This window comes from Trichosurus vulpecula, chromosome 2 (genome assembly GCF_011100635.1).
Source record: "Trichosurus vulpecula isolate mTriVul1 chromosome 2, mTriVul1.pri, whole genome shotgun sequence".
In the NCBI taxonomy this organism is placed as follows: Eukaryota; Metazoa; Chordata; class Mammalia; order Diprotodontia; family Phalangeridae; genus Trichosurus; species Trichosurus vulpecula.
The window spans coordinates 13,391,085-13,535,263 of record NC_050574.1 but is presented as its reverse complement, the minus strand read 5'-3'; the positions used below and the strand labels follow the sequence as shown (position 1 = coordinate 13,535,263).

At 40.3% G+C, this 144,179-nt stretch overlaps 2 pseudogenes; one reads left to right on the top strand and one right to left on the bottom strand.

Moving 5' to 3' along the window:
* The first annotated feature begins 24,559 nt into the window (after nt 1–24,559).
* On the top strand, nt 24,560–106,588 carry LOC118836070 (annotated as a pseudogene).
* A 9,911-nt stretch (nt 106,589–116,499) lies between these two features.
* On the bottom strand, nt 116,500–127,601 carry LOC118836259 (annotated as a pseudogene).
* Nucleotides 127,602–144,179: the final 16,578 nt, after the last annotated feature.

The following is a 144,179-nucleotide window of genomic DNA, read 5'->3' as shown; positions in this document are numbered from 1 at the left end:
TGACTCACTGTATCATGTTGGATTTGCTATAGCACCTGACTGGAGCTATAGCTCCAGTGGTACTAAGAACTCCTGACTTTAAGTTACCTACCAGCCAGCCACTTCAACAGAAGGGACTAAAGGCATGTACCACCATGTACCACCATGACCAGGTGAATGTCATTTAATCATATTCTGCCTCAGTTTCCTCATCCAGAAAACTAGGGAATTGGATTTGATTGCAGCCTGGCCCTATATACAAGCAAGATGGAAAAAACTGACCTCCTAGAGTTAACCTTCTACCTGAGGAGGTACAATATTAAATCTCAGGTTAGTGAGGAGGTCTGGGAAGCCCTCCAAGTCTCTGGATTGTGGAAGAGCAGGCAACATCAACACCCCGAAGCATGGGCCTTACGCCCTGGGTAGTTGGGTTAGAACAAGAGATGTCCCAAGCCCCCTAACTGGAGCACCTTTCCCTGTAAGGTTACCTTCCTCTTCCTCTCTACGTATCCTGTACATACTGAGTAGATTAATATGATTCTTGTATCATCCATCAGAAGTAAACTTCTGAAGGCATGCATTATTTTTTTTTATTTTTCCAGTATTTAACATAGTGCTTGGTACCTGGTAATCACAATAAATGCTAATTGGTTGGTTGATCCAGGACCAGGATTATCTCACTTACCCCCACAGGAGAGCCTGGATTAGGGCAAAGTAGGTGCCAAAGAAGGGAGGGGGGAGAGAGGGAAAGGTGTGGGGAGAGAGAAAATCTACAGTTAGTCCTCTGACACCTCACTCTTTTCCCTTTTTTGCCCAACCTTCCCTCTAGTCTTCTATTTTACTTTCCTTTTTCTAAGCACATTCTTTTTTTCACTCATCGGTCTACACATTTTCAAATGACCCCAACCTTAGGTAGATCCATTTTCTAGCTGAGGTAACTGAGATTTTTAGTACCCAGACCAGCATGTTCAGGCTCACTGGAACTGGAGTCAGGAAGGCCTGAGTTCAAATTCTGCCACAGACACTTTCTAGCTGTGCGATCCTGGGAAAGTCAACCCCTCCCCCCTTTTCTGCCTCAATTTCCTCAATAAGAAAATGGAGTTAACCATAGCACCACTCTCCTAGCATTGTTTTAAGAATCTAATGAGAAACTCTTTGTCAAGCTTTTAGTTAAGCTTTAAAGAGCTCTAGGAATACTGGCTGAAAAGAAAAGGTCTCCTACTTCTAGCTGCCCTTTACTATGTTACTTGAATGTGCCTTCTTCTCCATCTCCTCCTTCCTTCCCTCAGGTCTCTCTCTCTTCCCCATCCTCCCGCCCCCTAATCTTTGGGGTGAGCAAATGGTAATTATAAAATTTGGCCTAGCTTTGGGGATTCCCAGCAGCCTCTGGGCATGGGCCAGGATGGATCCCCCTCAGGAGCGGGGAGTGCATGGAGGCCCCTACCAGGCCCCCGCCCCCCCAACCCTGTACTCAGAAGTACCCAGATTGAATAGGCGTCCCCCACATGGACACATGGATAGAAGCCTGGACTTGGAGCTCTCCGATCCAGCCTCTGATATTCATCAGCTTTTTGACCCTGGACTTCCTCATCTATTAAACGGGAATATCCATAGCACCTATTTCCCAATGAGATGGTATATGTAAAATGCTTTGCAAACCTTAAAGCCTATATGAGTGCTGGCTATGAAAAGAGGAACTGATATATGGGGGAGGGGCAGAGGATGGGTGGGGTGGGAGGTGGGTGGGAGATGGGGTGGGAGATGGGTGGGGTGGGAGGTGGGTGGGGGCTGACGAGGGCTGGGCTAGGGAGAGATTTAAGATGGATTCTTGGTTTCTGACCTCATATGTCTCCTAGCAGGCCCTTGGAACAGGAACACCAACATGAACAGGAACAGGAAACAGGAATGGGGAAGACTTCATTTGTGGCCCTTGGAGAGAATGGGAGCTGTCCCAACTGGACCCAGGTGAGTCTTGGACGGCCCTTCTTTACTTCTTTCTCTGAATCTCCCTTTCTTACTGGAAGTCTTTTCTGGGACTGAGAATGTCTTCCTTTCCTCTTCTCCTTTTTCTGCTCACATTAGGATGTTCCAGTTTTTCAATGTTGGATATTGCTGTCTTCCTTTGCTTTCTGTGTCCCCTAATTTAGCCTGGCACAAGGCTCCCTAGAATGCAGGATACTGGCATGAGTTGATGAGGGCCCAGAGGCTTTTCCTGAACTGTTTCCAACTATACCCCAAAGACTAGATTGGGAAAGAATCAGTCAAAGAAAATCTCCTCTCTGATACTTTTGGGTAACAGAAATAGTCAAAGCTAACAGCACCTACTTAGCGCCAGATCTGGTGCTAAAAGCGTCTTCTTAGAATTATTTCATTTGAACCTCATTATGACACTGCTTCTACTCCTATTTTGCGGTTGAGAAAAGCAAGGCAAATGAGGTTAAGTGACTTAATCAGAATCACAGCTAGGAAGTGTCTCCATCAGTTGTGAGGCCTCCATTCTCTTTCTATGATGGGTTTTCTATCATCCCAGCATCACTAACAATTGTCCCTTAGAACATCCTCCCCTTCCTCCAGTCTGAAATCTTCTGGGGTTGGGAGTGCGGATCAGCTCTGGGGATCTGAAGTCAGGAAAAAAGATCTAAAAGAGCTGGATTCCTTATAAAGCCACTCATTCATTTTATGCTTCTAAAAGGAAACCTGGGTTTCAAGCCTTATTTTCAAGTGAAAATAAGGATCAGTGAGAAGTTTCTAGTTAAAGAGTTCCAAAGGATAATCTTAAATTGCAACTCCCAACTGAGTTTGGGTGCTCTCAGTTAGGATGTGACCCTCTGAGGATTAATAACCCATTACACTCCAGTCTGCATGATTCAGAGGGCCTCTTCATAGATGAGTGTAGCAAGTAACAAGGCAAGTTTCAAATGTTTTTACCGTTAAGCAGTAATTTTCAGAGGACCCCCCCCCCAGTCCTTCACATTCTACCTCTGTAATATAATTCTAGTTCTGTATATAAGAGATAAGTGCTCTGGGCAGGGGGCTCTGGGCAGTTGGAGGAACAATTGGGTCAATTTCTCCCACAATGGGCATACTAGGTGAGAAGGCTCTATAACTGTTTGGGAAAACCTTCACTTGCAAACTGGGAGCAAGAAGGTGAGAACTATAAGTGGCCTCAACCCATCCTGAGTATCAAGAACTTCCCAGCATAGCAAGTGACCACAGTTTCAAGCAGTAATTTCCAGAGGACTCTAGTATGGTACATGCTTAACTCAGAGAATTAATGCTGTATTTATCTCTCACGGACTTTCAGTTAGGATGAGCCAGGCTGAAGACTGTGGTATATTTGGTTTCCTTTTTTATGCTTCTGAAGGGAAACCTTATTTTTAAAATTTTTTTTTTGTGGTTTTTTGGCAGGGCAACTGAGGTTAAGCCATTTAAGGTCACACAGCTACTAAGTCTGTCAAGTGTCTGAGGCCACAATTGAACTCAGGTCCTACTGACTCCAGGGCCCTTGCTCTAAGCACTGCGCCACCTAGTTGCATCAGGTAAACCTCATTTTCAAACCTTTGGATATTACTAAAATCCACCCATCACTCAGATGACGTTCCACTGATTTGGGCAAGTTTCTGGTTCCAAAGGATAACCTTGAAGCGCATTAATTTGAGTTTTGACAAAAATTGGGATGTGACAACGCTGAAGACCAATGAATCTATTATAGAGATGGATTAATTTCCAGAGTATGGCAATTGACTACAATGTTGATACTGTGAAGCAATAACTTCCAGAGGACACCCTAGTCTTGCACTGGCTCGTCCTAACTCAGAGCATTTATTCTGTATTTGAGAGATAAGTGCTCTCAGTTAGGGTGAGCCAGTCTGAGAATCAACAGAAGAGCCACTGCATGGTTCACTCGTTCTTAGATGAGGATGGAAAGTGACCACATGCTGTCAGGCAATAAGGAACAATTTTTTTTTTACCTTTGGGAGTGCTTGACCACAGGTTTCAAAGGACAACCTTGACTTTCATGTCCTTACTGGGAGCATTTATTTGAGTTTTTGCAACAATAAGTGCTCTCAGTGGGGATGTGACAGTCTTGAGGATGAAGCTCTCCACCAGACAGTTGGTTCAATTTCTTTTACAAGAGGCATGCCAGGCCAGAAGTCAGTATGCGTTTTCTCCTGATTTAGGAATTTCTGCTTGTTCAATTCCACAGGAAAACCTTGACCTTGCAGTTCCTAACTGGGAGCACTTAATGAAGTTGAACTATTAAGTGCTCTCAGTTGGGATTTGACTGTCTAGGCATTAATCAATCCATCGTAAGAGTCAAGAGAATCTACATGATTCTGAGCACCTCTTCCCAGGTGAGTAGCAAATGTGTCAATCAAAGAGTAATTTCCAGAGGACCCTCTTGCATATCCTAGCTCGGGGCATTTATTCTGTGTTTGAGAGAGACAAGTGCTCTCAGGATGGGCCAGTATGAAGACCAAAGTATGTGTTTCTAGCTGTTCATAGGGAAATCTTGATTTGGAACACAACTGGTTGCATTCCCAGTGATTGGGGGAAGGTTTCAAAGGATAACCGTGACTTGAACAGCTGAGAACATTAGAGTTTTGGGAAAAATTGTTGGGATGTGACAGCCTGAAGATCAATCAATCCATTGGTTGATTCATGGAGTATGGCAACTGACCTCCATGTTGATACTGTCAAGCAGTAACTTGCAGAATCCACAACCTATTCTTGCACATCCTAACTCAGAGCATTTATTCTGTGTTTGAGAGATAAGTGCCCTGAGTTAGGATGGGCCAGTCTGAGGATCAAGCCCTCCACCAGACAGTTGGGTCAATTTCTTCCAGAGTGGGCATGCCAGGCCAGAAGGCAGTATGTGTTTTCTCCTGATTTAGGAATTTCTCACTGTTCAAGATTTCAAGAGTAATCTTGACTTGGCAGGCAACTCCTGCCTGGGAGCATTTATTTGCATTTTGGAATCAATAAATGCCCTCTGTTGGGATGTGACAGTCTGAGGAAGAATCAATTGTTAAGAGTCTGCATGCTTCAGAGGACCTCTCCACAGGTGAGTGTGGAAAGTGACCAGAACATTCCCTAGTCTTGGATATCCTAACTCAGGGCCTTCATTCCTTATGGGAGAGATAAGTGCTCTCAGTTAGGATGAGCCAGTCAGAGGATGCAGGTATATTTGACTTGCAATTCCTAACTGGGAGCATTTATTGAAGTTGGGAAGTGCTCTATCTCAGTTGGCATTAATCGACCCAACAAGAGAACCTACATGCTTCTAAGGCTGAGTCAGAGCAGGTTTTCCCAGATGAGCATAGCAGGTGTCCCCAACTTCAAGAAGTAGTTTCCATCAGCATCCTAGTCTTGTACATCCTAACTCAGGGCACTTATTTTGTATTTGAGAAGATAAGTGCTCTCAGTCAGGATGTGCCAGTCTGAGGATCAGGCCCTCCACCAGACAGTTGAGTTGATGTCTTCTAGGATGGGCACGCCAGGTGAGAAGTCAGTATAAGGTGTTTTCTCCTGATTTAGGAATTTCTCACTGTTCAAGAGTTCTAGAGTAATCTTGACTTGGCAGGCAACTCCTGACTGGGAGCATTTATTTGCATTTTGGAATCAATAAATGCCCTCTGTTGGGATGTGACAGTCTGAGGAAGAATCAATTGTTAAGAGTCTGCATGCTTCAGAGGACCTCTCCACAGGTGAGTGTGGAAAGTGACCAGAGCATTCCCTAGTCTTGGATATCCTAACTCAGGGCCTTCATTCCTTACGGGAGAGATAAGTGCTCTCAGTTAGGATGAGCCAGTCTGAGGATGCAGGTATCTTTGACTTGCAATTCCTAACTGGGAGCATTTATTGAAGTTGGGAAGTGCTCTCTCAGTTGGCATTAATCGACCCAACAAGAGAATCTACATGCTTCTCAGTCTGAGTCAAAGCAGGTTTTCCCAGATGAGCATAGCAGGTGACCCCAACTTCAAGAAGTAGTTTCCGTGAGCATCCTAGTCTTGTACATCCTAACTCAGGGCACTTATTTTGTATTTGAGAAGATAAGTGCTCTCAGTCAGGATGTGCCAGTCTGAGGATCAGGCCCTCCACCAGACAGTTGAGTTGATGTCTTCTAGGATGGGCACGCCAGGTGAGAAGTCAGTATAAGGTGTTTTCTCCTGATTTAGGAATTTCTGACTTGTCAAGGTTATTTAAAAAGGGAAACCCCGAATCGGCAGGCACCTCCTAACTGGGAGCACTTGAGTTTTGGGATGTCAGCTGTGATGTGACAGTCTGAGGAAAGAGAGTCTTCATGATTCAGAGGATCTCTTCACATATAGCAAATGTATAGAAAGTGACCACACAGGTGAATACTCAAGCAGCTATTTCTAGAGGACCCCGGCAATCGATTTCCACTGGAAACTTTGATGTGGAACTCCTAACTGAGAGCGTATATTTGAAGTTGGGAAGTATAAGCGCTCTCTGTTGTGATGTGACAGTCTGACATTGTCAGGGAAGACAGGAAAAAGCAGAAGACCTCCACCAAATGAGTCTAGCAAGTGACCTCAATGTTGATACTGACCAAACAGTGATTTGCAGAGGACACCCTAGTCTTGCACTGGCTCGTCCTAACTCAGAGCATTTATTCTGTATTTGAGAGATAAGTGCTCTCAGTTAGGATGAGCCAGTCTGAGAATCAACAGAACAAAAGAGTCAAAGAGCCACTGCATGGTTCTGTCTTCTTAGATGAGGATGGAACGTAAGCACATGCTGTCAGGCAATAAGGAACAATTTTTTTTTTACCTTTGGGAGTGCTTGACCACAGGTTTCAAAGGACAACCTTGACTTTCATGTCCTCACTGGGAGCATTTATTTGAGTTTTTGCAACAATAAGTGCTCTCAGTGGGGATGTGACAGTCTTGAGGATGAAGCTCTCCACCAGACAGTTGGTTCAATTTCTTTTACAAGAGGCATGCCAGGCCAGAAGTCAGTATGCGTTTTCTCCTGATTTAGGAATTTCTGCTTGTTCAATTCCACAGGATAACCTTGACCTTGCAATTCCTAACTGGGAGTACTTAATGAAGTTGAACTGTTAAGTGCTCTGAGTTGGGATTTGACAGTCTAGGCATTAATCAATCCATCGTAAGAGTCAAGAGAATCTACATGATTCTGAGCACCTCTTCCCAGGTGAGTAGCAAATGTGTCAATCAAAGAGTAATTTCCAGAGGACCCTCTTGCATATCCTAGCTCGGGGCATTTATTCTGTGTTTGAGAGATACAAGTGCTCTCAGGATGGGCCAGTATGAAGACCAAAGTATGTGTTTCTAGCTGTTCATAGGGAAATCTTTATTTGGAACTCAACTGGGTGCATTCCAGTGATTGGGGGAAGTTTTCAAAGGATAACCGTGACTTGAACAGCTGAGAACATTAGAGTTTTGGGAAAAATTGTTGGGATGTGACAGCCTGAAGATCAATCAATCCATTGGTTGATTCATGGAGTATGGCAACTGACCTCCATGTTGATACTGTCAAGCAGTAACTTGCAGAATCCACAACCTATTCTTGCACATCCTAACTCAGAGCATTTATTCTGTGTTTGAGAGATAAGTGCCCTGAGTTAGGATGGGCCAGTCTGAGGATCAAGCCCTCCACCAGACAGTTGGGTCAATTTCTTCTAGAGTGGGCATGCCAGGCCAGAAGGCAGTATGTGTTTTCTCCTGATTTAGGAATTTCTCACTGTTCAAGATTTCAAGAGTAATCTTGACTTGGCAGGCAACTCCTGACTGGGAGCATTTATTTGCATTTTGGAATCAATAAATGCCCTCTGTTGGGATGTGACAGTCTGAGGAAGAATCAATTGTTAAGAGTCTGCATGCTTCAGAGGACCTCTCCACAGGTGAGTATGGAAAGTGACCAGAGGATTCCCTAGTCTTGGATATCCTAACTCAGGGCCTTCATTCCTTATGGGAGAGATAAGTGCTCTCAGTTAGGATGAGCCAGTCTGAGGATGCAGGTATCTTTGACTTGCAATTCCTAACTGGGAGCATTTATTGAAGTTGGGAAGTGCTCTCTCAGTTGGCATTAAATCGACCCAACAAGAGAATCTACATGCTTCTCAGTCTGAGTCAAAGCAGGTTTTCCCAGATGAGCATAGCAGGTGACCCCAACTTCAAGAAGTAGTTTCCGTGAGCATCCTAGTCTTGTACATCCTAACTCAGGGCACTTATTTTGTATTTGAGAAGATAAGTGCTCTCAGTCAGGATGTGCCAGTCTGAGGATCAGGCCCTCCACCAGACAGTTGAGTTGATGTCTTCTAGGATGGGCACGCCAGGTGAGAAGTCAGTATAAGGTGTTTTCTCCTGATTTAGGAATTTCTGACTTGTCAAGGTTATTTAAAAAGGGAAACCCCGAATCGGCAGGCACCTCCTAACTGGGAGCACTTGAGTTTTGGGATGTCAGCTGTGATGTGACAGTCTGAGGAAAGAGAGTCTTCATGATTCAGAGGATCTCTTCACATATAGCAAATGTATAGAAAGTGACCACACAGGTGAATACTCAAGCAGCTATTTCTAGAGGACCCCGGCAATCGATTTCCACTGGAAACTTTGATGTGGAACTCCTAACTGAGAGCGTATATTTGAAGTTGGGAAGTATAAGCGCTCTCTGTTGTGATGTGACAGTCTGACATTGTCAGGGAAGACAGGAAAAAGCAGAAGACCTCCACCAAATGAGTCTAGCAAGTGACCTCAATGTTGATACTGACCAAACAGTGATTTGCAGAGGACACCCTAGTCTTGCACTGGCTCGTCCTAACTCAGAGCATTTATTCTGTATTTGAGAGATAAGTGCTCTCAGTTAGGATGAGCCAGTCTGAGAATCAACAGAACAAAAGAGTCAAAGAGCCACTGCATGGTTCTGTCTTCTTAGATGAGGATGGAACGTAAGCACATGCTGTCAGGCAATAAGGAACAATTTTTTTTTTACCTTTGGGAGTGCTTGACCACAGGTTTCAAAGGACAACCTTGACTTTCATGTCCTTACTGGGAGCATTTATTTGAGTTTTTGCAACAATAAGTGCTCTCAGTGGGGATGTGACAGTCTTGAGGATGAAGCTCTCCACCAGACAGTTGGTTCAATTTCTTTTACAAGAGGCATGCCAGGCCAGAAGTCAGTATGCGTTTTCTCCTGATTTAGGAATTTCTGCTTGTTCAATTCCACAGGAAAACCTTGACCTTGCAGTTCCTAACTGGGAGCACTTAATGAAGTTGAACTATTAAGTGCTCTCAGTTGGGATTTGACAGTCTAGGCATTAATCAATCCATCGTAAGAGTCAAGAGAATCTACATGATTCTGAGCACCTCTTCCCAGGTGAGTAGCAAATGTGTCAATCAAAGAGTAATTTCCAGAGGACCCTCTTGCATATCCTAGCTCGGGGCATTTATTCTGTGTTTGAGAGAGACAAGTGCTCTCAGGATGGGCCAGTATGAAGACCAAAGTATGTGTTTCTAGCTGTTCATAGGGAAATCTTGATTTGGAACTCAACTGGGTGCATTCCCAGTGATTGGGGGAAGGTTTCAAAGGATAACCGTGACTTGAACAGCTGAGAACATTAGAGTTTTGGGAAAAATTGTTGGGATGTGACAGCCTGAAGATCAATCAATCCATTGGTTGATTCATGGAGTATGGCAACTGACCTCCATGTTGATACTGTCAAGCAGTAACTTGCAGAATCCACAACCTATTCTTGCACATCCTAACTCAGAGCATTTATTCTGTGTTTGAGAGATAAGTGCCCTGAGTTAGGATGGGCCAGTCTGAGGATCAAGCCCTCCACCAGACAGTTGGGTCAATTTCTTCTAGAGTGGGCATGCCAGGCCAGAAGGCAGTATGTGTTTTCTCCTGATTTAGGAATTTCTCACTGTTCAAGATTTCAAGAGTAATCTTGACTTGGCAGGCAACTCCTGACTGGGAGCATTTATTTGCATTTTGGAATCAATAAATGCCCTCTGTTGGGATGTGACAGTCTGAGGAAGAATCAATTGTTAAGAGTCTGCATGCTTCAGAGGACCTCTCCACAGGTGAGTATGGAAAGAGACCAGAGGATTCTCTAGTCTTGGATATCCTAACTCAGGGCCTTTATTCCTTACGGGAGAGATAAGTGCTCTCAGTTAGGATGAGCCAGTCTGAGGATGCAGGTATCTTTGACTTGCAATTCCTAACTGGGAGCATTTATTGAAGTTGGGAAGTGCTCTCTCAGTTGGCATTAAATCGACCCAACAAGAGAATCTACATGCTTCTCAGTCTGAGTCAAAGCAGGTTTTCCCAGATGAGCATAGCAGGTGACCCCAACTTCAAGAAGTAGTTTCCGTGAGCATCCTAGTCTTGTACATCCTAACTCAGGGCACTTATTTTGTATTTGAGAAGATAAGTGCTCTCAGTCAGGATGTGCCAGTCTGAGGATCAGGCCCTCCACCAGACAGTTGAGTTGATGTCTTCTAGGATGGGCACGCCAGGTGAGAAGTCAGTATAAGGTGTTTTCTCCTGATTTAGGAATTTCTGACTTGTCAAGGTTATTTAAAAAGGGAAACCCCGAATCGGCAGGCACCTCCTAACTGGGAGCACTTGAGTTTTGGGATGTCAGCTGTGATGTGACAGTCTGAGGAAAGAGAGTCTTCATGATTCAGAGGATCTCTTCACATATAGCAAATGTATAGAAAGTGACCACACAGGTGAATACTCAAGCAGCTATTTCTAGAGGACCCCGGCAATCGATTTCCACCTGGAAACTTTGATGTGGAACTCCTAACTGAGAACGTATATTTGAAGTTGGGAAGTATAAGCACTCTGTTGTGATGTGACAGTCTGACATTGTCAGGGAAGACAGGAAAAAGCAGAAGACCTCCACCAAATGAGTCTAGCAAGTGACCTCAATGTTGATACTGACCAAACAGTGATTTGCAGAGGACACCCTAGTCTTGCACTGGCTCGTCCTAACTCAGAGCATTTATTCTGTATTTGAGAGATAAGTGCTCTCAGTTAGGATGAGCCAGTCTGAGAATCAACAGAACAAAAGAGTCAAAGAGCCACTGCATGGTTCTGTCTTCTTAGATGAGGATGGAACGTAAGCACATGCTGTCAGGCAATAAGGAACAATTTTTTTTTTACCTTTGGGAGTGCTTGACCACAGGTTTCAAAGGACAACCTTGACTTTCATGTCCTTACTGGGAGCATTTATTTGAGTTTTTGCAACAATAAGTGCTCTCAGTGGGGATGTGACAGTCTTGAGGATGAAGCTCTCCACCAGACAGTTGGTTCAATTTCTTTTACAAGAGGCATGCCAGGCCAGAAGTCAGTATGCGTTTTCTCCTGATTTAGGAATTTCTGCTTGTTCAATTCCACAGGATAACCTTGACCTTGCAATTCCTAACTGGGAGTACTTAATGAAGTTGAACTGTTAAGTGCTCTCAGTTGGGATTTGACAGTCTAGGCATTAATCAATCCATCGTAAGAGTCAAGAGAATCTACATGATACTGAGCACCTCTTCCCAGGTGAGTAGCAAATGTGTCAATCAAAGAGTAATTTCCAGAGGACCCTCTTGCATATCCTAGCTCGGGGCATTTATTCTGTGTTTGAGAGAGACAAGTGCTCTCAGGATGGGCCAGTATGAAGACCAAAGTATGTGTTTCTAGCTGTTCATAGGGAAATCTTGATTTGGAACTCAACTGGGTGCATTCCCAGTGATTGGGGGAAGGTTTCAAAGGATAACCGTGACTTGAACAGCTGAGAACATTAGAGTTTTGGGAAAAATTGTTGGGATGTGACAGCCTGAAGATCAATCAATCCATTGGTTGATTCATGGAGTATGGCAACTGACCTCCATGTTGATACTGTCAAGCAGTAACTTGCAGAATCCACAACCTATTCTTGCACATCCTAACTCAGAGCATTTATTCTGTGTTTGAGAGATAAGTGCCCTGAGTTAGGATGGGCCAGTCTGAGGATCAAGCCCTCCACCAGACAGTTGGGTCAATTTCTTCTAGAGTGGGCATGCCAGGCCAGAAGGCAGTATGTGTTTTCTCCTGATTTAGGAATTTCTCACTGTTCAAGATTTCAAGAGTAATCTTGACTTGGCAGGCAACTCCTGCCTGGGAGCATTTATTTGCATTTTGGAATCAATAAATGCCCTCTGTTGGGATGTGACAGTCTGAGGAAGAATCAATTGTTAAGAGTCTGCATGCTTCAGAGGACCTCTCCACAGGTGAGTATGGAAAGAGACCAGAGGATTCCCTAGCCTTGGATATCCTAACTCAGGGCCTTTATTCCTTACGGGAGAGACAAGTGCTCTCAGTTAGGATGAGCCAGTCTGAGGATGCAGGTATCTTTGACTTGCAATTCCTAACTGGGAGCATTTATTGAAGTTGGGAAGTGCTCTCTCAGTTGGCATTAAATCGACCCAACAAGAGAATCTACATGCTTCTCAGTCTGAGTCAAAGCAGGTTTTCCCAGATGAGCATAGCAGGTGACCCCAACTTCAAGAAGTAGTTTCCGTGAGCATCCTAGTCTTGTACATCCTAACTCAGGGCACTTATTTTGTATTTGAGAAGATAAGTGCTCTCAGTCAGGATGTGCCAGTCTGAGGATCAGGCCCTCCACCAGACAGTTGAGTTGATGTCTTCTAGGATGGGCACGCCAGGTGAGAAGTCAGTATAAGGTGTTTTCTCCTGATTTAGGAATTTCTCACTGTTCAAGAGTTCTAGAATAATCTTGACTTGGCAGGCAACTCCTGACTGGGAGCATTTATTTGCATTTTGGAATCAATAAATGCCCTCTGTTGGGATGTGACAGTCTGAGGAAGAATCAATTGTTAAGAGTCTGCATGCTTCAGAGGACCTCTCCACAGGTGAGTGTGGAAAGTGACCAGAGCGTTCCCTAGTCTTGGATATCCTAACTCAGGGCCTTCATTCCTTATGGGAGAGATAAGTGCTCTCAGTTAGGATGAGCCAGTCAGAGGATGCAGGTATCTTTGACTTGCAATTCCTAACTGGGAGCATTTATTGAAGTTGGGAAGTGCTCTATCTCAGTTGGCATTAATCGACCCAACAAGAGAACCTACATGCTTCTGAGGCTGAGTCAGAGCAGGTTTTCCCAGATGAGCATAGCAGGTGTCCCCAACTTCAAGAAGTAGTTTCCATCAGCATCCTAGTCTTGTACATCCTAACTCAGGGCACTTATTTTGTATTTGAGAAGATAAGTGCTCTCAGTCAGGATGTGCCAGTTTGAGGATCAGGCCCTCCACCAGACAGTTGAGTTGATGTCCTCTAGGATGGGCACGCCAGGTGAGAAGTCAGTATAAGGTGTTTTCTCCTGTTTTAGGAATTTCTGACTTGTCAAGGTTATTTAAAAAGGGAAACCCCGAATCGGCAGGCACCTCCTAACTGGGAGCACTTGAGTTTTGGGATGTCAGCTGTGATGTGACAGTCTGAGGAAAGAGAGTCTTCATGATTCAGAGGATCTCTTCACATATAGCAAATGTATAGAAAGTGACCACACAGGTGAATACTCAAGCAGCTATTTCTAGAGGACCCCGGCAATCGATTTCCACTGGAAACTTTGATGTGGAACTCCTAACTGAGAACGTATATTTGAAGTTGGGAAGTATAAGCGCTCTCTGTTGTGATGTGACAGTCTGACATTGTCAGGGAAGACAGGAAAAAGCAGAAGACCTCCACCAAATGAGTCTAGCAAGTGACCTCAATGTTGATACTGACCAAACAGTGATTTGCAGAGGACACCCTAGTCTTGCACTGGCTCGTCCTAACTCAGAGCATTTATTCTGTATTTGAGAGATAAGTGCTCTCAGTGAGGATGAGCCAGTCTGAGAATCAACAGAACAAAAGAGTCAAAGAGCCACTGCATGGTTCTGTCTTCTTAGATGAGGATGGAACGTAAGCACATGCTGTCAGGCAATAAGGAACAATTTTTTTTTTACCTTTGGGAGTGCTTGACCACAGGTTTCAAAGGACAACCTTGACTTTCATGTCCTTACTGGGAGCATTTATTTGAGTTTTTGCAACAATAAGTGCTCTCAGTGGGGATGTGACAGTCTTGAGGATGAAGCCCTCCACCAGACAGTTGGGTCAATTTCTTCTAGAGTGGGCCTGCCAGGCCAGAAGGCAGTATGTGTTTTCTCCTGATTTAGGAATTTCTGCTTGTTCAATTCCACAGGATAACCTTGACCTTGCAATTCCTAACTGGGAGTACTTAATGAAGTTGAACTGTTAAGTGCTCTGAGTTGGGATTTGACAGTCTAGGCATTAATCAGTCCATCGTAAGAGTCAAGAGAATCTACATGATTCTGAGCACCTCTTCCCAGGTGAGTAGCAAATGTGTCAATCAAAGAGTAATTTCCAGAGGACCCTCTTGCATATCCTAGCTCAGGGCATTTATTCTGTGTTTGAGAGAGACAAGTGCTCTCAGGATGGGCCAGTATGAAGACCAAAGTATGTGTTTCTAGCTGTTCATAGGGAAATCTTGATTTGGAACTCAACTGGGTGCATTTCCAGTGATTGGGGGAAGTTTTCAAAGGATAACCGTGACTTGAACAGCTGAGAACATTAGAGTTTTGGGAAAAATTGTTGGGATGTGACAGCCTGAAGATCAATCAATCCATTGGTTGATTCATGGAGTATGGCAACTGACCTCCATGTTGATACTGTCAAGCAGTAACTTGCAGAATCCACAACCTATTCTTGCACATCCTAACTCAGAGCATTTATTCTGTGTTTGAGAGATAAGTGCCCTGAGTTAGGATGGGCCAGTCTGAGGATCAAGCCCTCCACCAGACAGTTGGGTCAATTTCTTCTAGAGTGGGCATGCCAGGCCAGAAGGCAGTATGTGTTTTCTCCTGATTTAGGAATTTCTCACTGTTCAAGATTTCAAGAGTAATCTTGACTTGGCAGGCAACTCCTGCCTGGGAGCATTTATTTGCATTTTGGAATCAATAAATGCCCTCTGTTGGGATGTGACAGTCTGAGGAAGAATCAATTGTTAAGAGTCTGCATGCTTCAGAGGACCTCTTCACAGGTGAGTATGGAAAGCGACCAGAGGGTTCCCTAGTCTAGTTATCCTAACTCAGGGCCTTTATTCCTTATGGGAGAGATAAGTGCTCTCAGTTAGGATGAGCCAGTCTGAGGATGCAGGTATCTTTGACTTGCAATTCCTAACTGGGAGCATTTATTGAAGTTGGGAAGTGCTCTCTCAGTTGGCATTAAATCGACCCAACAAGAGAATCTACATGCTTCTCAGTCTGAGTCAAAGCAGGTTTTCCCAGATGAGCATAGCAGGTGACCCCAACTTCAAGAAGTAGTTTCCGTGAGCATCCTAGTCTTGTACATCCTAACTCAGGGCACTTATTTTGTATTTGAGAAGATAAGTGCTCTCAGTCAGGATGTGCCAGTCTGAGGATCAGGCCCTCCACCAGACAGTTGAGTTGATGTCTTCTAGGATGGGCACGCCAGGTGAGAAGTCAGTATAAGGTGTTTTCTCCTGATTTAGGAATTTCTCACTGTTCAAGAGTTCTAGAGTAATCTTGACTTGGCAGGCAACTCCTGACTGGGAGCATTTATTTGCATTTTGGAATCAATAAATGCCCTCTGTTGGGATGTGACAGTCTGAGGAAGAATCAATTGTTAAGAGTCTGCATGCTTCAGAGGACCTCTCCACAGGTGAGTGTGGAAAGTGACCAGAGCATTCCCTAGTCTTGGATATCCTAACTCAGGGCCTTCATTCCTTATGGGAGAGATAAGTGCTCTCAGTTAGGATGAGCCAGTCAGAGGATGCAGGTATATTTGACTTGCAATTCCTAACTGGGAGCATTTATTGAAGTTGGGAAGTGCTCTATCTCAGTTGGCATTAATCGACCCAACAAGAGAACCTACATGCTTCTGAGGCTGAGTCAGAGCAGGTTTTCCCAGATGAGCATAGCAGGTGTCCCCAACTTCAAGAAGTAGTTTCCATCAGCATCCTAGTCTTGTACATCCTAACTCAGGGCACTTATTTTGTATTTGAGAAGATAAGTGCTCTCAGTCAGGATGTGCCAGTTTGAGGATCAGGCCCTCCACCAGACAGTTGAGTTGATGTCTTCTAGGATGGGCACGCCAGGTGAGAAGTCAGTATAAGGTGTTTTCTCCTGATTTAGGAATTTCTGACTTGTCAAGGTTATTTAAAAAGGGAAACCCCGAATCGGCAGGCACCTCCTAACTGGGAGCACTTGAGTTTTGGGATGTCAGCTGTGATGTGACAGTCTGAGGAAAGAGAGTCTTCATGATTCAGAGGATCTCTTCACATATAGCAAATGTATAGAAAGTGACCACACAGGTGAATACTCAAGCAGCTATTTCTAGAGGACCCCGGCAATCGATTTCCACTGGAAACTTTGATGTGGAACTCCTAACTGAGAACGTATATTTGAAGTTGGGAAGTATAAGCACTCTCTGTTGTGATGTGACAGTCTGACATTGTCAGGGAAGACAGGAAAAAGCAGAAGACCTCCACCAAATGAGTCTAGCAAGTGACCTCAATGTTGATACTGACCAAACAGTGATTTGCAGAGGACACCCTAGTCTTGCACTGGCTCGTCCTAACTCAGAGCATTTATTCTGTATTTGAGAGATAAGTGCTCTCAGTTAGGATGAGCCAGTCTGAGAATCAACAGAACAAAAGAGTCAAAGAGCCACTGCATGGTTCTGTCTTCTTAGATGAGGATGGAACGTAAGCACATGCTGTCAGGCAATAAGGAACAATTTTTTTTTACCTTTGGGAGTGCTTGACCACAGGTTTCAAAGGACAACCTTGACTTTCATGTCCTTACTGGGAGCATTTATTTGAGTTTTTGCAACAATAAGTGCTCTCAGTGGGGATGTGACAGTCTTGAGGATGAAGCTCTCCACCAGACAGTTGGTTCAATTTCTTTTACAAGAGGCATGCCAGGCCAGAAGTCAGTATGCGTTTTCTCCTGATTTAGGAATTTCTGCTTGTTCAATTCCACAGGAAAACCTTGACCTTGCAGTTCCTAACTGGGAGCACTTAATGAAGTTGAACTATTAAGTGCTCTCAGTTGGGATTTGACAGTCTAGGCATTAATCAATCCATCGTAAGAGTCAAGAGAATCTACATGATTCTGAGCACCTCTTCCCAGGTGAGTAGCAAATGTGTCAATCAAAGAGTAATTTCCAGAGGACCCTCTTGCATATCCTAGCTCGGGGCATTTATTCTGTGTTTGAGAGAGACAAGTGCTCTCAGGATGGGCCAGTATGAAGACCAAAGTATGTGTTTCTAGCTGTTCATAGGGAAATCTTGATTTGGAACTCAACTGGGTGCATTTCCAGTGATTGGGGGAAGTTTTCAAAGGATAACCGTGACTTGAACAGCTGAGAACATTAGAGTTTTGGGAAAAATTGTTGGGATGTGACAGCCTGAAGATCAATCAATCCATTGGTTGATTCATGGAGTATGGCAACTGACCTCCATGTTGATACTGTCAAGCAGTAACTTGCAGAATCCACAACCTATTCTTGCACATCCTAACTCAGAGCATTTATTCTGTGTTTGAGAGATAAGTGCCCTCAGTTAGGATGGGCCAGTCTGAGGATCAAGCCCTCCACCAGACAGTTGGGTCAATTTCTTCTAGAGTGGGCATGCCAGGCCAGAAGGCAGTATGTGTTTTCTCCTGATTTAGGAATTTCTCACTGTTCAAGATTTCAAGAGTAATCTTGACTTGGCAGGCAACTCCTGACTGGGAGCATTTATTTGCATTTTGGAATCAATAAATGCCCTCTGTTGGGATGTGACAGTCTGAGGAAGAATCAATTGTTAAGAGTCTGCATGCTTCAGAGGACCTCTCCACAGGTGAGTATGGAAAGAGACCAGATGATTCTCTAGTCTTGGATATCCTAACTCAGGGCCTTTATTCCTTATGGGAGAGATAAGTGCTCTCAGTTAGGATGAGCCAGTCTGAGGATGCAGGTATCTTTGACTTGCAATTCCTAACTGGGAGCATTTATTGAAGTTGGGAAGTGCTCTCTCAGTTGGCATTAAATCGACCCAACAAGAGAATCTACATGCTTCTCAGTCTGAGTCAAAGCAGGTTTTCCCAGATGAGCATAGCAGGTGACCCCAACTTCAAGAAGTAGTTTCCGTGAGCATCCTAGTCTTGTACATCCTAACTCAGGGCACTTATTTTGTATTTGAGAAGATAAGTGCTCTCAGTCAGGATGTGCCAGTCTGAGGATCAGGCCCTCCACCAGACAGTTGAGTTGATGTCTTCTAGGATGGGCACGCCAGGTGAGAAGTCAGTATAAGGTGTTTTCTCCTGATTTAGGAATTTCTGACTTGTCAAGGTTATTTAAAAAGGGAAACCCCGAGTCGGCAGGCACCTCCTAACTGGGAGCACTTGAGTTTTGGGATGTCAGCTGTGATGTGACAGTCTGAGGGAAAAGAGTCTTCATGATTCAGAGGATCTCTTCACATATAGCAAATGTATAGAAAGTGACCACACAGGTGAATACTCAAGCAGCTATTTCTAGAGGACCCCGGCAATCGATTTCCACTGGAAACTTTGATGTGGAACTCCTAACTGAGAACGTATATTTGAAGTTGGGAAGTATAAGCGCTCTCTCTTGTGATGTGACAGTCTGACATTGTCAGGGAAGACAGGAAAAAGCAGAAGACCTCCACCAAATGAGTCTAGCAAGTGACCTCAATGTTGATACTGACCAAACAGTGATTTGCAGAGGACACCCTAGTCTTGCACTGGCTCGTCCTAACTCAGAGCATTTATTCTGTATTTGAGAGATAAGTGCTCTCAGTTAGGATGAGCCAGTCTGAGAATCAACAGAACAAAAGAGTCAAAGAGCCACTGCATGGTTCTGTCTTCTTAGATGAGGATGGAACGTAAGCACATGCTGTCAGGCAATAAGGAACAATTTTTTTTTTACCTTTGGGAGTGCTTGACCACAGGTTTCAAAGGACAACCTTGACTTTCATGTCCTTACTGGGAGCATTTATTTGAGTTTTTGCAACAATAAGTGCTCTCAGTGGGGATGTGACAGTCTTGAGGATGAAGCTCTCCACCAGACAGTTGGTTCAATTTCTTTTACAAGAGGCATGCCAGGCCAGAAGTCAGTATGCGTTTTCTCCTGATTTAGGAATTTCTGCTTGTTCAATTCCACAGGAAAACCTTGACCTTGCAGTTCCTAACTGGGAGCACTTAATGAAGTTGAACTATTAAGTGCTCTCAGTTGGGATTTGACAGTCTAGGCATTAATCAATCCATCGTAAGAGTCAAGAGAATCTACATGATTCTGAGCACCTCTTCCCAGGTGAGTAGCAAATGTGTCAATCAAAGAGTAATTTCCAGAGGACCCTCTTGCATATCCTAGCTCGGGGCATTTATTCTGTGTTTGAGAGAGACAAGTGCTCTCAGGATGGGCCAGTATGAAGACCAAAGTATGTGTTTCTAGCTGTTCATAGGGAAATCTTGATTTGGAACTCAACTGGGTGCATTTCCAGTGATTGGGGGAAGTTTTCAAAGGATAACCGTGACTTGAACAGCTGAGAACATTAGAGTTTTGGGAAAAATTGTTGGGATGTGACAGCCTGAAGATCAATCAATCCATTGGTTGATTCATGGAGTATGGCAACTGACCTCCATGTTGATACTGTCAAGCAGTAACTTGCAGAATCCACAACCTATTCTTGCACATCCTAACTCAGAGCATTTATTCTGTGTTTGAGAGATAAGTGCCCTGAGTTAGATGGGCCAGTCTGAGGATCAAGCCCTCCACCAGACAGTTGGCTCCATGTTGATACTGTCATGCAGTAACTTGCAGAATCCACAACCTATTCTTGCACATCCTAACTCAGAGCATTTATTCTGTGTTTGAGAGATAAGTGCCCTCAGTTAGGATGGGCCAGTCTGAGGATCAAGCCCTCCACCAGACAGTTGGGTCAATTTCTTCTAGAGCTCGCATGCCAAGCCAGAAGTCAGTATGTGTTTTCTCCTGATTTAGGAATTTCTCACTGTTCAAGAGTTCTAGAGTAATCTTGACTTGGCAGGCAACTCCTGACTGGGAGCATTTATTTGCATTTTGGAATCAATAAATGCCCTCTGTTGGGATGTGACAGTCTGAGGAAGAATCAATTGTTAAGAGTCTGCATGCTTCAGAGGACCTCTCCACAGGTGAGTATGGAAAGTGACCAGAGGATTCCCTAGTCTTGGATATCCTAACTCAGGGCCTTCATTCCTTATGGGAGAGATAAGTGCTCTCAGTTAGGATGAGCCCGTCTGAGGATGCAGGTATCTTTGACTTGCAATTCCTAACTGGGAGCATTTATTGAAGTTGGGAAGTGCTCTATCTCAGTTGGCATTAATCGACCCAACAAGAGAACCTATATGCTTCTGAGGCTGAGTCAGAGCAGGTTTTCCCAGATGAGCATAGCAGGTGACCCCAACTTCAAGAAGTAGTTTCCATGAGCATCCTAGTCTTGTACATCCTAACTCAGGGCACTTATTTTGTATTTGAGAAGATAAGTGCTCTCAGTCAGGATGTGCCAGTCTGAGGATCAGGCCCTCCACCAGACAGTTGAGTTGATGTTTTCTAGGATGGGCACGCCAGGTGAGAAGTCAGTATAAGGTGTTTTCTCCTGATTTAGGAATTTCTGACTTGTCAAGGTTATTTAAAAAGGGAAACCCCGAGTCGGCAGGCACCTCCTAACTGGGAGCACTTGAGTTTTGGGATGTCAGCTGTGATGTGACAGTCTGAGGAAAGAGAGTCTTCATGATTCAGAGGATCTCTTCACATATAGCAAATGTATAGAAAGTGACCACACAGGTGAATACTCAAGCAGCTATTTCTAGAGGACCCCGGCAATCGATTTCCACTGGAAACTTTGATGTGGAACTCCTAACTGAGAGCGTATATTTGAAGTTGGGAAGTATAAGCACTCTCTGTTGTGATGTGACAGTCTGACATTGTCAGGGAAGACAGGAAAAAGCAGAAGACCTCTACCAAATGAGTCTAGCAAGTGACCTCAATGTTGATACTGACCAAACAGTGATTTGCAGAGGACACCCTAGTCTTGCACTGGCTCGTCCTAACTCAGAGCATTTATTCTGTATTTGAGAGATAAGTGCTCTCAGTTAGGATGAGCCAGTCTGAGAATCAACAGAACAAAAGAGTCAAAGAGCCACTGCATGGTTCTGTCTTCTTAGATGAGGATGGAACGTAAGCACATGCTGTCAGGCAATATGGAACAATTTTTTTTTCCTTTGGGAGTGCTTGACCACAGGTTTCAAAGGACAACCTTGACTTACATGTCCTCACTGGGAGCATTTACTTGAATTTTTGCAACAATAAGTGCTCTCAGTGGGGATGTGACAGTCTTGAGGATGAAGCTCTCCACCAGACAGTTGGTTCAATTTCTCTTACAATGGGGCATACCAGGCTAGAAGTCAGTATGTGTTTTCTCCTGATTTAGGAATTTCTGCTTGTTCAATTCCACAGGAAAACCTTGACCTTGCAGTTCCTAACTGGGAATACTTAATGAAGTTGAACTATTAAGTGCTCTCAGTTGGGATTTGACAGTCTAGGCATTAATCAATCCATCGTAAGAGTCAAGAGAATCTACATGATTCTGAGCACCTCTTCCCAGGTGAGTAGCAAGTGAGTGCCTGTTCATAGTGTCAATCAAAGAGTAATTCCCAGAGTACCCTCTTGCATATCCTAGCTCAGGGCATTTATTCTGTGTTTCAGAGAGACAAGTGCTCTCAGGATGGGCCAGTATGAAGACCAAAGTATGTGTTTCTAGCTGTTCATAGGGAAATCTTGATTTGGAACTCAACTGGGCGCATTTCCAGTGATCCAGGGAAGTCTTCAAAGGATAACCATGACTTGAACAGCTGAGAACATTAGAGTTTTGGGAAAAATTGTTGGGATGTGACAGCCTGAAGATCAATCAATCCATTGGTTGATTCATGGAGTATGGCAACTGACCTCCATGTTGATACTGTCAAGCAGTAACTTGCAGAATCCACAACCTATTCTTGCACATCCTAACTCAGAGCATTTATTCTGTGTTTGAGAGATAAGTGCCCTGAGTTAGGATGGGCCAGTCTGAGGATCAAGCCCTCCACCAGACAGTTGGGTCAATTTCTTCTAGAGTGGGCATGCCAGGCCAGAAGTCAGTATGTGTTTTCTCCTGATTTAGGAATTTCTCACTGTTCAAGAGTTCAAGAGTAATCTTGACTTGGCAGGCAACTCCTGACTGGGAGCATTTATTTGCAGTTTGGGATCAATAAATGTGATCTTTTGGGAAGTGACAGTCTGAGGAAATAGAGTCTTCATGATTAAGAGGACCTCTTCACATATAGCAAATGTACAAAAAGTGACCACACAGGTCAATACTCAAGCAGTTATTCCTAGAGGATGCCGGCTATCGAATTCCACAGGAAAGTTTGATGCGGAACTCCTAACTTAGAGCATGTATTTGAAGTTGGGAAGTATAAGCGCTCTCTGTTGTGATGTGACAGTCTGACATTGTCAGGGAAGACAGGAAAAAGCAGAAGACTTCTACCAAGATGAGTATAGCGAGTGACCTCAATGTTGATACTGACCAAACAGTGATTTGCAGAGGACGCTCCAGTCTTGCACTTGCACGTCCTCACTCAGAGCATTTATTCTGTATTTGATAGATAAGTGCTCTCAGTATGGATGAGCTAATTTGAGAATCAATGGACCACAAGTCACTGCATGATTCACTCTTCAAAGGTGAGGATGGAACGTGACTACATACAGATACTGTCAGGCAGTATGGAACAGTTTGTTTTCTTTGCATTTAGGCCTGCTTCATTAAAGGTTTCATAGGACAATCTTGAGTTACATCTCCTCACTGGGAGTATTTGAGTTTTTGCAATAGTAAGTGCTCTCAGTGGGGATATGACAGTCTGTGGATTAATCAACTCATCATAAAGAGTGAGGAGAGACTGCACGATGCCTTATATTATCCAGTAGTAATTTACAGAGGACAACCTTAGTCTTCCCCATCCTAACTGGGCATTTATTCTGAATCATAATGAATGAGAAAGATAAGTGCTCTCTCCAACAGACAGCTGGTTCAGTTTCTTCCACAATGGACATACTCAGGATTTATTAGTCTTTTGAGATAAGTGCTCTCAGCATAAGCCAGTCTGAGTGCTACGCTAGCCATCAGATAGGTTGTAAAATTTAAGAATGAACCTCCAAGTCAGTATCCTATCTTTTCTTATGAATTTAGGAATTTCTGGCATTTTAGGAATAATGTGTTCTCACTTGTGATAAGATAGTATCATTTAGATGAGTGGTAAATTTTTAATCAAGCAGTAACTTCCAGAAGACCACCTAGTCTTGCACATCGTAAGTCAACATTTATTCTGCATATGAGAGAAGTGCTCTCAGTCAGGGTGAACCAGTACGAGGACCAAGGTATCCACCAGACAATTGGATTGCTTTTTAGTCATCTGAAAGGAAACCTGGTTTTCCAGCCTTTGGATGGTCCTCGACATCTGGCTTGGCGAGATTTTTCTCCCAATTTAGGAAGTTTCTGGTTGTAAATTTCCACAGGAAAACCTTGACATGGAAGTATGTGCATTTTACTCTCATTTGAGATGTGACAGTTTGAGGAAAATCAAGTCATTGTCAAGATACTGCAAAATGCAGAGGACTGAGTGGTCACATGTTCATACTGTCACTTAAGCAGTACACTATCCAGAGGGCAGCCTAGTCTTGCACATCCTAAGTCTGGGTGAGAGAGGTAAGTGCTCTCTCCACCAGACAGTTGGTTCAGTTTCTTCCACAACGGACATAACAGGTTCTCCGAGTCTGAGACTGCACATCCAAGTCAGAAGGCACAGCTCCACTGGCACCACCCTTAAGCCAGTCTGTCTATAATTGGTGAGATTACCTTCATCTCCTGGCTGCAAACAATGAATCCTTCATTCTGTGGGTGGGGGTATACAGTAATATAATAAAAGTCGTGAAATCGTGTTTAATTTTCTGTCATGAAACTATACAAGAGGAGAGAACTTTGTAGGTACAATGAAAACTGTACAATTCATAATAAACAATAGTGTTTGTTGGTTGCACTTGCAGTGTTTTTAAAAGCAACGATGCAACACAGACCTGCCAGAAACACATTGTAAGTTGACTGCACCTGAACAAATAACAACTCAGCGCATGCTCAAAGGGTTGTCATTGAGATGCGCACATAAGAGGGGGAGGGCACCCGGAGAATCCCTTCCGGATTGGTGGAGATTTGTTCCGCTTCGGGTCGCTCTCCCATATTCCTTTCCTTTAACGCCACCCCCTTTCAGCTTTAGTTACCTTTATCAAGGACCCTTGTATTCAGAGATGTTTTAGGAAAATTTGAGCGTGCAAGTTAGCACAAAAGAACCAAAAACCGAAAACTAGAAAAAGGAGAGAGAAGAAAACTTTGGGAGTCGTAGCTCCGCTCAGGGTCCTGCGCAGGCGCACTGAGTCACCAAAGCGGGGGCGGGGCAGAAGGAAAGCTAGGCCGGCACGATAGGGAAGTGGTGCGCGGGCCCGGGGCTCCAACAGTATTATCGGAGTCACCAGGTGAGAGGAGCGTCCCCGAAACGTCGTGCGGAGCCGCTGCGTTCCGAGCCTCAGTCCAGTTCAGGGCCCGGGGGGGGGGGGGGTGGCTCGGGTGTCAGCCTCCGGGAGGTTCGGAAGCTGGGAATAAAAGCATCTAGACTGTCAAGGAGCTCGTGGGGGAGGGGCACATACAGCGGTGTAGACAGCGTGGAATACTATACAGTACTATACAGGGTGGTTTGGGCGGGAGGGAATTAGCAGGGGCTGGTGCGGGTGCGGGATTGGAAAGTGATTGTAGAATGGGGTGCCCCAACAGACCTTTAAAGGGGAGAGAGGTGACGGAAGCACGTATTGCAGGCACGTTACAGACGGCATAACCACGCTGGGGCACATTTGGAAACCTTGAGGGCAGTTTACACTTAAAGGTTTTCTCTTAAGAGATTTATCTTTTACAGTTTAAGATCTTTTCCAGTACATTCTCCGTATCTTTGACAGCACCATTAAATATTTGTTTTAAACTTTAATCGTAGAATTGATGTTCCCTATCATTTTGGATTTAGATTCTGATCTAGATTCTAGATCCTTTTTGTCATGTGTTTTTTTCCTAGACTGAAACCCTGAACCTTCTATTTCATTGCATCCTCGTTGCCTGGAACATTAAGTGCTTGTTGATGGCCGACTGACTCAGGAAGAGGACGACCCCAAATCTGTTTTGTGTCATTTTATTTTCTTGTCTATAAAAGGTCAGCTTCTAGATCTGTTTGCGCTGATTTAAGAACACTTTTGCATTCACTTTATGAATGGTTTTTGTCCGCAAGGACATGAAGCCTGTGAAGAGGGAGGAGAAATGAGGAGGGAGAGGATCATGGAGGGTCGGTCATGCCTTATTCTGGCTTCTTGGTGTAGAGACTGGAAGATCAAGGCTGGATTGTTTCTGCCGATTTGAACCTTTTCTCCACAGAATGTCTGCGTGCCTTGTCTGAATATGAAGGAGACAGGCTTCCCAAAGTGAAGGTCCCAATGGCAGACATGAGGCACCAATCCAGATCCACAGATCACAGCTGCATAACTGTCCTGGAAAGAGACTCCTTTGGCTCAGTCTGCAGGTTTGAGTCCTCTCAAAGGCTGAGCCCAGTGAAGCATTGAACTGAATGCAGGAGCTGTCCTTGGTGGCTGACTACTAAAGCAATTCCTACCCAACTTGCCCAGGGAGGTCAGGCTCCCCTTGGTGTGAAAACTTTAAGGAAGTCGTGATCCTGGTAGAACATTTGACCCAAATGTTTGAAAAGAGAGGTAAGAAATGCAAAGAAATGGGGGAAGGTGTGTTGGTAGGCAAAATGGGCTCCTTAGCACTTAGTTCAATAAGTGCCCTTGAATAGTTTGACTTTTGTTCCATTTGAGTAATTGAGTGTATTTCATTGAGCCTTACTAAGTGCTAAGCCCCAGGCCCAAACCCTTATTAGGTGTAAAACCTATGTGGATGTGGATTGGCAACTAAGGTGGGGCCCAAGGTGGGGCTAACTCCAGGGAGGGCCTAGTTTACACGTCTGGGACAGCAGAGGCTTTTAGACCACGTGGGTTTAAGTCCGCCTCTTTGTGACGATTCTAGGTCATGTGGGTGAGTCGCATGTGTGACTCACCCCTGACGCTGAAAAAGATATAAAAACCAGGGGTCAGCTGTCTGTTCTTTGGAGCTCCTCCTTACAGCAGTGGTGGTGCGTAACTCTGGGCCAGCCCTTGTTCTGAGCTCCCGGGCTGAACCTAGATGTTGGTAACTATGAATCTGTATTGGGTCTGTCTGTCGATGGTTATAATTTGTTTGTATGTTGCTCTGAAGTTCAGGGTGCTGGCCTTCTCCCCTGAACTAAGTGACTGATACTTATATGCTGAATTAAAGTAAGCCTGTCAACCCCTTCACCTTGCTTTCCTTAGTTAAGCAGATCAAAAGAACCTGTGCTGTTGGCAGCTTTCTGGGTGCTGGCTGTGGGTGGATATTACTCCCCCACAGAAGCTGCTAGCCGAATTGTTGAAACCGAAGGTGGAAAGGAAGGGAAAGAGATAAGAACATAACCACCTAAAGGGGAGGACTCTTGCAGAGTAAAAAAATTGAAGGGCACCTCTTGCCCATTTTAGTGACAGACCACTTTGGGGTCTTATACCAGCCTACACCATCATAGCATCTAGTCCCATTTCCTTTATTAAACTCTTCCATGAATAACAGCAGCAATATATGAAACCAGAGAGAGGAAGACATTTTTCATTGGTTGCTCTTGTGCAGAGAGGGATGGGGGATGCAGATATTGTTATATTTACATGTAAACTCTCAGGGGACTTCCTCTCTCAGCCAGAGATTTATGCCATCCCTCCTGGAAGTCACTGACCCTGAAACTGCAAGGAGCAAAGCGACTTTCCCAAAGTCCCACAGATAGATAGTGGTCACACTAGAAAGAGAACCTGGGTCTTTTAAGCCTTTTCCTATGATTTTAGATACAGGGTTAAATGGAGATAGTTTTAGATGGAAAACACTAGTATTCCAGGGTCTTTGGAAAGGCAGTAATGGTGTATCGTATCTCATTTGTACATAGTGCTTTGCACATTGTCTCTTCCATTAGTTTATGAGCTCTTTGAGATCAGGGACCCTTTTTTTTTTTTTTTTTTTTTGCCTTTCTTTGACATCCCAGTGCTTGGTAAAGTACCTGGCACATAGTAAATTCTTTGTAAATGCTTGTTGACCTGAATTATGCTTTCTTTTCCCTCATAAGCTCTGCTTTCTCAGGATTCTGCCCTTTTCCAAAATGAGATCAAAGGAGATGAAGGATTGGCCCCTTGCCCCCTCACAATTAGGATTCAGGTGAGTTGGAGTTACCCTTCTTTGCTGAAATGCTCATTTCTTAGTAGCTACATTCCCTTTTCTCATCTGAGAAAATTTTTCTCTCTAGTACTGCCCCATTCTGGTGCTCCAGTCCAAACAACTCTGACTTAATTAAGTGGGGCCTGTCTTGGTTCATTTACTACTACATAGGGAATGCTCCTTATTTGCCTCAAATCATCCCTTTGTATCTCTTTGCTCTCCACTCATCATTCATTTATTCAGTGATTTTGTTGTGCCTGGTGCATGCTCAGTACTGTGCTGAATGATTGTGAAAGGGTCTGTTCTCTCCAGAAGGCTCTTTGGAATAAATGCACGCTTCAGGATTTCAGAGATATATTCATGTGGTTGGGGAAGGATTGACAAAGAAGGCAAAATTGAGTTGATTAGTTGAGGAGGCAAAAGGCAAAACAGATTTTCATTGGGGAGGATTGCAGAAGCCCAGAGGTAGGATGGACCATGTTGCCAGGAACTATAACAGGTGCCTGTGTCATCTTGGTGGGGAGGATTGGGTGGCGCAGGCTATGGAGTTACACATGGGCACAGTTAGCACCTCGTACAGAAAGCAGGAGATTTCAATGGCCTATTCCCATGGTACTGGAGCTGCCAGTAATGCAGAAGATGTCCCAAAGGGAAAGAGGGAAATGAAGCTGTTTCATGTCTGGTGTTGCAGTTTCCAGTGCTAGTGGAAGGAGAAGGGATGATGATTATGATCAAGGAAGACCTGGGTCCCTCTGGTATAAACGTGGCATGTGACTGGGCAGGTTACTTCAGCTCTCATATCATAGGTAACCCATCAGCTTCCGTAATGACTTTCCTACCTCTGCAATGAAAGGAGGGAGGCACTTTCTTATGTCCCTTTGAGACCAAGCTTGGTCATAGTTTCGTTGTTCAATTTCAGTTGCTTTGCTGTGTTCTTTCTTATTTCATTGTTGTAGTCACTGCATGTGTTCCCCTGATTTTGCTTTACTTTGAATTTATAAAAAGTTCTATGGTTATCCTTAGTCATAGTTTCTTATAATGCAGTAATATTGCATTTCATTCATATGCCACAATTTGTTGAGTCCAGGGGTGGGGAACCTGTGGCCTCAAGGCCACATATGGTCTTTGGGTGCAGCCTTTTGACTGGGTCCAAGTTTTACAAAATAAATCCATTTGTTCTGGGAAGTTTGAATTCAGTCAAAGAACTGCACTTGAGGACCTAGAAGGCCACATGTGGCCTTGAGGCCGAAGGTTCCTGGTTTAGTCACTCCCCTGGTGGATTGGTATCTCCTCTGTTTTTACGTCTTTGTTACTACAGAAAATACTGTTACTAATGCTTTGGTGTATATGAGGCTTTTATCTTCATCTTTATATACGTGTGTGTATATATATCTATATATATAAAACACACACACATATACATTTATACATACATGTATATATGTGTATATGTGTGTATATATACATAAATATGTCATGTACATAAATATGTGCACAAAGTTAGACACATGTACATACATGGACACACAGTCTGTGTACACATAAAAATGTGTTTATATAAAGTGTGTGCGCACAAAGAATGTATGTGTACATGTATACATATACATACATATAAGAATTGAAGTTGAATGGAGGATGCATTTTTGGGTTGTAGAGAAGAGCCTAGAGGTATAGCCTCCAATTAGGAGGCTATTGCAGTAGACAAGGTGAGAAGTTTTCAGAGCTGGAATGAGGGAGGTGCCTGGGAGAGCTGATAGAAGGGAATGAGTGTAAGATATATTGTGAATGTAGAATTGACCAAATGATCGGAAGTGAAGGATTAATGGGAGGAAAGTGTTGAGGATGACTGAGTTGAGGACAGTGGAAAGAGGACTGGCTATGGATTTGGGACCAGGTTCAAAATCTTATCCTTGTTACTTGTGTGACTTTGAGCAAGCTGCTGAACATCATCTTCATTTTCCTCATTTGTGAAATGAGGAGGATGGACCAGAGGGCCTTTGAGATTCTTTCCAGCTTATAGATGAATGATCCTATGACTAATTTTGAGACCCTGAGTAACTAGAAGGATTCTGATGCTCTTTGTAGCAATAAGAAGGTTAAGAAGAAGGGAGGAGTCAGGGATGGGAAGATAATGAGTTCTTGAGGTAAGCAGAACCGGGAGAATAAATATATGGTGACTATAATATTGTAAAGAAAAATAGCTTTGAAAGACTTCAAGAACTCTGGTCAATGCAGTGACCAACCAGAATTCCAGAGGTCAAAGGATAAAGCATGCTCCCCAAATCTTGAATGAGAGGTAAGGGACAAGAGGAGCTGAAACATACATTTTTAGATGGCCAAAATAGGAATCTATTTTGTGAGACTATCATAACTTATTACAAGAGACAGTTAAAAAAATGGGGTTGAGAGAGATGAAGGTGGGAGGCAAGGTTGTGATAACCATGGAAAAAATGGGGGGGAAAGAGCAGCAATGAAGTATTTATTTTTAAAAATGCACAGAAGAGTACAGGTGAAGGCTCAGAGGGAAAATCACTGGAGTAGCTTTTTAATTAATGTGCTAAGTTTAGTATATGCTTAAAAAAAATACCTAACTGTACACAGTGAGTTTTTGGTTTTGTAGGTAATCCTCTTTCTTTTGTGTCTATAAAAGTGTTTACATTTGTTGGTGTTTTGTCAAGTTCAGAAAGCAAAAGTAAAACAAATTAAAAGGGAAAATAATGACTTCTATTTGGACATGTCGACTTTCAGATCCCTATGGAATAGCCATGTGGAGATGTTCGTGGGCAGTTGGTAAGGTGGAGGAAACAGTTCTGAAGACAGTCAAGGCCTGGCTATATTGATCGGGAATCATCTGCCTAGGAGTGTTAGTTGAACTCATGGGAGCCACTGAAATTGCCAGGAGAGAATATATAGAGGAAATAGAAGAGGGCCAGAGGGAACATCCACATAATAATGTGGATAATGGTCTAGCAAATGGGGCTCAGGAGGAGAATCAAGAGAAAAAGAGCAGTGTTATGGAAACCTAGGGAAGAGAAGGTGCTTAGGAAAAAAGGGATGGACAACAGTATCATGCTGCAGAGGTTAAGAAGATTTAATCAATAGATCATGGATAATCCTGGATAGAACAATTTTAGTTGAGTGATTAGATTATAAGTAAAATTGCAGAGGATTTTTAAGGGAGGAATAGGAGAGAAATTGAAGGCAATGAGCTTTTTCTAGAAGTTTGGTTCTGATAGGGAGAAGTTTGAAAGAACAGTAGGGTAGACAAAAAGTTAAGAAGATGGAGAGATCTGGATATGTTTTTAGCTAATAAGGAAAGAACTAGCAGATGAGATTGAAAATTAGTGCCAGAGGGAATAATCAAAGGGTAGGCTAGTCCAGGGTCAGCAAGGTGGCTTGGCAGTGGCTAGAGCACTGTCTTGGAATCAGGAAGACTCATCTTCATGAGTTTAAATCGGCCTCAGATACTTAGTAGCTGTGTGACCCTGAGCAAGTCACCTAACCCTGTTTACCTCGGTTCTTCACCTCTAAAAATGAGCTGGAGAAGGAAATGGCAAACCACTCCAGTATTTTTTTTGCCAAGAAAATCCCAGTGACATCACAAAAATCAGACATGACTGAAATTGAACTATGACAAGTTTAGTCCAAGCCCCTCATTTTACAGAAGAGGGAGATGAAACTTGAGAAAATTAAGTGATTTTTAGACGTAAAGGGTGATAAGCAGATTAGGGGAGCATTGAAAAATTACCTGTCAGATCTGAACATAGGGGAAGAGTTCATGAATAAATGAGATAGATCCATAGAAGGTATAATAGAAGATTCTGGGAAGATGGTGGAGTAGGTCAGAAAATTTCAAGCTCTCAAGATTTTCCTCCACAAAAGAGATAAAATAGCACCTGTGGGCAAACATAGAGATGTAAAAACAAATAAGAGTAGGGGCAGAGCAGGGGTCCTTTTGGGACAACCAGAGATCTAAAGAAAAACCCTAGGACAAGATTTCCTCCCTGTGAAGAGTAATACCTCTGTGCTAGATCAGCTTTAACAACTAGCAGCAAGCTACTTAAACAACAAGCAGCAAGCCCTGGGGTTAGTTTATTTGAGAGGCTGCTTTGGCACCAGCCACAGGAACTTTTGGTCCCTTGACCATGATAAGAGTTGGGCATTTGACATGTGGAAGATCTAGGGAACCTCTGCTGACAAGGAACATCAGACCCAGCTGTGCTGTGGAAAGGAAAGGGGCTGGAAAGAACCAGTACACACACACCAGTGAGTGCAGAAGCAGTGGGGTAGGGATGCCTCTGACTGTGGGCTCTTACAGGAGGCTGGAGGTCTTGATTTGAGTTCAGGGTCAGAGGGGAGAACTGAAGAGGATCAGAGGCCAGAGGCACTAACCCCCATGCTTCAGGACTAGAGGTGATTACAAAAGCTAAATTATTACCAAGGGAAAAGAAAATGCACAGGCAAAGGAGAAAGAATCCAACCATAGAGAACTGCTATGGGAATAGAGAACACTGGGGTTCATTTTCAGAGGAGAATACTGAAGCAAAGAAACTCTCTTCTACTCCAAGGAGTAATGTTGAATGGTCACCTGCCCAAAAAACAATTTATTGAAGAATTTAAAAAAGACTTTAAAAATCAAATGAAAGAGATGGAGGAAAAATTAAAAAGAAAAATAAGAGTAATATAAGAAAAACAAGATTGTGACAAGAAAGTCAACCAATTAGAAAAGGAGATCCAGAATCTTAAGGAAGAAAATGACTCTCCTTGAAAATCAGAATTGGGCAAGGGGAAGCTAGCAAATTTATAAGAGATGAAGAAATTTAAAAATATATATAAGAATGAAAAAATAGAAGAGAATGTGAAATATCGCATAAGAAAAACAGTGAATCTAGAGAACAGATCAGGAAGAGAAAACATAACAATAATTGGGCTACCTGAAATTTCTGATTGAAAAAAGAATCTTGATACAATAATACAAGAAATAAGAGAATTGTGCTGAAGCATTAGAACAAGAGGGGAAAGTAGAAATAGAAAAAAAAATCCACCAATCACCACCTGAAAGAGATCCTACAAGGAAAGCTTATGGAAATATTAAAGTTAAATTCCAATTGTCCAGATCAAGGACAAAATATTAAGAGCCACAAGAAAAGAATGATGGTACCACAATTAGAATCACACAAGACATAGTATTGGTAACACTAAAAGATTGCAGGTCTTGGAACACTATATGTCAAAGAGCAAAGTAACTGGGCCTCCGGGAAAAAATATCATACCCTGCAAAGCTGAGCATAATTCTGAATTTTAAAAAAAGGGATATTTGATGAACTGTGAGGCTTTCAGGACTCTGTTAAAAAAAACAAACCCTGAACTCAATAAAAAATTTGATATACAAGAGCTGAGAGAAATATAAAGTACTTACCAATGACCAATTACAAGGGACTAATTAAGGATGGAATGTTTAATTTTTATGTATGGAAAATGTAAAGCCTATGTCTAGGACTGTTACTGGTAATTAGGTAGCTTATAAGAAAGATTGGGGTAGGCCTGAGTACAATATGATTTCAAAAAGTAAAAGCCTTCAACAACAGCTAAAAGAGTAATTATCTTACACAAGTGAGGCACAAGGGGAAGAACCAATACAGAGGAATTAGATGGAGGAGGGGTGTTGTTAATTCTGGCAACTTACTTTCATTGATAATGAGTTTAAGAGGGGAAAATACCAATACATCTAGAAGAGTATAAAAGTCTTCTACATTTAGAAAGAAATAAAAATCTAAGGATGTAGGGAGAAGATAAGGAGGATCTTTAGAGGAGAGGAGGAGGGTATAGGTTAAAAGGGGGATATAGAAGGGTCTTTAGATTTAGCGGAATGGGAGGCTAAGGGAAGAAGCTTAGGGAAGGGAAGAAGGGAGGGGGGTGGAATAGGTCAAAGGGTTGTTTAAAAGGATGTTTAGATTTAGGGGAATGGGAGGATAAGGGAGGGATTGCTGGAGTGGGAGTAGGTTAAGTAATAGGAGGGCAGCGTAGCAGGTGGAAGTAAAGTAGAGCAGTTAGGAGAGATAGGAAAAAAGAGATTTGCACAAATTAACTGTAACAGACTTAGTAACTGATCAGTATAATGATCTATCGACTCCAGAGGACTCATGATGAAAAATACTATCCACCACCTCTTCACAGAAAGCCGTTGATCTCAGAGTGCAAATTAAAGCACTTTTTTTCTTTTTCTTTCATTTTCTTTATTATTCTTCAGGACATGACTAATGTGGAAATATATTTTCATGACTTTATATGAACAGTGGGCAGAATTTGGAACTAAAATAAAAAGAAAATTCTATAGAAGAAAATGAAGTGATTTGACCAAGGTCACATAGGTAATAAGTGCCAGACGTGGGATTTGAACCCAAGTCCTCTGGCCCCAGAGCCAGTGTTCCATACTTCACTTTACTCCCCCACCTACAGCAGCTAACTTGTTAAGTTGAATCATGCACAGAGTACTCACCATTTAGGCCCTCAGGGAGGCAGTTCCAGATTTGACCGGAACCTGTGGCCTGGAGGCTACCTGGGGCCCTCTAGGTCCTCAAGTGCAGCCCTTTGACTGAATCCAAACTTCTCAGAACAAATCCCCTTAATATAAGGATTTGTTCTATAAAACTTGGACTCAGTCAAAATGCCACACCCAAGGACTAAGGAGGCCACATGTGGCCCTGAGGCTGCAGGTTCCCCACCCCAGGGGTAGAACAAGGTGGCTTTAACACAATGGACATTTAAACTGAATGTTCAGTATCTTGACCATTTTTAACCAATCTCTTTATACCCTGCCAACTTCTTCCTACTTCTCCCAGGTCCATGAGAGGGTTAGTCTTCAGAGGCACATGAATATGTTTGCTGTTTCAGGAATCTGTGACATTCAAGGATGTGGCTGTGGACTTCACCAGGCAGGAATGGGAACAGTTGACACCAGCTCAGAGGTACCTCTACAGGGATGTGATGCTGGAGAACTATAGGAACCTGGTCTGTCTGGGTGAGGACAATTCTCTTCGTTACTTATTCTGTTCATTACCTTAAAGTTGCTCTGATGCAGGGGTTCTTACATTTTTGTATGTCATGGCCCTCTTTGACAGTCTGGTGAAGTGCATATAAACCGCTTCTCAGAATAATAGTTTTAAATGAAAAAAAATACAGAGGATTAAAAGGAAATTAATTGTATTGAAATATTTTTAAAAAGAATTTCCCAACACTGTTTTAAAAACCACTGCTAAAGTATCTAACTGAATTTTGACTTGATCTGTGGGGATTATAGCTTCTTAAACTGTTAAATCCAAAGTGTTTTTACTTCTTGTTCTGGGGGGAAAGTTTTTTTTTTGTAGTAAATGGAAATTGTCAGCAAGTCCTGCTTCAGAGCCTGCACCTCTGTAATCCTCTGATCCCTAGGGTTAGAAATTCTCCCCCAAACCTCCAGTGCAGAGACCTGAAGATATCAAAGATTCCCATCTTCTTAGCAAGATGTGGCGTCAAATGGACTAATTTTTCTACTGAGCCTTAAATGAGCTCTGTGCCTGCCCTTCCACTCTGACTGCTGAAGAGATTTGCTGGTCCTAAAGCACACAGACTCCTTCAGGATCTCTGTCACTCTCTGAACTTTCCTGATGAGGAACAGCTAGGATTAAAATGTAAGATGGATACTTTTTCCCAACCTCTCTCCATTTCTTCATTTTTAAAAAACCTATGAGCAGGGCTTCCAGTGTCTAAACCAGAGGTGATTTCCCAGTTGGAACAAGGAGAGGTACCATGGGTAGCAGAGGAAGAAGTACCAAGAAGCACCTGTCCAGGTAAGCAAGTAAGAACACAGGTAGATGGAAGTCATTGTAGGCAGGAGCTCTGATCATGAATCTTTGAAATGTTAGGCAAGGAGTTTTACTCAGTCATCCAGACATGGAGAGAGAACCTCAGACTTTCAATTTGAGAGAAAGATGTATGTTTTTCTCTTTATCATGAACCTTCCTACTTGTATTTAAGATTTAATCCTTTTTCAATCTCTTGGACCATTATCCCCATGATGATTTTAGCCTTCTCTAGCATCTTCAGTCTTCCTCTTCACACATTCATTTCCTTCTACTTGCAGATATGCATTAACTGTTGCATGTTGATAACAAATGCATAACAAAAACCGTTTGTCTCTGCTACCCTTTTGCTACCTTCTAATTTCTCTCAATTCCATTATTCTGAATGGAGTCTAATATCTTGGAATGCATATATAAATAACTATAATACAAACTAAGAAGTCCAAATAAATGCCTTGAAAGATTTGAGGTTGGGGTCCCTTTCATCTTGGTAGATCAAGATAGCCTTCATGAAGGAAGTAGTACCTGAGCTAGGCTTTGAAGGAAGGCAAGGATTTCAGCAGGTGAGAGGAGGCCATTTGAGATGTAGAGAAGAGCATCCAGAAAGGCACAGAGGTGGAAGAGGAAAGAACAAAAGCAGGAATTGATGAGCTATTTTGACTGGAACATGGCATATGGAAAAGGAGTATTGTTAGAGGAAATAGGGAAGGTAAAGCTGCCTGGGTCTGTAACTGAAGGTGCATGGGGACCAATCCAGCTGCAGTGCCTGGGCTGGCCAGGTTCTCTGAGTGAGGAGGAGGAGCAGGCAGTGGGCCAGTTCAGAGCACTAGGATCAAAAATCAAATGGTAAGAAGTAGACCAGTCATGTCCAGGGTCCAGATGTCCAAGATGATAATGGAATAACATTGGGATCCACAGATCAAAAGCAAACAACTGTGGTCTGTGGTTAATTAAAGTTCAAGAAACCAGTTGTCAAGAGGTTTATTTACTAGTTTGATTTAGTGAGCTCAGAACTATCCACATCTTTTGAACCTGACCATTGGGTCTAATACTATTCTTTTCCCCACCCCACCCCCTTTCTGGATTTTATCCAGCTTCAGAGATCTATGTAGAAAAAGGAATTTTATGGGAAAAAGGAGGAGATACTTTTAGGAAGGAGGGATTAGTCAGCACTGTCATGTAATTTTGCAGGGGTCAAGGACCATGAGGACTGAGACTGGGGCACTGAGTCTGACAATGAGGCTATATCTTCTGACTTTGGAGAAATTACTTCTGCTTCCCGTTGGGGGTCAGAAACCAAATTGCAGGATTTGAGTAGTGATTTGGTGATGAAGATGTGAAGGCAAATGCTCTTTCCACACCATTTACAGAGGAAATAAAGAAGGCAATAGCTCAATATGGTAGCATTTTCAAAGCAAGGCTTTTTTGAATGGGGGAAATTCACAGTTTCATAGAAACAGAGATGGAATTCAGTAGCAAAGGACATACTAAAGGTGAAGGAGAGACTGGTATCACGGTAAAATGACCCCAGCTTAAAAGTTTGGTACAGATGAGATAAATAAAATAAAATAAATAAAAATAAACATCTTTGCCAAGAAATCCCCACATAGGGTCATGAAGAATCAGATATGACTGAACAACGGAACAGCAACAACAAAAGCATGGGAACTGAGGAAAAGAAAACAAATAAATAAAAATTAACATGGAGGCGGCAGGAGAGATGGCTGTGGCCACTAATTTTACACTGAATTAGGGGTTAGTTCACTTTTTTCCCCATATAGGAATATTTTATACTCTGTACAGACAAAAAAATTCTAAGCCTAAGGCAATAGCCTTCCCATTTTCAACAATATTGAACAATATTCAATTTTAATAAAATGAATCAATTTGACATTAATTTGAATTATGTTGAATAAAGATTTGACTTATACACATATATGCAAATATGTATATTTCAATGAATATTTTAATATAACATTTTAACAGAGTGTCATTAATCAAGAAAACAGAATATATTATATCTACTTAGACTTCTTTATTCCTGTCTTATTTAAAGAAAATGGTCTTCATATTATTCAAGCAGGAGTTAGTTTAAGTATGAAGTCATTCATGCCAGGAGAAGAAAGATACAAGACTGTTCTTATTGGCCTCCTTAGTGAATATGACCAGCGAAGTGGTCTAGTTAGCTTCCTAAGATTAAGCAAGTGATCTTATAATCTGAAGCTTATAGTTCTGGGGCCTGATGTGCAGTACTTATAATCACTGCCCCTGTGGAATCATATCATATTGATGCTGATTGAAATAGAGTAGGCCTCTGAATGGATTATTTCTTGCAATGAGAGGGCGTGAGGATGTAGTTGGAGTTTTAAGGTTAGAGAAGAAAGTTTTTGAACAGTTAATATGAGGACTAATTGGGAAGCTAGTAAGACATTATCTAATGGACTCCTGTAAGGACAGTGAAGGGCTGGAGAGGTGAGAGAACATATATTTGTAGTTGAGTCATTCAGCCTGGTATTTTCATGACCATCAGTGTTCTGGGGCTTTAGAGCAGAAGTGGCAAAGGCAACTGGTAGGGGTTTTGCAGTTTTAGGGATTGGCATAGCTGGTGCAGGGTCAAGTTAAGGGATTCAAGGGAGAAAAGAATGAATTGTTGAGACAGCTGACCATAAGGTCAACTTCTAGGAGAAAAGTTAAGCTAGAACAAGAATGATGGACCTTGAGACTAGGGGAAAGATCCAGGCACTGGAGGTACTAATAGAGGCAAAGAATAGGCTGAGGAGGGAAGGAAGAGCCCAGAGACTGGTTGAGAAAGGGAAGTTCATAGTTTACTTGGTAGAAATGGAGGAATTTCCAATGATGGTAAGGTCTGTGTGATGGTAAGGTAGCTGAAGGCTAATGTCAAAATGGAGGTTTTCATTGAGGAAGGTCAGAAGCCAGGCTGGTAAAGGACTCATCAGTAGGGCTACTGAATTATCTGAGGTTCATTGCAGAGGCAGGAATGGAGAGAGAAACTGCAGGCCACATACTGTAGTGAATATCATTTCTTTTCTCCCTTCCTCCTATGTCCTAACTCTATATTTCAGCCTGATCTAGGTCTAGATTTCTTTCTCCCTCTTCATATCCTTTTTTACTTTGTACCTTGGAATTCTTATGTTTTTAAAGGAGTACCTCATTTTTTTCTGATTAACTGGAATGTGGGAGAGATATTCCCACCCAGCCTTGTACCTTCTCTTATAGAACGGATACCAACTTGCCTTTGTTTTACACATAGCTGTTACTTGGGACTGGCAGAAACAGAAGCATAGTATACTTTGTAGGTCACTGCAGAATTCTCTTGCCCTCTGTACTTATTAAGAAAGATCATCAGTCGTTTCTCATTCTTGCTGGTAACTTGCCTTTCTCTGTGGCAAACTGATGTAACAAATTGCCTTTCACTACACTACACTTCACTACACTTGGGAATTACTTGATTTATACCACAATTTCCCTGCTTTCTCCACATATAAAGGCACTGGGTACTGTTGATTGGCAATGAGCCCTAAGACAAGGCTGCCCTCACTTCTACTGAAAGCTTCTAGGCTTCTAATTAAAAAAACAGAACAAAACAACCTGTGCCTACTTTCAAGTATCAGAATCATCTTATTTACTTTTTAGAGGACATCCAGATATGTGAACATCTAGACATGATTTCATAAGCATCGATAACTCCTGGTGAGGAAACCATATATAAATGCAGAGAAGGCAACTGCTTTGTAGTTTACTGTCTTAGAAAGTTGCCTAGGACCTTGAGAGCTTAAGTGCCCTGCCCAAGGTCCCTCAGTCAGTTTGTGTTGAGGGCAGGACTTGAACTCCAGGTCTTCCTGGTTTGGAGGCCAGGCCATCCAGTTTTATGTGTCGCTTTTTCAAACTTGAGATACCACCTTGCAGTTCCCTAGGTCTGATACCTTCTAATCTCTTGTCTGGATTTAAAGTTCTGATATAGTTTGCCATTATATATATACCTCTGCAAACTTTTTATTTTTGAAAATACACTCCCTCTCTCACTTAAGGTAACCTCTTTGATGTCTTTCATATATTGAACAGTATGTGTATAAATGTGGATGATACTTAATCTACCTATCTCACTAGGTTTTTGTGAGGAAAGCAGTTTGTGTAATCAATATATTACTATAAGTAGGAATTAATGTTATTTTTAATTTCAGTGAGAAGATATCTCACAAAACGGAACTTTGACTTTTACCCTATCGATAATCTCATGATTCTCAGAAATATATTAATGATGACAAATGATTTGCTTACATAACAGTTTCCTTTCTCCTACCAAAGAGAATGGGGAACATTTGTCTTTTAATTTTTATCCCCAGATTGGGAAACTAGTCCTGAGACCAAGAACTCAGTTGTAAAGCAAGGTACTTCCATGAAAGAATCATCCCAGGAAAGGTTTGCAGGATGTGGATTATGGGACTCAAATTTGGGACAACACTGGGAATGTGATGGGAGATTCCAGAGGCAACAGAGGAGCCAAGAAAGAAATTTGGAGCAAGTAACAGTTATTCAAAAGAACATGCCTAATAAAATAAGAATCCATGAATGTAACATATTTGAGAGAGGTTTCCATCTTAAGTCAAGTATTGTTACAGAGAGAAACATTTCTCCAGGAAAGAGCCCCCATAAATATGATGCACTTGGAAATACTTTCAAACAGTATCCAGAAGCAAGTAAAAATAATAGAATCTTCTCAAGAAAGAAACTTTGTAAGCATAATGTTTGCAAGAAAGAATTTCATTATCCCTTAGCTATATGTAATAAAATAACTACTGGAGAGAAATCATATAAATATAATGAGTTTGGGGAAGGATTCAGACTAAGTAAATTCATAAATCAACATCAGGAAATTTTTACTGGAGAGAAACGCTATAAGTGCAATGAATGTGGGAAAGTTTTTAGTAAAAGTTCATCTCTTACTCTACATCAGAGAGTTCATACTGGAGAGAAACCTTATGCATGCAATGAATGTGGCAAAGCTTTCAGTGATGGCTCTTCTTTTACTAAACATCAGAGAATCCATACAGGAGAGAAACCCTATAAATGTAGTGACTGTGGAAAATCTTTCAGTGACAGTTCATCTCTTGCTCAACATCAGAGAATTCATACTGGAGAGAAACCCTATAAATGCCATGAATGTGGTGCAGCCTTCACACGGAGTTCATCTCTTTCTCAACATCAGAGAATTCATACTGGAGAGAAACCCTTTAAATGTAATCAATGTGGCAAAGCCTTCAGGCAGAATGCATTTCTGGTTTTACATCAAAGAATGCATACTGGTGAAAAACCCTATGAATGCAGTGAATGTGGCAAAACCTTTGGTGACAGCTCTTCTTATACTAAGCATCAGAGAATTCATACAGGAGAAAAGCCCTATAAATGTAGTGATTGTGGAAAATCCTTCAGTGACAGTTCATCCCTTACTCAACATCAGAGAATTCATACTGGAGAGAAACCCTATAAATGTAATGATTGTGGTGCAGCCTTCACACACAGTTCATCCCTTTCTCACCATCAGAGAATTCATACTGGAGAGAAACCCTTTAAATGTAATCAATGTGGGAAAGCCTTCAGGCAGAATGCATTTCTGGTTCTACATCAAAGAATGCATACTGGTGAGAAACCCTATGAGTGCAGTGAATGTGGCAAAGCTTTTAGTGATGGCTCTTCTCTTACTAAGCATCAGAGGATTCATACAGGGGAGAAGCCCTATAAATGCAGTGATTGTAGAAAATCTTTCAGTGACAGTTCATCTTTTACTCGACATCAGAGAATTCATACTGGAGAAAAACCTTACAAATGTAATGATTGTGGAAAATCTTTTAGTGACAGTTCTTCTCTTTCTCATCATCAGAGAATTCATACTGGAGAGAAACCCTTTAAGTGTAATGAATGTGGCAAAGCCTTCAGGCAGAATGCATTTCTAGTTCTACACCAGAGAATTCACACTGGTGAGAAACCCTATGAATGTAATGGATGTGGCAAAGCTTTTAGTAGCAGCTCATCCCTTACAAAGCATCAGAGAATTCATACAAGACAAAAGTCCTATAAATTTATTGATTGTGGAAAATCTTTCAGTGGTCATATATCCTCTCAACATCAGAAGAGTCATACTGGACAGAAGCCTTATAAATGTAATGAATGTGGAAAAAAGTTCACACACAGTTCATCTCTTTCTCGTCATCAGAGAATTCATAGTCAAAATAAACCTTAAGTGCAGTTAAAGCAGCAGTCTATGGTTCTACTCAAATCTATATTGGGGAAATGCCTCCAACACACACATAATGAATTTGTCAAAGTCTTTAGCATAAAGTAACATCTTACTAAGCATCAGAATTCATACTGTAAGGAAATCCTACTAATGTAGTGATGCTAGGAACATTTTCAGGCATTGTTATTAGATTATTAATACTGAACAAAAAATAGAAATGTAATGAAAGTGGGGGAGGCCTTCAGCATCTACTCATTCTATATCAGGAAAATCATAATGGAGAAAAACATAAATGGAATAAGCTTCAAAAAAGTTCAAATTTAGTTCCTTGTACATCAGCAATTTTACTAGAGGGTGATACTGGGTATAAATGATGTAAAGAAAGCTTCAAGCGAATTTGTCACTTAGCTTCGGAGAAGAAAAAATATTCCCTGTTTCTCTCCTCTTTGTTATTCATATAAATTCTGAGGTAGAGCTAGTTTTATAAGGCTCAGATAAGGCATCTGAAAGACTAAGTTCTCAGTAAAACTTGTATTGGAACCATTAAATTTAGAAATAATGTTAAAGTAAAGAAATAAAAAGTTCAGGTGAAATATTAAACACAATTTTATCTAAGGTAAGGCAAAACACCCCTGCACACACATTCTGCTTAATGTGCATAAGCTAGTTCTTCTGGGGCCCTCTCCATAAAATCTGCTTTCAGTGTGAGCTAGAGAAGGTATAATGGAAGGAGTCAAATACAGTTCTCTTAGTTTTAGAGTAGGATGTGGAAAATCATTCTGGGACTAGAGAAACTGACCTGTGCAAAGTTGATAATAGTTTTGATAGGGGGACCTGCTAAGACTTCAGTGTTCCTCTGCTCCAAAGTTACGTCATATTCTTCTTTGTCTGTATCTCTAATTTTCAAGAAAAGTCCTAGGAAGTGTTGGAGGTGGTGTGTGTGTGTGTGTGTGTGTGTGTGTGTGTGTGTGTGTATTTAGGGGAGGAATAGCATCATTGGGTGCCTGTTGCAGACTAATCCTGACAGAAAGGCTGGAAAACTCCAGTGAATAAATTAAACCTGAAAATGAACTTAGCAGAAACTAAGATAGTATTGGTGCTGCCAAGAAGTTATGCAGTATAACTGCAAAGCAACAAGACTACAAAAGATATTCCATAGTAAATAAAGTGAAGGGGGTGGGGAGTGTAAATGAGATAGAATGAGGGAAAAATAAGAATGAATATGTACCATAGGAAGAAAAAGAATCAAGTCACAAGCTCCACAAAAAGGGAGCAAGAAGAGATAAGTCACGGGATTGTATGTACAATGGGTGAACTAGAAACATCATTGAAGTTGGCAAAGAATAGAGAATTAGCAACTGTGATGACAAAAAAAAAAAACCAACAAAACACTGGGATTTTCAAGTGAATAAGATAGTATTGCAAATAATTCTGACCTTGAAAATGAATCAGGGTTTTCTACCCTATCAAAAACAGGCATTTGAGAAGGAATGCAATGTGAAGATTATGTTGAGGAAAATTCTCCATAGATGAGAAGAAAAGGATTAACAGAAAGAAGCCACAGAATTTATGAAAATCATAAAGTATGAAATAAAGAGGCATATGATTTTCAAATTCCTGAAGCTTAGAATTAAAGTTCTTCTTAAAATAGCAAAAAATAAAACAAGATTGACTTACTGTAGAATCCAAAAATCATCTGATTATACACTAGAACTAATGAAGAGTCTAACACGTGTAAGTACTGTGAGGTATGGGTTTGAATCTAGTAATCGGTTTCTTCAAACTTAAGCATAAAAATTGCCTTTAAGAATAGAAGCTAAGACCTCTGAATTGAGGCTTCCAATGGAAGGAAAAGAAGATTTTGATGTAGGAAGCTTTCAAATAAGCTCCAGAGAGTGGAATCTATAAGAACTTCACTTTTTTCTGGAGTCTGCTGTGCTGTTTATCTCCATAATCACAAACAATTGACAAAAGTTACTTTAAAACAATTCAAATATTGGCAGGACTGGAAAAAAAGATTTCCAATATTGATAGAATTTGTGCAATAGGCAAGGATTGTAAAAATGGTCATAGTCTGACTAGGTAATTTGTTACTAAAATATGTCCTCAGGAAAAAGAAAACTATACCTAGTTGTTTTTAGAAGTCTTATATGTAGCATAAAAAAAGTCTGGAAACAATCTTAGGACCCCAAATTGAAGAATGGCTGAACAAATTGATACAGCAATTCAGAGGAAACTGTCACACCATAAAGAATAACAACTATGATGAATACACAGATATATCAGAGAATCCAAAGTGAGAAAATGGCTTGCAGGATTGTAGATGTAAATATAAAAAAGAATGCAGAGTGAATTACTAAAAGTTGTTGTTTCTAATTGTTTTGTTCTTTTCATGGTGAAATTAATCACAAAATAAGAATGAGGGGGAAGGAGAAAAATTGACAGCATAGAGACTCACTTCCTTTAACTCCTTAGTCTACTGTAGAGGGGAGCAGCTTTGGAGGAGGGGCCTGATATATTTTTCAACACTAGGACCAACTACTGTCCAGTTGCCGCCATCAGGTGGGTAAACTCAAGAGCCCTAGAAATAGCAGCATGCTACAGACACTGGCCCTGCTTCTAGACCAGCCCCTACAACCATTGTCCAGTATAGCAGCACTTGTGGAAAAGGGGCCAGTGATCACCAACTACTGCCTACAGGGCAGGTAATACAACTTAGCTAAAGCAGCAAAGCAGCCTGATGGAGAAATGGGTGATAGCATGTGCCAGGTGAGTCAAATCACCACGACCACCACTTTGATTACCACCTTTACTCAGACTTCAGAGGAGATTACTTAGGATACTGAGCCCAAGAGCTCTGGGAATAGCAGTGCCATCCAAACCACCAGCCACGTTTCTAGCCCAGCCCTTGTAGCTATTATCCAGGATAGCAATCTTTGTGGAGATGCTACCTGGCCTCAGCTTTTGCAACTGTGACGACAGCTACTGAAGTCTCAGAAAAGCAAGTTCTCCCCACCAAAGCCCTTGGCACTGTCAAATGGTTTAATGTCAGACATGAATATGGTTTTGTCAGTAGGAATGACATTAAAGAAGATGCATTACCATCTTTTTTGGTTCTGTACTATACGTGGGATGTTTCCATCTGCCTTGCCACTAAAACCTCTGCCGCCAGCGGCTGTGGTGCCTAAATGGCCAGAGATGGCTGAATACTGCGGAGAATGAAAAGAAAAACACAGGCCAGGTAGAAGAGTAAAGAATAGCTCCATTTATTTAGCTGAGGGACAGCAGAACCAACAAATCCACATGCGAGGCATTTGCATAATGTATGACTCCCTCGTGCTTAGTTCCCCTTTGCATGACTTCCTCGTCCTTTTGTTCCCCTTTTGCCATAAACAATATTGTATTAATAACCCCCAGGTGGTGTTTAGCACATGTGTGCCGTGGGGGTATTGGAGAGAGTATGTGTATACCAAGGAGGCCTGAAGAGCCTTCATCCTGAGCAGCACATGCATGCCGAGAGAGGGATGGAGACCCCTTGTGATGAGTTCTCAGCCTAAGGGCAAGAACGGGCCTCTGGCCCGCATCTTATCCCAGAATGGACTTTCTCAGAGCTAGCCCTCTACATCTCCCCCCTATTAATTAAGATGGAGCTTAAGCTAATGATGAGTCAAATAATAACTTGTAGAAAACAGGGCCTTATGAGACACAATAATGTTAGGAAGGCAAACAAGGGAAGAAAGTGGCAACAAATGTTGCTTAATGGGTTGACTTGTTTTAGGAGTTGTAATAACTCATTGGTGATGCCTTCAGGATCAATTCCTGGGGCTTTGCTGTGTTTCAATTCTAAGTCACATATATCTTGTGTCACATTATGATTATGCCATAAATTTGTAGATACAAAGAAAGAGATATGAGAGACAAGCTTGTGCATAGTAATCCCCTTTTAAGTAAATATGGGAAGGATTGATCAACACATTGACAAATCAAAGGGGGCAGTCCCCTTTATGAATATAGGTACAGAAAGTCAAAAAGCAATTGTCTCTTTAAAATTGCCAGCTGTCTGGCAAGGAACATTGTCAGTGAAATCCTCTGGTCCTTAGCATATGCTCCAGCCATCTTCAGCACTGCATCCCAGCATCCTCTTCTTCTCTTCCTGTAGAAACCAGCTTTCTGTCCATTCTCCTACAAGAGTGATCTTAGCCCAATGCATAACATTCTCACATTGCTAAAGGAATATTTACAAAGTGAGCCCTAAGTGGCTCGCATGCATTTCTGCCATTGTTTATAAAGCTTTACTAAGTTGGTAATAACAAAGTTTCTAGTTACTGCAGAATTCCTAGATGTCACAGAGTTTCCTAGTCAAAAAGGTGGTGTAATAGAATCTCACATTGGTAACTGTAGGACATCTTAAGTTGAGTCTTAAGCAGGTTGTATAATTTTTTGCACATGTTCTAGTTCTAGATAAAAATATTATTAGATTGCCCGGTAGATTAACACAAAAGAGCTCATCAGACCTCCACCTGTTAACAGTACAGGATCACATTCCCTCTGAGTAGCTCATGGAATTTCTCTCAGATACTGATTTAATGCAGCACTAATCACAGAGTTTCAATAAGCAATAAATATATAAGGGATTTAAACATCTTTCCTTTTCAAATTTAAACTTGTCCTGGTGTAAAAGCCAATCAGAATCTTTTCTATCTATTGTATGTAAATCTTCAATTTCTCAGCAAGCCAAGTTTACATAACTCAAGTTCTTTTCCCGGGGCTGATGACCTTGCAAGAGCAGATAGCACTGGCAATTAACGTGGACTCCAGGAAGGGGTTAATACTGGTGCCCTTTGCCTGCTGCCCTCCATACAGGAGGACTGTTCTGAATGGGCAGAACCAACCTTCTTATCCTTTTTTCCTGCCTTCCTCCCCCTTTCTTTTGTTTTTCTAAGAGAATTTTAATGTCCTTGTTAACGTCTTTCTACAATGACCTGTAGCAAATTTTATTTGGGCAGTCTCAGTATGTTGGATTACGTAGACAGCATATTTGCTATAATGTTAAATGGCTCAGAAAAGTCCCTTAATGCAGTAATTTGCTTTACATTTGGTGGGGAGAAATAGCATGCTGGGTGGTGCTGAGTTGCATCAGTGAATACTGTCATAGCATGGACTATACGGTAGGACTTAACAATTGTGGGAAATATCCACTGGTAGTTCAATAGGACCTTGATACATCATTAGAAAAACTTGCCAGTCAAGGTCATTAGCTTCTATTCCCTGTCAGCAACGTGACTTTTTATACTTTTCTGAAGGAGTTGAGCAACCATTTTAGGGTAAGGAGAAATGCTTCTTGAGGCTGAAATGGCAAATAAATCCATTCTATGATATCATTTTGTTGGTGTAAAGCCCCAAAATGAATTTTTGGTGTAGGGAGGATAGTAACTTCTAGCAGGTGCTTGGGATCAATCCTATATGTTTGGCACTTTTGGAGAGCCTCCTTAACTTTTGTCAGTTGCTGTGGGCTTGTGGGGTCAATTGTCGAGGAGAACTGGGGTGTGGATCTCCCTTTAAAATCTTGAATAGTTCTCCCCACTCTTGGGTACTTATTTGTAGGTGAGGACAAACCCAATTAATATCTCCAAGCAGCTTTTGAAAATCATTGAGTGTATTAAGCTTTTGTCTACAAATGGAGATTTTTGTAGGTGTCACTGATGTGGGACTCAGTGTCTGCCCTAAATATAGCAAGTTGTATTTTGTCTGGGGCAATGACGAGTCCATAATTTTTTAATTGTGCCTCAGTTTCCTGTAAAATAAGGCTCAAAATCTCTGTGGATATGAGCACAGTATGTCATCCATGTAATGAATGAGATAAAGCTTTGGAATATTTCTCTCTTATAGGTTGTAAAACTTGTGCAACATATTGTTGACACATGGTGGGACTATTTTTTATCCCTTGTGGCAGGACTTTCCATTGGAATCTCTTGTGAGGTTCCTTGAGATTAACAGAAGGCAAGGAGAAAGAAACAATCTTTTAAATCTCTAATCCATAAAAGCCATTCCCTAGGTATCATGTTAGGTGTGGGGAGTCCTGGTTGAAGATTTCCCAATAGTTTCCATTCTATCATTAATTTTTCTCAAATTGGTAAACAATCTCCATTTTCCAGGCTTCTTTCTTATAGTGAAAATAGGAGAATTCCAAGGACTGTTGGAGCTTGCAATGTGCCCCACCTTTAACTGTTCATTAACAAGGGCCTGTAGTTTTTCTGATGTTAAAAGCCATTGTTTGACCCATACCAAGGGCCCATCCTTCCAGGTTATCTTAGGCGTCCTATTCTTAGAATTTATGACAGTGGCCCTTCCTAAAAATCCTGGGGTGGGGTGAGATTGTATAGTGACTTTCATATATCCCAAGGTCTCTTCCCCATAGATTTGTAGGTAGATGTGATAAAACATATGGTCTGAATTTTCCTTTGTTTCTTTACCTCCCAGCTTAACCATCCTGCACTTTGTTTTGGGATGGTGACCATCCCTACTCCTTCCAGTGACATATCACTTGTTACTAGTGGCCAGGCTTTTGGCCAAAGTCGTCTGTGATGATTGATTTGTCTGCTCCAGTATCTATCAATCCTTCAAATTCTGTGCCTTCTTTTTTTATTTTCAAAGTTGGTCTTTTTTCTGTAATATCTTATACTCAGAAAGCCTTTCTTCCCATGCTTCCAAATCTTTGTGAGCCCTGACCCTTCTGAAAATGATTCCCTGTGGTTTCATATTTATCAAAATCAATTGTGCTACTTTCTTCCCCTTTCCTATATGTATGGGATGTGGCAAGGTTGTGTATAATAAAGTTTTGATTTCTAACCGTCTGAGAGGGAACTAGGGAAAGGGCAGCCGCTATTCTTTGCCAGGTCCAGGGCTGGCCCCGAGGGCAGTTTCCCGAATTCAAAGAGCATTCTGAATGCCCAATGGTTCCCTTTCCCACACCTAAGGCACAGTGTGGTTGGTTGGGAGGCAGAACTTTTCTGTATCCCTTTATGTGATGCTCTACATTCCTTTTTCATGTGTCTGGGCTTTCTACAGTTTCCACAATGGTTTTTGGCTGCTGTTGATTAAAAGCAGCGGCTACTACCTCAGCATAGTATGCCAGTGTGCCCACTTTCTGGCATCTTTGAATCGTCTCAGAGATGGTCATATGAGGTCCCCCCCCCTAGCAAGGCTTTCTTACAATCTGCATTGCAATTTTCAACTGCCAACTTTTGTAACAATATATTGGCAACTTCAGCGTCCCCTACACTCCTTTGGATGGCTTGTGTGAGTCTATTAAGAAAATCTGAGAATGTTTCTGTTGCCCCCTTTCTTCTGTTATTTCTATGAGAATTTTAATGATTCTAAATTTTTACTCGAGTGAATTTTACTTTTGTGTTCACTCCTTAAAAAGTTTTTGAGAGTGAGAACTTTCAATTTGCCAGTCGAAGTGAGTGGACCCTTCTCCTTGTACTGGGAGACTCAAAGTGTCTCTTTTTGAGACCTATGCATTTTCCCAATTTGCCTTAGTGCCAAATAGTATACCAAATTCTGAACACATTTCACTTAAATTCAAGGGGAAAGTTTCCCTGTTTCTTTCTTATCTCTCTTCACCTTCCAAATTGGCCAGATTTGGAATGGAGGGGGAAAGAAAGAACATTTTTTCCAATTACTTCCCAAAAGTTTCCAAACCTTATTTCTTTCTAATTTTGTCCTGATATTTCTCCAACTTGCCTTTTCCATAACAAAAACTAAACAAGAAAACATTTCTCTCTAGAGATAATGGACATTACAGGGTGTCAGACTCCACACAGAAACACAGATACAGAACACCAGACACAGAGACAGGAAACACAGAGAGGATTTTTTGAATCCTATACACAGATTGCTTGGCCCTCAGGAATGTAACAGAGGCCAGGTGCCATGCTTTATTGGGGTTTCAAAGACCCTGCTTTTTAAGATGAACTGGGGCAAATCCCTGACCACAGGGGAAATGTGCCTGTCTTTGCTGTCTAAAAATTCTTGTAATTTAGGTAGTTGTTATTAAGAGACCTCTTTCCCTTACTAGTTTCGTTACAACTTTCATATAGTATTATCGGTCTCTCTCCCGATTGCATTTTGCCCCATCTCTGCAATCCCCGTGTAAACCTGGTGATTACCTTAGGATAGGAAAGTGAAAGTAAAGGAGAGGAAAGATTATTGCCCTCCCATCTCCTTAATCCCTGTACAAGCCTGGTGGGGAAAAAAAAGGAAAGTGAAAGTTTTTTAGTAGCCAAGAAAAGATTTATCGCCCTATATCTTAATCGATTGTGTATGTCAACCAGAGCACTCCTTTTTTTGTTTCCAGGGCATCTCTACCTCGGGAGACTCAACTCTTTCAGAGTCTCTGTCCTCCAAACCTCTCTGCTTCAGGTTTGTCTGCTTTGAATCCGTATTCACCTTGGGTCTGTCTGCTTTGGGTTTGTTTGCTTTGTCTGCTTTGGGTGTCCTTGCCTCAGGGTTCCTCGTTCAGGTGCCAGTTGCTGCCAGTGGCTGTGGTGCTGAAATGGTCAGAGATGGCTGAATGCCGCAGAGAGTGAAAAAAAAAAAAAACACGGGCCAGCCAGAAGAGTAAAGAACAGCTCCGTTTATTTAACTGAGGGACAGGGCTTATATACCTTTTAGGCAAGCAGAACCAACAAATCCATATGCGAGGTATTTGCATAATGCATGACTTCCTCGTGCTTAGTACCCTTTGCATGACTTCCTTGTGCTTTTGTTCCCCTTTTGCCATAAACAATATTGTGTTAATAGCCCACAGGTGGTGTTAGCGTGTGTGTGCCATGGGGGTATTGGAGAGAGTATGTGTATACCAAGGAGGCTTGAAGAGCCTTCATTCCGAAGAGCACGTGTATGCCTTGGGAGGGATGGAGAGCCCACGTGATGAGTCATCAGTCTAAGGGCAAGAACAGGCCTCTAGCCTGTATCTTATCCCAGAATGGACTTTCTCAGAGCTGGCCCTCTACAAACCTCTGATATATTGTCTCCCCCACTAAAATGTAAATTTCTGAGATCATAGATTCTTCCCACTTTACTGTTTGTATCCCCAGCACATAGCACAGCACTTACACAAAAGTGCCTAATAAGTGCTTTTTTAATCATTTGTTCTCCTTATTCAGACAGATACTTTGGTCATTTCATTGGACCATGTAGTCTTTTAAAAGCTGTATTCTTACAGCCCATAAAGTCCTTGGAAAATGTCTCCCCTTGCCATTCATTTTGCTACAATATCATTTATTCTCCCAGAATTTACTTAAACTTTCAAAATGTAGTCAAAAAAAGTTAAGCCACTTTTCTGAGATTTGAGGGTATTAATAGCATTTCTCAGTCCCTTGGAATAGTAAGTGTGAATATAAAAATCCCCAGTCTTTCTTGAAGGCTACTTTTCTTCACACTTTTCAAAAAGTGTGAAGAAACATGATTTTATTCCAGTGGAATGTAAACTCCTTGAGGGCAAAGACTCAGTTTTTCTCTTTCTATCGCCAGTATCTAATTCAGCATCTTGCACAGGATGCCTAATAAATATTTGTTAGATTTGTTCATTGAATGTTGTGATTCTTTGGATAAAGGCAAATTAAATCATTAAAGAGAATAAGAAGAGAGACTGCAAAGGTGGAAAATAGTTTCATCAGTATCACCAATAAAATGCCAATGTTGTTTGGTTGGTTGGTTGGTTGTTCTTCGTTCTTGAAGAGAACCAAAATGACATCACTATGTTCCAGTCAAGTTACAGTGTGTCTGACTGTGGCTGATAAGACCAATACAAGCTGGGAATGCTCTGTCACAGGTCAGGCACAAATAGTTCATGCAGACATTTGGAGTGGATACTCTGAATTTGCATATCTCCTGCTTCTCTTGAGCTACTTCAATTCTGGTTTGCTCATAGAGCACAGCACCTTCTCTGATGAAGGCATGCCACGCTGGGCAGTCCTGTGCCAGTGTCTCCCATGTCACACAATTCCGGAGTTTTTCAGAAAGCCCTTGAGAGTGTCCTTGTATTGCTTCTGACCACCATGTGAGTTATCTGGAAAATAGTCTTTTAGGCAAGCATATTTTTGGCATTCTAACAATGTGGGCATCCCATCAGTGTGCTCTCTGCAGTAGAGTTTGAGTGCTTGGCAGTTTACTTTGTAAGACATCTCAGTGTCTGGTATTTTATCCTCCCAGGTGATCTTCTGAATCTTCCTAAAGCAATTCAGATGGAAGTGATTCAGTTTCCTGGCATGGTGCTGGTGTACTGTCTAGGCTTCCCAGACATAGAACAATGAGGTCAGCACAATGGCTCTGTAAACCGGTTTAGTAGTCAGTGTCATACCTCTTCTTTCCTGCACTTATTTTGGAGCCTCCCAAACACTGAGTTAGTTTTTTCAGTGTGTGTGTCAACCTCATTATCAATGTGTACATCCCTGGAAAATATGCTGCCAAGATATGTGAACTTATCCACAGTATTCAAAACTTCTCCATTTGCTATAACCAATGGTTCCACATATGAATGGTGTAGTGCTGGCTGATGGACCACCTGTGTTTTCTTGGTGTTAGTTGTTAGGCCAAAATTAGCACAAGCAGCAGAGAAATGAGCCATACTTTGTTGCCATCTCAGCTTCAGAAACTGCATTGAGTGCACAATCATCTTTAAACAGAAAATCATGCACCAACACTCCCTCTACCTTAGTCTTGGCTTGTAGGCTTTTCAAGTTGAGGAACTTACCATCAGTGTGATAGCTGACCTTGATGCTCTGTTCATTCTTGTTGAAGGCATTTAACAGTATGGCTGAAAACTTGCTAAAAAGCATGGGATTAAACACACAGCTTCGTTTCAGTCTGTTGTTGACTGGGAAAGCATGAGAGCATCAACTGTTATCCAGAACCCAGACAAGCATGCCTTCATGAAACTGACATACAGTACTGATGAACTTCTCAGGGCAATCAAATTTGGACATAATTTTCCATAACCCTTTGCAACTGACAGTATCAAAGGCCTTGGTCAGATCTATAAATGTGTATAGATTTCTGTTCTGCTCCTCGCATTTCTCCTGGAGTTGTCAGTCAGCAAACACTATAATGAACATTCCTGGGCCCTTTTTGAAAACATACTGGCTCTCAGGTGGATGACCATCTCCTAGGTGAAGGATCAGCCTATTAAGGAGGACTCTGGCAAGAATCTTGCCAGCAGTGACTAAGAGAGAGACCTGTGCTGTGATTGTCACAGGCCAATCTATTTCCTTTACCTTTATAGAGGTTGACAGTGGAGTTGTCCTTGAACTCCTGGGGGATAACCTCTTTTCATATAATCTACAAAATTTTAGTTTTGTATGAGCAATGGACCCCATCCCCACACCTTGTAAATCTCAAATGGAATAGAATTGGTACCAGGTGCTTTGCCACATGAAAGGAGCCTAATGGCATTCAAAACCTCTTCTTCAGTTGGAACTTCAGCTAGAGAGGTATTGACTTCAACCTGAGGTAAACGGTCAATGGCTTCATTGATCGATGATGGTCTGTTGAGAACACTGGAAGTGTTCAGACCATCTCTCATGTCCTTATCACTAATCAATGTTGCTCCATCAGCACTTAGTAATTGAGGTACATCATAGGTCTTTGGCCCATAAGTAGCCTTTAGGGCATCATAAAAGTGCTTTGGATTATTAATATCAGCCTAAAACTGAATTTCATCTGCCTTCTTATTGAGTCAAGAATCCTGCATCCATCCCTCTAAGCTTTGCTTATATTTTACTTTTGATGGAATTAAATGCTGCCACCTTAGAGATGGATGAACTGTCCTGCTGGCAAACCCTATGGAGTTCTCAGTTTTCATTTAGCAGTTTCTGAATTTTCCCATCATTTTCATCAAACCAGTCTTGATGTTTGTGACTGTTCTGACCCCGATGAGCAAATGCAGTGTTGTATACCAAATCTCTGAAAGCTGCCCACTTCTTTTCTGCTCCACTCTTGCCAGCTGAGTCTTGGCTCAACTTTTCCTCCAAGTTAGCAACAAACTTCCCACTCAAAGAAGTGCTCTAATCTATTGACATTAATTCTTCTGGTAGTCATTTTGTTTGGGGGCTGCTGCTTTTGTTCAGTGTGAATATTTAGCTTAGAGAGGATAAGTCTATTATCAGTCCAGCACTCTGCACCACACGTTGCCTTCTTTACCCTCATATCCTATCTGTCTCTTCTCCTTACAATCACATAGTCTATTAAATGCTAATGTTTGCTGTGAGGGTGCATACAGGAAGTTTTATTGTATTTAGGTAAACAGAAGACAGTGTTGGTGATGAGGTCATGAGATGCATAAGTCTTCATTACTAAATGACCATTGCTGTTGCTGATTCTAACTGCATTCTTCCCAAGTACTCCCTGCCACGTCTGGTAGTCTGAGTTTACTCTAGTGTTAACGTCTCCCAAAATTACAAGCTTGTCCTCTTTTGGCACATTGGTGATAAGGGTCTCCAGGTCTTCATAAAATTTTTTTTAACCTTATTAGGGTTCGTCATGGTGGGGGCATAGGCACTGATGATGGTGGCATGGCATTTTCCTGCAAGTGGTAATTACATTGTCATGAGTCTATCATCCACTCTTTTTGGTAGGCATATAAGCTTGTTGACTAGGTTATTTTTGATTGCAAATGCTACACCTGCTTCATGGTGTTCCCATTCACTGTGGCCACTCTAGAAAAAATGTGTATACAGCTCCAAATTGAGTAAGCTGGCCTTCATTTGCCAGCTTTGTTTCACTCAGGGCTGCTATTTGGATGCAACACCTGCTGAGTTCCCTTGCAACAAGAGCTGTTGTTTATCTTTCAGGTCTACTGGATTTTGTGTTGTCTGTAAGTGTGCACACATTCTATGTACTGATGGTGAGTGGAATCATCTTTGCAGAAGTTTTTGTACATTTTTTTGTTTCGACCACAGGGTGGGATCCTTGTCTTGGTAATCAGGCCAGGTTAAATAAACAAACAATTTTTAGGGCACCTTTTCTAGCCCCTTCCTCACATCAGGAAGTGAGCAGTGTGGTTCTTAAAAGGCTTCTCAGACACTTGGGGCCGCTGAATCCGACTGCTGCTTCCCATAAGAAAATGACCCTATGGCCTGGGCTGCCTGTGTGCAGGGTTGTGACTACAGCATATGCACACCTGCTGCTTCATCATTTGCCTGTTGCTACAGGATGTTGAGATAGGTAAAAATGGTAAAATGGGATGGATGATGTCTTTTGATTCATCCATAAATTGGATTTATGTGAGGTAGAGTTACATGAAGTCCTTAGCCTCACTCTCTCTTCCAGAGTCATCACTGTCCAATGGCAGGTCAGAGTCAAGATGACTGGTGATGTTTTGAGATGCAGTGAATAACCCTGGCATCTTTGATGTCTAACCAAGCTCTAGGTACTCCACAGCACCTGCTTTAGCTGCCTTCATGGTCTTTGGAACTAATTGTTCTCATTCACCCATTCCACCAGGGGAAGTCTTTACATGCTTGGGGTAGGCACCCTCCTAACTCACCGATGCATTTGAGACCCCTCAGTTACCCTCAACTTGGTTTAGTTATCAAAATATATATTTTTGAAAAATTCCTTGGTGGCAGATAAAGATCCCTTGACTTAGAGTATCTAAATGAATATAGCATATTTCTGATACTCTAAATATCCTTAGGACTCCAGGATACTCATCTTTTCTTCCATATTATGCTTTGTTATCCATTATATCTTTTATTCCCATTCTCTTGTGGTCTTTATTATTTAAACATACAGGATAGGAAATTTGTCACATCCCCCACAGCACGACCAGTTATTTCTCATACAGTAGCATAAAAGGACTTTCGGCATCTTCCTAATATAAGTTTATTCTTTTTTTCCTTCTTCCTATTCTTTGTCAAAGTACGTATTGTTCCAAATCAGAGACAGAGAAACATCTTCATTAAGGGCATGCATTCTCTATATCATTACATCATACCATTTGTAGTTGAACTAAGCGCATTTCTTTAAAAAGATGGACTACTTCCCAAACCCACAAATTGAGAGGTTTTTGGACACTCAGTATATTGTTACATCTTATTATTGTGGCCTCACATGTCTCTTTAAAGTTCAAGGTAGTTTATTAAGCAAACAAAATTTAAAACAAGTTATCACCTACCACTGTATCTCAGGGAGTTAACTTCATCAGTGAGAAGTCATGTGGTTTTATTTCATGGATTGTGCTTTTTTAATAATACAGGACAATGTTATGTGCCCTTGATAAGCTACCAGATTTTTCAGTTAATATTCTAATATTCAGTTTGTGTGGTAATTTGTTCAATACACGTTTCTCATATTTCAGTGCATGAATGTCAAACTCTCAATAGTGGATATAATCCAGTGATTATGTATTAGAATTTTTGTCTTAAATTCTTCTGAACATCAGTTCTATCATGGTTGCCATGAGTGGGTTCTAGAAGAAGGGAGTTACAGGAAAGAAGAGGGAGAAAAGGAAACCCAATTCAGCACAACAGGAGAACATTGTTTGAATTGGCCGGAGCAGTTGTGGGTCAGATTTCTAGGGGACAAATCATCAGATTAATTATGATCCACATTGTAAGCAACCTTTTCAGAAATAATTTTATTCTAAATCCCACTTTTGGCAAGCCAACCAATAGTTGACTTATCCATTAAAATGGCAGTTTCTCTTAAATTTACAAATTTGATACAACTTCTAAATATGATTTTAAAATCTCAAATCACTAATTTTCTAAATATGTTTTAGTGGATCAAAGATTTTGGATAAGCATAGTGGCATTTATAATTCCCACTTAATTCTCAGCTAACATTTTTCTCTCACAGAAATTGCTTTGGACATTTTGTCAAATAAAATTTGTGTAACTAAAGGTTTATAAACAGTCAAAGGATGACCAATATCTGGATACCTAGGAGCCCTGAATATTTGCTATTGCTTCTATATTCAATATGGGTACTAATGAAGGAAACAGACTTAAATAAGAGAGAACTAAGAAAATGCCCACAATAGTGATTACTACAATCAACTGAAAGCACCCTAGCACAAGGATTTTCCTGGGAGGTTGTATCTTCAAAGCTGAAAATGGTATCTCTTCCAAGCTTGGTGCATCTGCCTTCTGAAGTGGGATCCTATGTTTGGAAGGCTTTCTACAGTGCCAAGATCCTCAATTTTCCTATCCTCTTGTTTTGATGGAGCATTAAGACCACATACATTCTATTGTCAAAATTATAGCATATTTATTTTTTTCATTTATAGCATTCAAATATTTTAAAGACACATTACATTAAGTTTTACATTCTTGTAAGAACAAAAAACTTTTTCCATATCCTACATTTTTTTTTGAGGGGGAAGGCAGGGCAATTGGGGTTAACTGACTTGCCCAAGGTCACACAGCTAGTAAGTGTATCAAGTGTCTGAGGTCAGATTTGAACTCAGGTCCTCCTGATTTCAGGGCTGGTTCTCTATTCACTGCGCCACCTAGCTGCCCCCATATCCTACATTTCCACACATATTTGAAACATCATACTAGATACATCCTAAGGACATGAAATAAAATGAAATTCTTTGCAGCAGCACAATGTGCCTTGTTCACATTAGGGAAAGGTTAACTCTGTAAAACATAAAAATCATTGCTTTAGCAAAATGAGCAAGAGAAACTGATTAACTTGCTTCCCAAAATCCTATGTATGTAGCAAAATAATCAAAGATGGTTGCTTTCTATGTTAAGAATCTTAACACAATTGAAAACACTGCACAGTTCTAGTTTCTGAAAAAGAAACATTCCTTATTTCGGGAAAACACAATATAGAAACAAATGCATATCTAGCACCTAAAAGCACCCATTTTTTAAAAATAATTTCTACCTTTGTGATAATCGAGTGTCAACAAATATTGCAGGTCTTGATAAAAATGGAGCACAGTTTTTGAAGGCTGCCTCCTACCAGTCCTGTGAAAAAGAACTAGACAGCTCACATACTTCATCAGCCTCTTATCCTCTATGGCCTGGCTCACACTGCAAGGATCAAGCCTTTGAGTAGTGGTTGGTAGCTAAGGAAAATTCATTTTCATGCTGTGTTGTGGTGATTAATATCAATTGGTCATATTCTCTTCTCTGTCAAAAGGCCGTCTCTTAACACAAGCTTTAAGAGAAGCTCCTCCCCTGACCCATTCTAGCTAAGGAATATTATCACATTGTTTTCTCAAGGCATCTACTCCTTAACTAGGTTGGGCTAGGCCCCATTAAATTGGGAATCTGGGTTCTCTTTACTCTCTAAACTGGACCCAGTTTGCATTAGATCCCTCCCTGGTGAGAATAAGCTTGTGTCCTTGTTCCCTTTATTAGAGTTTGGGGTGGTCTGGCTCATAAAGGAGAAATAAAGCCAGAGAGAAACTGATAGGGGTACCCAGATTGCTAGAGGTGACTCAAAACTTATGACCAAGCCCCATTTCTCAACTTACTCCCCCATCCCATCACCCCCACATCTTGACGAAGTGTTCAAGAGGGTCTAAGAGCTCTTAGTCCATCTCTTCATTAAGTTTCCACCAGCCCAAATGAGTTACCATTAGCTTGTCAGCAGAGTTCCCAGTGATTTGCTGCCAAGAAGACAGATCTGGATTTATACTGGTATGGGACTTCCCTTGGCATCCTTGGTTAATAAGAGAAACTGATGGGGTGATGGCATCTGGACCCCTAAAGGAAAAGACCGTGTCTTTGAAAGTTCAGTCCCTGAACTTTCCCACGTATTTCAGCAGCCCGAGGCATGTGGCCCAGCTCATCCCATCTAGATACTCAATAATCCTTTAAACGGCCCTTTCTTTGTGGTTCTCCAACCCACCCTAGACCACTTAACTCTTAACTGTCATGCCCTGGTCCACCTCAGGATATTTACTACTCCTTAATCCCATCAAGATCTTTTCACTGACCTTTTGTATATAAGCATCAGTCTCACCTCATTAAGTTTTGGATTTCCTAAGAATCTTGCCTGCTCTTGTTGGTATTATAGTAAATTTTGCTACTTTGACTGAAAGAAGGCTTGAATGCTCTAATTCTTTCCAGGTAGACTCACCCTGTATCCTTACATTTTGGGGTTCCCTGCACCCCAAACCGCATCATATTTTGGTGGCCTGAATGGGTTCTGCCTGACCCTCTCAAGCCCTTCTTCATTCAAGACCAGAAGGTATATGTAAGCCTCTTCTCTCTCTATCCCTTTCTCAGCCTACATTGGGGGTGTTCTCTTAGCACCTAGGAAGGCTTGGAGGTGCTTTTCCAGCCTAACATACTCAGGCTTCATTTGGGTCAGATGGTTAATGAGGCTATTAGTATACAGGATGACTGCTAACACAGGATTCACTATTGATCTGGTCAGACAGGAAAGACAGCTTCAGAGGGGTTAATAATCTTACTTTAGTCTAGTCTCACAAGGATTGCTGATAATGGAAGCACCACTCCTACAGTATTCCCTAATCACCCTTCTCACAGGGGTCTGCAAGAAGCCAGGGAAAATACCCCTACGTCTGTTGGAGTCAGTTGAGACAGACACAGCTTGTGCATTCACCTAAGTACCCTAAAGCCTCAATGGGGGCCAGCTGAGGCGAACACAGATTCCACCCAAGCATTGATGGGGGTCAGTCAAGGCACACACAGCATTCCAGCTTGTGCATTGAACCCTAAGGGTTCCCCAACTCACTGACCAGTGCCCACCTGCTTTTTAGGGCAACAGACAGAGAAGGCATATCGCCACCCATAGCCTCACAAATTTACATCACCTCATCCCTGTATCTCACTGTGCAGTTGCAGTGAATGTTTACAATTTAAGCACAAATGTTTATATTATTTATCATTATATAATGCTGCACAAACATGGTGAAGATGCTTTGAACCATAATTGTGAGAACTCGTATCTACTACCTGGGAACAAGAGATTGTTATGGCTGTGGATCCTGGGAAACTGAACTCTAAGAAATAAAAATCCACTTTATACACACTAAAATCCACCTTACACTAAAATTCACCTTACAGGCCATCTCAGATCTGGGCACACCTTCTGTCACATAGGGGACTCTATATCTGAAAATGAATGCCCAATTCTCTCGAGTCTCTAGGACCCTAGGACATGGGAAAACTGCAGGTGCTTTTTGGTTTCCTGAGGCTTACTCCCTCTACACCCTGGGGTCCTTCTTCATGAGGCACTCCCAGTCCCCATGCCCATACCTGTTGGATCTCCTTTTTCTGCCTCATAACCATCGGATCCTCAGCCTTGTAGCTGGACTCAGCGGGGCTTCCCTGAGATTTGCCCTTAAGTTAGAACTGGAAAAAGCTTGGTCTGCAAGACCTTGAAAAGGAAAGCTTTGTGCCTGGCCTCAATACAATCTGGAGGACCAAGAAAAATTATCTGATTTATGCAGGGATTTCTGACAAGCCACTCTGAGCTTTTGGATTTTCTCCATAATTATCTTTATCACTCTTATCTGTTCATCTGTTCTGTTTCTTCTTCCTTTTTTTTTTTTTTTTGGTCCTGACCAGGCTAAGGCTACAGTGAAAAGTTAGAACAGCTAAAAACATCTTAGCAGATTTTAGATGCTTTGAGATTGATCATAAGGAGTTTTGAAACACCTCCTTATAATCCTGGTTACTCCCTTTCCCTCACTGCTTTCCCTTGAGTCAAGAGGGTATCTCACTTTGGGGATTGCAAACAGCTCCTTGTTTTCCTGTTAACCCCTCTCATTCCAGATCAGACTAAGAGAAGAGAGTGCTGGAGAATGGTGGGGAATTTATGTCACCCCTATCCTACCTGCAAATTCATGGTCTCTCACCTGATGAAAAGGAGGGGGAGACGCAGCAACTTACAGCTGGGCCCCACTGGCAATGGTCTTGGGCCCTGGGGCAACCCAGAAAGCCTGGAAGTATCACTCAGGCTCAACACATCCTGCTCACCACCACCACCACCACCACCACCCCCAACAACTTTGGGCAGAGAGGAAAGTGAGATGGGTCAAGGCTTCCTCACTTGGTAAGCCCACTCTTTTAAAGTTGGTAGTTTTAACATGTCAATGATGAGATGCTGATTCTCTGTGTAAAGTAATTTGGAAATGCATTCAACAAAATTGAAGTCACCTGATTGGTAATGGGTTTATTTCAAGTTTCAAATTGGTAAATTTTTGTATCAGTTATGTCAAGCAACTTTTCACAATGTGGATGTTATTAGAGTATGAAATGAGAAAAACTAAAAAGACAGTGGAAAATTTATTTCCCTGATAACCCCATCTCAAGATGTTTTGTAACAGCCATTTAGAAAACTGGGTATTTTCACCTTGGCCTATAGTTAAGAGGAACTTGCAGCTAAAACAATTTGGCTTTCACTTATGAAAATTGTAAGATTGTGAACTAAGATAGCTGGGTTATTTTTAATGCTGAAATGTGTGGGAAAGTTCAGTGACTGAGCTGCTTTTAAAAATACAGTCTTCTCCTTTTAGGGGTCCAGGTCCCATCACCCCCCATCGAAACCACAAAAGGGGAGCTAGCTGAGGCCGTTTTAACTTTCCTGGCATAGTTTTCCCCCAAAGGGTCTTCACTTACCTATTCTGCTGCTTGAGTCCCCCAATGACTGTGGGTGACAAAAGGTATGTAGGCTCAGGTTGGAGTACCTGAGTGGCTCAGTGGATAGAGCACAGGCCTGGAGTCAGAAGATGGGAGGGATCTGAATTCAAATCTCACTAGCTGTGTGACTCTGGGCAAGACATTTAACCTTTCTTGGTCTCAGTTCCTTTTCTGTACAATGGGGACACTGTGGAGAAGAAAATGGCAAACCACTCCAGTATCTTTACCAAGAAAACTCCACACCCCAGACAACCCCACACCACAGTCATGAAGAGCTAGGCATGACTCAACAACCAAAACAAGAAGAAGAATGCTTGGTTTATCCCCAAAGACTTGGAGAGTGGTTTATTGAGGTCCGTGGTAAAGTGTGGTCCTCGGTCACAGTCAACGGTACATGGCAGGCCAAACCTTGGTATTATGTCTTGATCAGACATTGTGCTACTGTGTTTACTGTAGTGTGTGTCACTGCTTCCAGCTTTGGCCCATTCTAAAATGTATCTCTGGCCCATAGATTTGGGCAATTCAATAAAGTCTATGTGCAGGTATGCTCATGGTTAGGGTGCCCATTTTTTTACCCCCTTTGTCATCTTTTTCTACTTCGAGGAGTTGAACTATTTACAAAAAAGGCAGCTAGAGATCACATGATTGGATTCTATATAAACACTGTGGGCAAACCACAACTGAAGAATTTGTAGTACAAGGGCTTCAGTTCCTGTATGATCCTGGGCATGGAGTTGTTGGCATATTGGAGTAACGGGAGCCTCATCTGGCATGACCCACAGGCTCTCTGAGAGAAGGGCTTCAGACCCCAAGTTCAGCACCTGTAACTAAAGAATAGTCAGTGGGTGGGCTAGTTGAGAGCATGAGCAGTGTCTCTGGTTCTGGAGGGCCCCAGTGGGCAGCCCATTTCACTGTGTCCTCTGCAAACCCATTGCCATACTGCCAAAGTGAGCATCCTCTGGTATGGTCCAGGCAATGCATCAGAGAGATGACAGACCTCAGGAAGCAAAAGAGGAGTTGGTCGATAGGTGAGACATGAGCTATTGCTTTACTGCTTGCAGTGATAAAGCCATACTGCTTCTGAAAGGCACCAATAGTGTGAAAGAGCCCAAAAGCATATTTGGACTCATGTTCATTTGGAGTCCCTCAGCCAGCTGGCCTGCCTGAATCAGTGCCATTCAGTTCCTCATGCCCTAAGTCTGTTGGACAGTGCATCTGCCCATTCAGTAGCTGCTCAGTTCTTCTAGTCACTTCTCTAGTCACTCATCCCCAATTTCAATAAAAGGAGGAGCCATTTGTGAACTACATGAGATCAGGCTCCTCCAAGGGAACGTCTGTGATGTCATGGCATGGGCACTCTCTGTGGCCTCAATTACCTCAAAGCAGTCATGTAGTTCCTCACCATCTTTCACAGGTTCAGGAAGGAGAGTGCCTAGATTGGAGAACTTACAGCATTAAGTGGAGCCATTGCAACAGACAAAAGGCAGTCCACATAGACAAAAAGCAGCCACCTGCTGATGGGAGAAGGCCTGAGTCTTAGCCTGGAGTAAAATGGCTGTGACACTGTGTAGAAGACAAGAATAAGGGGTCTGAGACTTCTGAGATTAAACTGTTCAGCCATAGCCTAAGGGTAGTTCTGGATTTTTCATCAACCCTCTGTAATAAAGACAAATAGAATATAGAGTACACAAAGAGGCTGTGTTTGGATTCACCCACAATACTCATTTCACTTTGCTTGGTTTTGCTAATTTGAGGAATCAAATTTAATATTGTTCACAACATAACATGCAACAATGGAGCAACGAAAACATAAGCAAAGTGGCCAACAGCCTCCTTGCATCTATACACACACACACACATACATGTGTAACCTCCATTTCTCTTCTAAGAAGAAACACTCAACTTTTTAAGTGACACTAATTTAACCAATGAAGAAAACAGCTGTTATCAAAATATACAATTTCCATTACAGACTAGGAGGCTAATTTTTTTTTATTAAAAAAAGTTGTAAACAAAAAGAAAACCCCTTTTGCTTTTAATGATGACAGATATTAGCTTGTCAAAGCATGAAGCATCAAATAAAGTCTTAGTTGTCTTAGAAGATTCATGTGTGATTGTCTTCATTTGTAAAGTTCTTGATAAATTCATAAATCAAGAGTCTCAGAATCAAGAGTCAAACTCTCAGGTAGGATTTATGCTTCACTGCGTACCTGTCCAATGTTTCCCCAAAATGTAAAAACACTGGTCTGTTCAAATTACACTTGTAATGGCTTTTTTTTTTTTTGGTAATGGCTTAATTCTAATACCACTTAATTCTACATATCACTTTTCTACATTTGGATCTAGGTGTAATTCATCATACTTTAGATGAAAGATTTTAATTTTAGTGAATAGTTCAACTGGTGGTCCATCAGGTAATAGGCCTGGCCAACCTTTCCAATTCTTTGGCACCATAAAAAGCTGCCATAAACATATTTGTACGTGTGGGTCCTTTCCCTTTTTTTATGTTCTCCTTGGGATACAGACCTAGCAGTGGTATTGCTGGCTCAAAGGATATGCACAGTTTTATAGCCCTTTGGGCATGGTTCCAAATTGCTCTCCAGAGTGGTTAGATCAGTTCGCAACTCCACCAACAATGCATTAGTGTTCCAGTTTTCCCACATCTTCTCCAACATTTATCATTTTCCTTTTTTTTTTTTTGTCATATTAGCCAATCTGACAGGTGTGAGATAGTAGCAATATCTGAGAAAATTCTTTAAGAGCTCTGATTTTCTGGCAGAACTCATAATATTCTGCTAAAGGCAGCTTTAGGAGTTCTGTTTAAGAGGACTTGATGAAAGTGAGGCAAGCCATGAGAGTACCAGGTCTTGGGGAGCAGGTTTTCAGGCAGCTATATCTAAGTGCAGGAAAACAGGTAAAAAAGAGTAGAAGGCACTCCCAAACATAAAGCAGCTTTTATATCTCAACTTTCATTTCTGCATGTTTTTTTGGTCTGTGTTTCATGTCAGTGGGAATCATTATGATTATGATCTTCATTTGCTGGCTGAGGGGAACTGAAAAAGCAGGGTGAGGCTCCCTCAAGCTACCTCTCCTCATTGTCAGGAGACAGACAGGGAAGGGAGAGCTTTTCCCATTATATAAGAATTCGTCAGATTTGGAGGTGGAATCAGAGAAGGGGTTTTTCTCTGAGGAAAATACCACATTTTTCTTTAGGCGGTACTTTTAGCTGAGGTTTTTAAGCTGATAAACATCTCAGACCATAACAAGGCTGCAGTCACCAACTGTAGATTTTTAGGATTAAGCCCAGCACCTTAAGTGAGGCTAACTAGTGAGCCACTTAAAGCTATTTGGATTATGTTTAAAATAAATCTAGGGATTTGTCTGCCCACCTAATGTATCTGACATCAGGGCAATGTGTTTAAAATGCAAAAATAAGTTTTTTGTCTTTTAGTACACGTTGATCAAGGTTTTTCTATGACACCCTTAAATGTAATCAGTTTAGGATTTTAGCAATTAAGGTGTATTATTACCATAGTAAAAGCTGTTTTTATAAGTAATGTTGGTGAAAGGTGTGAGAGAAATACAACTCTCTTGATTTCTAAGTCATTAAGTTGTAACTCTCTCCAGATTTTGCAAAGTAAAGAGTATCAGGAAAGGAAGGTTAGTATGACTTATAATTTGGAAAACTTGAAAAATTTTGTAACTTGATTAGAAAGCTAATAGACACTCTTATAGGGAATAAGGGAAATTTGATGGGCAAGGTATTTCCTAAGTGTGATAATTAAAATTTCTTATATACTGTCACTTTTAAAATCTTTGGCAGTGGATTAGTTGGAAATATTAATTCCCATAATATGAAATGCTTGGAACAAATAGCCCTTGTTTACATATTATATTGTATTTTATTACTTATTTATATTTATGTTACATTTTACAATAGAATGCTTGAGGTTCTCTATGATGTTATTAGGAAAATAGATCCAGGTGTGATAGAATTTATTCTGGTATCATTTTAAGTAAAATTTATTATTATTATGGATCAGGAAACTTGTTAGCTATGTGAGTTTAAGCCAAGTTACCTCAGTTATGTGACTTGTAATGTGTTAAAGAAAGTGCTTAATATTAATGTGATAATTCATTGTTTTAGAAATAGTTAGAAAAGTTTGCTCTTTAATTCTTTTGGGTTATATATTTAATTGTTTAAAGACTGGTGTAAATGTTATATATTTTTAAAAAAACAACCTTTTTAGAAATAGAGGAGATGACTATAAGGATTTTCTGTGAAGCCAGCATAACAGGGAATCCTTTGTGATGTTTAAAAAGTTCAAGAGACATAATTTCTGGGTAATTAGTCATTATATTAATAATGCCAGCATTCTAAATAAAAGGTCTGTGGCACTCTTGAATGCCAAAAACAATCATGGTGGTGGACTCATGGTTTATATGTCTTTGGAAGCTGGATGTTCCTGAGGGTGGCAATCCACTCTGATTGGTTAACAGTTAATGAGAGGTGGGCTTTACAAAGAAAAGTGAGTTTATTCCAATGATATTGCTATGCCCAGACCACCCCCAGGTGGGCAATCTAGACAAAGAAACTATATCCCCCACCCAATTCTGAACTAACTGGGTGGAGTAGCAATACCTAGAAAGTGGAGAATTAGCCCTGTCCTTGAGAGATTGGACTAGGAAATAGGATAAGGGAAAAAAGATAGGGTCTCCCCAATTTTAATAATTGGCTGTTAATACAAGAGAGAAAGAATTGTTTCTCTCACTCCCCCATTTAGTTTTATTGAGAGATGAAATCTCAGTAAATCACTAACTGATATGACAAATACTTTATCAAGGGTTTTTAACTATGCGGTTTATGAGGGGAGACAATGTGAGGGGGGAAAAGGAAAGACGGATAGGCATTTTTGACAAAATCAAAAAGAGAAATCCCCTTTGATAACATTTGGACAAAATTGAAAGGGACAACCCCCTTTGATAAGTAGACCTTACAGATAGAAGGCGCAAAGGGAAAAAGTAAACAGTATTAGTACTGTGTATTTTGTAGATGTCTTTATCTCATACAGCCACCTGTTCCTCTGGAAACATCTGATGCAGTCCTGTGGTTTGGGTGTGGTCTCAGAGCAGGTCTTCTCTGGGGTCACTTGTAGAGATCTTCTTTCCTGCTAAAATCTTCTGCAGAATTGGTCTTAACACAATTTTAATTTTACTTTGCCAATAACTAGGTCAAATAATGGAAGCTCAAACTTTATGTCTCTATTATTAGAAAATCAAATTTGGAACCCTTTTAGACCGGGAAATTTACAATTTTAGGTTAGCCAATTGTCATGTTCACACTCACACACACACACACACACACACACACACACGCACGCACGATGGGCTGATGAGACCTGGAACCTGAATTTTCCCACACATTTTACCATCTCAGACCACTGTGGCCTCCACCCAAGGCAACTGGCCCACCTTAGCCCACCTAGATCACCTAATTAGCTTACTTGATGTCCTTTCACTATTGCACCTAGCTCACCCCAGACTATTTACCACTTCTTAATCCCATCCATCCTTTTGTGGTCCTTTTTGTATATAAGTATCAGTCTCACCCCCATTAAGTTGCAGATTCACTAGGAATCTCACCCCCTCCAATTGGCATTACAATAAACCTTGCTACCTTGAGTGAAAGAAGGCTTGAGTGCTTAAATTCTTTCCAGGCAGACTTGCCCTGTGCCCTGATATTTTAGGGTTCTCAGAACACACACACACACACACAGACACACACACAGACACACACACACACACACCTGAGTCAGCTAAACTGAGTCAAAAATCTAAACCAAGATAAGTTAAAACAGAGAGGTAAAATTATAGACCAATTTCATGAATGAATATGGATAAAAAAATCCTAAAGAAAATACTAGCTAGAAGATTACAAGAATATATTACAATTACTGTACATTCTGACCAAGTGGAATTTATACCAGGAATGCAGAGGTGGTTCAACATAAGGAAAAATATTAACATAATTGATTATATCAATAATAAAAGTAACAAAATCATATGATTATGTCAATAGATACAGAAAAAAGCTTTTGACAAAGTACAACATTCATTTATATTAAAAAACACTTGAAAGCATAGGTATAAATGGATTTTTCCATAAATTGATAAGAAATATTTCTAAAATCATCAGCAAGCATTATTTGTAACAGGGATAAACTAGAGCTTTCCTAGTAAGATCGGGTATGAAACAAGGATGCCCAGTCACCAATATTATTCAATATTGTATTGGAAATCCTAGCAATAACAGTAAGAGAAGAAAAAATGGAATCAGAATGGGCAATGAAATAATAAATCCATATCTTTTTGCAGACAATATGATGATATACTTGGAAAATCCTAAAGACTTGACTAAAAAGTTTACTGAAACAATAATTTTAGCAAAGTATCAGCATATAAAATAAACCCAAAAAAATCATCAGCATTCCTATATATCACCAACAAAACCCCGCAAGAAGAGATAGTAAGAGACAACCCATTTAAAATAATTGTAGACTGTATAAAATACATGGGAGTATACCTGCCATAACAAATCCAAGAACTATATGAACAAAATTATAAAAAATATGTTTTATATAAATAAAATCAGATTTAAATTGGAAAAGATAATTGGTCATGGGTATTCAGGACCAATATAACAAGAATTATAATTTTACCTAAATTAATCTATATAATTAATGATATCCCTATTAAATTACAAAAAAAAATTACTGAGTGAGAAAAATAACAAAATTCATTTGGAAGAATAAAAGATCAAGAATATCAAAGGAACTAATGAAAAATGTAAAGGAAGGAGGCTTTGTAGTACAAGATCTTAAACTATATTATAAGGTAGTAATTATCAAAACTATCTGGTACTGGCTACAAAATAGAAAGGTAGGTCAGTGGAACAGAATAACCATACAATTTACAGCAGCAAATGACTATAATAACCTTGTGTTTAACAAGTATAAAGACTCAAGTTTTGGGGTTAAGAATTTATTATTTGGTAAACAATGTTGGGAAAGCTGAAAAGCAATCCAGCAGAAATTGGACATAAACCAATATCTTACACCACTTATCAAGATAAGGTAAAAATGGAAGCATGATGTAGAAAGATATTACGAGAAAAGTTGATGAACTTAAAATATATCACCTATCAGAATTATGAACAGGTGATGAAATTATGAAAAGACAAGAGCATTGTGAGGTGAAAATGGATAATTTTGATTACATTAAATTAAAAAAAAAGTTTTCTACAAATAAGACCTATTTAGCCAAGATCAGAAAGAAAGCAGAAAATTGGGAGGGAGGGGGATTTTATAGACAGTTTCTCAGAAAAAGGTCTCATATCTCAAATATAAAAAGAGCTTTGTCAAATCTATAAGAATATGAATCATTCCCCAATTGATAAATGGTCAATGGATATGAACAGGCAGTTTTCCAATGAAATAATCAAAACAATTTATAGTCATGAGACAAAAATGGTCTAAATCATTATTGATTAGAGAAACGCAAATTAAAACAATGTTGAGATATCATTTTACACCTATTAAACTGGTTAAATAATGGAAGGGAAAAGGGAATGTGGAAAAAATTGGGACATTAATTCACTATTGGAACTGTGAACTAATCTGACGATTTTGGAGAGCAATCTGGAATTATGGTCAAAGAGTTGTTAAATTGCCTAGATCCTTTTACCCAGCAATGCCACTGTTTCCCAAGATGATTAGGTATAAAGGAAAAGAACCTTTATGTCCTAAATATTTATAGCAGCTTTCTTTGTGGTGGTAAAGAACTGGAAATTTTGAGGATGCCTGTCAATTGGGGAATGGCTAAACTTAAGTTGTGATATATAATCTTGATGGAATACTACAATGCTGTAAGAAATGATGAGCTCGATGATTTTAGAGGAAAAATAAAAACAATGGAAAGACATGGAAATAATGAAGAGTGAAATGAGCAGAACCAAGAGAACACTGTATACAGTAAGAGCAATAATGTTTTAAGAACAACTTTGGGTAACTAAATCATTTTAACTATTATAAATACCCAAATTAACTACAAAGGACCTGTGAAGGAAGAGGCTATCTGTAGCCAGAGAAAGAACTGATGAATAGAAGTATGTACAGTATGGTTTTAAACACACACACATTTGTGTCTAATGGTAGCCATCTCCAGAATGGGGGGGGGGGCAAGGAAGTTACATAATTTTATTAAGAATTTAAAAGGGAAAGCAAGTTGTACATTATAGATCTGTAGTTTCTTGTGCAATCCTCTTTTTTTTCTATTCTATTTTGTTATGGAAATGCTTCTTTTATTTCTTAAGTTCAGAATTAAAAAACCAGAAAGACTGTACAGTGATCAACTGTGAATTACTTAGCCACCCTCAGCAATACAATGATCCAAGACAATTCTAAATGACTTGTGATGAAAAATGCTATCCACCTCCAGAGAAAGAACTGATGGAATCTGATTGCAGACTGAAGCATACTATTTTTCACTTTCTGTATTTTTTCATGGTTTTGTTTCCTTTGGGTTTGTGCAGCATGATTAATATGGTAATATATTTTGCTTCATTGAACTTCATAATCCATATCAAGTTGCTTACTATCTCAGGGAGGGGAAAGATGAGGTAGGGAGAGAGGAAATTTGGAACTCAATTTTTTTTCAGGGGGGAAAGCAGGACAATTGGGGTTAAGTGACTTGCCCAAGGTCACACAGCTAGTAAGTGTGTCAAGTGTCCGAGGCCAGATTTGAACTCGGGTGCTCCTGACTCCCGGGCTGGTGCTCTACTCACTGTGCCACCTAGCTGCCCTGCAACTCAATTAAAAAAAAAACTCAGTGTAAAAAATTGTCTTTACATGTAACTGAATGAAAACAAAGTATTATTTAAAAATAAAAATAAAAAATATCCAGCTATTTCCATCTCAAAAGAAAAAAGCAAAATGGATACAAGCCCTAAAATAGTTTTCAAAAGTGCTTAAAAAGGATTTTAAAAATTGAAAAAGAGAAGTTGAGGAAGAATTTGGACAAAAATAAGAGTAAGGCAATAAAAATCAAGAAAATTATAAAAAGAATGCCAACCAATTGGAAAAATAAACCCAAAAACTTATAGGAGAAAATAACTCCTTAAAAATTAGAATTGTGCAAGGGGAAGCTAGTGACTTCACATAACACCAAGAAATAATACAACAAAATCAAAAGAATGGAAAAATAGAAGAAAATTTGAAACATTTCATTAGAAAAACAACTGACTTCAAAGGATATATGAACAAGCACAGTTTTCAGATGGAGAAATTAAAGCCACCTATAGTCATATGAAAAAATGCTCTAAATCACTATTGACTAGAGAAATGCAAATTAAAACAACTCAGAGGTACCACATCACACCTCTCAGATTGGCTAACATGACAAAACAGGAAAATGATAAATGCTGAAGATGTGGGAAAATTGGAATGCTAATACCTTGTTGGTGAAGTTGTGAACTGATCCAACCACTCTGGAGAGCACTTTAGAACTATGCCCAAAGGGCTATAGTTCTGTGCCTACTCCTTGAGCCAGAAATACCACTTCTAGGTCTGTATCCCAAAGAGATCATAAAAATGGGAAAAGGACTCACATATGCAAAAAAATATTGTTTTTGTTTTGTGGTGGCAAAGAATTGGAAATTGAGAGAATACCCATCAATTGGGGAATGACTGAACAAATTGTGGCATACACATGTAATGGAATACTATTGTTCCATAAGAAGGGATGAGCAGGTGGACTTCAGAAAAACCTGGAAAGACTGAAATGAGCCAATGTTGAGTGAAGTGAGAAGAATCAGGAGAGCATTGTACACAGTAACAGCAACATTGTGTGATGACCAACTTTGATAGACTTGGGTCTTCTCAACAATGCAAGGATCTAAGACAATTCCAAAAGACTCATGATGGAAAATGCTATCCACATCCAGAGAAAGAACTATGGAGTTTGAATGCAGATCAAAGCATACCATTTTCTCTTTTTTTCTTTTTTCTCCTGGTTTTCCTTTTGGGTTCTAATTCTTCTTGACAACATGACTAATGTGGAAATATGCTTAATATGATTATACATGTATAGCCTATATCAGCTTGCATGTCATCTTGGGGAGGGAGGAATGGAGGGAGGGGGAGAAAATTTAGAACTCAAAATCTTATAGAAGTGAATGTTGAAAACTAAAAAGAAATAAATGAATTAAAAAAAATAAAGAAAAACCTACTTCGGGGACAGACAATATAAGAATTGGTGAACTTCCTGAAAGTTATGATTTGAAAAAGATCGTAGATAGTTTAGATATCTTGAAGAGATTATTAAGGAAAACTGCCCTGAAGTTTTAGATTAAGAGGGTAAAATAGAAATAGAAAAAAATCCACTGATCATCAGCTGAAAGAGATCCCAAGATGAAAATTCACAGGAACATCATAGTATATTGCTTATGTGATAGCCATAGCAGCTGCTATGAATATGCCAATGTATTCCCAGGTTTGAATTGCAAAATATAAGATGCTCTCTTGCTCAAAGATGAAACCAAGATATTTATTCAGATACCAGAAAGCCAAATCCACCATATTAACAAAGAAGTGTGTACACATTACCAGTACAGGGGCAGCACCGTCCCCAAGCCTTCTCTCCATTAGGGCCTCCCCACAAGCTCCCTTAGGCACTCCCTATCACAAATATTATATATGGTGACAAAGTGGAATGTATGCCAGAAAGCAGAGCTGGTTCAACATAAAGAAAACTATTAACTTAATTTATTATATCAGCAAAAGTAAAAAATAATATGATTATGTCAATAGATGCAGAAAAAGCTTTTGATAAAAATATAACTCATTCTTAAACACTCCAAAGCATAGGTACAAATGGATTTTTCCTTAAAATGATAAGAAACATCTACCCAAAGCCATCAGCAAGCATTATTTGTAAGGAGGATAAGCTAGAAGCTTTCCCAGTAAGATCAGGAGTGAAACAAGTGTGCTCATTATTACCAGTATTATTCCATATTGTATTTAAAATGAAATATATAAACAATGAGAGAATATATAGCACATATATAGCAATCTAAAATATAATATAGCAATAAGAGAAGAAAAAAGGAAACAGAATGGGTAATGAGGTAATAAAACTATCTTTTCAGACATATGATGATATACTTGGAAAATGCTACAGATTCAACTAAAAAGTTAGTTTAAACAATAACTTTAGCAAAGTAGCAGGATAGAAAATAAACTTATATAAATCATTAGCATTCCTATATATCACCAACAAAACCCTTCAAGAAGAAATAGTAAGAGACCTCTCATTTAAAATAACTGTAGATTGCATAAAATACTTGGGAGCACCCCTGCCAAAACAAAACAAACCCAGGAATTATGTGAACAAAATTTTATATATGTATGTATGTGTATATATATATATATATATATATACACATATAACTTTTAAACAAGTAAGATCAGATTTAAATGATTGGAGAAATATTAATTGTTAATTGATAGACAGAGCCAATATAATAAAAATGATCATTCTACCTAATCTACTTATTAAATGCCATGCCAATTAAACTACCAAAAATTCTGTTATTGTGATAGAAAAAAATAATAAAATTCATTTGGAAGAACAAGAAATCAAGAATATCAAAGGCATTAATGAAAAAAAAAAGGAAAGGAAGAAAGTTTAGCAGTACCAGATCTTAAACTATATTATAAAGCAGTAATTATTAAAACTACCTGGTACTTGCTGAGAAATAGAAAGGTGAAACAATGGAACACAGTAGACATGCAATACACAGTAGTAAATTATTATAGTAATCTTGAGTCTGGCAAATGTAAAGATTTAATCTTTTGGGGTGAGCATATACTATTTAGTAAAAAAAAAAAAAGTTGGGAAAACTAGAAAGCAGTCTGGCAGAAACTGGGCAGAGATCAATATTCTACACCATTTACCAAGATAAAGTCAAAATGGATATAAAAGAAAAATAGGATAACATGACAACATGTTACCTATCAGACTTATGGGTAGGAGAAGAATTTATGAATAAATAAGAGATAGAGGGCATTGTAATATGTAAAATAAATAAATTACGTTAAATTTAAAAGATTTTGTATAAATAAAACCCATGTAGCCAAGATCAGAGGGAAAGTAGAAAATCGGGAAAAAACTTTATAAACAATTTCTTAAAGATCTGATATCTCAAATATATAGAGAACATTGTTAAATTTATAATAATATGAGTCATTCCCCAACTGATAAATGGTCAAAGGACATGAACAGGCAGTTTTTTTAATGAAGAAATAAAAACTATATATAATCATATGAAAAAAAGTTCTAAATCATTATTGATTAGAGAAAAGCAAATTAAAATAACCTTGAGCTATTTTATATCTCATACCTATCATATTAGCTAAAATGATAGGAGGGGAAATGAAAATGTTGGAAGGGATATGAAAAACTTGGAATATTAATACACTGTTGGTGGAACGGTGGACTGATGCAACTATTTTGGAGAGAAATCTGGAATTATGCCCCAAAAGTTATAAAACTGTGTATGCCCTTTGACCCAGCAATATCCTTGTTAGGTCTATTTCCCAAGGTAATCAGGAAGAAAAGGAAAAGAATCTTTACGTTCTAAAATATTTATAGCAGCACTCTTTGTGGTGGCAAAGAAGTGGAAATTGAGGGAGCTTCGGACAAGCTGTTGGCTCGATCCGCCTATGATTCCATATAGAAGGATGCTCCTCGGCATCTGTTTGGGGTGTGTTTTTCCTTTCATTTCCTTTCAGGAGCCCTGGCCCTGTTATCTGCATTAAGCTAAAACCTCCAGACAGAGTGGACATTTAACATGCGGCTGAAGTCTGTGTGGGGCTGCTTTTAAATGGTCCTCCTACGGGTGGGTCTTGCTATTTTTGTAATCCGGCTCAGCGGATGGCTCGGTAATGCTTTCCATTCTGGCCTGCTTCCTCTTGCTCTCCTACTTTTTCCCTTCTTTCATATTCCTTAGTCATAGGTCATAGAAGGGACCTCAGAGGCCACCTGGGCTCCCTATGGGGAAACTGAGGCCTTGGAGAAATTGAATGACATGCCCAAGGTGCCAGGTAGTAGATGGCAGAACTAAGCACTAGATTTGAACATAGAAAGATGTGGGTTCAGCTCCCCCCTCCAACACTGACTAGCTTTTTGACTGTTGACATAGCATGGGCATTCTCTTCCCTGACCTCTGTTCTCTCATCTGTGAAATGGGGAGTGAAAACAATACCACCTCCCCCGGAGCATTCTTGTGAGACTACATGAATGTATGCAAAGCACTTTGCTGATATTAGAAAGCTGTAGAAACAGCAGCTATTAGTAATGGAATCATCGTCATGGTCATCCTTGTGAGCAACTAGGTGGCACAGTGGATAGGGCCCTGGGTTCGGAATCAGGAAGACTTGAGTTCAAATCCAGCCTCAGGCACTTACTAGCTGTGTTGATGCCCATCAATTGGGGAATGGCTAAACAAGTTGTATATAATTGTGAAGAAATGTTACTGTGCTGTAGGAAATGATGAGGTGGTTGATTTTAGAAAAAAACATGGAAAGACTTGCATGAAATAATAAAAAGTGAAGTGAGCAGAACCAAGAAAACATATACAGTAACAGCAATATTGTTTGAAGAATAATTGCAAACAACCAAGTTATTCTGAGTACCATAAATACTCAAATCAAGTATAAAGGACCTATGAAGATGTTATCCACCTCCATAAAAAGGACTGACTGTATTAGGAGGGCAGAGTTTACAATCTCAAAGAGGATCATAAACATGTCTGAAAGGTTCGGAACCGCCGGATATAAGAAACTCTCAAAGTAGAAGGCAGAAGAATCAAAACATATATTTAGGCTCCACAGTAACCAACCCATGAACCAGCATCCCCATTTTGACATATTAATGAAAAGTTTCCAGGCCCAATAAGTACGCCTTGAAAGAGTAACCAGGAGGCTACAGAGAAGCATGATTGCATAAAGCAAAATCATGCTTCCCCCTCTATGGTAAAAAGATTACCCACTGGCCTGAAGTCTTTGTTCAGCTTCCTCCCGTAGGTCAGCTCTGCTACTGGCAGCTCCTGCTTCAGCTGTAGCTGTGGCTGTGGCTGTAGCAGCCTCTGGCTCCAACGGGAGCTGCTTTTAACCATCCAGCTTCTGCGGGGGTGTAAGGTACGCCGGGGAAAGCACAGGTTCTTTCAATCTGCTTAAGCAAGGTGAAGGGGTTGACCAGGAAAGCACAGGTTCTTTCCATCAGCTTAAGCAAGGGAAGCAAGGTGAAGGGGCCGACAAGCTTACTCCAGTCCAACATACAAACAGCATTCAGTTCAGGGGAAAAAGCCAAACTAGTCAAGGGCACTTGTTGACTAAGTGCTAAGGAGCCCATTTTTGGTTGCCAATACACTGACAAATATTAAGTATTCATAGTATGGTTTTACATATATTTATTAATCTGTGTCAAATAGTGGCCTTCTCTAGTGCAGGATTGGGAGGTGTAACGGCAACCACACTGGCATACCCAGGATGGCTGCTAGTTCAGGTTCTTTAATCTGCTTCACTAGGAAAGACAGTTGTTTCAGGGGTCAACAGTCTTCATTAATTACATAAAATATGAACAGAGAAAATACAGAGAAGAGAAATAAGAACCAACAAGTAGGGCTCTACTGCCTGAATCAAAGCTTTACATCCACCACTGAATGGAGAGAGCCTTTACCTCTGAGGAGTCGGGCAGCTCTGAACATAAAAACACTCAGAGTCAGGAATCACAACATCCTTCTCATGAGCAAACCCCCAAAGGAAAAGCTCAACTCTCAGAGTATATACTCTTTTAGCTAATAGGCTCAGGGCCTAATTAGAAATTAACAAAAGGTGTGTAAGCCTTCCTACAAGCAAACTGCCCTTAATGGGCTTCACATGATGCCTATTGAGGGGCAGGGAAGATCTTATTCCCCATTAACCTTACTGGAGAGAGGGAGGGAGACCATTTGGAACTTAAAATGTAACAAAAATTACAGTTGAAATAAGTCACCACAAAATTAAATCATATCCAAGTTATTTGTCATCTTTAGCCATAAAAAATTTGGACCATTTGAATCAGCCTCTACGTCTATGTTTTTTGAAGAAATGTCAATTTCTTGGGATTCCCCGGGTTTATGAATTTAACAAGTATTCCTTTCCACCTTTGATTTTTTGTGTGTATGTCTAAAGTCACTGTAGTAGCTATTTAAAATGGAAGAAAAAGCAAGGTGTTTCGTAGAAAATTTGAGGAATTGCTTGGAATCCTGGTTACTCCATGTATGGACAACAAGGTGCTTAATGCTCCAGGGATCCTTGGATTTCTCAATGTTTCTGTAGAACCAATGAGCATGCCTTTAATTCTGAGTTTATATAAGAAATATATCAATTTTTAAAAAATCTATATGTTTTTTAAATTTTTCTTTCAGTGAACAAAACCATTTATTTGGGCAACAAAAAGGATTTCTTTAATTTTTTAGACAACTTTTTCAAAATGGTCCTTTCAAAGACCTACAATGCCACTTTACTGATGTGGAAAATTTCAAAAGAGAAAATGCAAATTTAAAACAAAATTCAAACTATTGGGAATCAAAGCTTTTGACCATTTGAACCAGCCTCAACTTCTATGTTGCTTAAAGAAAGGTCAGAAAAACACTTTCATGAGACCAACTAATTAACATATTTTCCCTTCTACCTTTGCTCCTTCAGGTTTACCTTTGCCAAATGTCATTGTAGAAACAAGGAAATGCTAATGCTTAGCAAGGTGGGCCTTAAAAAAAGGAGAGAAATTTCTTGGAATTATTCTGGTAACTCAGTGTCTGGAGATCAAAATAGTCAATGTGCAAAATTCCTGGGATCCTTTGTTTTTCTCGGTGTTTCTGTGGAACCAATGGATTGATATCTTTAATTCTGAATTTGAATGAACAAATTTATTGACTTACTTTAATAAATCTACAACTTTTTTTCAGCGAACAAAACTATTTATTTGGAGACAGAAATGGATTTCTCTAAATTTTTTAAACAATTTTTACATGCCATTTTAATATTCTAAAAAAATTTCCAAAATAGACACCACAATATTAAAAACACCACCAAATTATTTGGGATTTTTGGCAATTTAAAAATTTGGACCATTTGAATTGGCCTCAGCATTTATGTTCCTTGAAGACATGTCAAAAAAATGCCTCCCTGGGACCAAGAATTTAACAAGTTTCCCCTTCCACCTTTTCTCCTTTGGGTTTATCTCTGCCTAAGGTTATTGTAGAAGCTAGAAAAACACAGGAAAAAGCAAGGTGTGTCTGAGAATTTCAGAGGAATTGCTTGGAATCCTGGTGCTCTTGTGTCAGGATATCAAGGTGCTTAATGCCCCAGGAGCCCAAGGATCCTTGGCTTTCCTTAATCTTTCTGTGGAACCAATGGATGGATGCCTTTGAATCTGAGTTTTAGTGAATAAATGTATTGATTTACTCTAATAAATTATTTTAATATAATTATTTTATTTCAATTTTTAAATAAACCAATATATTTTTTATTTGTATTTTTCAGAGAAGACAACTTGTTTATTTTTTTTAATGGATTTCTCTGGTTTTTGACAAATTTTTTTCAAAGTAGTGCTTTCCAGGACTCCCACCACCATTTTAATGATCTGAAAAAAATTCCAAAAGGAACACCACAAAATTAAAATGAAATCCAAATTATTTGTTATCTTGGGCAATGAAAAATTTTGGACTATTTGAACTCGTATCAGCTTCTATGTTCCTTGAAGATATGTCAAAAAAAAAAAACAGCTCCATGGTACCAAAATATCAATGAATATTTCTTTCCATCTTTGCTCCTTTGGGATTATCTATGCCCAAAATCAGTGTACAACCTATGAAAACCTAAGAAAAAGCAAGGTGTATCTTAGAAAATCAGAGATTACTTGGAATTCTTCTGGTGCTTCTGTGTCTCGACATCAAGGTGCTCAGTGCCCAGGAACCCAGGGATCCTAGACTTTTCTAAATCTTTCTAGAAAATTCTAGAAAAGAGAGTTCAGATAAATATAGAGGCCATAAATCAGAAAATGAGAATCTAGAGTAAACAGAAAATGGATAATGAAGAGAGTGATAAAGATCCCTTTTGGAAAAGGGTACAAAAATGAAATTTAAGAAACTAATGAAAATGACTAGTTCAAAGGGGCAGAGAGGAAGGAGGAATCTACTTGATAAGTTGAGAGGAAAAAAGCAAAAGAAGACATTTATAACCAGATGAAAGTGGGAGATAAAAAGAAACTAATAAAACCCTAAAGGGAAGGGGATAACAAAGGAAAAGAGGGGATCAGGGGTACAGGGAAAAGAGTTAGTGGAACAGGGATACTTCCAAAAATAATTCAAGTAATTGAAGGAACACTGTGTTTACAGCAGAAGGGGGGGCACTTGTAACTTGAAAATGAAAACAAAGGAATGGAAAAAAAAATTACTGTGTATCATATGAATCCAAAAGAGCAGGAATAGGGGCAGCTAGGTGGCGCACTGAGTAGAGCACCAGCCCTGGGGTCAGGAGGACCTGAGTTCAAAGCTGCCCTCAGACACTTCACACACTTACTAGCTGTGTGTCATTGGGCAAGTCAACCCCAATTTCCCTGCCTTCCCCCCTCCAAAAAAAAAAGAAAAAAAAAACCAAAAGAGCAGGAGTTACCATCAAACTATAAGACAGAGCAAAAACAAACATTAAAAAATTAAGAGGGGAAGATGGCAGCTGGAAAGCAGGGACTTGCATGAGCTCCCAACCAGGTCCCTCCAAAAACCTATAAAAAATGGCTCTGAACAAATTCTAGAACTGCAGAACCCAGAAAACAGCAGAGGGAAGCAGGGCTCCAGCCCAGGACAGCCTAGATGGTCAGTGGATCAGGTCTATCATGCACAGAGCTGGGAGCGGAGCAGAACAGAGCCCAGCGTGGGCCATGTGCACGAACCAGACCAGGAGCCGGGTGGAACAGGCCCTAGCACCCTGAATCAGTGAGCTGGGGCAGTTACCAGACTTCTCAACCCACAAACACCAAAGACAACAGGGAAGGTTAGTCAAAAAAGCTGTGGTGGACAGAGTGAAAAGAGTTTGCTGTTCAGTCACCGCCCTGGGGAGCTGCAGTGGTGGTGCAGCTACAGATGCTTCTGGCCCCAGGCCCACCTGGTGGGAGGAATTAAGTGGCAGATCAGAGCAGAAGTGCAGAGCCAGCTTAAGAACTGAGTCAGGTCCAGGTTGGCGGTTCTTGGGGAAGGAGGAGTGCTGGTGTGGCAGAGCTGGCTGTATAGAAATAACTCTGAAAACAACGGCGCATCCCCTCAAGCTTGGAACAAAGTACTCTTTACTCTACAAGCAGTCATACCCCGACAAAAAACTCAAGGGTTAAGTAAGTTGGCTGGGAACATGGCCAGGCAGTGAAAACGCATTCAGATTCAGTCTCAGACTTTGGAATATTTCTTTGGTGACAAAGAAGACCAAAACATACAGACAGAAGAAGTCAACAAAGTCAAAGAGTCTACATCAAAAGCCTCCAAGAAAAACATGAACTGGTCCCAGGCCATGGAAGAGCTCAAAAAGGATTTGGAAAAGCAAGTTAGAGAAGTAGAGGAAAAATTGGGAAGAGAAATGAGAATGATGCGAAAAAACCATGAAAAGCAAGTCAATGACTTGCTAAAGGAGACCCAAAAAAATACTGAAAAAAATACTGAAGAAAAGAACACCTTAAAAAATAGACTAACTCAAATGGCAAAAGAGCTCCAAAAAGCCAATGAGGAGAAGAATGCCTTGAAAGGCAGAATTAGCCAAATGGAAAAGGAGGTCCAAAAGACCACTGAAGAAAATACTACCTTAAGAATTAGATTGGAGCAAGTGGAAGCTAGTGACTTGATGAGAAATCAAGATATTATAAAACAGAACCAAAGGAATGAAAAAGTGGAAGACAATGTGAAATATCACATTGGAAAAACCACTGACCTGGAAAATAGATCCAGGACAGATAATTTTAAAATTATTGGACTACCTGAAAGCCATGATCAAATAAAGAGCCTAGATATCATCTTTCAAGAAATTATCAAGGAGAACTGCCCTGATATTGTAGAGCCAGAGGGTAAAATAGAAGTTGATAGAATCCACAGATTGCCTCCTCAAAAAGATCCCAAAAAGAAATCTCCTAGGAATATCGTAGCCAAATTCCAGAGCTCCCAGGTCAAGGAGAAAATATTGCAAGCAGCCAGAAGGAAACAATTTCAGTATTGTGGAAAAACAATTAGGATAATACAAGATCTAGCAGCTTCCACATTAAGGGACTGAAGGGCTTGGAATATGATATTCCAGAGGTCAATGGAGCTAGGATTGAAACCAAGAATCACCTACCCAGCAAAACTGAGTATCATGCTCCAAGGGAAAATATGGATTTTCAATAAAATAGAGGACATTCATGCTTTCTCAGTGAAAAGACCAGAGCTGAATAGAAAATTTGACTTTCAAATACAAGAATCAAGAGAAGCATGAAAAGGTAAACAAGAAAGAGAAATCACAAGGGACTTACTAAAGTTGAACTGTTTTCTTTACATACCTACATGGAAAGATGATGTGTATGATTCATGAGACCTCAGTATTAGAGTAGCTGAAAGGAATATGCATATATATGTGTATATATATGTATGTGTGTGTGTGTGTGTGTAGGTATGTATATATATATATGTATATATATATATATATGTATATATATGTACACACACACATACACAGAGGGCATGGGGTGAGTTGAATGTGAAGGGATGATATCTAAAAAAATAAAATCAAATTAAGGGATGAGAGAGGAATATATCCAGGGAGGGAGGAAAGAAGAGTTAGATTGGGGTAAATTATCTCACATAAAAGTGGCAAGAAAAAGTAGTTCTATAGGAAGGGAAGAGGGGGCAGGTGAAGGGGAATGACTAAATCTTGCTCTCATCAGATTTGACCTGAGGAGGGAATACCATACACACTCAGTTGGGTATCTTACCCCACAGGAAAGAAGGAGGAAGGAGATAAAAAAAGGGGGAATGATAGAAGGGAAGGCAGATAGGGGGAGGAGGTAATCAAAAACAAACACTTTCAAAAAGGGACAGGGTCAAGGGAGAAAATTCAAGAAAGGGGATAGGTTAGGAAGGAGCAAAACATAGTCTTTTACAACATGAGTATTGTGGAAGGGTTTTACGTAATGATACACATGTGGCCTATGTTGAATTGCTTGCCTTCTTAGGGAGTGTGGGTGGGAAGGGAAAAGGGGAGAGAATTTGGAACTCAAAGTTTTAAAAACAGATGTTCAAAAACAAAAAAAGTTTTTGCATGCAACTAGGAAATGAGATACACAAGCAATGGGGCATAGAAATTTATCTTGCCCTACAAGAAAAGAAGGGAAAAGGGGATAGGAGGGGAGTGGGGTGACATAAGGGAGGGCTGACTGGGAAACGGGGCAACCAGAATATATGCCATCTTGGACTGGGGGGGAGGGTAGAAATGGGGAGAAATTCGTAATTCAAACTCTTGTGAAAATCAATGCTGAAAACTAAATATATTGAATAAATTAAATAAAAAGAAAAAAAGGAAAAAAAATAAGAGGGATAAACAAGGAAACTATTATTCTGAAAGGGACAGCAGATAACAAACTGATATCGATAACAAACTCATGCTCCAAATGCCTTAGCACCCAAATTAAAAAAGGAAGCATCTGAGCTTCAAAAAGAATAGTGACACAATGATGAGAGGACACTTCAGTATCTTTTCTTTTTACTTGTTTACATTTCTTTTTTTTTCTTTAATTTATTTAGTTTTCAGCATTTTCACAAGAGTTTGAATTACGAATTTTCTCCCCATTTCTACCCTCCCCCCCACTCCAAGATGGCGTATATTCTGGTTGCCCTGTTCCCCAGTCAGCCCTCCCTTCTGTCACCCCACTCCCCTCCCATCCCCTTTTCCCTTCCTTTCTTGTAGGGCAAGATAAATTTCTACTCCCCGTTGCCTGTGTATCTTATTTTCTAGTTGCATGCAAAACCTTTTTTTTTTGTTTTTGAACATCTGTTTTTAAAACTTTGAGTTCCATATTCTCTCCCCTCTTCCCTTCCCACTCACACTCCCTAAGAAGTCAAGCAATTCAACATAGGCCACATGCGTATCATTATGTAAAACCCTTCCACAATACTCATGATGTAAGAGACTAACTGTATTTTGCTCCTTCCTAACCTATCCCCTTTCTTGAATTTTCTCCCTTGACCCTGTCCCTTTTTGAAAGTGTTTGTTTTTGATTACCTCCTCCCCCATCTTCCCTTCCTTCTATCATCCCCCTTTTTTATCTTCTTCCTCCTTCTTTCCTGTGCGGTAAGATACCCAGTTGAGTGTGTATGGTATTCCCTCCTCAGGTCAAATCTGATGAGAGCAAGATTCACTCATTCCCTATCACCTACCTCCTCTTCCTTTCCTACAGAACTGCTTTTTCTTGCCACTTTTATGTGAGATAATTTACCCCATTCTATCTCTCTCTTTCTCCCTCTCTCAATATGTTCCTCTCTCATCCCTTAATTTTATTTTATTTTTTTTTTAGATATCATCCCTTCCTATTCAACTCACCCTGTGCCCGCTCTCTCTCTCTCTCTCTCTCTCTCTAAATATATATATATATATATATACATATACATATACATATATATATACACACACATACATATATACACACACACACACACACACACACATATATATATATATATACATACATACATACATACACACACACATATATAGGCATATTCCCTTCAGCTACCCTAATACTGAGGTCTCATGAATCATACACAAAACAGTTCAACTTTAGTAAGTCCCTTGCAATTTCTTTTTCTTGTTCTTTTTCTTGATTACCTTTTCATGCTTCTCTTGATTCTTGTGCTTGAAAGTCAAATTTTCTATTCAGCTCTGGTCTTTTCACTGAGAAAGCTTGAAAGTCCTCTATTTTATTGAAAATCTGTATTTTGCCTTGGAGCATCATACTCAGTTTTGCTGGGTAGGTAATTCTTGGTTTCAATCCTAGCTCCACTGACCTCCGGAATATCATATTCCAAGCCCTTCGATCTCTTAATGTAGAAGGTGCTAGATCTGGGGTTATCCTGATTGTGTTTCCACAATACTGAAATTGTCGCTTTCTGGCTGCTTGCAGTGTTTTCTCCTTGATCTGGGAGCTCTGGAATTTGGCTACGATATTCCTAGGAGATTTCTTTTTGGGATCTATTTGAGGAGGTGATCTATGGGTTCTTTCAATTTCTATTTTACCCTCTGGCTCTGGAATATCAGGACAGTTCTCCTTGATAATTTCTTGAAAGATATCTAGGCTCTTTTTTTGATCATGGCTTTCAGGTAGTCCAATAATTTTAAAATTATCTGTCCTGGATCTATTTTCCAGGTCAGTGGTTTTTCCAATGTGATATTTCACATTGTCTTCCACTTTTTCATTCCTTTGGTTCTGTTTTATAATATCTTGATTTCTCATCAAGTCACTAGCTTCCACTTGCTCCAATCTAATTCTTAAGGTAGTATTTTCTTCAGTGGTCTTTTGGACCTCCTTTTCCATTTGGCTAATTCTGCCTTTCAAGGCATTCTTCTCCTCATTGGCTTTTTGGAGCTCTTTTGCCATTTGAGTTAGTCTATTTTTTAAGGTGTTCTTTTCTTCAGTATTTTTTTCAGTATTTTTTTGGGTCTCCTTTAGCAAGTCATTGACTTGCTTTTCATGGTTTTTTCGCATCATTCTCATTTCTCTCCCCACTTTTTCCTCTACTTCTCTAACTTGCTTTTCCAAATCCTTTTTGAGCTCTTCCATGGCCTGGGACCAGTTCATGTTTTTCTTGGAGGCTTTTGTTGTAGGCTCTTTGACTTTGTTGACTTCTTCTGTCTGTATGTTTTGGTCTTCTTTGTCACCAAAGAAAGATTCCAAAGTCTGAGACTGAATCTGGGTGTGTTTTCGCTGCCTGGCCACGTTCCCAGCCAACTTACTTGACCCTTGAGATTTTCATCAGGGTATGACTCCTTGTAGAGCAAAGAGTATTTTGTTCCAAGCTTGAGGGGATGCGCCATTATTTTCAGGGCTATTTCTATACAGCCAGCTCTGCCACACCAGCACTCCTCCTTCCCCAAGAACCGCCAACCCGGACCTGACAAAATCTTAAGCAGGCTCTGCACTCCTGCTCTGATCTGCCACTTAATTCCTCCCACTAGGTGGGCGGAAGGAACTGCAGCTGTAGTTCTGTAGCTGCACCACCCCCGCTGTCCCTGGGGTGGTAGCTGAACCGTGAACTCTTCACTCCCCGCAGCTTTTCCCACTAACCCTCTCTGTTGTCTTTGGTGTTTGTGAGTTGAGAAGTCTTGTAACTGCCCCAGCTCACTGATTCAGGGCACTAGGGCCTGTTCCACCCAGCTCCTTGTCTGGTTCATGCGCGGCCCATGCTGGGCTCTGCTCCGCTGCGCTCCCAGCTCCATGCATGATAGACCTCACCCAGCGACCATCTAGGCTGTCCTGGGCTGGAGCCCTGCTTCCCTCTGCTATTTTGTGGATTCTGCAGGTCCAGAATTTGTTCAGAGTCATTTTTTATAGGTTTTTGGAGGGACTTGGCAGGGAGCTCACGCTAGTCCCTGCTTTCGAGTCGCCACCTTCATCTTTTTCTTTTTAAAATCAGTTTTGGCTAAATCTAAACAAAAGGGAAGATATGGGACTGAACAAATGTCTGCAGAAACTAGAGTTAAAGGGTTTATGTAGTTGTTCTGTTATATCTAACTCTTTGTGACGCCATCAGTCTTAGAAAAGATACTGGAGTGGTTTGCCATTTCCTTTTCCAACTCATTTGACAGATGAGGAAACAGAGGCAAACAGGGTTGAGTGACTTGCCCAGGGTCACATAGCTATTAAATAGCTGGATTTGAATTTAGGTCTTCCTGACTCCAAGCCCAGTGATCTATACATGGTGCCACTTAAAAGACTTATGGCATCTTTTTCAAGCTTTTATTTAGTATTTTATTTTTCTCTAGTTACAAGTAAAAGCAATTTTTAACATTTGTTTTTAAAACTTTGAGTTCTAAGTTCTCTCTCTTCCTCCCTCTTCTCCTATCTCCCCCCACCCCATTGAGAAGGCAAGCAATTCAATAAAGGTTATACATGTGTAGTCATGCAAAATATATCCATAATAGTCATGTTGTGAAAGGAAACATAGAGAAGGGGAAAAAAAAATCTCAAGAAAAAAAAAGTTTAAAAAAAGCATCTTCAATCTGTATTCAGACACCAACAGTTCTTTCTCTGGGGATGGATAGCATTTTTCGTCATAAATCCTTCAGCATTGTCTTGGATCACTGTATTGTTGAGATTAGCTAAGCCATTTGCAGCTGATCATCTTACAATAATGCTGTTATTCTGTACACAGTACATTTCACTTTGCCTCAGCCCAAGCTAGTCTTTCCAGGTTTTTCTGAGAGCATCCTGCTCATCATCTCTTACAGTACAATAGTATTCCATCATAACCACACACCAGAACTTGTTCAGTGATTACCCAACTGAGGGGCATCCCATCAACTTCTAATTCTTTATCCCCAGAAAAGAGCTGCTATAAATATTTTTGTAATATAGGTCCTTTTCCTTTTTGTTTTTTCTCTCTTTGGGGATACAGACCTTGTAGTGGTATTGCCAGGTTAAAGGGTATGCTTGGTTTTCTAGCCCTTTGGCCATAGTTCCAAATTGCTCTACAGAATGGTTGAATCAATTCACAACTCCACCAACAATGCATTTTTCCATGGTCCCTCCAACATTGGTCATTTACCTTTCTGTCCTATTAGCCAACCTAATAGGTGTTTTAATTTGCATTTCTCCAATCAATAGTGACAGAGTATTTTTTTTCAAATGGTTATAGATAACTTTGATTTCTTCACCTGAAAATTGATCATATCTTTTGATCATTTATCAGTTGGGGAATGGTTCTTATTTTTATAAATCTGCCTTAGTTGTCTATATGTTTGAGAGATGAGGCCTTTATCAGAGAAACTTGCTTCAAAATTTTTTCCACAGTTACTATTGGTAACTGAATTTCCCTTCATTCTATTCCCATTCACCCACACCACCCACCCTGTTTACTCTATTCACTTATGGCATCTTCTAAATGGATCAGCAGAATAATAGACATATTTCTCTGTACCATATGAAACCTTAACAAAAATTTACTATGTACTAGGACATAGAGATATTTCAAATATGTAAAAAGGTAGAAGTAGTAAATGCATCCCTTACATATTTTAATGCAATAAAAACAGATATTGATTCAGGGACCAGAAACAAAAAGTATAGACCCAAATGGAAATTTAACAATGAACTCTTAAATAATGGGTGGGCCAAAGAACAAATAGAAACAATAACTATGTTAAATAAAATTATAATGATGAAACAAAATTTCTAGGATACAACAAAAGCAATCCTCAGGGGACAAATCATAGCCTTATAATAATATATTAACAAAACAGAAAAAGATAAGATTTATGAAACGAATGTGCATTTAAAAAAATTAGATAACCAAGAAATCTAAAATATGCACAAAAGAGGAGATATTAAAAATTAGAGGGGAAACAGATAAATTGGAAACCAAAGAAACTATAGAAAGTACAAATAAAACTAAAAGCTGGTTCTTTGAAAAGACCAAAACAATTTATAAACCCTTAGCTAATCTAATTCTTATTAATTAATTAGAAGAGAGCAGAAAAATGACATTAACAAAATAATGTCAACTGAAATAAACAAATGACAAATAATCAAAGAGTCACAGAGGTTATGCAACTGTTCAACTGTGAAAATACCAAAGAGCTCACGCAGATCATCACAACCACAGTTAACTTTTAAGAGATAAAATAAAACAAACAAATAAAAAAAACAAAATAATACCAAAGAGCTAACAGTGGTCATAAGCAAAAAGCCTATTTGGCTGGAGGAAGGAAACTACACACATGTGCCAGGGCCTCTTCTAGGAGGAGATCCGCTTTACTGAGGACAAACCTTGATGCATGTGGCAGTGGCTACTCATTGAGCTCTAGCTGTAACAGCAACAATGAGACAAGTTTGATTCATAGCAGGACATGGTTCCTGCAGGTGTCTGAGCTCAGGGACCACCTGGGGCTGGTGGGAAACAATTCTGGCATTTTGCTGTGGCTGAGATCAACCAGAGGGTGATCACAAAGGATTGTTGTTGAAAAGAGAAGAGTGAAAAGAGAGGCATGGTCTTGGCATAGGGATCCTGATGTTAACAAATAAGCAAAGTAAAATCACAACATAGTCAAGAGAAATAAAAAATAATCAGAGTGTATTAGGCAGAGTTAGGTGCTAACAAAACTGAAAAGACAAAAGAAATATAGGAATACCTCCAAAAATATAACAAATGTTTCAGAAAACCAGAGAGAAATCTTAAAGAATCCAGTCTCAGGAAAGGAAGTATTTCTAGCTATAAAGGAACTAAAGAGCAGGGAGGGGAACAACTACAAATTCTTTATTCAACAAGAGCTATCTGGGGCAACTGGAGAGCAGTTTAGTGAGAAATTGCTTTAAACTAGTTAATTACAGTATATACAATAATGCATTTCAAATGTTAAGCCATCTAAATATAAAGTCTTATTACAAAATTGATAGAGAATGGTACAGTATAGCTTTCACAAATGTAATAACCAACTAACTAGTAGTCTTTTATAAGAGATGGAATTGTCATAGAAATTTTCAAAAAAGCTTTGACACAAAATCATTACAACTAGAAAAATAAAATATGTGGATTGGGATAAGTCTTGGCATAAATCATAAAAACAGGATATCTGTAACAGCAAGGGATCTGTGCAAGTCAATGTGATTAAAAATCATTCCCCAATAAATATCAAAGGTAATGAAGTTCTCAAAATAATAAATGCAAACACTTGAAAAACATTCAAAATTCAATTGTTAATCAGAACAATGAAACTTAAAATAACTCTAAGATACCATCTTCTACCCATCAAATTGATAAAGAGGGCAAATCTGGAAGAATTTAGCATCGGAACGACTTGGGGAAAATAGGCATGCTAATTTGGTGTTGGTAGAGCTGTGAATTGTTCCAACTATTCTGAAAAAAAAAATTGCAATTTTTCTTATTAATTTGACCCAGCATCACTCACTACTGAGTTTATACCCCATAAAAAGCCAAGAAAAGACCTATGTGTACAAAACAAAATGTAATAGTAAAAAGTTAGAAGTAAGCAGAGTGTCTAAACATTAAGGAACATTTAAATAAATTGTGACCTATATAAATTGGCTTTTTTTTTAAGTACACCTGTAATTCCATCAGAGTAAAGCCCAAATGGGGTCATGAAGAGTCAGATAGGATTGAAACAACTGAACAACAACAACAAAAAGGGAGCTTCCTTTGCCTATTGGCACCTTCTCTGTAATTCAAAATCTTTAGAGAATTAACTCTGCCACTAAAAAGTGAAGTGACTTGCCCAGGTTCACCAGGCTACGATGTGTCAGAAGGGATCTGAACCCTGGTCTTTCTGTCTATGAAATTAGCTCTCCTCTATGCCATGCAACCTCTGCATGGAAAATACATTCATGTATTTGTATAGATCAGTGCAGATTGGTTCAGGGAACTCTTTAAGTGTAGAAATTCTGTCCACCAAATTCAGATGAGCAATTCATATATAATATAGGTTAAAAGAGTTGCCTGCAGACATCGAAAAGTTAGTTTCTCTCCAGAATTAATTTTTTGGTGGAAGTAAGATGTGTAGTTGGGATGAAAGTCTTCTTATGTTCATTACATTTATTATTACTCTACATAAATTCTTTAATGGGAAAAAAGCTGTATGTTTGATCTGAAGGTCTGCCCACTTTCAGTACATTGACATGATTCTCTCTATATTAATTCTCTGGTGGCAAGTAAGGAAATAACCTGGAGCTAAAAGCTTTCCCAAGTTGATTGTATTCATAAACTTTCTCTGCCTCATGCATTCTCTGGTGGAAATAAGCTATGTGATCTGGATAAAAGTCTCCCAACATTCATAAGATTTTTCTCTAGAGTGAATTCTCATAGAAAGTAAGCTATGTGTTTACCTAGAGGGGAAAAACTCCTTATCTCACAAAAACTTCTGAGGAAAATGGAAAGCAATCTGGTAGAATTCAGCTTAGACCAATACCTTACATTATATTTTATGACGCATTCGAAATGATACTTGACCTCAATATTAAAGATCATACTATAAAAATTTATCAAAGAGAAACAGATTATATATTTCTCACACTTATGGATAGATGTATTCTTAACCAAACAAGATAGAGGGAATTACAAAAGATAAAACAGATAACTCCTGGAACATAGTAGGTGCTTAATAAATGTCAGCTGGTTGATTGAAAAGCTTCTGCAAAGACAAATCAATGGACCTAGGAGGAGAATGGAAGTGGTCAAATAATAATCTTCGTATCAAATTTCTTTGATAAGGGTTTAGTAACCAAGATATACGTACTTACTGCAGGAAGTTTTTACAACTTACATTTTTTAAAAAAGGTTCTTATTTATGTTTTCTATTTTGTACATCATCATAGTCTCCCCCATTTTCCCATCTACTTCCACTCCCAGAGAGCTGTACCACATAACAAACAGTATATTTTAAAGAAAAAGGGGAAAAATCAGCAAACAATATTGAAAAAGTTCAAAAACATGTGCAATATGCTAAACCTGTGGGCTTCCTGCCTCTGTGAAGGATCAAGTTGGAGATATCTTCTCATATCTCTTTGTCATTCGTGCTCCTTGTAATTTCGTTACATTCACTTTTGATGTGTGTGTGTCTGTGTGTGTGTGTGTGTGGTTTTTCTTTTCATTTACATTGTTACTGTTTACATTTTTTGGGCGGGTGCTCTACTTCACTCTTCATCATTTCATATATTTCTTTCTAGGCATCTTTGTATTTATCATACAGACCATTTCTTATAGCACAATAATATTTGATTATATTAATTTATCACAATTTGTTTTGACATTTCCCAGTTAATGGGCAACTACTTTTGGAGGGAAGAGGACAGGAACAATCAGGAATAAGCACCTACTATGTGCCAGCCAGGCACTATTCTAAAATGCTTCACAGTTCTCTTGATCTTCACAGCAACTTTGGGAGGGAGGTGCTATTATGATCCTTATCTTACAGTTGAGGAAACTGTGGCAGAATGAAGATAAGTAATTTGTCCAGGGTCACACAGCTAGTGCATGAGGTTACATTTGAACTCAGATCTTCCTGACTATAGTCCCAGACCTCTATCCACTGACATCTAGATGCCCCTTTGTTATCACAAAAAGTGCTGTATTTTGAAGTATATGGGACTTTCTTATCAATGGTTTCCTTAAGATTTAAGTTTAGTAATGGCGTCTCTGGATCAAAGTCATTTTATTTGCATTATTCCTAATTGCTTTCCAAAATGATCCATCAATCCATACCTCTACAATGCATTAGTGTGCCTACACTAATTTGGAACATTTTTATGCAATTCTAGATACTTTATAATCCCCCTTTTGAGAAGTGTTTATTCATATCTCTTGAGCATGTATCCACTGGGGTTGTTGTTTGTCCTTCATTTTCAAAGAAGACCAGGAAGGTGATTCTACGACATGCAGGTGAACTGGATTTAAGTGAGGGAGGGTAGTGCAAAGTCACTAGCCTCACTTTCTCCTCTGAAGTTATCTGGGTCCAGTGGCAAGATACAGATCAGGATGACTGGAGCTGGCCCCTGGTGTAGATCCACTGGGGAATGGCTATTAGAATACACACGGACACACACGCACATGTGTGTATCCCACCTTAATTACCAATACAATTGTCCATCTCTACAAAGGTAAGCCTCTCCAGGGCCTACCTTGAGACCCATAGCTCCCCCCCTTCCCCTCCCCCCCAAGGTCTTGTCCCTCCTTTTCCTTTTATTTCTCCACCATCGCAGGTACTTCTCTTCACGGTGTGTCTTGCTAGCCTCTTCCTCTAAGAAGGTTCGACCAAAGTTAGAAAAAGAGAAGCGCCAACCTTTCTTGCCCATGTGCAGAACGTAGTCCTCCGGCCTCCGGACTACGATTCCCCAAATTCCTTGCGGGCAAGATCAACCTCACTTTCCCACTCCTCGAAGGTCTTCCAAGTGAACTTCCGCCGCTGCTTCCTCTTTGTTCTTCGGCTCCTCCCCGCGAATCTCCCTCGACAGCTCGACGACCACGTGACTTTGCTCTCCAGCCAATCAGCAGCGTCTCCCGGCGCTCCTCTCCGCCCCGCCCCCCAGATATCGGGCTTCATTCTGATGCGGGATCTGCTAGCTGTCTCCGGACCTGGTAGTGGTCTAGGCTAAGGTTGGGGATGGCTGGGGTCCGAGCCCAGGCTGAGCGGCCCCCTCCAGAAGCGCCCTGAGCCTCAGCCGCGGCCCGGCCCGGCGCGGGATGTGTCGTCCCACCTCCGGGCCGGGCCGATCGTGGGCCTGGCCTGTCCCCGGCCCTGCCTGCTGAGGAGCCAGGGAGGGAGGGATGGAGCCGGGCACGATCCCGGTGTGCGGGGCGGCGCGGGCCCCACAGGTGAGCTTCCAGGGGCGGGAGGGGGGAGAAACGGGAGGGAGTGGCCTGAGGTGTAGACACTCCTCTTCCCAGTCTGCTGAAATGACTCTGAGTGTGGATACCTCCCTGGGCCAGGTGCTGGCACCGAGGCCTCCCGGGGATACCTTGCGTTGGTATCTGCAAAGCACTCCGCAGCCCTTACACCAGCCTCCGGGTCAGGGTAACCTGTAATCGCTGAGGGTATCTCGGACCTGAGCCCGGGTTCTGGCCCTCAGTCCACCCCCACCCCCGCCTCAGCCCAGCCTGGGGTTTCCTCCTGCCCAGGGATAAGACACATTCCTCACCTGCTGCTGAAACCCGGGAGACTAGGGGTGTCGTTAGAGATAATAGATGTAGAACACTTTGCAAACTTTGTATCAGCCAGCGTATAGATATCATTTATTATGATTAAGAGTGTCTCAGTGATGGTTCGTGGCCTGACGCACGAACTGGTGCCCTTGCACCTCCATTGGATTTTCCTCCTGCCTTAAAGAAATGACACCCAAGTTTTTGGAGTATGCACAAAATATTTGCCTATGTGCTGGAACCCAAAAAGTCCATGATATGCTCTAAAGGATCCGCTCCCCGCTTACTTTAACGCCTTTTTTTCCTTCCCTAACGTTCAGTTACTCATTTGTCAAGGCATTCCGTATGCTGATTGCTCAGTCCTAAACTAGGTGATAAGAACACAAGGCTCTTACTTGAAAAGTTTAGTGTTATTGGCCGGACACAGCCTAGACTCTCCTATTAAGAATCATGCACTTGTTCTGGTTTATAAGAGGCAAAGTAAGATTGAAGAGCATTGAATAACATATCAGGTCATAGGAAGAACATTTTTTAAGATCAGAGATTCAGAATTGGAAGAGAACTTAGAGGTCAGGTCCAAGTCCTTCATTTTATTTTTTGGATGAGAAAACGTTGCATCTTCATTTTCACTGTCTCTAACTGAAATCCAGCATTTCTTTCAATTATGAGTTAAAAAACAACATTCTGAGAAGGGGGTCCATAGGCATCACAAGACTGCCAAAAGAGTCCATAATACATAAAAGATTAAAAACCCTAGGCTTTAGAGGAAATGCTTATTCCTTAGAACCACAAATCCCATAATGTCACTGAATAGGATCATGGATTTAGAACTAGATGGAGCCTTTAGGGGCCATCTAGTCCAACACACACACACACCTTCATTTTATTTTTTTTTCTTTATTTGTTACTAATTTTTTTTTGCAATGCACAAAAATCTGCTCTCCTTCCCATCTCCCTCTCCTGCCATTGAAAAAGCAAGAAAAAAAAAAAAAACTCTTACAAACATGTATAGTCAAGCAAAACAAATTAGTGGATTATCCATGTCCAAAAAGAAATATTTGTCTGTACCCTGAGTCCATCACTTCTCTATCAAGAGATCAGTAGCACATTGTTAGTCCTCTGGAATCATGATTGGTCATTGCATTGATCAGAACTCCTATGTCTTTCAAAGATCTTTGTCTTTACAGTGTTGCTGTTACTAGAAAATTGTTTTCTTTACTCTGTATCAGTTCATACATTTTCTGTATAATTTCTTATGTCACTTACAGCACAATAGTATTCTATCACATTCAGATATCATAACTTGTTTAGCCCTTCCCTAATTGGTGGACATCACCTCAGCTTCCAATTCTCTGCCACCACAAAAGGAGCTACAATAAATGTTTTGATACTTATGGATCCTTTCCCTCTATTTATAGTTTCTTTGGGGGTTTTGACCTAATAGTGGTATCACTGGGTTAGAGGATATGCACAGCTTAATAGCTTTGGGACATAGTTCCAAACTGCTTTTCAGAATAGTTGAACCAGTTTACAATTCCACCAACACTATATTAATGTACCTGTTTTCCCATAGTCTCTTCAGCAAGTTGTTTTCTTCTTTTGTCAACTTCGTTAGTTTGTTTTGCTTAGGACTGGTTGGTTGTTGTCCTTTGTTCTTGAAGAAGGCCAAAATGACATCACTATGCTAGATTCAAGTTACGGTGTGTCCAACTGTGGCTGATCAGACCAATATGAGCTTGGAATGTTCTACCAGGCGTCGGACACAAATAGTCCATGTGAACGTTTGGGGTGGATTCTCTAAATTTGCATATCTCGAGTTTCTTTTGAGCTACTTTAATTCTGGTCTGCTTACATAGCACAGCAACTTCTCTGATGAGGGTATGCATGCTGAGTGGTCCTGTGCCAGTATAAACAGTATTGCACTGTTGGTGGAGTTATGAACTATTCTACCCAATCTGGAAAGCAATTTGGAACTACACTGAAAAGGTGACTTGACTCTGTATGCCCTCTGACACAGCCATGCCTCTATTAGGCTTATATTCCAAAGAGATGGACAAAAGAGGAATAGGACCCATGTGGTGGCCATAAAAACCCCAAAACAGCAACGAACTGGAAACAGCAGGTAACCATCAGTTGAGCAGTGGCTGGACAAATCATGGAATATTGATCTAATGGATTACTGTTGTGTTTTAGGAAATGACCAAAGGGATAGTTTCAGAGAAACCTGGAAGATAAGTATGAACTGGTGCGGAGTGTAAAGTAGACAGAACCAGAAGAATGTTTACAATAATGACAACAAAAGTTGTTTATAAAGACAAAAAACTCAAGAATTAAAAAGACTTAAGAATTCTAATCACTGCCACTAGGTGGCGCAGTAGATGTAATGCTTTGTCTGGAGTCGGAAAAACCAGTCCTGCCTCAGACATTTGTGAGCTGTGTGAACCTGAGCAAGTCATCTGATCTCCTGTCTCAGTTTCCTCAGCTGTAAAATGAGGATAATAAAGCACTCACCTCACGGGGTTGTTGTGAGGATCAAATAATATTTGTAAATATCGTAAACAGGTTCAGATAATATTTGTAAACAGCTTGGCACAGTGCCTGGTACACAGTAGGTGCTTAATAAGTTCCCTTAATAATAATTAATTAATTATGAATGATTCCCTTCCCTCTCCCGGGCCTCTAATCGATACAGTGATTAACCGTCATTCCAGAGAACCAGCGATGAACTATATTACCCACTTCCTGACAGAAAGGAGATGGATTCATTTCTGAATGAATGAGGCACAGATTTTCAGACATGCAAAACTAAGCATATTAGTTATATGAGTTTTATATTTTTTTCCAGTCATTCAGCATTCATTTATTACAGTTTATTATGTTCCAGGGACCATACTGTGCTTTGGGGATACAAAACCAGTTTCTGCCCTAAAGGACCTCATGTTCTTATGAGGGAGATAACACGCAGATCAATCCATCGATAGATTAACATACATGCACAAGATGTTTATAGGGTAGAAGGAAAGCAGTAGCAGTAGCATTAAGGGGGACTGATAAAGGCTTTTTGCAGAAGGTGATATTTTTAGCTGATGCTTGAAGGAAGCCACGATATAGAGATAAGGAAAGAGAGCGTTCCAGGCCAGGGGGACACCTGGGGAAAATTCACAGAGTCAGGAGATGGAGGGCCATGTTTGAGGAACAGCAAGGCAGCTAGTGCCCCTGAATCATGTGTAGAGTGCAAAAAGACTTGAAAGGTAGGAAGGGGCTAGGTTATGGGAGGTTAAGAGTCAGAGGATTTTATATTTGATCCTGCAGGTAATAGGCAGTCAATAGAGTTGGATAACATGGTCATGGTCAGACTTTCACTTAAGGAAGTTTACTTTGACAGCTGGGTGGAAGATAGACTGGAATGGGGAGAGACTTGAGCCAGGCAGACTCACCGGCAGGCTATGGCAAGAGTCCAGACAGGAAGTGATGAGGGTCTGCACCAGACTGGTGGCAGTATCAGAGGAAAGAAGGGGACATAGTCAAGAGATGTTTGGAAGGTGGAACGGACAGGACAAAGCAACAGATTGGATATGGAGAGGAAAAGAGTGAGGAATCAAGGGTGACAAGCTTGGGTGACTGCCCTTGATAGTAATACAAAAGTCAGGGTTTAGGGAGAAAGATAATAAAGATAATGGCTGGACACATCAAGTTTAAGATGTCTGGAAGACATCGTCCACTGTGACCAGAGGTCAGGAGAGAGGTTAGGGCTGGGCACATAGATCTGAGAATCATCTGATGGTCATTGGGCTTGCACAGGGCAACTAGAAAAGTCAAGAGCAGGGAGGCTGCAGGCAGGCAGGCAGAGGACACAAATGGGCAGGCTGAATTCAGATGTCAAGGGCAAAGCCAGAAGCTTCAGGCAAACCAGGGCTGGATCAGGGTGAAGTAGCACACTTAGAAAGGCTTCGAGAGGCAAACACAGTGGTGGGAACCTTTTGGATCGGTTGGGGGAGGAATAAATGCTTGTTAATTGGGGGGCAGGGGTTGTAATTAAATAAAAGTAAATTGGAAGCTTGAGGTCCATGCCCAGGGTTCAGCTGGTCTAAAAGAGTAGTTAGAATGAGAGAAATAATTTCATGTGAAGTATGTTCTTTAAAATAAAACATATTACTAAAACTTGTGGATTAATGGTAGCTTTGGGGAAAGTATTATGTAGGGACTTAGCATTCCTAGTAGGAATATATGAAGTAAGGCTGCTTCCATAAAGTGGCTGGTGCCATGGAGGGCTTGCTCTCTCTTGTAAACAGATTCTAATTAATCAATGAGAAATTGTGTAATCAGGAGGAAATCGCTAGGGACAGTGTCTCTTATCTGATAGAAATAGTACTTCATTATTAATGGAAATTTTTTGGAGAATGTTTAATGTTCTTGTTAACCCCTGGGAAAATCTGCACCCCTACTCTTCTCTGACTAGCAGTTTCTAACTGCCCCCAAGAAGACCCCTCCATGCCCCAGCAGTTTCTAACTGCCCCGAAGAAGACCCCTGCATACCCCAGCAGTTTCTAACTACCCCAGGTCCTGGACAGAGATAGTTCCAAGGATGCTTCTCCAACCTAGTTCTTGTAATCCCTCCACACCTTCAGCACTTCTTTCCAGCTGTTAGACTATGTTAGACTGCTCTGTTTATCCAGCCTATATGCCCTCACGGTGTTTCCCACAACTATGCCCTATAAGATTCCCCTTTCGCCCTTCTTCTCTGGGCATCCTTGTTTGAATAAGACAGCATGCCACCCCAAATTACAATTTCTCAACCCCAAATAAATGCCTCACTTTATTTACTGATCACCTAGTTGGTCTGAGTTTTAGGGTTCCCCCCCCCAGTTTGACAGTGTTAGTGTTATGTATCTAATTATAAGGGACCTGTGAATTTTATTAATTCTCAGGGGCTTTAAGAGTTAAGTGCTCCATTTTGGGCACTGTTGGAGAGAGAGCCCACACAAGGGAGGAGGAGCCACAGAGCAGCACTGCTTGTCGTTGTGTAGGGAAATCATAGTAAACTGGGAATTGGAAAACCAGAGTTTAAATCCCAAACGGTCGCTTAACTCTTGTAACCACGCCCTAAACTTGTTAGGAGTACCAGATGAGGGGCAGATTCTGAGTAAGCAAGAATGCGCTTTTGTTTCAGGAGGCAGTGACATTCAATGATGTGGCCGTGGACTTCACCCAGGATGAGTGGAGACGTCTGGATCCTTCCCAGAAAGAGCTGTACAGAGATGTGATGCTGGAGAACTACAGGAACCTGGTGTCTCTGGGTAAGAGCGACTTCCTGTGGCTCACACTTTGTGCCTGGGGGTCTGCTGGAGTGTTTCTGCATTTGCTAAAGGCTGTGGAATGTTTGGATTTCTAGCAGTGTTTGTTGGGTATGGAGAGACCTGCGACTCCTGATCCTTTTGTTTCTGTGAGTCAGGGTACTTCTACACTTTGTAGGGAAGAGAAGCATTTATGTAGCACCTGCCGTATACCGGCACTTACCGCGCTAAGTGCTTCGTGATGGTTACCTCATTTGAGCTTCACAGCAGCCTCGGGAGGTAGGCGCTATTATTATTTATTATTTCCATTTCATAGATGAGTAAACATTTTGCAGTTGAGGAAATTGAGTCAGACAGAGGTTTGATGATTTGTCCAGGGTCGCAGAGCTAGTAAATTTCTGAGGTTGCATTTGAATTCAGATCTTCCTGACTATTAACCACTGTGCCATATAGCTGCCTCTGCTCAGTATAAAGGAGTTTGCTTTGTGGAGGGACCCCTTCACTTGGCGGCCACTGAGGCCATGCCTTCCGCATCTTCTGTTGCCTCGAGTCAAGAATACTCTCCCCTTGTGCAAATAACTGAAGACAAGAAAGAATCTTAGCTAGGTGGTGCGGGGGATACAGCACTGGGCCTGGAGTCAGGAAGACCTGGGTTCAAATACTACCTCACTCTATGTGACCCTGGGCAAGTCACTTACACTCGCTGTGCCTCTGTTTCCTCATCTGCAAAATGAGACAATTGGACTCAGTGGCTTGTAAGGCCACTTCCAGCTCCAAATCTGTGATCCCATGAGATGAACAAATGGTCTGATCTTCTTTCTTTTTCTAATCACCTACTTTTGAAAAATAGATATACTGTCATCCCCTTCAAAATAAAAAAAAATCCCTGCTTCCCAGGAACTCTGTATCAAACATCTTTCAGAGGTTCTTTGTATTGCCCTTTGGTTATTCTGGGGTGCTTGTCCCTGAAAACGAATGGGTGTGGTTGAATTTGAAGGTGGCTCTCTATCCTCAGAATTTTTTAATTTTCCCCAAGTAGGGCTTCCAATTTCCAAACCAGATGTGATCTCCCAGTTGGAGCAAGGGGAAACACCATGGATCAAGGAGAGTAAAGGCTTAAGAGGTAAGTGAGTGAAAATGCAGCAGATGGCTGTCTCTTGAATCTTCCCCTTCAGTGGGGAAGTAGAGGAGGTCTTTGAAAATTTGCATAGGAAACTGTCCTCAGCTCTTCACCTAATGGAGGAGGACAGAAGCTCCCTCATATGTTGTTCTCAACAAATCACTTTCCTACATCTTTTCTTTCATGTTTGCCTTGATCATCAGAGAAGAGAGAGCAGTAGCCCTAGAAGGACACAGAGCTTTCTGTCTCTCATTTCCTCAAGGTCAGCTTTCTGAAGCAGCCCTTACCTTGCCCCCACTGACCATTCCTTACACTGATCTGTTTGGATGCCCAGGAGGTATACAGTATAAGCCAGCCATAGGCCTTACAAGAGAAAGAGGCAGTATCTGGTGCTTGATATGGGATAGGGCAAATAAGAATGGCTTCCCATTGTTTGGTCAAAATGAATTGTAGAGCTGCTCTATCTTGGGCATTGAGAGAAGCAAGTAAGTACAGAGTAAAGATGCTGGACAGCTAGATAGATAAAATAGAAAATGAACCAAATCCTTTTGGCATTTGAATAAATACTAAGATGGAGGATGAGGCTCTCCAATAAGAAGAACCAATATGAGAAAGGGTATAGAGTTCAGAACGATGGGATGGGATGATGGGACAATGAGAGTCTTTCTGGAGCAGCAGGTACTTGTTGGAGGGGGTTGGAATAGAAGGGTAGATGGCTGAACTGGGACAAGGTTTTGGAGGTCTTTGAATGCCTCCTTAAGATGTGTTTTCCCTATACTGTAAGTAAGCTAGGGAGGCATTGGAATAGTGTTGGAATAAGGTGACAGATACAGGAAGGTTAATATGAAAACTGGGAGGAGAATGGATTGGAATGGGGAGAAACTAGAGGGAGAGATAGGAGTTAAGAGCCTGTTTATTCCAGGTATTTCTCAGTTTAGATTTTGACCTTAGACTATTTCCACCAATTATTACTGAATATTCTCTGATATTTCACTTTATTCTTATCCTATCTTAATTTAGTCACCTAGTAACCTTTCTTCTCTTTCCTAGATGGATTCATATTTTCTGTGCTAATCTTTCTCCTTTCCATCTTTGACTTGGATAGAGGCATAAATGCACTTATCAAATTATTGTGTAGTACAGACCTTGAAAAGATAGCCAACTTATGCTTTTTATAAGATCAGGACCTGAAAAGGTCTAGATACCTGCAGGCCAGAGTGATAGATCACACCTATTTAGGTGATATTTAATGAAAGTAACTATAAAGGCCTTTGTCCTTGATGGTGAAAAAGTTTGTTATAAATATCTGCAAATTTTTTCAATTTCTTCAGTTTTTCTTTTTGTTGTCCATCCATTTTCATCTTTAAATGGCTTCACTTAATTCAGTCTCTTACTGAGCTTTCTTTAAACTACTTGCAGCTCATCACTTCTGTCACTTTTGTGAGATGATGCTGGTCGTAATCCTCCACTAGCCTTCTCTGTAATAGTTTACAAATGAATTTATGTTTTAACATTACTCTTTGCCTTGGCTATTGGCCATCTGCTTGGCAAGGAACTCAGTCATTCATTGACCATTTTATTAAGTGCTTACTCTGTACCAGGCAGCACTCGGTGATACAGATACAAGTACAAAGGATGTCAGATAGTTGCTAAATCACTTCTTCTACTCTGTTCTTGTTATGGCATTTGGTTTATGCCAGTTAAACTTTCATTTGACATTGTTATAGTTTGTTCTTGTCATTTTTTTCATCTCTACCTTATTTTTCATCATAAAATAACTTGTTGCAATAGATCAGGCTGGAGTTGTACTCTTAATGACTGGTGGTCTGAGTACATAAACAGCTGATCCTACCTCAAAAGGTTGTTGTGAAGATCCAATGAGATAATATTCGTAAAGTGCATAGCACAGTTCTTGGCCATATATCCCCTTCCATCCCTGACCCTCACTTCAGGAATGACTTCAGCATTTGTAATAAGACATTTCTTGACCTTTAAAAGATAGCAGTTTTGGGTTTTTTTGTGACATTATTAGGTACCTTCTAATGGTCCGGTGCCTTCTAATCACAGATCCATTTGAATATAACAATAACAATAATAAATAATACATTATCTTTCTTGATCCTCAGAGCAACTCTGAGGTCTGTGTATTAATATCCCCATTTTATAAAACTGACTCTAAGTGAGTCTTGCCTACAGTTGCCCATCACTTCTAAGTTCCACAGACGAGATTTGAACCTGTCTCTTCCAGCTCCATATGTAGCATTAGTCTTCCATGTCACCGTTGGCTGCCAGTTTGGTTAGGTGTAGTATGCAGAATCCACCTTTTCTTCCTTCTTGAGCATTTAGACATCTTTCACCACTTTTTTTTTACTTAGTATGTGGCTTTATTTATTTATTTTTTCTATATTTAGCCTTTTAAGCTAACCCAAATGAGCACTACTTTTCTGTTTGGAATTCAGAGAGGTCCCAGAATGGCTCGGAGATCAGATACATTCACTGGCAAAGTGCAGACTAGGATCTGTCTGTCCTGGACAAAGTAAGCTCAGCCAGCTCAAAACCAGCTCCTCTTCTCCAGATGCCTCCAGGATGTCTTTTCCTTCTGACCCATCCCCACATACTTCCACCATGGCTCATGGTGTGTGTATAACTCTGGTGTGAAAGTTGACAGAGTTGAGTGCCAGCAGGGATTTCTCTCTTTTTTTTTAAGCCAGAAATTACCTTTAAAACGCAAAGATTAGGTAGCACAGTTGTGGTTTGTACAACACTCCTCCGAGGCATGGTAAAAAAAAAATGCCATTGCTGCTATTCTAAACTAGTTAAGGGAAAAAGGACTTTTTTTGAGGCAGAGGGGACTCAAATTCTGAACCAATCCCTACAGCTTGTGCCCTCTCTTTCTGTTTAGGGAAGAAAGCTTAGTCACTCTTAACAACTAGAGATCTCTAGCAGTTTTGGCCAGGGGGAATTTGGCGAGCTAGAAGCACCTGATTGCCAGTTGGACCCATCAGCTTAGAATTATGAACACCTTCCTCTGAAATGTGCAGTACTTAAATTCTACAACCATTAATGTGGAAAGGCACTCAGAGGAAGTAGTTAAATATAATTGTACTCTAAATTCCTACCAACAAGCTTACAGCTAAAATTATGGTGCCTTAAATTCGGGGTCAGGGGCAAACTATAAATTGGAAATTAAGAACCCTATTAGTTAATTTTTTTTTATTTCACATTCCATCAATATCGAATCCAGAAAGTCCACAAGCTGAGCTGCCTATTTTTCCCATGAAAGTTTTCTTCTCTCCCCATAAATAAAAATAAACATGAAGACTTAGTGTAGCTGATCCCCAGGGAAGTCCTTAACAAAAGGACATTTCTTCCCTGTGCTGAACCTGTAAGCTGAAAAGAGAGTTCTTTCCATGATACAAGAAGCGACTCCTCCAAGCCAGGCCAATGACTCCACAAGACTGATTAGAGACCAGGAGAAATATGAGTTTGGTTAGATGCATAAATCACCCATCTCCAGTGAGGTCCGAAAACTCCCCTCCTGGCTGTAGGCTGTGCTTCTTGTTTGAGGTCACTTGTCTGAAAGGTCCAGCCAGTCCCTAAAGTGTTGCCACTGCCCAGTTTCCAAAGCTTTCAATGTTTTCCATGAGTTTTCCACACCAAGTGCACGTGAGAGTGTGCTTGGCCCTGAGCGGCAGCCATCAGAGGCTTCAGATGGGACTCAGAAGCTGCACTGTGGATTAATTCACTGCAAATCCAAACAGAAAACCCCATAATAACATTGCCGGATTCTAGCTATTTCTAAGCTCTTACTTTGTTCTCTCTCAGCCTCTAATGGAGAACACGCTGAAGGCTTCGCTTCTGGTGGAAATCCAAGGATGAAGTCTTCAGGCAGCGATCTGAGCTCATAAATGCCCAGAGTCCATAACTTTTCCAATTCGTAGGTTTCTCGGGTCCCTGGAAGCATCAAATAAATCACCATGCTGCCAAAATCCACACACAGCCAATCATCCGCATCCTTCCCTTTAATCTGAACAAAAGCATCACTCTTGGATTTCAGGAACTTATGCATCTTCACTATGTAGTGGGCCATAGCCTCTAAGTGTCTTGGGGAGCTCCCACTCACAACCACAAAGTAATCTGTATATTTCAGTTCTGGAGAAACCTGAATCACACAAATATCTTTTGCATTTTCTTGCCTCAAGAGAGACACCAACAGGTCGATGTCAAATTTGGGTTCAATGTGACCTGCAGCGGCCTGCTCCGCTTGGCGTTGGCCCGCTCCGCTTGGGTGTTGGCCTCGTCTCGCCACGCTCCACTCCAGAGCCCACAAGCCCCTGCAGCCGAGGCGAGAGCGAGGCCCGGGCCCAGCTGGCTGTGTGCCTGCAGAGGCAGGGGCCTCGTGCCAGGCCAGTGCATGCTGGAGCAGGCCTCAGCAGAGGCAGGATGTGAGCAGCGGGCGCCCAGTAGCAGGCCCGGACCCATTACTGCAATTGCATGGGCTGGCAGGGGCCTCACGTGCCCCTTTCACCACTTTTCTATCACATCTTGTTCTCCATGATTTCCTATAAATATACAAAATTTCTTTATAAACTATAATCGTTCAATACATATAAGGTGGTGTTATTGTTTTGTTATTCACCTTCAAGGTGGAATATCATTCTTGAAGACACTGGTGGAGTTAGCAGTAGAAGAGAAGACAGTACAATAGTAAATGCATTGAAGTTCTTTTTCTTCAAAGGAAGAAAAGAGATAGTAGTAATGTGTTTGTTTGTTTGTTACAGATTGGAAGACCAGGACTAAAACAAATGAAGCAGCTTCAAAACTGGGCTTTACAATGGATAAATCATTCCAAGAAAGAAATCCAAGTGATAGTCAACAGGATTCCATATTGAAAGAAGCCTGGAATTATGATATTGAGACACTTTCCCAGGATAATGAATGTGAGGAACTTTTCAGCTGTGATTCAAACGTTCGGCATCATAAAATACATTTTGAAGAGAGAACTTATGGATACATTGAATGTGGGAAAGCATTCATTCAGGAAAAACATCTTAATGAACATCAGAGAATTCATACTATAGAGAAAATTCATAAATGTAATGAGTGTGGGAAAGCTTTTAGCTATAGTTCATCCCTTACTTTCCACCAGAGAATTCATACTGGGGAGAAACCTCATGAATGTAATGAATGTGGAGAGGCCTTTAGATGGAGCTCACAACTTACTTACCACCAGAGAATTCATACTGGAGAAAAACCCTATCAGTGTAATGAATGTGGGAAGACTTTTATCCAGAGAACACAGCTCACTTCCCATCAGAGAATTCATACTGGAGGAAAGCCATATGAATGTAATGAATGTGGGAAAGCTTTTAGATACAGCTCATCCCTTACTTATCACCAGAGAATTCATACTGGAGAAAAACCTTTTGAATGTAATGAATGTGGTCAGGCCTTCAGGTCAAATACACAACTTAATTCTCATCAGAGGATTCATACTGGAGAAAAACCTTATCAGTGTAATGAATGTGGGAAGACCTTCATCCAGAGCACACAGCTTACTTTCCATCAGAGAATTCATACTGGTGAGAAACCTTATGAATGTAATGAATGTGGCAAGGCCTTTATTCAGAGCACACACCTTACTTACCACCAGAGAATACATACTGGAGAAAAGCCTTATGAATGTAATGAATGTGGGAAAGCTTTTAGCTCCAGTTCATCCCTTACTTACCATCAGAGAATTCATACTGGAGAAAAGCCTTTTGAATGTCATGAATGTGGGCAAGCCTTCAGGTCAAATTCACACCTTACTTCCCATCAGAGAATTCATACTGGAGAGAAACCTTATGAATGTCATGAATGTGGACAGGCCTTCAGGTCAAATACACAGCTTATTTCCCATCAAAGAATTCATACTGGAGAGAGACCTTATGAGTGTAATGAATGTGGGAAAGCCTTTAACCAGAGCACACAGCTTACTTTCCACCAGCGAATTCACACTGGAGAGAAACCTTATGAATGTAATGAATGTGGGAAGGCCTTTATTCAGAGCACACAACTTACTTACCACCAGAGAATTCATACTGGAGAAAAACCTTATCTATGTAATGAATGTGGGAAAGTTTTCAGGCACAACTCATCCCTGATTTACCACAAGAGGAGTCATACTGGAGAAAAATCTTATTAGTGTAATGACTGGTCAAATAGTTAGATGCAATACATTTTAAATGTCAGCAAAAAATTCATACTGGAGAGGAACCTCTAGTCTTTTGAAAGGCTTTTAGGTGAGACACAAAACAACATTAAAGAATCAATATTGTAGCAAAAACAAATTATGGTGAAAAAGTCTTTAGACAGAATTACATTATTCGTATTTTTTTGTTGAATATCAGACAATTCATATTGGAGAGAACTCCTTTATAGGAATGGCCTACAGCCATAAAATGTCTCTGCCTAATGATAAGAATTCATACTGGAGAGAAACCATATTAATGTAGTGAATGTGAGAGACCCATTAGCTGAAAGATACTCTTTCAATAATATAAGAATTTCATGTTGTCCGGGTAACTCTATAAATGTAGGAACTGTAGCAAAGGATTAATTTTAATTGTGAACCTTATTGAACACCACTGAATTCACAGTTGACAGAAACCCTACAAACATCACTGACCTTCAAAAAATCACAGAATCTCAAGAGTCAGAAGGGACTCACAAATCATTTAATCCAACCCATGCTGGATAAAACATGTCCCAAGACAACACACTCCACAAATAGTCATTCAGCTTTTACTTGAAGATTTCCAGTAAGGTAGAATCCACTATCTTCTAAGGCAGCTCCTTTGACAGTAGGAGAGCTCTAATTATTAGGAAGCTATCATGTTCCCCTGAATTTTCTTGTGGATAAACATCACCAGTTCCTTCAACTGGTTGCATATGGCATGAGCTTGGTCTCTTTCACCACCTTCATTGCCCTCTGGACACACTTTATCCATTTTCTCCCTAAAATTTAATGCCCAGAATTGAACACAACATTCCAAGTGTGAGTTGATCAGGGCAGAGTAGAAGACTATCACCTTTTTGTTCCTGAAAACTGTGTCTCTCAAAGTAGCCGAAGATCATAATCCAATGTGGTGCCCATTGTCTGAGCCATGACATTTTTTATCTTTCCTTTTCTAAATCACTTGGGGGAGCTATTTTTCATTTATTCCTCTTTTTCTTATTGTTTCATTTTATTTAGACAAAGCAGACATTTCCTAGCAAACACTCTCATCGACAGAATTCAGTCCCCCAAACAGTTGAGCAAATTCAACAGATAGAAATCTTTACTGATAGTACATGCCAATTTCTTCTTTTCATTAACTTTTCCTCTTATTTATCAACATAAATGAGTTGTGCTTTAACTTTCATAATTTAGTACCAACATTTTGTGTACATGACCAGAGTTATATTACCTTTTAATATTGTCTTCATTCAAATTGCAGTCAGTATGTATTTCATTTTTTAGGCTATATCTTCCTCTCTTCATCATTTCCTACAAGTCTTCCTATGTTCCTTTGAATTTATATTCATCATATTACATTACATTTGGGTAATATCATTTCTTCAGCTATTTCCCAGTCACTGGGCACTAAGTACATTTCATTTTCCCCCAAATTTTTGATGTTACAAGTAGTAGTACTCAGAACTATTTTGGGGTACATTTTGTCCTTTCTAACTGCTGTTGACCTGTGGGGCATAAATGCAGTAAAGAGATTGATGGCAGCTGGGTGGTACAATGGGTAGAGCACGCACCCTGGAATCAGGAGGGTGTGAGTTCAAATCCACCCTCAGACACTAGCTGTGTGAACCTGGACAAATCACAACTCCAATTGCCTCCAAAAAAAAAAAAGATTGTTAGATTAAAGAGTATGAAAAAGTAACCTTGTGTTATTCCAAATTGTTTCCCAGAATAGTACCTATTCACAGCTACACCAGCAGTAAATTAGCCTGCTTGTTTACTCTAATAATGAATTTTTTTATTATTTACCCTCTGCCAATTTGATATATGTGATATGATAGCTCAGAGTTGCACAGGCTGTGCCCCAAGCCTGGAATGAATGCTTTCTTCCTCTGACCCTAGAAATCCTCACCTTCCTTCAGTGCTCAGCTCAGGTACTGCCTCCTAGGAGAAGCCTTTCCTGAACCTCCTGGTTGTTAGTATGCTCTCCTCCAATTGTATTTATTTAAATCTGTACATGTCTCTTGGTAGAATGTAAGCTCTATGGGGGTAGAGACTTTTGTTTAGTATTCCCAGCACTTGGCACAGTGCCTTGCACCTATGGGTGCTTAATAAATAATTCCCTTTGATTTTTAAAAACTTTTTCTTCCATGTCAACTTCATTTTGTATAGTAAAGTTCTATATTGTCTCTATAGTAATTTGGTTGGTATAGCATCAAATTTACAGACTAATTTGATTAGTATCATCATTTTTATTATATGTGCAGCCCACTTTTGGACATTTAATTGCTTTAGCACTAAATCTATAAATTAAGACAAACCTGTCTTCGTAAGTTAAATCCTAGACATTTTCTGCATTTTGTAGATATGTTTAATAGAATTCCTTTTTTCTATCATTTCCTCTTTGTTTTTGTTGTTAATACTGTATAGAAAAGCTGATTTTTTTTGGATTTATTTTATATCTAACTATTTAGTCTCAGTTTCCTTATTAATCATGTCTGGTTTTCCAAATAAACCATCATGCCTGTAAACAGTGATGGTTTTGACTCCTGTTTACTAATTTCTCTTGTCTTATTTCAATAACTAGCATTTTAAGCATAATCAGATAAAATTAAGGAAAGTGTCCACCTTTGTTTTGAGTAATGGTTATTACTCAAAAATTTTCCGGTATTTTTCCATTGCAAACAATGCTATGTCTTGGTTTTAAATAAATGCTATCAATCACATTTAGGAAGGGCCCTTTCTTATCTATGTTTTTTAAAAATGTTTTTAATATAAATGTGTAATTATATATTGTTAAAGTCTTTTATGAGTCTATTAATATCAGCAGGTTTTTTTCTCTTTATTTGGTAAATTATGTTTTTCTGATGTCGAGCCTCCAGTGCTATGAGTTCAATTTTATCATAGTCAATATTTTTAACTATATTGTTTGCTAACATTTTATTAAAATTTTATCAGTCAGCATGCAGTTATCAAGTGTCTACTATGCATCAGGTCCTATGCTACCATCTGCCACCAGTGGCTGTGGCACTGAATGGCCAGAGATAGCCGAATGCCGCGGAGAGTGAAAAGAGTACACGGGCCAGGCGGGAGAGTACAGCACAGCTCCATTTATTAAGCTGAAGAAAAGGGCTTATATACCTTTTTAGGCAAGCAGATCAACAAGTTCACATGCAAGACATTTGTTACATTGCATGACTTCCTCGTGCTTTGTTCCCTTTTTGCCATAACAATATTGTGTTAATCAGCTCACTTAGCACATGTGTGCCATGAGGGTTTTGAAGAGAGCACATGTGTGCCAAGGCTGGGGGGGAGGTGGTTTGGAGAGCCCATGTGCTGAGTTATCAGCCCAAGGGCAAGAACAGGCTTCAGGGAAAACCTGGTCTGTATCTTATCCCAGAATGGACTTTTCAGAGCTGGCCCTCTACAACCATCCATATCAATTCATGAAATTTCTCTGCTTCTTGGAGAGTACTATTCTATTTGACAAGAATTGCCAGGAAAAACTGGAAAGCAATTTGGCTGAACAATACCTTCAGACCAGTGTCTTATACCACATGCCACAATGAACTCCAAATAGATATACACCCTAAACATAAAAAGATTATATCATTAAAAATTTAAAGAACAGCTGTTACATTTCACAACTACGGATAGGAGAAATCTTGGCAAAATGGGATAAAAGATTGTAAAAGATAAAAGAAGGAGGAGAGGCAGCAAGGTAGAATAGATTGAGATGGGCTTGTCTGGAGGACTAGATTCAAATTCTACCTTTCACATTTAATGATGTATGACGCTGGGAAAGTTACTTAGCCTCATACTTGTTGGTTTTATCATTTTTATCTCCTAGGTCATAACTACTAAATCAGAATCTTTGGGAATCTTTGTAGACAAAGGAAATTCCCATATCCTTCGTCAAGTTCATTCACATAAGATTTAAAAAATTTTCCTGGAGAAAAACAAATGCAATTGGAATAGTAAGCCCCAATACATACCTTCCAGTCTTAGCTGGAGAAGATTGAGATTAGGCAGTTTCCTGGTCAAGGAACCATATGTTGAGGTTTAGGGGTGTTGGGACCCTGAAATAGCAACACGCAGGCCTTGCCTCGAATGAATTCGACCCAAGCTTTCTTTCAGCCAAAGACAAGGTTTATTAGAACACCAACAGAAAGGTGGGCATGATTCTAAAACCTGCCGTATTGGCCAGACTCTTAAGGAACCTGAGCATTGGCCAGACTCTTAAGGAATCTGAGCCTCAGATGTTTTTCCCTAGAACTCTCTTGCTTTCTCCATAGTCCAGTAAATGTTGGCAGTTTGGTCTCTACTTCCTCTGCCTCCTTGAAAACTAGCCTGCTCTTTTGGTAGGTCTTGGTTCATATATTGGTGAAGCCTAGTTTGCAGAATTTTAAGCATAACCTTGCTGGCATGAGAAATGAGTACAATTGTGTGGTAATTTGAACATTCTTTGATATTGTCCTTCTTTAGGATAGGGACATAAATTGATCTTTTCCTGTCCAGTGGTCAATGTTGAGTTTTCCAAATTTGCTGGCATATTAAGTGCAGCATTTTAACAGCATTGTCTTTTAGGATATTAAATAGCTCAGCTGGAATTCTTTCATCTCCACTAGGCTTATTGTTAGCAATACTTTCTATGGCTCACTCAGCTTCATTCTCTAGGGATGTCTGGTTCTAGATGGGTAACCACACCATCTTGATGTTAAGATCTTTCTTGTGTAGTTCTTTTATGTATTCTTGCCACCTCTTCTTAATCTCTTCTGCTTCTGTTAACTCTACCATTTTCATCTTTTATCATGCCACACAAAAAACACAGCAAAGTAAATTAAATCAGTGCTAAACAATAGCCAAATTCAGGCTAATCCTATTGATAGACCCTTGTCTAGGAGAAGGGACAGTTTTCCCAATTCCCCAGAGCCAAGAGAATTGACAGAATTGGGCATATGTCTTCCTCTTGTATTCCTCTCAAAGAATTGGGGAGACAATATATACACTGTGAGACATGGTTGTCTTGTCAATTGGTTTTGTCTAAGTGTTTTTGTTTTACGGGGGAGTTCAATGTGTGTAGGGGATATATTAGAAAATAATTTTGGTCTAAAAATGATAAATACAATTTAAACATTAATCTTTTTTAAAAATGACAGTTCTGTAAGGATATTGTTGGGATCTTGGGAGTGCTAAAGAAACATCAAAATGAGATGAGGGTTTATAAAGAAAACTAAGGATAATAAAAAATGTAGGGGGATCAGGAAGGATTAGATCTATTGAGGGAAAGTGCATGATCATACAGAAATCGAACTGCTGCTTCTAGAGGAGGTAAAAATAATATTACTTTCTGAACTCTACTTTCCAGCCAAATAAGCTACTTAGTGTTCCCCAAATTCAGCCTTCCAACCCTCCCTTCTCTTCATTCAACAAATATCAAGCATCTGTGCCTTTTCCCAGTCTGAACTTTCTCCTCTTCTCTGTCTCCCAGCTTCCTACAGGGCTCAATTCAGGTGTCATCTCTCCATGGAAGTCTTTTTTGACCCCTTTAGATCAAGGTTCTTAACCTGGACTCTGTGAACTCACATGTGTGCGCATATGTATATGCATACACAAACCATATATATCATATGTATATATGCGTGTGTATATATGTATACCTGTGTCTGTATATGTGTATTATGTGTGTATGTGTGTGTGTGTGTATATATATATATATACACACACATACATACATATAAGATTTGGCTTCCTTCATGATCCTATTGATGACAGAGGACAAAACTAGAACTAAAAATATTTTAGAAAGTTTGTTAAGTCATTTGGCAAGGGGGAGAGCCGAAAAAAGGTGGCCTGCTGCTCCCAGTTTCTGTAAATTTTACATCATATAGAATTCGAAAAAAAAGGAACAAAGAAATAGTCATTTGATTGGGCAGCATGGAATCAGTTTCCACATAAGGCATGTATGTTGCTTAAGATGTATAGTTACATTCCTTGCATCAGTCTGTAGCTCTGGAAAATTTTTGGAGTCAGCATAATCTGGATTCTTGAGTGAAGCATTAGTAATCTGGTCTCCAAGCAACAAGACTGATCTCTCAGCTATGTAAGACTAGGTTCAAACAATGCAAAAATATTTTCCTTTCACTGTGCATTTATTTTATGCATTGAAAAACATTTAAAGAAGTAGTCCTTATTCTTCGCATACCAATGCAATTTATAACGCAAAAAAAAGTTAAGAACCCTTTTCCTACTTGTTATATTGCACTTATTGTGTAAATGTTGTATCCCTTGGAAGAAAGTCAGTTTCTTAAAGGCAAGAATTGCTTCTAATTTTGCCTTTTATATCTAGATCCTTATATAGTATTTTGCACCTAGTAAGTGTGTAATAGGTTGTTTAACAAATTGGTGAATTGACTTGATGAAGGCAATTGTTTTCTTAGCCAAGTAGAATGTCCTTTCAATCAATTAACATCCATCTATTACACATTTTACAATGAGCCGGCAATGTGCTCAATGTTTGGGGATACAAAGAAGGTAAAAAACATTCCTTATCCTCGAAGGCCTCACGTTCTAATGAGGAGACAAGAAGGAAATGACTCTCTATATACAAGATATACATGCATTGTAAATGAGAAGTAATTTCTAAGGGAAAACACAAGTAGTGAAGGAGACCAGGAAAGGCCTTTTGCAGAAAGTGGAACTTAAGTTGAGTCTTATTTTCTCTTTAAAAATATTTTTCAATTATTAATTTTTACCAATAATTTTAATCATTAATTTAATCTCTTATTTTTACAAGTTTGAGTTTAAAATTCTATCCTATCCTCTCTCTTTCTCCCATCACCGAGAAGGCAAGCAATTTGATAAAGGTTATACATGTGCGGCCATACAAAACATTTCCATATTAATCATGTTGCAAAAGAAAACAGACAAAACCCCAAGAAAAATAAAGTTAAAAAAAAAAACAACCCAGTATGCATTCATCTGTACTCAGATTTCTTCGGTTCTTTCTCTGGAGGTAGGTAGTATTTTTCATCACGGGTCCTTCAGAATTGTCTTAGATGTTTGTATTGCTAAGAATAGCTAAGTCATTCACAGTTGATCATTAAACAATTGAACAATGACACAACAGTATTACATCTCAATCATATACCATAACTTATTCAGCCATTCCCCAACTGATGTGCATTCCCTCAATTTCCAATTCTTTGACACCACAAAAAAAATGCTACAAATATTTTTATGCATATAGGTCTGTTTCTTTTTAAAAAACCTCTTTGGGACATAGACTTGGCAGTAGTATTGCTGGGTCAAAGGGTATGCACAATTTTATAGCCCTTTGGGCAGAGTTCCAAATTGCAGAATCATTGGATCCATTTACAACTCCACCAACATTGTATTAGCGTTGCTATATTTCCACATCCCCTCCAATATTTGTCATTTCCCTTTTTTTGTCCTATTGACCAATCTGATAGGTATGAGGTGGTACCTCAGAGTTGTTTTAATGTGTATTTCTCTAATGGATAGTGATTTACAGCATTTTTTTTCATATGACTATAGATAGCTTTGATTTCTTCATTTGAAAACGCCTATTCATATCATTTGACCATTTACGAATTGGGAAATGACTTGTATTATTATAAATTTGACTCAGTTCTCTATATGTTTGAGAGATGAAACCTTTATCAGATAAGCTTACAATAAAATCTTTCCCCCACCCCATTTTCTGCTTTCCTTCTAGTTTCATTGGTTTTGTTTGTGCAAAATCTTGTTAACTTAAAGTAATCAAAATTGTCCATTTTACCTCCTGTAATACTCTCTATCTCTTGTTCGGTAATAAGTTCTTCCTTTATCCATAGATCTGATAGATAAACTATTCAAAGCTCCCCTAATTTGTTTGTAGTATTAGCCTTTATGTGTAAATCATGTATCCATTTTGACCTGATCTTAGTACACTGTGTGAGGTGTTGGTCCTTACCTAGTTTCTGCCAAACTGCTTTCCAGTTTTCCCAGCAATTTTTGTTAAATAATGAGTTCTTGCCCCCAAAATATGGATCTTTGTGGTTATCAAACACAAGACTACTATGGTTCTTTACTACTGTGCATTGTGTTCCTAAATTACTCCACTGATCCACCACTCTATTTCTTAGCCAGTACCAGATTGTTTTCATGATTACCACTTTGTAATATAGTTTGAGATCTTCTATGGCTAGATTATCTGCCTTCACATTTTTTCCCATTAATCCTCTTGATATTATTGACCTTTTGTTCTTCAAGATGAATTTTGTTATTACTTTTTCTAGCTTTATAAAAAAACTTTTTGGTAGTTTGAATGGTATGGCACTGAATAAGTATATTAAATTAGGTAGAATTATCATTATTATTATATTAGCTCAACCTACTCATGAGCAATTAATATTTTTCCAGTTGTTCAGATCTGACTTTATTTGTGTGAAATGTTTTGCATTTCTGTTCATATAGTTCCTGGATTTGTCTTGGGAGGTAAACTCCTAAGTATTTTCTACTCTCTACAGTTTTTAAAATGGAATTTCTTTTTCTTTCTCTTGCTGCTAGGCTTTGTTGGTAAAATATAGATGCTGATGATTTATGTGGGTTTATTTTCTATCCTAGAGCTTTGCTGAAGTTGTTAATTATTTTACCCAGTTTTTTAGTTGATTCTCTAGGATTCTTCAAGCATGCCATCATATCATCTCCAAAGAATGATAGTTTTTTTCTTCACTGCCTATTCTATTTCCTTCAATTTCTTTTCCTTCTTTTATTGTTCTCATCGCTAGCCTTTCTATTACAATATTGAATAATAATGGTGCTAATGGACATTCTTGCTTAATTTTTGATATTAGTGAGAAGGCTTCTAGCTTATCTCCATTACAGATAATATTTGCTATTGGTTTTAGATAAGTACTACTTGTTTTAAGGAAAGCCCTATTTGTTCCAATTTTTTTAGAGTATTAATAGGAATGAATGTTGTATTTTGTCAAAAGCTTTTTCTTCATTTATTGAGATAATTATATTATTTTTGTTGGTTTTGTTTTTGATATGGTAAATTATACTTGCTACTTTCATCTTCCCCTCCATCATAAAAACTCTTTTGTGCCTTTTTATATGAGATAATAATTTACCCCATTCTTCCTGTCCCCTTTCCTTTCTATCTTTTTCTCATTCCTTAATTTTGTTTTTAATTTAATTTTAATTCTTTTTTGGAGGGAAGAAGGCAGGTCAACTGGGGTTAAGTGACTCGCCCAAGGTCACACATCTAGCAAATGTGTCAAGTGTCTGAGGCCAAATTTGAACTCAGGTCCTCCTGACTCCAGGGCTGGTGCTGTATTCACTCTGCCACCTAGCTATCCCTTTATTTTTATTTAAAAAAAAAATCCCTTCATAGTCAACTCACACTCATGCTCTCTGTCTATGTATAGTCCTTCTGCCTGCCCTATTAATGACAGAGTTCTTAGGAGTCACACATATTATCAGCCCATGTAGGAATGTAAACAGTTTAACCTTATTGAAAACCTTATGACTTCTCTTTCCTGTTTACCTTTTTATGCTTCTCTTGAATCTTGTATTTGGAAGTCAAATTTTCTATTCAGCTCTTATTAGGGAGGCTTGAAAATCTTCTATTTCAATACATTTCCATTCCTCCCCCACTCCTAAAGGATTATACTCAGTTTTGCTGGGTGGATGATTCTTGGTCATAATCCCCCCTCCTTTGCCCTCTGGAATATCATATTCCAACCCCTCAGATCATTTAATATAGAAGCTGCTAAGTCTTGTGTTATCCTGACTGTGACTCAATGATATCTGAATTATTTCTTTCTGGCTGCTTGCAGTATTTTCTCCTTGACTTTGGAGCTTTGGAATTTGGCTATAATATTTCAGAGGGTTTTCATTCTGAGATCTCTTTAGAAGGTGATTGGTGGATTCTTTCAGTTTCTGTTTTACCTTCTGGTTCTAGTATATCAGGGCAATTTTCCTTAATAATTTCTTGAAAGATAATGTTTAAGCTCTTATTTTGATCATGGGTTTTAGACATTCTTAAATTACCTCTCTCTGATCCATTTTCAATGTCAGTTGTTTTTCCAGTAAGACATTTCACATTTTTGATTATCTTTTCATTCTTTTGATTTTGTTTTATTGCTTCTTGATGTCTCATGATGTCAGTAGTTTTCACTTGCCCAGTTCTAATTTTTAAGGAATTATTTTCTTCAGTAGGCTTTTGTACCACTTTTTCCATTTGGCCAATTTTACTGTTTAAGGAGTTGGTTTCTTTTTTTTTTTTTTGGAGGGACTGGTTCTTTATTTTGAAAGACATTTTGTCAATTTTCAGTATCAGAATACTTGCACTATTGGTTCCTCTTTCTCCAGATTGGCTCCCAAATAGACTACACCAAAGGAGAGTACGTTTAAGCTAATAAGCTGCACGATGCAAACCTACCACAGACCTCACAGAAACCTCGCCAAAAAAAAAAGGAATTAAAAAAGATCAGTACACTGCCAGCCCACGGACTGCAGACAGAGGGCACTCGCAGACAGATTGGGTGGGGGGGAGGTGGGGTGGGGGGGGATGGTGCTGGTGCTTCCCACCTGAGAAAAATAAAGCGTAAAGATAATATGCATAAAAATTTAAAAAAAAGTTTTGTGCACAGGCTATTCAAGATTTCTCCAGCACTGAGTGATATAAAGCACAATGAGATGGCACTGCTTTTAGAGGCAGCAGCTTCAGACCCAGGAATGGGTAATGAGATGAATTTCACTTGGCTAATTAGTGGCAAAAACGTTATTTTTCAAAGAAGGTGAAGTGGGGATAGGACTTGACACCACAACTTCTGGGGCTCATGATCCATTCTGCGAGTGAATGAGGAGAGGGAAGACAATTTGGTCCGAGACATCTTGTCTGTGTAATTTGCTTGTTTGCTACTGATGCAAATGTTTAAGAGAGAGAAAAGGAGAAGGAAAAAAAAAACACCCCGAGCTATCTTAAAGCTGAAAACCTGAATAGCACTCCTTTTTGGCAAACTCCTCCTGGAATGACCTCTCTGGTTTGGCTGGTGCTTGGTACAGAACATTGAGGATTCCCTTGGTGGAGTCTTTTCTTGAGCTATGTTCAGCTCTCAGTAGGGCAGGCTAACACCTCTTTCCCTCTTCTGTGGAGAAGGGGCATTGTTTAGGTAGAAAGATTTACCATCCAAAAGGAAGAAAAGGGATTAGATGCAGCCGAGGAGCTGGGGAATTATCTGGAATATCTTACAAATGGTTGCTACAACAACAACAACAACAAAGGTAATTACAAAATGTATACATCATACAACAGGCTTTTAAAGACACTATTGCATTGTGCTCCTGTTCCCTTAAATGTTGTTCTCAAAAGTGCTCAGCCCTCAGTCCATCTGGGATCTCTAGGGGAGAGCTGCAGAGACAGTTTGGTGAACTTGACATGGAGAGTTGGAGGTAGGGGTGGGGTGGGGAGAGGGTAAACAAAGACCCAGAGAAGAAAGTAGCATTCAGATTAAAGATCAGCCTTCAGTTTAAAGGTCAGCTTCAGGAAGGCTGGCCTGCAGCGAAGTCAGAGTCAGTGGAAGGAGCACAGACAGGGTGGGGGGGGGTGCCGAGGGAAAAGGAGTTTCTACATCTCATTCAGGTCAAGCAGAGTCTGGTCCAGCATCCTTTGTGTGCATTTCAGTTTATCTTCCAAGTCATCAATTGTCTTTTCCAGCTTGGATACCGATCTCCCAGCAATTCAGCACAGGTCTCTGCCTCTTTGAGTTTTTCGGTAAGACTCTTTATTTCCTCCTCATATTTGTCTTCTTTCTGAGAATACTTTTCTTCAGCAGCATTCAGACACTTCAGGTTCTGGTCCATCCGTCTCATCTGCTCATCCATCTCCCAGCAATGGGACTCAGCCAGCTCGGCCTGCTCCTCTGTGCGCTCCAAGGCCCCCTCAATGATCACCAACTTGCAGACTACCTCGTCGTACTTCCTGTCTGCTTCCCCTGCAATGTGTTTGGCCTCTTTCAGCTGGATTTGTTGCAGCTCCATCTTCTCTTCATCCTTCAAGTTACGATTTTCAATGACCCTCATACCTTGCTCGCTGTCATCAGCTGCCTCCTCTGCCTCCTCTAGCTTCTGCAGAACGGTTGCCAGATGCCCCTTAGCATGGTCCAGCACCTCCTCCACCAGCTGGATCCAACGGTTCAAGGAAGCCACCTCAGCCTCAGCCTGTTCCCGGGCCTCTTCTCCCCCTCTCCCTCCCACTGGAGATGCTAGGCCCTCTCCTTGGTGTCATGGGCCTGCTGATGCAGAATCTGAATCTTGCACTTCACCGCCTAGATGGTGGTGATACCAGCCACGGTGTCTGCCCTGTCCGGCTCCGGCTCCGGCTGCTGCCGCTTCTACAAGGAGCTGGTTTTTTCAGTGATTTTTGGGGGGTAATTCTTTTGTGTGTTTTTCCATTTGGCCAATTATACTTTTTAAAAAGTTCTTTTTGGTGATTTTTTGTGCCTCTTTTTTTTTTTAACAATTTGTCCTATTTTAAACATATTTTCTTGTTGTATCATTCTCATTTCTTTTTATAATTTTTCCTCTTCCTCTCTTATTAGGTTTTAAATTTTTTTGATCCCCTCCTTGAGGTCTTTTTGACCCTGAGACCAATTCACATTTTTCATTCAGGCATTGCATGTAGGCATTTTGACATTGTTGCTCTTTTCTGAGTTTGTGTTTTGATTTTCCTTGTCACCATAGTTGCTTTCTAGGGTCAGGTTCTTTTTTTTTTTTTTTTTAGGGGGATGGGGCTTGTTCATTTTTCAGCCCATTTTTTTTTTGACTTTTAACTTTATGTTAAAGTTAGGCTCTGCTTTCCAGCATGGAGAGAGCACTGCCTGAAGCTGTGGGCTTTTTTATTCTCTGGTTTTCAGAGGTAGTTCTGTGGGTCTGTAAGTTTTCTGTTCTTCCATGGTGATATAATATAAGGAGAGGTGTGGTCACTGCTCTTTTGGTATGTACCATGGTCTGTGAATAATGAAAGTATTATTCTCTGCTCTGGAATTGTGAGCAGGGTCCCTTCTCCCCTGCAGCTATGAACTTCATTGTGTTTGTGCTCTTCCTTGCCCTGAGACTGTGACCTGGAGCCAAATCCTATACAAAGTACCAGCAAAGGGGTTTTTTTATAACATCATTCTGATCAGTTGTCCAACTTCTTTATCATCTGTGGGCTGAGAGCTCCAGAAGCTGCTACCTTAGATACAGTTGTCCCCAAGGCTTGCTGCTGGTTTATGCTTGGTGTGGCCCACTGGATGCCATATGCAGGGGGGTAGGGCTTTGCTGCTGGCTTGCCAGGTGCAGCATACACTGGACTATGCTCCCCTATTTTCCCAGTGAGACAGACCTTTCCTGCTGACTTTCTAAGTTGTCTTGGCCTGGAATATTGTTTCACCCCATCTTTTGTTGGTTTTGCCAGTCCAGAATTCATTTTGAGACAGTATTTTAAAGTTGTTTAGAGGAGAATTTGGGAGAGGTCAAGTGAGCCACATTTAAAGGAAATTGAGGGGATTGAGACAACAAGTGGTTAATTGTGGGAATAGAGTGAACCACACAGATTCTATCTTGTAACCCAATTCAAAAGCTAACTTAATTCCCTTTCTGTTCACTTATGGATCTAGTCCAATTTATGCCTTGTGAGAAAACTTTATTTAATTGTAGGAATTGAAAAAAACACAACAAAAAACAACAATAAGAACACCAACAAGGAGACTCCCCTCTGGAGGTAGGAATCATCCTCTTGATCTGTTTTTCTTCCTATCTCAGTAAGAATTACACTAAATTTTCCCTAGAGATTGGGGTGTTTAGATTTAGATTAAGTTTGTCCTAGGGATTAGGGTGATTTGGGTTTAAATTAAGTTTTGCCCTAGGGATTGAGATGGTTTAGGTTTGGATTATTTTGCCCCAGGGTGTGGGGTGATTTTTTGCTCAAGGGTATAGGATGGTTTAGGATTAGGATTAAGTTTCAGTTTTTCTTTTAAAATTTGCCCCCCCCCCCCAGGGGTAAAGGAAGGGAAGATGGCTTCCAGTAGCAGGGGCTACCCCTTGGATAAATTTTTGGTAGGATGGGACCAGGGAATGCTCCCAATACTTACAGGAATGACTAAAGATCACACTATTGAGGTATGTGACATCTGACATAAATCTACAAGATATTACACTAGTAATTTGTTTTCTCCCTGCCCCCTCCCCCAATTTCACTCTTCATCATTGACAATGGAAAATAAAAGCTAGCAAGTGTGTGTCTTATTGTTGTGTCTGCTTTTCTGGGAAAATTTTTATCTTGTGTTGTGTTTAGAGTAGTTTGTAGATTCTGTTACCGTGAAAGATTTCTTTTTTATTTTAATTTATTTTAATTTTTGGTTTACAACACTCAGTTCCACAAGTTTTTGAGTTCCAAATTTTCTCCCCCTCTCTCTCCTCCCCCTCCCCCCCCAAGATGGTATGTAATCTGATATAGGTTCTACATATACCTTCACATTATACTTATTTCCATAATAGTCAAGTTGTAAAGAAGAATTATAACCAATGGAATGAATCATGAGAAAGGAAAAACAAAACCAAAAAAGGAGGAAAAAAAAGAGACAGCAAATAGTTTACCTCGATCTGCATTCAGACTCTCCAGTTCCATCTCTGGATGTGCATAGTCTTTTCTGTCATGAGTCTTTTGGAGCTGTCTTTGAACCTTGTATTACTAAGAAGAGGCAAATCTATCAAAGTTAGTCATCACAGATGCTGTGTGTCTGTAGTGGTGTATAATGTCCTCCTGGTTCTGCTCCCTTCACTCAGCATCAGATCACGTAGATATTTCTAAGTTATTACGAAGTCCCTCTTATTATGAAGTCCTTCCCCATTTTTTATAGCACAATAGCATTCCATGACATTCATATACTACAACTTATTTGGCCATTCCCCAATTCATGGGCACCCCCTTGATTTCCAATACTTTGCCATCACAAAAGGAGCTGCTATAAATATTTTTCTACATGCTGGTACATTTCCCACTTCTACGATCTCTTTGGGATACAACCCTAGAATTGGTATTGCTGGATCAAAGGGTATTCATATCTTTATAACCCTTTGGGCATAGTTCCAAATTGCACTCCAGAATGGCTGGATCAGTTCACAACTCTACCAACAATGTAACAGTGTTCCAATTTTCCCACATCCTCTCTAGCATTTATGATTTTCCTGTTTTGTCGTGTTGGCTAGTATGACAGGAGAGATGTGTAGTACCTTAGAGTTGTTTTGATTTGCATTTCTTTAATCAATAGTGATTTCTAAAAGGAAAATGCGGCCAGCTAGAAAAACTGCTAAAAACCCACAGCCAAAGAGTTTAGAATGTTGGGAAAGATTAATTCAGTTTCATACTTGAAGCAGTTGTCCTACTGAACAGGACTACCTCTCACTTTAGGCTTTCAGCAGGAAATTAAGTTTTTAAAAACTGCTAAAAACATCTTACTAGGATATAAAAAATATTGGAGATTAATCAATGTAGAATTTAGACATTAATAATTTTCACTTGGCAGCAGATGTTGAAATAGTGACTTTTGGGGTACTACTCTACAATATGTTTTAAGAAAAAATAAGAATTAAATTTTGTAAGTTTGTTGGGGTAAATAGCATATAGATAATTTCTTCTGAATATTGACAGCCCTGTTGTTTTAGTGTAATGGAGGAAGGCGGGTAGTTTGAAAGCAATCCCAAAGTGAAGAAAAAAATAGGTATATTATTTGCAGCTTAAATTTAACTGAATTTAACCCTTCCTTGACCATGAAAAGATATGATTGTTTAAATATGAAACCTTGAGAGGCTCCCCCATCCCAGCTCAGAACCCCCCTTTTGACCTTCATAAGAGATTAGGGACTCCCTGAGTCTCACCCCTCCCAGTTCAGGTGGACTCTGTCCCAGATTAGGGCTCCCCTAAAAGTCCTTTCCCAGCAGAGATTTCTAAGTCATACCTCACTTTTTCTTAAGTTTTTCTAGCTTCTGCAGTGACCATTGGCATAGATAATCCCAAAGGAGCAAAAAGTTGGAGGGGAAAACTTGGAGATTTCTTTGGAGGTGCTTCAAATAACATATTAATCAAGTCCAGTTCAAACAGACCAAATATTTTGATTACCCAAGGTGCTAAATAATTTTTATTCTGATTTCATTTTAAGGGCCTGTTTATGCAATTATTTTAGATAATTATGGCGCTGGGGGTCCTGGAAAGCACTGTTTTGAAAATTGTCCAAAAATCCAAGCCTAAATGAAGGAATTGTTTTGTTTACTGAAAAAAAGATAAAAAATTATCAATTCATTAAGAAAAATCAATAATTGTTTTCATTTAAACTCAAAATTAAAAGCATCAGTCTACTGCATCCACAGAAAGATTGAGAAAAGCTGAGGATTCCTGGGGTCCTTGGGCACTGAGTAACTGAATGACCAGACACAGAGACACCTGTCAGGATGCCCATGCTAAAACCACTTTTCACTCCTCTTTGTTTTCCAGAGCCAAGGCCCAGCAAGCAAGCTGTGCCCTGAGCTTGGCGTAGTAACAAGCCTTTGCAGTTGTCCTCTGGATCAGTTCTGCTGTAGCTAAATCACAGAATTGGTTCACACCAGCTCCAGGAGGCTTGGCCACCATGAAGACCTGCTATGAATCAAGCTTGCTGTTACCCCTCATTGCCACAGCTACACCTCACTGCTCAGTTCCTTGTCTAGCCTCAACTACATGGATTAAAGCCATTGATGCCTTTTACAGAACCTCCCCCGCCCCCCTGCCCCTTGCTGCCCAGCCCCCCTGGTCACTGGCAACAGCCTGGCTCACCTTTCCATCTGTAACAACAATCTTGCTAGCAGCTACTGTGGCTGTGTTAAACCACAACAACCAGCACACAGAAGGCTGTTAACACAGGTTCTTTTATCTGCTTTACTAAGGAAAGTAACTTTAAGGAGTTAACAATCTCACTTTAATTAAACATACAAATATCATTCAGGAGAATGAATATTGAATGAATGAATATTCATATCAATGAAACTGAATATTCAGTTCAGGAGAAAAAGCCAACAACCTGAACTTCGGAGCAAATATAAATAAATTACAAACTTACACAATATAAACAGACCAAAACACAATTCATAGTTACCAAAGAACCAATGGGTCTGGGTTAGCAAAGCCAGGGGGCAGTTACAACAGCTTGCCCAGAGTCCTACACCACTTTTCCAGTGACTGAGAGGCCCCAAACCAAATATCTGGGTTTCTTCAAAGCCGAGGTTGGTGGGTAGGCGGGGCTCCTTAACGTCTACCCAGAGTCTCCACATCAACACTCCTCCAGTACAGACAAGAAACTAACCTTTGAGTTTTTTTGCCCTGTTCATACCTAATCAGCAAAAGGGTGTGAGCCTGGGGCTTTACACTTAGTTAGTAAAAGAGTGTGAGCCTGGGGCTTTGCACCTAGTAAGGCTTACTCAAAGGCATTTGATTACTTTAGCATTTCTAAAAGAGAAAACAGTGAAAAAAAAAAAGTCCAAATAAAATTCTTTTGGGGGTCTGTTCTCCCCATACTGTTCCAGCCCCCACTTCCAAGTCCTGAGGGGCGGTTGGGCAACAAAGACAATAGGGTGGGGTCCTGGGGGGGGTCTAAGGCACTTCTGCTACCCACCAGAGACAACTCCACCCCTCCCTCTTGGATCCCAAACAGTCCCAGGGGAAGGCAGCAAAAAAACACACTCAGCACCTTGCTGCAAAATTTCCATCTTGCCCCAGGGCTGAATTCCAAGCTCCTGGGTTCCTGGTCATCCAGGTCATGCTGGCCTCTCATGGCTTCTGCTGGCATCCTGATGTAGGCTGTTCCCCACCTTTGCGCTCACCTCACCAAGGTCAGCTTGAAGGCAGTTCACTGCTCTCACCTTTCCAAAGTTCTCATGCAGGCAGTCTTCTGCTCCATCTGCGTTGATATGTTGGCAGCCACCATCCGCTTCTTCTCTTAAATAACTGTACCTCAGAATATTACAGCATGTGATCAGCAGGACTGATAAAATAATAGCTTTCTAACCCACTTTTCCTTCTTTTGATAGTACAATTTTTAATCTAATATCTAGATAGTAAGAGAAATTGCTTTTCTCAGAGCATAAGTGATACAATTGTTTCGCAAATTTCACAATATAATTTAGAAACATAGCAATACTAAACAACAATATTATGTATTTGAAACTTGAAATAAAACCCATTAGCCACCAGGTGGCCTCAGTTCTGTTGAATGCTCTTCCAAATTACGTTACACAGAACATGATTAATCTCATCACAATTGGCATTGTATACTGATCACATCTAAAAACCCATATAAAGTTATCAAGTATGAGGCAATTATATTCAATTAAAGCAATAATAGAAAGTTAATATTAATATAACATTTTATACAAGGCTTCTTAAACTTCTTCCACTCACAATCCCTTTTTGCCTTTTGGCAGGGTTCATTGGCACTGCATGGCCTGAGGGCCTGCACAGTGCAAAGTGTGCACGATTTATGTTCAGAACCAAGGCTTCAGTGAAGTTGTGAAACATAGCAGGGGCAAGCACTGCCAGAAACACCTTGGATTCATCATGCATTTGATTTTTAATTAATTTTTGGTCATTGCATGTTCAGAAATCTTTTACTGTTGCCAATTTTTTTGCAATCCTATTTGCAATCTTGACCCACAGTTTTAAGAAGGGCTGTAAGTCTGTACTAGGCACTGTGTTTTAAGCACTTTACAATTATAAGATCCCCACAACTATCCTGGGAGGTGGGTGCTATCTTTATCCCCTTTTAGAATACTAAACTGAGGTAAACAGACATAAGATAACTTGCTTGGGGTCACACCACTAATCAATTTCCTAATGACAAATAGCAAATGTCTTTTATATTAGGTTCTGATTTACCATAATCACTCTGAAAGGAGAATGCTCTCAGACCACATTCTGATTTCCTTCAGGAAATATTTCTGACCAAATCAAATCAAATCTGGATTTATAATTGCTAATGGTAACATTTTAATTTCCAAGGCCCAGTGCTCTTATAACTTCAAAGGAAAAGTGATTATTATCCATAAATTCATATATTTCTTGTTTTTTCCTTTTTCTAAAAGACACATGGTGACCTTTTCCCCTATTTCCTCAAAAAGTTAGATTCATTCTCAATTTCTTGCCTCCTTTACCTCACCTTGAAACTTTTTCAGATAAAGAACTGGCCTAAGTACTCAACTTTCAATTTCCAAATAGACATATATTTAAAAATACACATAATGTTTTACAAATGGTTTGAATTCACATCTGTCATGATTAAAGTGTGTGGGCTAAAATATCAGGAGATTCTGAGACATCAGGCATTTGATCCATTGCTGGCAGGGCATGGCCAGTCTCCCTTAGAGTCAAGTAAATTCTCAATTTGAACTGTACAAAGAAACATTTAAGCTCCAATATAATAGTCACAGATCACAATAACTAATAATTTTATCATATCCAATATCTATATAGTGTTAGAATTAATATGGGCTTCCTATAGATTATCCTGAAAGGTGGATGGACATAAGTAACTAGAAGCTTATCTAACTTTACCCACAGACTAAAGCTGCTAAAAGACTGATTTTTTATAGGAATTAAAATATTTTTACTTTGAAACTTCTAGTTCTAAACTAAGATAAAATCACTGCACTTTAACCTAAGCTTAAGGCTAGATCCTTGAGATATTACAATACTGAGACCCTAACTCATTTACCAATCTGCCACAAAAGCGAGAACTCTACCTTTCACAGAAGAGGACACCTTAAAAGGTTCCTTGTTATGTTGACTTCACAGAAAACCCTTATAACTATCTCCTATATTTCCAGAAAGTTTTTTTTAATATGACATATTTATATCAGTCTTTTAACAATTAAATCCATAACCCAAAAGAATTAAAGAAGAGCAAACTTTTCTAACAGTATTTCTAAAACAATGAATTATCACATTAACATTAAGTACTTTCTTTAATACATTACAAATCACATAACTGAGGTAACTTGGCTTAAAACCACATAGCTGACAAGTTTCCTGATCCATATAGTATAAATAATAAAGAAATATTTCACTTAAAGTGAGAGCAGAATATATTCTATCACACCTGGGTCTATTTTCCAAATAACATCATAGAGAACCTCAGTTTCTAATTTCAATTAGTATTATATTTGACACAGGAGCTATTTATTCCAAGCATTTCATATTATGGGATTCACTATTTCCAGCTAATCCACTTCCAAAGATTTTAAATGTGACAGTATATAAGAAATTTTAATTATCACACTTAGAACACATTGCTCATCAAATTTTCCCGACTCCCTATATAAGTGTGTATTGGCTTCCAAATTGAGTTACGAAAGTTTTCATTCTCAATCTATCTACTTACAGAAAAATCAAACTTTCCTATAGCTTCTCAACATGCTTAGACCATCTGAATCTGTCACCTGGCCACTCAGAGGAGCTGTCCAAGGACCAGAGGGAGTTGGAGGACTTGGCTTCACTACTGCCCATTTCCTCCATTTCTATTCCCAAGCCTGTTAACAGATTTTACAAAAGACTTGACTGCCTGCTTAACAACAGAGATGTGTTATGTTGCCTAAAAAAATAGTTTTCCAAATTAAAAGTCATGTTCACCCTCCTTTCTTTCCTGCTACTCTTCATTTTTCAAAATCTGGAGAAATTTAACACTTAACAATTTTCAAATCAAGAGAGTAGTATCTGTCTCTCACATCTTTCACCAACATTATTTATAAAAATAGTTTTACAATGGTAATATACACTTTAAAAATAAATTGCTGAAATTCTGAATTGATTGCATTTAAGGCTATGATGGGAAAACCTTGATCAAAGTGTCTTAACAGACATAAAACTTATTTTTGCAGTTTAAACACATTGCCCTGATTTCAGATATATTGAGTAGATGGACAGTTCCCTAGATTTACTTTAAACATTATCCAAGTGGCCTTAATTATGGCTCATCAACTATGGCTTAAATATAGCTCAATCAATAATGACTCATTAATTACCCTGACTTGAGATGATGGACTTGCTCCTAGGAATCAGCCTTTCCAGGCTACAGCTATAGTATGAGATTTTTATGAGCTTATGTGGCAACAAATTTGGCTAGCAGCTGCTCTGGGGGTGTAAAACCAACAACAACCAGCACACAGAACGCTGCAAGCCCAGGTTCTTTTGATCTGCTTCTGACAGGGTTAACTATCTTACTTTAATCCAACATACAAATATCATTCACTCAGCTCAGAGGGAAAAGTCAGCACCCTGAACTTCAGAGCAAATACAAACAAATTACAAACATCAACAGACAGACCTTGTCTGATTCAAATCTCAATTCATAGTTACCAGAGTTTAACAAAGTCTGAACATCCAGGTTTTCTCCAAAGCTGGGGAGCTCATAACAACAGCTGGCCTACAGTCACATGCCACTCCTGCTATGGCTCAGAGCTCCGAAAAAAGAAAGCCAACCTCTGGTTTAATATATCTTGTTCAAGGTCGAAGGTGAGTCACACATGCAACTCACCCATGTGACCTAAAATCGTCACAAAATGCAACTTAAACACACGTGGTCTAAAAGCCACTGATATCACAAATATGTCACTTAAAGCCATGTAAATAAGGCTTTCCCTTGAGGCAAGGAGGTGTTTAAAGACTCCTATTTTAATCAAAGAAACAAAGGCCAAACTCTTCAAGGGCACTTGGTTTAATAAGTGCTAAGAGCCCATCTTGATTCCCAGTACAGCTTACAGCCACAACTAAAGCACCAACCAAAGGAAACCTAGGCTTTGTACTCAAAGAAAAATCCCTTCTCTGATTGCAACTCCAAATCGGACAAATTCTTGTATACTGGGGAAAGTTCCTACTTCCCTGTACACAAAAAATTGGTCGACTGAATAAAATAAATCAGTAAATTTCATTGTTTCGGCTTAGAATTCAAAGCACCAGTCTACCGGATCACCAGAAAGACTGAGAAAAGCCGAGGAATCTCGGCACTTGCGCACATTGCTGTCCAAAAACAGAGGCACCAGAAATATTCCAGGCAATTCCTCAGGTTTTAAAGTCACACAGCCATTGACCTTAAAGTGTTCTAATCTCTACTGTGACCTTTAGCATAGATTAAATCCAAAGGACCACAAGTAAAAGGGAAAAGTTGGAAACTTCTTAGTTTTAGGGTTTTCATGATATTTCTTCAAGGATCATTGAAATCGAGGCTGATTCAAATGGTCCACTCTTTTCTTTGTTGGCAGATGATACCAAATTAAGTGGTTTTCCTTGAAGTTTTGCTCTACCTTGTTTTGAAATTTCATCACAGTATTTAAATGTGGCTCAAGTCCTGCAGAGCACCATTTTGAAAAAAAAAAACATTTTACCACAAATTAGAGAAATCCATTTTCTTGTCCCACTAAAGGAAGTTGTTTTCACTGAAAAAAAGAACATGTTAATCAATGGATTAAAATATAAATAGAAAAATTTGTTCATTTAAACTTGGAATCAAAGGCAGCAGCCCCATCCTAGGGCCTAGCTGGTTGAGGACCATTGGGAGGAGCCAAGGTTTGAGGTGTGAAGCTGGCCACAGAAGCTCTAGCCAATCAGGTTTGAGTAAGTTCTCACCTCAGGGAAGACAGGTTGTTTTTAAAAGGGCAACGCAGGGTCATGGAGAGCACAGTCTGTGTTGTGCTACAGAAGGAGAAGCTGCCTCAACCCTTCCATTCCTCCTTGTCTGCCTTCCTCTCTCTCTTACTGGCTGGCTGGCTATCTTGTCCTTCTTTCCCTGACCAGTCCTCTCTTCCAGGTGGAAGCCAGAGGATTGCATTTCCTTTGAGCTCAGAGTCCCAGAGGACTCTGCCTGACTCTAAAACACCCTTTCTGCCAGCCTCTCTGGCCTCTTGGCATCGAGAGGTGCAAGAAGCAGAAAAGGCCTTGTCCTGGGCTGGCCCAAATCCTCAGCCAATTGGCCCCATCCAGAGGTAGCTTGAGCAGACGTGCGAGTCCAAGAGCTGTTCGAAGAGCTCATGGAAGTGCTCACGTGCTTGGAGGAGGGTGGGCACTTCCTCAGCCTGTGTGCGCAGGAGTTTCCCATCATAGCCACACAGGTGCTCAGCAATGCCCTGGTGTGGGAAAGCCTGCAGGAAGTTGGGCAGGGCCCTTGGGTGCTGCAGACTTTGGTCAATCTCTGGGCCCCCATCATAGACCTGGACTTTGACCAGACTCTTGCCTCTCTGGCCAGTCTATACCACTGCCTGGCTCACCCAGAGCCTGAGTGTGGTGCCATCTGGACCCTCTGGGCACTGATTCAAACTGAGCACTGGCTAGCCCAGGCCAAGCCTGGGCAGCTCCTCAGCAGGCTCCAAGAGGTAGAAGACATCTTGCTTGAAGTCCTGAACTGCAGTGACCAATGGCTGCTGCCCACCATTCACACCCCACCCAGCTTGCTGCCCAGCAATGCCATCGCCAGCCATAGCCTGGCACACCTCGCCAAACTCACCAAGATCATGCTGTCCATGACCAAGCCATGCATCCTCCAGTCTTTGCACTGCCTACAAGGACTTTTGGACACACTCCAAAACCCTCACTCCTAGGCCATTGTGGAAAGTGAACTCTCCTAGCACTACCAATACCTTGCCCTTCTGCAGTCCTCACTCAGCACCCAGCCTCCCTACCAGTCCACTGCCAGCTGCCTGCCTTGCTGCCCTTGGCTCCATCATTCCTCATCTCGAATGAAGAGAGAAACTCAGACATTCTGAAGTGCTGCTCTAGCGTTGGTAATTTCACAGAGGATGCTTGGTCTCCCCACCTGGAAGAACTTTGTTCTGCCCTTACCCACCAACCTGCACAAATCCCCCAGCACCAAGACACCCACACATTGCCTCCAGATACCTGTACCTTAAGGATTCCAAACAATTTCTCTGTGCGGGAAAGACACCAACCAAATTTCTGACATTTTAAAGTCACACCTCAGTTTATCTTTGATGTTTGAACACTCACTTTGATTAAATCTAAAGCACAATAAGTGAAAGGTAAAACATGGAAAATTCTTGGTCTCAGTTTTTTTTCCAATATTTCTTCAAGGGTTATCCATAATCAATTAATTAACTAGGCTCAACAATAATCAATAAATTGATGATCAGTGATCTCTCTTGGTAACCAAACCCACCAAGGGAAAGTCCCATAGCAGTATAAATCCAGGTCTGTCTTCTTGGCAGCAAATTACCGACAAGGTAAGGGCAACCCATTTGGGTTTGTAAACTTTTAATGAGCATGTGGGGTAAGAGCCTTCAGCTTATTCTGCTTACTTCATCCTTAAGGAGTGGGAGCAGCATAGGGGAGAGTCAGCTGAAGAATGAGACTTGGTCATGAGCTTTGAGCCCCCTAGCAATCTGGGTACCCCTATCAGATTCTCTCTGGTTTTATTTCTCTGTCATGAGCCAAGCTGCTGAAAACTGAAACAAGGACACAAGCTCATTCTCCCCTCTCTGCCCCTCCTGCCCCGGGAAGTATCTAACTCCATATAGGTCCTGTTTAGAAAGGAAAAGAGAACTCAGATATCCAGTTGAATGGGCCCCAGCCCAACTAAGTTAAGGAACAAATGCCTTGAGAAGGCACTTCCTTAGCTAGAATGGGTCAGGGGAGAGGCTACTCTTGAAGCTAATGTTAATTAATGGCCTTTTTTTTTTAATAAAGAAAGGAATGTGACTAATTGATATTACTCATCAAGCGATGCAATGCTACTCAGGTGCTCAACCTTCAAAGCCTGAGACTGGCCATAGCGGTTGAGAGCCTGATAGGGTATATGATCTGTCTAGTTCTTTTACATAGGACTGCCAGGAGGCAGCCTTGACACCAACTTGACCTTTGGAAGAGTTAATACATTCATTTGGGCCAGTAGACTACAAGTGGATACACAATTTCAAGAAGACATCTAGCCTCCTGACCTCCTTTCACACACCTTTTCAGGTCCTGCTGACTAGTCATACTGCCATTAAGGTTGCTGAGGAGATGGCCTAGATACATCACTGCCCCATGAAGCCTGCCGACATTGACCTGGCCCAGCAGAGAAAGCAAGCCCTGATCAACCCCTGGAAATTTTTCTCATTCATTTGCTAACTGTTATTAAAAACTAAACAAAACAAAACAACAACCCATCAGCCCACACTTAAGGTACTTGGTCATTAAGAGAGAGCACTGACTTAATTTATTGGTTACCGCTAGCCTAACTAACAAATTGATCATGCCTTGAATTTTGTCTCTCAGAATTCCTCTCAAGATGCATCCCTCCCCAAAGGTCCTGTGACTCTTCCTTCTCCTACCATCTCAGGTGAGAGCCTTGCATCATGTTTTACTGAAAAAAATTGATATCATTCACCCAGAGCTCTCTGGGTTGAGCCAGAGTTGTGCAAATCATCAGCCTTACTCTCTCTTCCAGAGTAATCAGAGTCCTGTAGCAAGAAAAAAATCAGGATGTCTAGAGACAGCCTGGAATGCAGTGGATGACCTTGGCATCCTTGATGTCTTACTAAGCTCTAAGCTCTCCACTTCAAGCCCTTGCTTCAGCCACTTTCACGACCATTGGAACAAATTGTTCTTTTTTGCCTATTCTATCAGGAGAAGATGCTTGGATTAGGCATCCCTGCAACTCACCAATGGCTTTAAAGCCTATCAGTTACTCTCACCCTGGTTTAGCCCATAAGCCAAGATGTTTTACTAGGATGTGGCCTCTGTTCATTCTACAACTTCTTGGAGCCACAGAAGAGAGTAAGCAAATAGAGGTTAAGTGATTTGCCAAGGGTCACGCTGCTTGTTAGTGTCAGAGACTGGATTCAAGCTCAGGTCTAACTGTCACCATTGCACCTGCCAGAGGTCATCCATTTCAAATGGTATGACAGAACGCATCTTCAGAAAATACCTACTCCATTTTAATTAAGTTTTTACTTATCTGAAGTGCTTTAAGTGAATATGTAAATCATAGGGACTATAGAGGTTGAAAATTAGTTTCAAAACAAATTCCCCCTACTCCAAAAAAAAAACAACCCTGGATTTAAGAAATATCTAGGGACAAAAAGACCAAGACTCATGAGAATTCTCTGATGATCGTAGGAAGCTCAGAGACAGTGATATCATTCATTGCAAGGCCTGAAAGCAGCAAATATAGAAGATTTAATGACTTTGTTAAAGGAGCATTATGTTGTATTGGCAATTTGCAAAAAAAACTCTTTGGATATTTGATTTGTGTTGTTAGTAAGTGTCAAATGACACTGTAGTCAAGGGAAGGGAAGGGAAACCATCAGACAATTTTGCACATAGGGGCAGCAAAAAGCCTTATAGCTACTATAAGCAAGATAAAAGATGGTTAACTGTAACAAAAAAGTCATATTGCAGCAATCACTATAAATATCAGGCCTCATTGGTGAATACTTTGAGTGGCTTGACTGGATTTGATGAATGATTCAAGCTCAGGGCCACATCATATATAATATGGTTGGCCCTTCTTGCAAACCAGTGTAATATATGTACTCAAGTCATATAATCAATCTGTCAGTGTAATATAGTTGTGATACTTATTTCTTTCCAGCTATCTCCAACCTGATCTTTAGTCTCCTGAAGGTAGAGGAGAAGTGAGATTCCATCATGCCAATCTCCTGTCAATGGAATTAAGAGAGAGACATCATTTCATCAAATTTCCAGCCTGCTCTCATGCTTTGTGGGAAGGAGAGTATCACCACTCCTTCTGCTCCAATTTCTTGCTCCCTCAGCTGAACTAAGAATCTGAAAGGATTCTACCCTCGCATGGATACTGAAAATCTTCAGAAAAAATTTCCCTTAATGGTTAACAAACTTTCCCCTGGTCATACCCTCCTCCTGAAGTGATTCTGAACCCCTGAAGGTCATTATTTAAACCCCATTCCCCATCCCTACTGGTTTATTCCTTATTCCCATTCCCCTTAATCTACTCCTACACCAAAGCTATCCACCATGTGTCATAGGCTACTAGAGCTTTCCTAATAGAATATAATGACAAGCAGCAGCTTAAAGAAAGTAGAAAGTATCTAGGAAGAAACATCAAGATCTTAGCAGCTTTGCAGAAGAAAAACAGCTCAGAGGTACCAATGGGCCAGAAAGCTGCTTCTGACATTAAGGGGAAATATGTAGCAGTAGAGGCCAAGACAACTTCCAGTAGGGATGCTGATTTCAAACCCAGACTGATGTTTACATCTTCAATTATAATCTTTAACTTCCTCCCCTAACAGACACTACCTAGTATAGTCCTGCCTTATACTTCCATAGAGCTCTCATTTGCAACCAAAAAAAGATGGCAGAAAGGGTGGGTAATAGGAGCCAAGATATTCCATGAAAGAAAGAAGAGAAACATAAGCAAGTATTATTAATTACTCCATTTTTCTTGTCTCCAAAAGTGCCACAAAGAGAAGAGAAAACAAGAAAATTCAGTGTCTGGGTGAGAAGGGGTAAAGTGGATGACTTTGTTAAACTGCATCACTGTGGGAAGAAAAACAAAGAAAGAAAGAAAGAAAGAAAGGAAGGAAGGAAGGAAGAAAGGAAGGAAGAAAGAAAACCAGGTGACTTGGAGAAAGTTATCTGAAAGGGAACCTGTGGCAATTCACCCAAGATGGCTCCAAGAGACATACTGAGCCCCATACAAATTTTTGGAACTGTACAGTCTAGATAGTAATTTCTCACCAACAGCAAAACTGACAAACTGATGGTTTCCACATGATCTTTTCAGGCAAAACTGTCATCTCTACCACCTCTCATCAGCCTGTTTAGCTAGGTCTCACTTGCAGTTCACCAAGGCAGGCAGATGATTACATATTTCTTTATTTTCATGAGATAGAATATAATCTTGGAATCTCAGAATCTCAGAGCTGGACTTGGGCTTACAAGAACATAGTAAGTATTGAATAAAAGCTTTTTTTTTTATTAATCTATTCCCAAAAACATCTTTAAGAGCTTGCTTTTGTAATGCAGTTTATTTGTCAAATTAACACTTTTTTTTGCATTATAGGAGATCCTTGAGTTGATGACTTGGGCATGACCTGGAACCTGCCAAGTCAAAAAAGCACAATTGCCTTTAAGACCTAGGATGTGATACAGTTTTGGAAACCAAGAATGTCCAATCTGGAAGCAACCCTAGAGGTCCCTAGAGGTTCAAGCCCCATATCTGACAGCACACTTTTGTTCTATAGCTTTGCTTGTTAAACTCACCTCTTCCATTCTTTGAAGAAGAAAATCTACATGGAAGCTACTCTGGAGTAATCTTTTATTCTGCACTCATAGATGAAAGATATCTGTGGATGGAACGTTGAGGAATAAGCCTTGCCCATGCTTTAGAACCATAACTTTAAGTCTGAGAACCACAATTTAATTCCAGCAAATGTCTGGAATTTGTCAAGAAAGGGTGACTATACTAAGACTCTAAGGATGTTATATAATCGTAGAATCCTAGATTGTCAGAATGAGTCTTGACCTTACTTGTACACAATAAGTGGTAAATTGGTGTTTTTCTATTCTTTTACTCCTACTAGCACCTTGGAGAGTACACTTCTGCAGTTTTATTGGTCAAATGTACTTTTTTTGTGTGTGGTAGGGGGTTCTTGAATTGATGACCTGGATGTGACCTGGAACCTGCCAAGTCAAGAAAAAGAGAATAGGCTTAAAAGCCTAGTGTGGCCTACAATCTTAGAAAGAGGTCAGAGAGAGTCAATAGACCATTTGCTACAAGCCATTTGCTGCAACGCTTTTACAATTAATACAATATATTTGACAGCCCACTTTTAGTTTGTAGTTTTTGCTTGTTATGTTACCTTTATCTTTGAACTCTTGCCTTACTGTCAGTAATTCATGGGAAATCAACAAGAATGAAGAGAACTCTAAAAGAGAAAGCTTATTGTCCTTTGGTGGCGAACGCAGAAGATTTTTGGATGCTTTTAGAGAGAAAAAGGAACATATAAAAGCAAAAACAAAAAATGAACTTTTTTACCTGAGAGTAGCAAATATTTCATATGTCTTTTTTCCCAGAGGAAATCTCCAACTCTGTGAGTGACTTCATTGATAGTAAAATGTTTCATCCTGTGACCAGGTGGGAAGTGAGAGAGTAAGTGAGGGAAATCTGATCTGTCCCCAAAGGGAGAGCAATAACTTAAAAGAACTATATTTTCCTAAAATTTAGAAAGTGGAGTCAATTGTGGAGTGAGAGTCTTTTTTCCCAAATTAAAACTCATATTGTCCTTTTGCCAAGAAATCCTCTTATCAGTTTTTGGCGGTTGAATAGGATGAAATGGAAGAACTGGAGTGAGAAATCCTCCATATTCTCTCAGAATGCTTATTCTTTTTTAATGGAATCCAAGCATGTTTTATCCTGCAATGTGGCATTCATCTTTATCTCTCCAGAATTTGCCTGCACAGAGTATGTTAGGTTGTTAAAGTTAATGACACATTCTTTTCTCAAGGGGTGTTTTCACCTTTTCAGAGTGTTAAAAATATATGCATCAAGAAACAATTTCCTGTTACTGAAGTTTCAAATTTGAAAAGCTACCTTTCCGACTAACCATTCAAAATTTAGATTTTGTTCTTTTTTGAACCTGAAAATTGACACAAGCATCTCCGATTTTTTGTCCTATTGTATCTTCTACTGTGTCCAAAGGAACTTCTGTTAAGTCTTTCTAAACCAGGATTCAGCAAACAATTGCCAATGAGCTATAAAAAGACAAGTATTAGGCCAGGTTTGACTCGTGGGCTGGAGTTTGCCAACCCCTTCTCAAACCCCTTATTCTCATAAATTCCAGGAGAGATAAGAAGCAAAATGGTCTGACAGAAGAAAAAAGTCCCAGTTTTGGACAGAGAACCAGGGTTCAAATTCACCTCTGATGCTTATTATTTGTGGGACTGTTACTTTAGTGCCAGCAAAGATTTAGAAATTCTATAAGAGAAAAATCTATTATTATGTCCAGTACTCATTGTGGAGGGTTGGTCTGTTAAATGGAGGTGTCACATTTAACCCCAAATTTTGCCTTCCTTTATTCCAGATTTGTATAAGGAAAACCAAGATAAAGACACCAACCTACTCTATCTCATTCCTCTGAATCCATGACAGAAGAGCAGACTAAAAAGTGTCTGTCTCTTGACCACTGAAAAACAAACAGACACCCACAAAGACACAGACAGACAGACAGACAGACACACACACACACACACACACACACTGATACCTCAGGAAGATGATGATCTGTTTTCTGTTTACTATAAGTACCTGTGGGAAATCAGTCCCATTCAGCAGATTTCTTGGTCCTCAGGCATATACTTTTTTATGCATCTACTGATGCTTCATCCTACCTACACTTTCAACAAGGTGAAGATTTTTTTAAGCCAACCTTCCCCAACATTTACCTTTAACTTTTACCAGAGTGTCTAATGCTCTGGTCACAACATGGAGATCACAGGCCATCAAGCAATTCCCTGTGGTCTATCCCCTACTTCCTTGGAAATTTCTTCAGTATCCTGCTGACTTACACCAGTTGTAGGGTCTGGAATTCCCCTGGCTGGGGAAATTTATACCTTCCCAAAGATGAATATTCCTGTGCACTGGAATATTCTTGGCTTTCCCAATCAGAGGAGCTAATCTGGTACCAGAGAAAGAGACTGAGAGATCTAGACTGATTATAAGAAATAGTAGTTTAATCAATAGAATTACTCACATAAAAGGGGGGCACTCTGGAGCTTCTCCAGATATAAACACTCAATAGTATATTGATCCCCACTTGGAGATCCCAGGAAAGCTCAGTGATAATTAGAGAAATCAGGCAAAGGAAGGAGGGGCTATAGAGTACAATGGTAGATGATTTGGGTTTCTGCTTAGTAATGAGTTGATTTCTAAGCTTGGGTGTTAAGCAAAGGTTGATGTGTAAATACTCAAACAAAAGATTATGTATAGGTCACAGACAGGCCACTAAGTGGTCACTGTGTCCATATTAGAGTTTTCATTGGTCGCAGCATCTAAGTTTTGACTCTGTATCTGAATTATGATTTTTGACATGTCACCATATCTGGGCTTCTGCATTTCACAGATTTTAAGTAAATGGCTATCATTTCTTACCATGTTTTATGGCCATTTCCCAAATTGAGACCCACAGATGGTTGAGGCACTTATCAAAAGGCACAAACTCAGGCCCAGTCACATTCATTCTGGCTGTTGCCCTAGCTGCCTAGACTTCCATGGGATTCATTCCATTAGACTGAATCTTGTAACTACCCCTAGAATCTTAGCTAGCTCCACTTGCAAACCTGAAAAGGATTATCTCTGAGCCTAGGGAAGCCCCTTTCTTTCAATTTATCTTTCTAGTAGCATATTTCTTGGTGCCATGGCTACACTGAATGGAGCATGAGACTTAGGAGTTCTAGGAACTGGGGTGACTGGAGATGATTTGACTCCTGTCTAGCAACTGGTAATTGTCTTGTCCAAAAATCAGAAAAGTGAAGCTCGAGCCTTGGCTGCATTCCCCAGATATATTGGGATGCTGCTGTCAGACCTGTGGGAATCTGTGTGAACACTTGGTGTGAAAGCTATCTGTACTTCAAGAAGACAGGAGCCCGACATTCTCTAATACCTGGACACTTGGTAAGTGTTTAGGAGACTCTTGAGATTAATTGATCAAGATTAATTGTTTCTGTGGAAGAAGAGTTGCATGCCCTCAGGAAGTGTCTCAGAGATAAAGATCAAAATTCCATGGTGCTCAGAAGTTAAGTGGGAAGAGTGGGGATGGGGTGAAAGGTAAGAGAGCACTGAGGTGTGAATCTTGCAGAAGTAGAGAAAACAAAAGGATTTTTCTCCTGTGGCACTCATTCTGAGGATGGGGTTCACACCTTCTCAATGTAAAGTGAACATGCAAGAGATCCCTGGAGGAAAGCATATAAAAGGCCAACACCAGCTTATTTTTGGTGATTCCTGCTCAGAGCAGAGATTGCAGTTGGAGCTCTGTTGGCCCCTGAGAAGTTTCCAGGAAGGACATTAAAGGTAAATTTGCTCCTGGGGAGGTGCCTTTTTCTTTGACTTCTATGAAAATGGATAGGTAGTCTGTTTGAGAGACTAAGGAGAGATAGCCTGGTTAGGGTACTTGGTGTCAATGGAGTTACTCGGTTTGACTCAGTGCTTGGGAAATGGTCCTATGTCCCTGATCAGAGTCAAATTCCTTGCCTGCCTAAACCTGTCCCAACAAGGCATTTCCTGCCTGCAATATCCTCACTCTCTCACACCTTTTTAGTGTCAAAAAACATAGAGCCTGGTAGTTAGTAGGCCAAGAGGTGAGTAAGATGATGACAGGAGACCAAGCCCATTCAAGGGGAGCAGTGTGTCTACCTCCTAATGAGATGTGGAGTATCTGGGCTAGCTAGATAGAATATTCACACTGAATACATGGAGGAGCTCCTGAGCTAGCCTCCATGAGATTTTGTGAAGGATGGGTTGAGTGATGAGCCTGTTTGTATAAAGCTTAGGAGGCAGTAGGTTGGGAGAGGATACAGATTAGAGAAAGTGGGGATGATAGAATGTACAATCTGCTGGAGAAGGAGGAAGGGTTGGAATCAAAGATGCTCGTAAAGGGCTTTGTCTTGTCAGGGAGAAGGATTACTCTTCAGGGGAGAGGTGGGGGAAAACATCCCATTAATTTGAGAGGAAGAAGATAAGCAGAGGACCTTCATTCAGTGATAGCTTTGATGTCATCCATTTTCAGAATGAGGTCACAGCCTTGAGCTGAGGAGGTAGGGAGAGGACATGCTAAGAAAAGATGGAGGGGAGGGAGGGAAATGTTTAGGCTAGCTGCTATGGGGAGTGAGATTATGAATTAGAGAATTGTAAAAGGATTGGTAAATGCTTACAAAATAGAAAGCAAGTCAATATTAATATTTTTTCTTTCCTTTTCATCATGATATTTTCCATGTAATTTTGTCCCTAGGTGCCACCATGTCAGTTTAAACTCATCCAGAAAACAGTGGAAGTGAACCAAATTCGGTGAAGAATTCCTTTTGCTTCCTTTGTCAACTTGGCCACCTTAGTTTGTCCCTGAACACTTTGAAGACCTGGAATATGCCCTCCTGTGTCCTGACCTCCCACCTGCCTACCAGACTGCTGAGAGTAAAGACAACAGTAGTGATGACAGTAATGGTGGCAAATCTGATGACAGCAATGACAAACATGACAGAAAATCTGCAGAGAGAAGTGGAAAAGTTGTAGAAATGAAAGCAAAGGAAGCAGAATGGCACAAAGAGTGTGAAGCGAAATGTCAATGGAAAGATCATGAAGCATTCTCTTCAGGATCCATTTTCGATAAAGGTGTCACCATGTCAACATCAGGTCACCCAGAGAGCAGTGGATGTGAAGAGAGTTCTGATGGAGTCATCATGTCACCCCAGTTTGTCCCAGGACAATTGGAAGATTTCTGCACTTGTTCTAGTTCCTGATTAAATAACAACATAAAATCAAATTTCCCATTTCTCCCCATAAAACCTTCTAGGTTTTTGGGTACCACAACTTCACAATAATACAGACATACCTTTATTACAGTAACTTTAAATGTACCCCAGCCTTTGTCTATGGGATAATGATTCAACATTGTATTTGTATCCTTATTTCTTTTCCCTTTATCTAATTATTCCCATAACATTCAGAAAGAATGTTCTATTCCAGGGATTTTATTCTTTCACATGACTATGACTACCCATTCAGATTAAAACAGCAAGATTTCACATATTTGCATTATTATATTTGCATTATGCTCACGTTTTCCACTGACTACTTGCTTTGATTATGGAAACCTGCCATAGAAGTGAAAAGCAAAGACCTGATTTCCTTAAGAGTTAAAGAAGGAAATGAAGTATTATGCTTCATACCTATTGCTTATAATCACTGGTTCATGGGAATACCACTGTTTGTGCATCTGGGCCAAAATGAGGTGTAACCTCTTCTAGTCTTGAATTACATAGGAGATGCAAGGCCAGGATAGCTCAGTCTAGAGTGCCCAGAGAAAGAGCATTTTCCCCCTAGGACTCACTCTTCTGGGATCTTGAAAAGACTATGAGGAAAACCCAAAGCTCATTTTTGTGTTGTGGGGTCTTCTGAAATTCTGCAATTCACCCTAGGCCATCATGATGGTGAGAAGCAGTGTTGTATAGTGGAAAGGGCACTGGGTGTTGAAAGATGTGGTTTCCAATCCTGGCTCTATCACAGACTTGTTCCAGTTTCAACTGAGCCAGCAACTATGATTGTGTCTAGAAGAAGCCTGAGGCACATGAGCCATTGCTGGGTGTTTGGCTTGGAAATGATCGTGGCTCATATGAGGTGTTGCTTGAGTGTATTGCTTTGTGATGATCATGGCCTTTATAAGAAATCAGTCCCTCAAGCCCAGTCCTATCTATTCTAGCTGTTGTCCTAGCTGCACTGACTTCAAGAGGATTCACTCCCTTAAACTAAATCCTGTACCCTCCCCTAGAATCTCAGCTCCCTCCATTTTCAAACCTTTCACTGATTATCTCTGACAATAGGGAAGTCCCTTTCTTTCTATTTGTCTTGCTAGTAGCATGTTTCTTGGTTCCATGGCTGCACTGCATGGACCACAAGACTTGTGGGCTCCAAGGATTGGGGTGACTGACAATAATTTGATTTCTTTCCTCTAGTGTAATGGACGATTGAATTTTGTTTTCACAGAAAGCATACAAAGAAAACCTAAGGAGTCCTATTTATGCAAGAGATAAATTGATTGTAGAAGAAAGCAGTGGGGATGCTGATTAAACATTTTCACTCCTCAGGCTAATCAGCATACCTAAGAACTAACATCCTCTCCTTTGTTCTCTAAGTAAACCCAGGAATTGCCTTTCTTTTGCCAATGATAAGGGCCAAATGAAGCTAAGAGAATTTCTCTGCCTAGGGCAGATGAAGCTAAAAGAGTTTCTCCACCTAGGATGTGACATTTGAACAGGGACACTATCAACTTAGATTAGTGCTAGATTATCTTCTAGCAGAAGAAGGAAATTGAGAGATATAACAGAGAAATTTGTTTCCATAAATTCAGAATAACAGCAGAGGAGTCATGTCTCACACAGAAGATAATGGGCAAAGCAGGATCCAACCGGTTTTATCCTGTTTTGAGGCTAGAAATCAGTTAAGTAGAATAAAAGTTAAGTCTCGCTTGGAATACTCATGCACAGTAAGCTTACGAATATTAACTTCTCCTCCTCTGGAAGGACCACTGGTTCATCTTAATCATCATGCAATGTATGTGGTGGGAGAGGTGAACATATCAAGGGAAAATATGTACTAGGCTTGCTATGAAGTCATACCCATTGTAGTACCTAGCCAATGGAAAGTAGGAGAGGGAATTTGTGGTGAGGCATGGGTTTTTAAGGCTTGATTTTGTTTCTATAGGGTGTGTCTATTCTATGAGACACTGCCACTGCAGATGCATGAAACAGTAAGGCAATAAACACAACATCAACAATAATCATACATATGCCTATGTAGCTCTGTATTGCAAGGTATGAGATACTCTCCATAAATAAGGTAAAAGAAGTACAACACTTATTCAGACACCAGAAAACCATATCCCATAATCAAATGTTCAGCTCCCACAGCCAGTCAGCCCACTTTATCACAACAGCAAGGAACTTAAAACACCACTTAACAGACTGGAGACTCACCATCCCAAAACCTCTGTAACCCCCTGCTGGGACCTTCCCCAAAACAAACTCACAGTACAGCTAAGTCAGCCTGTTCAGCTCTAACAATCATGAGGGCAGCCATTAGCAGCCATTAGTAGCCATAACATCTTTCTCTCTCTCAGACTTTTCCTGTGACATAACTTCCTTTTCCTGTTAGGAAGCTCCTCCCACCACACGTAACTTAGGCTTCCTGTGATGTAAGCAGGTCACATGGCCTATTAATGAATGGGAAAGATCTTCAAATCTAATTGCTAATACTTTCAGCCCCAAGATATTTCATATCCATTACATAGGGTAATGGGCATTCTGGGATTACTGGTGTCAACAGAACTTTACACAACAATATAACAGAGATAATACAAGTTGTTAAGAGTTTAGGAGACTCCAGAGATTAATGGATCAAGATTAATGGTTTTTGAGGCAGGAAGAGTTGGATGCCCTCAAGGCCTCGGGGCTAAAGGTAATTCTATGGTGTTCAGCAGATAAGTGGAGAGGGTAAGGATGGGGTGGAAAGGAAGAGAGCACTGAGGTATGAATACTGTAGAAGGGGTGGAGGAAACAAAAGGATTTTTCTCCTGTGGCACTCATTCTGAGGATGGGGGTCTCATACCTTCTCAATGTAAAGTGGACATGGCAAAAGATCCCTGGGGGAAAGCATATAAAAGGCCAGTACCAGCTCCTTTTCAGTGATTTCTGCCCAGAGCAGCGATTGCAATTGGAGCTCTGTGCCCCCCTGAGAATCCTTCAGCAAGGACATCAAAGGCAAGTTTCCTTCAGGAGAGATGCCTTTTTCTTTGATTTCTATGAAAATGGAGAAAGTAGTCTGTTTGAGGGACTGAGGAGTGATGATAGCCTGCTTAGGGGTCTTAGAGTCAATGGAGTTGCTGGGTTTGACTTAATGCTCGGGATATGGTCCTAGGTACCTGACCACAGTCATATTCCTTGCCTGCTTAAACTTCAGTTAAATCTTCTGTCCAAATAGGGCATTTCCTGTCTGCAACATCTCCTGATAATGAGGTGTGTAGTATCCGTGCTATCTAGAAAGGGTATTGACAGGAATGCATGGGGGAGCTCCTGAGCTAGGCTCCATGAGAATTTGTGAAGGATGGGGAAAGTGATGGGCCTGTTTGTAGAAAGAAACCTAGGAGGTAGTAGGTTAGGAGAGTATAAAGATTAGAGACAACGGGGATGATAGAATACACAATCTGCTGGGGAAGGAGGAAAGGTTTGGGATTGAGGATGCCTGCAGAGGGCTTTGTCTTGGCAGGGAAAGGGGTTACTCTTCATGTGAGAGAGGTGGGGGAAGACATATAATTGATTTGAGAGGAAGGAGATAGACAGTGGGACTTTCATTCAATGGCTTCAATGTCATGCAGTTCAGGAGTTAATGAACTTGAGCTGAGGAAACAGGAAGAGGGCATGCTAAGAAAGGCTGGAGGGGAAGGATGGAAATGTTTATGTTAGCTGCTATGTACAGTGAGATTATGAATCAAATACAGATTTGCAAAAAAATATAAAGCAATTCAAGACTAATAATATATATACATATATATGTATGTATATATATATTTTTTTCTTTTCACCAGGATATTTTTCATGTAACATTGTTCATATGTGCCACCATGTCAGTTTCAAGTCATCCAGAGAACAGTGGAAGTGAACTGAATTCTAGTGAAGAATTCATTTTGCTTCCTTTGCTGACTTTGCCACCCCAGTTTATCCCTGAACATGTTGAAGACTTGGAAGATGCCTTTCTGTGTCCTGACCTCCCGCCTGCCTACCAGGCTGATGACAGGAAAGACAACGGCAATGATGACGTTGATGGAGACCATTCTGATGACAGCAATGACAAGTGTGACAGCAGGCAGGATCAGAAGGACAATTACAACCAAGATGATCATGAAAATGATGTCTACAACAAGGACTACGGTAAGTGTTGAGGAGGGGCTGCTGGGAGAAGCTTGAATGTGGCTCAAAATGTTGGGGATATCTCTTGTAATGAGGGGGAGATTGAATCTTCTAGGAAGGCTTAAAATTGGCGATTTTTGACATTGTTGATGTAATTCAAAAGTGTTGATGTTGACAATTTCTGAATTTTAAAAACGTGATTTTCACCATATGATTTTGGTTTTTTCTTGAGATTTCTTGAGTATACCATTTCCTCACATGATTCATCCTCTAGCTTTTCTGTTTCACAGTCAAACTCCAAGAACAAGGAATGTCCACTGCTTACTGTCACCTTCACAACATGCAAGATAAATTTGAGCTCAGCCACGGAAAAGCTGAAGAGAGAAGTGGAAAAGTTAAAGAAGCGGACGTGAAGGAGGGTCGACATGCACAAATAGTGTGAAGAGGGAAAGACCATGAAACATTATCTTCAGGCTCCATTTTTTATGAAGGTGTCACCATGTCGGTATCAGGTCATCCAGAAAGCAGTAGACATGAAGTGAGTTCTGATAAAGGAGTCAGCATGTCACCCCAGTTTGTCCCAGGACAATTAGATTTAGAAGATGCCCTTTTATGCCCCAAGCTCCAACCTGACTACCGTATACGGAACAAGAGGGATTCAGATTTTGCTGGATGGGTAGAACCACTGCTGTGTCCCAGCTGCAGTTCCTTTCCTGCCCTTTCCTTTTGTTGGTTGAACTGGGGGACACCTGCTATCATTTTCCAGTGTCTGGAGGAAAGCCCAGTTAGCCAACGTCACTCAGACTCTAGAGCCTTCAAGTGACCAGCTGAGATGATGCTGAGGTCACTTTGGACATATGCATGGGGGGCTTTCCGGATATTCACTCTCTCTTTCTCTTCACCTTTTCTTTTTCCCTAGTTGAGAACTGAATGGAAGGGAAGTCCATTACAATAGGGAAGCCAGCATCACCACATCTGCCTGCACTGTTCCTTCTTGAGGCAGTTTTTAAGGCCATGAAAAAGTCAAGGAAATGACAAGAACCTCCACCACCGCCCCCCAAACAAAAAAATGTCAATAAATGCCCATATAGCAAATTTATACAGAAAATTCCATTCTCCAAAGAAGAGATAAGAGAAGACATCCCCATGCTATTACTTTACAGTGGTGGAAGGTTTTTGGTAATGGTGTTCTGCAGATTTTGTTGGTAAACCCATCAGTTTGATTTTTCTCTTCCCCCTTTCATGCTTTTGATGAAAATCATTTGTTATCTGAGATGGTTGTCTTGGAGAGAAGGGGAGTGGGGGATTAGTGGTGGAAACTCTGGTGATGGAGAAAACAACAATTCAATAAAATTTATTTCTCAGAACAGTACTATGTATGGATCATTGTTTCAGAATTTTCTCTGTATGTTTCCAACAGTAGTCTAAAGAGGTGTATCCGCTACAATCTGTACCAGTTCTATTACTAGAATGTGAGAGTGAGATTGGGAGTAAAAGGAAGACTGTCCTGAGGTAGAGGTTGAAAGTTAAAAGGTTTTGTTACCCCGATTTGTATATGCCAGTGCTACTGGCTGCCAAAGGGGAAGCCACGAACTCCACTGAGACTT